General features: G+C 38.2%; 1 protein-coding gene across 1 annotated transcript; it reads left to right on the top strand.

Annotated features, from left to right (window-relative positions):
- Positions 1 to 65483: 65483 nt before the first annotated feature.
- LOC131901619 (sulfotransferase 2A1-like) lies at positions 65484 to 109823 on the top strand. Its single transcript, XM_059252723.1, has 6 exons — positions 65484 to 65616; positions 66692 to 66900; positions 68561 to 68687; positions 88121 to 88215; positions 105095 to 105272; positions 109711 to 109823. Exons 1-6 carry the CDS (start codon positions 65484 to 65486, stop codon positions 109821 to 109823), a joined length of 855 nt encoding a protein of 284 aa, XP_059108706.1.
- Positions 109824 to 144179: the final 34356 nt, after the last annotated feature.

Here is a 144179-nt window from a genome sequence, read left to right as displayed (position 1 = left end):
CATCTGCCTGAGACCCAAGCCTCTTCCTGAGACTTAGAGGCCGGCCCCCAGCTCCCATCTTGCCCAGGACTTCCCTTCTGAAGCACAGGTGAGTGCCCTAGCTTGCCCCCGACCCCATCCCTGGGCACCAGCCACTCCGGGGAAGACCTGCCCAACTTGGGCCCAGGTTCTGGTCCCCGGGCAGGTGCCCTTCTACCCCAACCGGGAAGGATCCCCTTCTCCAAGACCCCTGGCAGACCCTGCAGTCTCCACGCCCTGCCCCCACGCCCATCTGCCTGAGCCCCAAGCCTCTTCCTGAGACTTAGAGGCCGGCCCCCAGCTCCCATCTTCCCCCGGACTTCCCTTCTGAAGCACAGGTGAGTGCCCTAGCTTGACCCCGACCCCATCCCTGGGCACCAGCCACTCCGGGGAAGACCTGCCCAACTTGGGCCCAGGTTCTGGTCCCCGGGCAGGTGCCCTTCTACCCCAACCGGGAAGGATCCCCTTCTCCAAGACCCCTGGCAGACCCTGCAGTCTCCACGCCCTGCCCCCACGCCCATCTGCCTGAGCCCCAAGCCTCTTCCTGAGACTTAGAGGCCAGCCCCCAGCTCCCATCTTCCCCCGGACTTCCCTTCTGAAGCACAGGTGAGTGCCCTAGCTTGCCCCCGACCCCATCCCTGGGCACCAGCCACTCCGGGGAAGACCTGCCCAACTTGGGCCCAGGTTCTGGTCCCCGGGCAGGTGCCCTTCTACCCCAACCGGGAAGGATCCCCTTCTCCAAGACCCTTGGCAGACCCTGCAGTCTCCATGCCCTGCCCCCACGCCCATCTGCCTGAGCCCCAAGCCTCTTCCTGAGACTTAGAGGCCGGCCCCCAGCTCCCATCTTGCCCAGGACTTCCCTTCTGAAGCACAGGTGAGTGCCCTAGCTTGCCCCCGACCCCATCCCTGGGCACCAGCCACTCTGGGGAAGACCTGTCCAACTTGGGCCCAGGTTCTGCTCCCCGGGCAGGTGCCCTTCTAGCCCCACTGGGAAAGATCCCCTTCTCCAAGACCCCTGGCAGACCCTGCAGTCTCCACGCCCTGCCCCCACGCCCATCCGCCTGAGCCCCAAGCCTCTTCTTGAGACTTAGAGGCTGGCCCCCAGCTCCCATCTTGCCGTGGATTTCCCATCTGGAGGAGAGAGAGAGAGAGAGAGAGAGAGAGAGAGAGAGAGAGAGAGAGGAGAGCACCCATCCTCCCCCGGACTTCCCTTCTGAACAAGAGCTTCCATCCTGCCCCGGACTTCCAATTTGGACAAGAGAGCTCCCATCTGGACAAGAGAGAGAGACTTCCTGAATCTGTCAGCTCTGAACCAAGTGTGCGGATAAGGCCAGGAACGAACCACAAGGAGATGGGCAGACGTCAAGGCAGAAACACATACAACAAAATGAATAGTAATACACCATCACCAGGCCCTAGCCCTCCTCCAACACCTAGACCTGAACATCAGAAATTGGAAGAAGCAGAAGAAAATAGCCTTATGAATGTCATCATGAAGAAGCTAGAGGCTCGTGTAGAGGAAAAGACAAAAAATGTGAAGAACGCTGTAAACAATTAGAGGAAAGGGCAAACAAATTAGAGGAAATCAATAAAGTCCTGGAAGAGAACAATAAAATACTGAAAGAAAATCAAGAAAAATCAATGAAACAAATGAAGGAAACAGTCCAAGACCTGAAAAGGGAAATAGAAAAAATGAAGAAGACACAAACAGAGGGAATGCTGGAAATAGAAAATCTGAGAAAACGATTGGGAACTTCAGATGCAAGTATAATCAACAGAATGCAAGAGATGGAAGAGAGGATCTCTAGCGTTGAAGATACAATAGAAGAAATAGATTCATCAGTCAAAGAAAACACTAAAGTCAACAAAGTCATGAACCAAAATGTCCAAGAAATTTGGGACACCATGAAAAGACCAAACCTACGAATAATAGGGGTAGAAGAAGGAGAAGAATACCAACTCAAGGGCACAGAAAATATATTCAACAAGATCATAGAAGAAAACTTTCCCAACTTAAAGAAGGAAATGCCTATGAAGATACAGGAAGCCTATAGAACACCAAACAGACTAGACCCCCAAAAAAAGTCCCCTCGCCACATAATAATTAAACAATTAAACGTACAGAATAAAGAAAGAATATTAAGAGCAGCAAAGGAAAAAGGCCAAGTGACATATAAAGGCAAACCTATCAGAATAACACCCGATTTCTCAATGGAGACTTTGAAAGCCAGAAGGTCCTGGACAGATGTAATGCAGACATTAAGAGACCATGGATGTCAGCCTAGACTAATATACCCAGCAAAACTTTCAATCATCATAGATGGAGTGAACAAGACATTCCATAACAAAGCCAGATTTAAACAATATTTATCCACAAACCCAGCCCTACAGAAAGCACTAGAAGGAAAATTCCAACCTAAGGAAGTCAGATACACCCTCGAAAACACAGGCAATAGATAAAGCCACAGCAGTAGACCCCAACGAAAAAAAGTACACACACATCACCACCAAAAAATAACAGGAATGAACAATCACTGGACATTAATATCCCTCAATATCAATGGACTTAATTCACCTATAAAAAGACATAGGCTTACAGAATGGATACGAAAGCAGGACCCATCTTTCTGCTGCATACAAGAAACACATCTCAAATTCAAAGATAGACACTACCTAAAAATAAAAGGCTGGGAAAAGACTTTCCAATCAAACGGTCTTAAGAAACAAGCGGGTGTAGCCATCCTGATATCCAGCAAAATAGACTTCAAACTAAAATCAATCAAAAGAGATCAAGAAGGGCATTACATACTCATCACAGGAAAGATCCACCAAGATGAAGTCTCAATTCTGAACATTTATGCCCCAAACACAAGGGCACCCACATATGTAAAAGAAACATTATTAAAGCTTAAATCACATATAAAACCCCACACATTAATAGTGGGAGACCTCAACACCCCACTTTCACCACTGGACAGATCCCCCAAATCGAAACTTAACAGAGAAATAAAGGACTTAATTGATGTCATAACTCAAATGTACTTAATCGACATCTACAGAACATTCCATCCTAACAAAAAAGAATATACCTTCTTCTCAGCACCCCATGGAACCTTCTCTAAAATCGACCACATACTTGGTCACAAAGCAAATCTAAACAGATACAAAACAATTAGAATAACCTCCTGTGTTCTATCAGACCACCATGGTCTAAAGTTGGATTTCAACAACAACAAAAACTACAGAAAACCTACAATCTCATGGAAACTGAACAATACCCACCTGAATCACCAATGGGTTAAGGAAGAAATAAAGAAAGAAATTAAAGACTTCCTAGAGATCAACGAAAATGAAGACACCACATATCCAAACCTATGGGACACTATGAAAGCAGTACTAAGAGGGAAATTCATAGCACTAAACGCCCACATAAATAAGCTGGAGAAATCTCACACTAGTGACTTAACAGCACACCTGAAAGTTCTAGAACAGGAAGAAGCAAAGTCTCCCAGGAAAAATAGATGCCAGGAAATTATCAAAGTGAGAGCTGAAATCAATAAAATAGAAACAAAGAGAACAATACAAAAAATTAATGAAACAAAGAGTTGGTTCTTTGAGAAAATCAACAAGATAGACAAGCCCTTATCCAAACTAACCAAAAGACAGAGAGAGAGCATCCAAATCAACAAAATCAGAAATGAAAAGGGGGACATAACAACAGACATTGAGGAAATCCAGAGAATCATCAGGTCATACTTCAAAAACCTCTATTCCACAAAACTGGAAAACCTAAAAGAAATGGATAATTTTCTGGATAGGTACCACATACCTAAATTAAATCAAGACCAGATAAACTATTTAAATAGTCCAATAACCCCTAACGAAATAGAAACAGTCATTAAAAGTCTCCCAACCAAAAAAAGCCCAGGACCAGATGGTTTCAGTGCAGAATTCTACCAGATCTTCAAAGAAGAGTTAATACCAATACTCTCTAAATTGTTCCATACAATAGAAACAGAAGGAACATTACCAAACTCCTTCTATGAGGCTACAATTACCCTGATTCCCAAACCAAACAAGGATACAACAAAGAAAGAGAACTACAGACCGATCTCCCTCATGAATCTAGAATCTAGAGGCATATTTTGCTAAAGCAAGAATATATGGTAAATGACAGCCCATTTTCAGTTGGCAGATCTTCAGGTTAAAAGTCACTAGACAGTAATTAAAATCTTCAAACCACCCCAGATGGATTACCACTTTCTGAGCAGTGTATTATTGACTTTTAATGGTCAGAGTACCAATTGTCCATAGGCCCAAGAGAATAATCAGGCCAAAGCTGTTGCAGTTATACCATTTCTGTCATAATGCAATGTTTATAATTTATAATTTATAGAATTTATTTCTATGTCTAATCCTGTCATTCTTTTGTTCCTTTGTCATATGACACCAGAGTGGTTCTGCACAAGTTAATTTTTCTAAGAGAATTCCTCATACCTCATTCTTTTACTACATTTCCACACCATTCTTTGCCCATCAATATAAGCCCCTATATAGGGTAAATTAAACGTCAGCCAATTTAACTTTGTTGCTGTATCTTTCCCTTAATTGGAGTGACGTATGTGGCCCTCAATATATGCCACATAATTGCCTGATTGTAGAGTGGCAATAGACTTGTAAACTGATTTGCTTCCAGCTCCTCTAGCGCACCAAATCTACACCCTCATTCTTGTTGACTTTTTAAAGTTTATTTTGTTCTGATTATCCTGTTCCTGAGTAAGTAGAGGGATAGACGTGTACATCAAAACCTCCAGGATTCAAGGAAGACTTTCAAGTAGTGACACATAAGGGTATTTCCCAGAAACTAGGAGGAGTAGTAAGCCCAGGACTTTCCTGAGGAAGTTTAAAATCAGTACTACAGGAAGAAGGCATAATTGATTGATTAAAAAATGCCACAATACAATATCCCAAAATTGCACAAATATTAAACCCCACCAAGCATGAAACATGCAGAGATTAAAACCACATATGAAAGGTGGTACAATGGAGATCATAACATGTGGCTTTTTCTGCTTGGTTTTTATCAAACACTGGTTACCCTCAGACGTGACTGCACCAGGAACAGAGCATTAGCCTGTTGGTAAACTGTTTCACATAGTATGACCAAAGACGCAAGGCTGCAAACAAGCATTGAAAGATCAGGAGGGGGATCCCAGCAGATTTAACCCTGAGTCACCTTGTAGAAACATTTTTATAGATTGTTACACAAAAAGGTATTTTTATCAAGTCAGCTCCCACATACCAGATCCTTTGATATGATCTAGGAGTTGTCTGAAGAACACATTACCCAAACAATTCTCGGCCATTAAATGACTTCCTGGTTTGACAAGAATGTCTTGCGACTGAATTCATGCAAACACTCTGAAGTTCCTACAGGAAATACCACTCCATAAAACTCAAATAACAAGCAAAAGATTACTTGCAAAAGATTATTTCAACACCTGGTCCACCATAGTTTAATGCCAGGTACAATGACTCTATTAAATTTCCCATACAAGCCTGTCTCTCTGTTGTGAAGTGACTAGCTACTTCAAGGTACCATGCCTTGATTTCCTCAAAATGATGAGCTCTATCATGGAACTATGAGATAAACCCTTCCTCATTTAGTTTCCTTTTCTCAGGGTATGTATTCACAGCACAAGAAATTAAAATTAAGGCAAGTTTCTTGGTCTGAGTTAACTCCCACCCTCAGCCCACAGAATCCTAGAGGAATATAAGACTGAAGATGCCAGGCCATAGCTAGAATGAGCACTTTAAAAAGTCCATCAACTCAGACATCCACAGAAAGAGGGAAAATGCATGTGATAATAAAGAGGGACACAGACATCAGAAATATGCTTATAGACTGGAGAGAACCTGAGATGTGGAATTGCTATGTGCTTCTGTTTCTCCACTCGTCCAGAAGGATAGCTGGCTAGAGATCAGAAGAAAGGCGGGCTTTCGGATGTTAACTTGCTGTCTTTTCAGACTGGTGGCTCCCTCAATAGCGCACAAGGGAAAGATTCTTTCCAGTGCTTATTCATGGCCATTCATGGTCAGAGGCCACATAGATTACAAGTACTGTCCACGCAAATGGGATGGTATAAGATTCTGTTCTCAGATGTTAAGGAAGAGCTCTGACTGTCACCATGGCTGGTGATTCTTGGGTGGGGGCTTTGTGTTCTGGGATGGGAAGGTCCTGAGCAGCTGCCTAGTGATTTCACTCAGAGACTTTCCCTGTACTGGGATCTTTCATGAACCTTTCATGTAGGAAAATGAATTGCTGTACTTTATTGTTATGCTCCAAGATTACAGATTGTTTGGTCTCTGATTTCAGAATGTATTTTTTTGACTTGTGAATGGGGTGCATGCATACACGCATGTAAAAGAACACATGCATGAGTGTCTGTTTATATGCACATATATGTATATACTGTTATACCTCATTGATTGAACTTTATACACTACTCAAGATCTTGACTAAAAGAACAGAGAAGAGAAATATACAAAAAAGATAGGAGTAGAAAAGTTGTCAGATGGTCATCCTTCACATATGATATAGTGCCATATGTCACAGATCCTAAAGGCTTCTCCAGAAAACACTTAGACCTGATAACTACTTTCCACAAGACAGTACAGCACAAATCAATAACCTTTCTAAATAACAACAATGGACATGTTGAAAAAGTAAGAAAAGAATACTGTTCACAAGAGCTTAAAATATATTGGAACTAATCCTGAAAAGATGAAGTGAAAGTCATTTACAGCAAAGAAACCAAAGAAAGCACCTCAGATAGACAACACAAACTGGCATGACACCCCCTCCAGCAATAATCTCTTTACATATTGGCAAATTTAATATTTTTAAAATGACTAAATTAGCACAGGAAAACAGAGTGCAATTGTGTCACAATTTTAATGCATTCCTTTTTTAAAAATATGTTTTAATTTTATTTTACTTCTATTTGTGAGTGTTTTACTGGCATGAATGTCTGTGTACCTCATGCATCCCTGGTGCCTGTTGAAGCCAGGAGAGATCATTGGATTCCCTGACACATCAGTTAGAGATGGTTGAGAGTGACATATGGGTGGCAACACTGGAACCTGTGTCCTCTGGAAGAACAACAAGTGCTCTTATCCAAGAGCTGTATAATGTCTTTTCCATTCTGTGGTCTGCTTATAAATGAGAAAAAGATTTTCCACAAAAAATCTATGGATCTCTACTTCTCACAGGACTAATCTCTTGTTTCTTCTCCCATCACAAATAAGATTTGTTTCTTAGTTAGGGTTTCTAGAGCTGTGAAGAGAGGACATGGCTTCAGCAACTCCTGTAAATTAATACATTTCATGAGTGGCTAGCTTACACTTCAGAAGTTTAGTTCAATATTATTATGGTGGGAAGCAAGGTACTATGCAAGCAAACGTGATAATGAAGCCATGAGTCCTCAGGTCTTTATACAATGGAAACAGGACCAGATGTGGTCTGAGTCACTGAAAGTGGCTTGAACATTTTTGAGACACAAATGTATACCACCACAGTGTCACATTTTCTCCAACAAGGCCAGTCTCATTCCAACAAACTCACATTTCCTAACATTGCCACTGCCTTGGGGGACCATTTTCTTTCAAACGACCACAATTTGGTATCAGATGATAATAATTCATTAGAAAAGAATTCAAAATGCAGTCCATTGTTGCAGAATATATTTTCCTAGTGTTAATTTTTGTTATTTGCCATATATATGTGACTAGTATTTCCTAAAATTGATACTGAAAGTGTTTTGAGAAGCCAAATTGCAACCTCCTAACTTAGAAACTTCATAAAGTAAATAAAATAATTTAAATTGTGTTATGAAATATTGGGGAGACAATGCTCCAACCAGAAAATCACATGCTATCAATTTAAATCTCTAGTATCAGGAATTGGTTGCATCTTTTGAGTTGCAAAGGGATCCCATAGAGCCTCCCAAATATTATAGGCTACTTTCAGTGCTATTGGTTACCTTTTACAATCTGATGGTAAGGCCCTACTCCTGAAAGCAGGACATAGCTCATATAATTGACCATGGAGAAAGTGATCTGGTGTTCAACAGGAAGCTTCATTTCTACTGATTACCATTAATAGTACTGGAAGGTACTGTGCACACTACAGGAGGAGAAAAGCAATCATCATTCTCACACATCTACAAATCCTATGACATATACCAGTGACTTACCTTAAATATATATTAATATAATAATGGCAAAAGTGTTATAGGTATAATCAACAACATTTTATTTGATTTAAATCCAACTTCATCAGATGGAACCCATATCTGGCACTGATAATGAGGGTAAAACTTTATCCTTGACAGGTGATGAACTTATGGGAAAATCTGTAACTATTATTCTGCTAAATAAACACAGCAATAAAACTAGTCCTGATGACATTTTCCTCTACCCATAGATCAATGCATCACTCAGTTGTCATCAGAGAAGCTCCTTTTTTGCAATCGATTGTAATTAACACAGAGATCACAACTGGACAAAATGCTGACAGTGAGAAACTTCATTCCAAAACACAGTATCTTCATAAAACCCATCCACTCATGGCACTGCGATGGATGAAGAACAGGAAATGGATAGACTGCAAGATCCAGAACTGTTGGATGACTTCAAGCAAACAGAAAATTACAGACCCAAGAAGGTTGGGGCATATAGGATCTTATAGAGACTGTTAGCATGCACAAGTTGCACAGGTTGGATGAGACAAAATTTCAGCACAGAGAAAGAGAAGTGGACAGAAGTTCATCCTTTTCCAAAAGGTATATGCAATTGATAACTTCCAGGACAGAGAAAATTAGTTTCCTCCACTGGAGTGTCATTGGGTGTATCAACCACATTCCATGGCAGCCCTCTCACCCAGGTGTAGATGGCCAAAACAAAATTAAATTCCATGTTTATTTGGTGTGTCTAGGGGAGCTATTATTTCATTTTTGTTTGATTTTTTGTTTGTTTGTAGTTTTATTTGTGTTTTATTGCTTTTATTGAGTTTTTATAAAGTTGACTGTGTAAGATCAGAAAAGTGTTGGGTTGTACTGTAAATTATGATCAAAATATGTTCCATGAAAAAAATTTCAATAAAATATATGAAAGGAATTTTAAAAAATACAAAAGTGTAAGGAAAACAGGATGATTATTAAAAATTGGGCTATATTATAACCTGGGCAATTTCTGTGACCAAACGTTCTCAAAAGAAGAAATTAAAATAGCTAAGAAATATCATTAAAATTGGTCAACATTTTTAATCTTAAAAACATGAAAAGTGAAACTAATTTGAGATTCCATCTTACTCTAGCACTAATGGCTATTATCAAGAAAACAGTCAGCAACAAATGCTGGTAAGAATAAAGGCTGGTGAAAGTTTGGGGAAAGTTTTGTTCACACTCTTAGTGTGAACGCAAACTCTGAAAATCAGTGTAGCTACACAGGAAATCAGTGTGGAAATTTTATCACGTGGCCTGGATATACCACTCCTTGGCATTTGCTCAAAGGACTTGATAAACTACTCCACAAATATTTCCTTGGCTATGTATATTACTTCTCTATTCACAATAGCTAAGAGATGAAAACAACCTCAGTGTCCTTCAACCAACGAATGAGTACTGAAGATGAGGTCCATATGAATAGTGGACTTCTATTCAGCTGTGAAGAAAAATGAAATCATGAAATTTCCAGGTAAATGCATGGAATTAGAAAGGATTGTATTGAATGTGGTAACACAGACACAGAAGTAAAATCTTAAATTTTTTATCTTATTTGTGCTTTCTGGCATTGAATCTGGAGATGTGAGTTTATAACCTCAAGTAACTGCAGAATTAAGAAAGCAAAATGGGACCAATTGTTAAAGTGACTCTCAATACTGGAATAACATGCATGGGGAAAATAGAATAAACAGAATACGCTTTAACGGAAAAGAGGTCACAGAGGGCAATATGGAGTGAGAGGGGAAAGAGGAATAAATACTGCTAAGGATGTCTGAAAAGACACAGGGAATCTTATTATGTCATATCTATCTACAATCACATATAATATACAAGTATTAACATGTATTTTAAAGACACTATGCCATTTATAATAATAGTATTCCCTAAGTACCATGCCTACATAAGAAAACTCCAGTACCATTCGTTGGCGACCTCATCTCAAGTTGTTGGTGAGGGTAGTCCAAGTGGCCTCCAAAAAATATCTGTTAATGTTGCCCTTGATTGGCTCACAGAATTTGAAGACACAACTCTGTTGATGAAACCTCAATACACCTCAGAGAAAGAATTTGGGAGAATTAAACTGAAAATGACCTAGAACCTCTACCCTGATAAGTGGCTTTCTTAAAGTGAAAGAATGCCAAGGAAGATGAGCAATCACTTGAACTATACAGATATGATTTCTGTGAGCCACAACAATAACTGGACTAGCAAAATATCCACAATGGTGAAATAGTGGAACTTTCATGCTGGGGATTTCAAGTGCTGTACAAATAGACTTAAGGCACACTCAGCAAGAGGTAAGCCATGTCTTGAACTGTAAACATAGACAACCACTTGGGCCTGGAGAGGGCATAGATCCAAGAGGTGAACCTGCTACTACCAGTGTCTGAAACCAGTATACTTTCTACCTGATTCTAAATACCTATCTCTATACACACAGGCAGATATAGTTCTCACCCCTCGTCAAGGAAGCTTCTTTTTACAATATATGAAGCCTATCACAAAGTCCTACAACTTGCCAAAATGCACAGAATAATTGTCTATAAGGTGACAAACCCCATTTGATGTATCTGCAATAATCCCTTCAATCTAAGGTTTGGGAAAAACACAGAAAAGGGAACAGAAAGCCCCCAGAGGCCCAGGATCCTGTTGATAGGATATATTCCCTAGATATGACAGTGAAATACACTTATGAACTCTCAACAGTATATTTACCCAAATGACCCATCATAATGGTACCAGTCAGTACCCAAATAAGGACAGAGGACATTCTACATGGTCTTATAACTAGAGGAAGGAATACAGCAAGTCATTGGCTGCTGAAAGATGGACAAACAGGTGTGTCAGGAGGGGAAATTCCTTATTGATTATCCAGTCTCAAGTGTTCAACTCAGGATACATTCATATACAAACAGAACTTAGTGGGCTCAGTAAGTTATATGTACATGTGATTATATACACATAGCAGTGAAAATCAAAGGAAGGATCATAAACAGGAGAAGGGGAGGTAGGCATTGGAGAGGGGAAAGGGAGAATGGAAATCACATAGTACAATGAGGGCATTATGAGTTTCTCTTAAAAAAAAAGAATTCCACAGGACAACACATTTTATGAGCTCTGTAATTGATTTTGCACGTGAAAAAGTTCTGAAAGCTAAATTGTATTATAAAACAGTTTAAAGTAAGCATCATCTGTATTTCCAAGTACTTTTTATTGAGTTTCTGGTTTGTGGTCATGACCTCAGGCTCACAAATCTCCAGAATGATCTCTGAATAAATTCACAATTTCTCAGTACAGCAACCTTTGTACCAGTGTCACAATATTTCTTCCTACCAGTAGCTCATTTCAGAACAAAGGTTGGGATGTTAATGATTTTGTTGCCTGCACTGTATTTTTTTCCTCTAATTATTTGCCATAAGCTGAACAGGTGGCCAAGACTGGAATCCTCAAAACACCCACAAATACTACTTTGCAATGTCAGACTATGTTTGGTTTGAAGGAATACCTTTCTATAGTCAATTTTATGAAAAAGAAATAATTGAAGAATGCCATGATAAATTTGTGATCAGAAATGAAGACACAGTCATACTGAGTTACCCCAAATCAGGTAAGGACAATCCATGAGAATTATCCTGAACTGTCTGGGGAAGTTTAGGCTTTTGATCTTCATCGATTTGGGTGGTAAGTAATAATGTAATCAATAATTTGTGGGCATGGAGAACTGTTTGAGGGAGTATTTCCACTCAGAGAAACACCTCTAAACTAACCTGTGTAATCAGAGGCACTGTTAGTGTTTTAGCTGCTCCTATGAGCAATAAAAATAGATTTTTAAAGCAGACTCTGGAAATTGTCCTTGTGTGGAAGAGAGAATGATGAGAATAAACAGAAGAAATAGCATCAAGAGAAAAAAAATGAACATAAAAATATGTGGAGGAGAGGACAATGTCAGGTAGAATAATTACTGTGGACACTGTCCAGGTAGAAAAAGTGTCTCAAAACTCAAAAAAAGAGGTATCATGGGCATGTAGGGGATGAGAAATCATGGGTGACAGAAGTAGGAAAGATTTGGTAAGTATGAGGTTGCTAACTTCAAAAGGAAATACCATGAAAAATCCAAAGGCAGTGCACAGGATAGGAAAAGGATTCAGACAATAGCCCAGAAAAAGAAGCTAGAGAAATATCCATTGACAAATGAGCATATAATCACAAACACAAATGTGTTTAGTGAATAGACACTAAGTGATTTATTTGCCTTAAAGGGAAATGGCACTCATACCTGCACTGCAGCATGGATGCATCTCAGTGACATTGTATTAAATGAAAGAAGCCAGTATCAAGGACAGATTCTATGACTTCATCCCTGGCAAATATTTAGGACAGTCAAATTAATTCAGAATGTACAATGCTGATGGCCTAGGACTGGGGGAATGTTCAATAAGCAGATTGAGTTTACAGAGTGTAGAGTCTCAGTTTTGCCAGGTAGCATTGGGAGCATGCTGGATGAATATACTTTGTACTCACACCTGTGGATATTGTGAACAACACATGTTTGTGTGCATGGAAACAGCTCAAGTGTAAATTGAACAATTGTATATTATACTCTAGGCTTTTCAAAAGTACTCTTGAAATGAGTGACCATCACTTTTTTTTCTTGTTCAGGAACTAACTGGATGATTGAGACTGTCTGCTTGATTCAGACCAAGGGGAATCCCAAATGGATGCAGTCTGTGCCCTTCCGGGAATGCTCACCCTGGATAGAGACTCCACAAGGATATTCACTATTAATCAATAAGGAAGGATCACGTCTCATCACCTCCTACCTTCCCATCCATCTTTTCCCCAAGTCATTCTTCAGTTCCAAGGTCAAGGTTAGTATCCAATAGTTGTTGAGAAATATTTGACCAAATGCTCATTGAACTTATTCTATCTTGATGGGCCCTGGAGCTCTGCCTGAAATGCACTCTGATTGTATATGTTGGTGAAAGGAATCTGGGATTCTCATTCACTATTTGATGCTGCTGTGTCCCTTCCTCAGACTACATCAGAGTACCAGGATATCAAACACCACACAGTGATGTTGGGCAGATATCTGAGAGAAAGTCTGATATCACACTAGAGCATTCAGGAACTACACATACAGGTCAAGCAGAGTTCAAACTCTAGTGGGTAGTTCATATTACTGTTTTGTTGTTATCAAAGTCAGGTAGCTAATCTTAGGTTGTGGGCTCCAACAGGCCTGCTCATGCATGAAAGAAAGATCCTGATTCTTCTGCCAGGGGATCCCTTAAGCAGAGTGAGGTACACGATTATCTCACTCATGCTGAACGCCCAGTCCAGTCCCGTGGAGGCTTCACAGGTATTGGTCTATATTTCATGAGGTCCAATTTGTTTGGTTTGATTGTCTCTGTAGGTTTCCCCATCATTATCTTGATGGCCCTTGCTCATAGAATCCCTCTTCTCTCTCCTCCACTGGACTCTGGAACGCGGCCTGATGCTTGGCTGTAGATCTCTGCATCTGCTTCCATCAGTTACTGGAGAAAGACTCTATGATGATAGGGTATTCACCAATCTGATTACTAGGGTAAGCCAGTTCAGGCACCCTCTCCACTATTGCTAGTATTCTAAGCTGGGCTCATCCTTGTGGTTTCCTGAGAACTTCCCAAGCACTCTGTTTCTCCCTATTTCCATGATGTCTTCATTTATCATGGTATCTCTTTCCTTGCTCTCCCACTCTGTCCCTATTCTAGCTTGAACTTCCTGTTCCCCTATATTCTCCTTCCCCACCACTTGACCACCATGACCCCCCTCCACCCCTAGTTTGCTCATGTAGATCTCCTGTATTTCTTCTTTGCTGGGCAACCCATGCATCCTTCCTAGGGTGCTCCCTGCTAGCTGGCCTCCCTGAAGCTGTGGGTTGCAGCCTGGTTGTCCTTTGCTTTACATCTAGTATCCATTTATGAGTGAGCACATACCATGTTTGTCCTTCTGAGTCTCAGTTACATCACTCAGGATGATACTTTCTAGTTCCATCCATTTGCCTGCAAATTTCATGATGTCATTGTTTTTCTCTGCTGAGTAGTATTCTATGTTACAGCTCTGGCATCATTTGTTTTATTAACAGTGGCCATTCTGACACAGACAAGATGGACTGTCTAAGTAGTTTTTAGTTTTTATTTGTATTTCCCTAATGACTAATAATGATAACACTGTTAAATTACATAACCCAGGTTTTATTCCAGTTTTTTCTCAATATTGAATAGTCTTTATTATTAATAATTCTTTATAGATTCAAGGTACAAATTGTCTAGGTGCATATAGCTGGCAAAATTTTTCTTACATCATTTTAGCTGAATCTTCCCATGATTAATCATTTCCTTTGGTGGATACAAGCCTTTTATTTCATGGGGTCCTGCTTGTTGATTATTTGCTTTATTTTCTGAGTGAGATGAGTACGATTTAATAAGACCTTACCTGTGATTTCCTATCAAAGTGCACTTTATGTATTTTCCTCTAGCCGTTTCAGAGTTCTGGATCTTCTGTTGAAGGTCTTGATGGATGTGACTCTCTCTCACTCTCTCTCTGTCTCTGTCTCTCTGTCTCTGTCTCTCTCTCTCTCTGTCTCTCTCTCTCTGTCTCTCTCGTGTGTGTGTGTGTGTGTGTGTGTGAGAGAGAGAGAGAGAGAGAGAGAGAGAGAGAGAGAGAGAGAGAGAGAGAGAGAGAGAGATGAGGGATTAATATCTAAATTTGATTATTCTACACATAGCTATCCAGTTTCTAAAGTAACACTTACTTAGGATCCTGTTTTTTCCTCCAATGCATATTTTTGGAAATTTTTTCCAAAATATGGTACCTGCAATTGTGTGAATTTATGTTTTGATTTTCTATTCAATTAATCTAAATGTTTGTTTTTGTATCTGTGCTATGCTATCTCTGTAGTATAACTTGAAATAAGTCACTGTTTTTTTTTCTCCAAGATCGCTTTGATTATGTGTGGGGGGGTATGCTTTCATATGAATTTATTATTGAATTTGTTCCTTGGAAATTTCAAACACATATACATTCCATTCTGATTATTGAAACTCCTCATGCTTTCTGATCTCCCTCTAATCTTTAGTAACCCCTAGTCTATAAAGTTCTCTTTTATAACTTTCTTGTCTCTTTGTTGGTGAACCATTTAATTTAACCATGATCAGTATCATCTGTAGGACTGTTGGTTTTGAACCACCAATGGAAACCTACTTGACACCTCACTGGTGATAGAATTAAGAACAGTGACTTCCTATCACCCAGGATCCTTTAGTATCCATAATTTCATTAGGGAGATGTAGTGTTCCACAAGTGTCCTCCTCAACCTATGATACATTGTTGATGGGCCAGTATTATGCAGGCCCATTGCAAACATCCTTCTTGCTTTGAGATCATGACTACCATGGCTCTATAATGCCCACACATCAACATTTTCAAGCTCTTCTCTTTCTCTTTTCCAGCTCCTCCATTCTTTCCAGTCTTTCTTCTGTAATGATCCCTGAGCCTTAGAGGTAGCTCTATAATGTTCCATTTAGAAGTGCACATCCAATCATTCTGTATGAATTTTCAGATTCTTTTTATTTCTGTGGATAGTAAAACTGAAGTCTTGGTTGGTATTATGTTGAATACGTACATTGTTTTTGATGGCCATTTTCATAATATGAATTCTTCTAGTCTTTAACCATGGGAACATTTTCCATCTCCTGATATCTGCATCAATTTTTGCCTTCAATGTGTTGAAGATTTCATTGAAGCATACTTTGCATCTTTGGCATATTCATTACTTTTCTATTACTGTGATAAAACACCATGAACGAGGCAACTTCTTGAAGGAATGCTTTGTTTGGGGTTTATGGTTCCAGAGTGATAAGAGTCCATCATCACCATTGCAGCAAGAATGGCACCAGGAAGGCAGGCATGGCACTGGTGTAGCACCTAAGATCTCACACCTTAATGTACAAACAGGAAGCAGGAGAGCACCCAAAATTGTGCTAGTCTTTTGAAACCTTAAATCATACCCCGTGACATATTTCCTCCAGCAAGTTCACACTTACTGATCCTCCCAAAACATACACCAACTGTGAACCAAGTATTCAAATACCTGAACATTATAGGGGACATCTTTTACAAGCCAGCACAATTGTTCAGATTTATTCTGTAGTATTTTCTTTAGACAATTGTGAACAGATATATGTCTCTGGTTTGTTTCTCAATTTGTTCTTCACTGGTACATAGAAAAGATATTTATGTTTGTATGATAATTTTTTCTACTTTGATAAAAGTCTTTATCAGATCTAAGTGTTTTCTGTTAAACTCTTTAAGTTTTCTTATTAATAGAACTGTATCATTGAAAACAAAGTTACTTTGACTTCCTTCTTTCTTATTTGTATCCCCTTTATTAGTTCCTTTTGTCTTTTTGTTCTAGCTTACACTTTGGTACTATACCAAAATAGATTGGAGGAAGTGCACATCCTTGTCTACTTTTTTACTGGAAATGCATTGGATTTTACCTTATTTACTGGAAGGTAAGCTGTAGAAAGCTACAGTTCTCTTACATATGGTCAATGCTATGTTGAAATTTGTTCCTTCTATTCCAAACTTTTTCTGTGTCTATACAGATTACGATGTCTTTTCTGTTCTTAAGTTCATTGATGCATTCATTCATTTATATATATATATATATATATATATATATATATATATATATATATATATATTGATATTTGTGTATCGAACCAGTCTTTCACTGAGTCTCTAATAAGGTCAACTTATGGTGAATGGTGGTTATGGGATAGTGTGTGTGTGTGTGTGTGTGTGTGTGTGTGTGTGTGTGTGTGTGTATTTTGTGGGAATATGTGCACCAAAGTATGCAGAGAAAAACTTACAAGAATGTGTGCTGTCTTTCCACCATGTGGATTTAGGTCATCAATTTTGGCAACAAACACCTTTACCTTTTCAGCAATTTCACTATCTTTTTGATGAATCCTGAATTTGTTTTTAAAGTATTTTGTGGAGAAGTTTTACATCTATCTTAATCATAGTCTGTACTTTTTTTGTTTGCTTTTTGTATCAAAATATTACTTCAAAAAATGCATTGCTAATGAGCCTTCTTTTCCTTCTTTTATGTAACAGTTCAAGAAGCTTTGGTGTTCTCTGAAGGTATGGAAAAATTCATCTGTCCTGAACATTTTTTTCTGTTTGGAGTTTTTTTAAGTACTTTAGAAACACATTCCTTGCTATTGATTCTTTGGGAATTTCCCATCATGCACACCTGTCCCACTCATTTCATTGTCATTTCATATCTACCCAACACTCCTGTATCCTGCCCCCCAAAAGAAAATAAATAATGAAAATAAAAGTTAAGAACAAAAACAAAAACATATGTCTTGCCAAGACCTGGGTCAATGCCCTGCTCTTCTATCAATCAGCCAACTTTTCTAATACCAGTCACAGCTGTCATATCAGCAGTTCCACCATACTTGTACCACTTCACTCCTCTGTATTTCCCATCTGTCCATCACATATTTGTTCATTGCTGCTGCACCGGGGGCTCTGGTGTGTCTAGAATATACCCTTTTGCCCAAACAGCTTTACTTTCAAATGTTCATTGCAATAATTGGTTGGTCTGATTCAGGACATCTGGTTTCTACTACACCATCAATACTGGTCCCTCATCCAGACTTCTCTTAGATATCTTACTATTGCTCAGAATCATGGAGATCCTGTGTCTATGGTTCCACAGGACCAGTCTTTTCCACATTCTCCAGCAGCTCAAAGATGGGGTAGATATTGGGGTGAACCAACTCAAGTCCCTGGATCTAAACGTCAGTGGTAGCTGAGTCATTCAGCCCTGGTCTTTGCTGTGTTTTACACTGGCTGAAGAGGTGTGAGCCAAGGGACATGTCCAGGCCTGATTACTTTCAAGGTTTATAATGAAGAAGAGTTTTGCTTGCATATATGTTTTTTGGATATTTGTCTTGTGCCCATAGAGGATAGAAGAGGGCATTGTGACCTATCATTTGGGTACTGGAAATTGAATCCTGTTCCTTTAGAAGAACAGTGAATGATTTTAACTGCTGAACTTTGTCCCCACACCTACCTGTTTAATTTTTAAAAGTGTCATCTTAGTTTTATTTTGGTAGTTTTTAACTATGTAGAAATTCATTCATATATTTTAGATTTTTCAGTTTAGTAGGATGATTTTTAATGTAAGCTCCAATAATTTTCTGAATTTCACTGGTGCTTGTCACAATGATTGACTCCCTTTTCGTGTGTTACTGTATTAGCTTTGGCAGCTGCTCTTAGTTTTTGTTAGTTTATCTAAAGATTTTTCAATACTATTTATGTGTTGAAGGAACAAAAACCATTTCATTGACTCTCTAACTTTGTTTTATTCTTACTGCTTTTTTCATTTCATTAATTTCTTTAATGTCTGTGATTTCTTTCCAGCTACTGATTTTGATGTTTGACTTATTCTTTTTCCAAAGCCCATCAGATAATTTATTAGAAATCTCTATGATGCCATAATGTAGGTAATTTGAGCTTTAAATATCCCTCTTAGTGCTGTTTTCATTGCATCCCACAGGTTAAGGAATGTTGTGTTGTAACTTTAAATTTATTCTATGAGTCTTTCTATTCTTGATTACTTTAAGGACTCATTCATCATTATTTTGTGATTTGTTTAATCTCCATGAGTTTATATTCTAGAGTTTCTCTTGTTGTTTACCTATAGTCATTTTTGGATGGAATTTAAAGAATTATTTCAATTCCCATATTTGTTAAGATGTTATTTGTGTTCTAGTATATAATCTATTTTAGAGGAAGGTTCATGGGCTTCTGAAAACAATGTGCATTCTTCAGTGTTTGGATACAATATTCTATAGATGTCTTTTAAGGCCCTTTTACATGAGATGTCATTTAACTCTGTTTATTTTCTGTTGGGATGAAGAATTAAATACTGAAAATGAGACTACCATGACGTCTGTCTATGGCTTTACATTTAATAGTATTTTCTGTCTCAAACAGGGTCAATTTGTGTATGTAATTGTACAGTTCTCTTTATGAAATTTTCCCTTAATCAGTAGGAAATAGTGTTTATCATTTCTCACTAGATTTGATTTTAAGTATATTTTGTCTGATTAAGTCAGCAACACTTGCTTGTTTTCTAGCCCCATTTGCCATGAACACCTTTTTTGGCATTTTATTGTAAGGTTTTATCTGTCTTTTATGATGAAGTACAACAAATTTAAACTTCCTACTTTTCACTCCAAACTCCTAGCCAGTGTCTTTTGATTAAGGAACAGACACCATTAATATTCTATTGATTCCTATAATAAATGTTTCTATTGATTCCTGTAATTTTGATGATTTTGTCTTCAGGAGCTCAGGATTTGAATGGGGAGCCATGGAGTTGGTGAACTAATCAATCAACTTGAGTTTTCTATCTGAGGGTGTAAAATACAATTTTCTGGAGCCAGAGAATGGGGCTAAATTTAACTCTCTGGGGCTGGCAAGAAGAAACATACATACATGTTTGTGTCTCTCCATCTTCTCTCTCTGTTCTTCCTTATTTTTCTTTTACAACTTATACAGCCCAGTAAAATCTCTCAGACAATATACAACTTAAACTGTAGTTAAATTCTATTTTTTCAAGTGAATGATTATGATGAATACAGGCAAAACCATGATTTCCAATTTCCCTTACTCAATTAAATATCCTATGTATTATAGATAAAAAAATTATTCCAAGAACCTACATAAATTCCTATCAAAGCAATATGTTATAGATTAACAAAATGTAAGCAAGCAAGGTATTTTTCTGAGCCAGTTCTTTGGCTGGCAGGCTGGATTTTGAGTTTACAAAGAAATGATCAAGCACTTTATTACTTATCTCATAAGGTAATCTCATGAGGAATCTTAAAAAAATTACAAAACACACTTCTAGATATGAAAAATAATCATTCATCTCTATTTTAAAACCTCAGAATGCATATACATTCATCAACTGTTTTTTTATACAAGGAAGCTGAGGGTAGAAATGGGCATTAATTAATAACCATCTTTATACCATGCAAGATACCAGAGGAAAATATCAGTGGAAAACATGTAATGGCATAGCAAAAGCAAGAGACATTCCAGGGTCAAACCCTCAAGGTATTGCCTATTAAGACTCATCCATCAAAGCTTTCATTCCTGGTGGACCAATCTCCTGAACTTCAATTGCCACCTGCATCTCCTCTGACATGTCCACAGGAAAAATATCACATTGAATACGGTAAATACTGGTTCTTCTTAGTAAAACTGTCTGTCATTTACAGAAAAGTGAAGAATATCAGCAGACCTCACTTTTATTATTTGTAATCAACACTTCCCTACTCCATTCACACAGTGATATACGGATCATGGTTTGAGCACATCCGTGCCTGGCTGTCCATGAAAGAAAGAGACAACTTCTTGCTTCTGAGCTATGAAGACATGAAAAAGGTAACTGTCACTCTTGCAGAAAGAACAAACCCTCTCACAAACTCAGCCCATGCTTCACTCTACATTCTTCAGTATCACCATGTCAATGTTAAGCTCATGATGAGTCACCGAAAGTGAGATTATGCCCTATGTCCTTTATGGACCTGCATCCGTCTTTTTTCTACAGCCTCCTTGTATATCAACCATATCTTATTTACCCTACTCCAATCTGAGTAGGGTAGGGTAGCTCACACTTGTACTTCAGGTATTTTAATTTTATCTATGAAACACAGTCAATACAACTGATAACCCAGTGGTCAGTGGGGAGTGGGTTAACAGTGTCATTCCACTGTTGTACCCAAACGTATGTTATCTCCCTATGACCACAAGAAGAGTGACAATAGCATGAAACCCATCTGTGATCCTGGGATATCACAAGTGCTGGAGTCACAAGAACAGCACTGAGTCATACTTAAATATGACCAGGTAAGTATAGGGTTGAGCCATTCAGGAAGGATTGTGTCCTGTGCCATACAGTATGGAGGGTTCTGTATGGTGGGCTAGAATATAAAGGAGATTTCTAAAGTCTCAGTATAGAATATTTAAAATGTTAAAACATTAAAGAATTACAAATTTCTAAATAGTCTGACAAGTCATTCCCTTATCTGATCATTGCAGGTTTCATTTTATTGAAATGTTCTACACTATAGGTTATAAATATTTTTAAGTATATGTGTGTGTCTCAAATATCTCTTATTTTAATTAAAAAAAAATCTTTCCAAGGTGTCACATGATGTAGAGAGTTGTGTACAGCTGAGCCTTAAAGATGGTGCTGGCTTCTGCCTTCCACCCTCCTGACAGTGAGTGCTCTCTGAGATAAACAACTCCTTATATGGCTAAGGCTAGGATCTGGCTTGCTTCTGTGCACCTGGACCTATCCACAGTACCCATGTGGCAGACTGGGGTAGGCTACCCAGAGGCTATTTAGGTTGTGGGTTGGCTCTCCCCAGGGTCAAAAGATTGCCTCAAGGTTCCTGAAGAAACTGCTTGGAGAAGAGCCTGGTGTTGCATCTTCCTTGCCGGTCGAGGCGGATGTGACAACATGACACTAAACCTAGCACTTGGATATACAGACAGTTTCAGGGGTTTTAGGTCATCCTTGGTTGTATGGTGGGTTTGAGGTCAACCTTGGCTATAAGAGACATTGTTTTAAAATATCATTAAGAAAAATAATTTTAATTTCATTGGTGTATTTTGTTTTCATTTAATTAAAAAAATACTCCCTCTAATGATGGACACATAATAATGACACCAAGCATATAAGCAAAATAATATTCTCATTTGATCAGCAGCTCACAAGTTTAAGTAGTTTGGAAGTTATATAGTTGAAAGTTAACCATCATTTACATATCATAGATAAAGATATCAATCATACATTTTACTGAGCAGAAATATTGCACTGGACACACAGTCTTTCAGAGAAAACACTTGTCCAACCTTCGAACTGTTCAAAAAATTTAGTAAAGAAGAAAAATAGCAAGTATTTTTTTACATTACAGAAGTAGACTCTGGTGATGACAAAGGTTACTAATACTTGTAACTTCTTTGTTTTTGTTTTGATTTTTCTTATTATGTTTTTATTATTTAAAATCATTTTTAAATTTAAATAAATTTTATCATATTCTTTCCCTCCAACAATTCCTCACAAATCTTCCTCCCATCCTTACCCACCCAACTTTAAATACTTTCTCAAAAAATGAACAAAAACCCAATTAAACAACCCCCCTCAATGAAAACAATACAAAAAAGTAAAACACCAAACTGTAACAAAATGAAAGCGCACACACAAACACCACAGACATACACAGAACTGTGAAGTCTATTATATGTTAGTCAACTACTCCTGAACATGAAGACTGCCCTGGTGTGGTTGATATACACAGTGTTACTGCATGTCCCAGCATGTATAAGTGCCAGCTCAGTTGCTAACTTTTTTTTTAATTTTTATTTTGCAATACAATTCAGTTCTACATATCAGCCACAGATTCCCTTGTTCTTCCCCCTCCCACCCCCCTCACCTTCCCCCCAGTCCGACCCCCATTCCAATCTCCTCCTTTAACCTCATGAATAGATTTTTCAAAAAATTTACCAAAATAAAATACAATATGATGAAACAATGTAATTACCTCAAAGTTGGACAAGACAAATCAACAGAAGGAAACAGCACAAGAAAAGGCACAAGAATCAGAGACTCACATGTTCCCACATTCAGGAAGTCCATAAAAATCACTAAACTGAAGTCCTAACATATAAGCAAAGAACTGGTGCAGATGTGTAACCAAGGCATTCTGCTCCAGTCTGTGGGTACATATGTGCTTTTCTCATGCTGATGTGGAAAGCCTTGTTTTCTTGGTGCCCTCCCTTCTCTCTGGCTCTTATTCTTTCTTTCTTTCTTTCTTTCTTTCTTTCTTTCTTTCTTTCTTTCTTTCTTTCTTTCTTCTTCTTCCTCTTCCTTTTTCTCTTTTTCTCCTCCTCCTCCTCATCCTTCTCCTCCTCCTCCTTCTTCGACTTAAGACCAAAAATGAATCCGTGAGTCACAGAATCAACTAGCTTTGGTTGACACAAGAGCAGCTCTCTGAGACATAGAAGCTGCCTGCTCCAGTTAGATCAAGAGCTAAGATTAGACCTAGAAGGACCCCCGAGACACAGACACAACAAGCACAGAGTGGACCAACAGCAACTCCTTCAGACACAGGTATATCTTATACCTATTAGATGAGGAAATGGGCAGATGTCAAGGCAGAAGCACAGACAACAACATAAAGAGCAATAGAGCATCACCAGAACCAGGCCCTTCTCCAACAGCAAGACATGAACATCATAAGGTAGAAGAAGCAGAAGAAAGCAACCTTAAGAATAGCATCATGAAGATGCTAGAAGCCTTTAAAGAAAAAATGAAAAATGAAATCAAGGAAAAAAATGAACAAAAAGTGGAGGAAATCAAAAAAGAAATTGAGAAAAAGTAAAACAAAAAATGGGAAGAAATCTATAAAGAAATAGAGGAAAAGACAAATAAAAAATTGGAAGAAAGCAACAAATCCCTTAAAGAAAACCATGAAAATGCAATGAAACAGATGAGGGAAACAGTTGAAGACATGAAAAGGGAAATAGAAACAATGAAGAAGACACAAACAGAGGGAACGCTGAAAATAGAAAATCTGAGTAAACGAACAGGAAACACAGATGCAAGCATAACCAACAGAATTCAAGAGATGGAAGAGAGGATCTCTGGTGTAGAGGATACAATAGAGGAAATGGATTCATCAGTCAAAGAAAATACCAATGCCAAAAATCTCATAACACAAAATGTCCAAGGAATCTGGAACACCATGAAAAGACCAAACCTACAACTAATAGGGATAGAAGAATGAGAAGAATACCAACTCAAAGGCACAGAAAATATATTCAACAAGATCATAGAAGAAAACTTTCCCAACTTAAAGAAGGAAATGCTTATGAAGATACAAGAAGCCTACAGAACACCAAACAGACTAGACACACCAAAAAGATCCCCTTGCTACATAATAATTAAACAACTAACCTACAGAATAAAGAAAGAATATTAAGAGCAGCAAAGGAAAAAGGAAAAGTGACTTATAAAGGCAAACCCATCAGAATAACACCCAATATCTCAATGGAGACTTTGAAAGCCAGAAGGACCTGGACAGATGTAATGGAGACACTAAGAGACCATGGATGCCAGCCTAGACTAATATACCCACCAAAACTTTCAGTCATCATAGACGGAGTGAAGAAGACATTCCAAGACAAAGCCAGATTTAAACAATACTTATCCACAAACCCAGCCCTACAGAAAGCACTAGAAGGAAAATTCCAACCTAAGGAAGTCAGATACACCCACAGAAACACAGGCAAACAGATAACCCTACAACAGTAAACCCCAAAGAAGAGAAGTACACACACACTGCCACCAAAAGATAACATGAATGAACAATCATTGGTCATTAATGTTCCTTAATATCAATGGACTTAATTCACCTATAAAAAGACACAGGCTAAGAGAATGTATATGAAAGCAGGACCCATCTTTCTGTTGCATACAAGAAACACACCTCACATTCAAAGACAAACACTACCTAAGAATAAAAGGCTGGGAAAAGTCTTTCCAATCAAATGGTCTTAAGAAACAAGCGGGTATAGACATCCTAATACCAAGTAAAATAGACTTCAAACTAAAATCAATCAAAAGAGATCAAGAAGGACATTACATACTCATCACTGGAAAAATCCACCAAGATGAAGTTTAAATTCTGAACATTTATCCCCAAACACAAGGGCACCCACATATGTAAAAGAAACATTACTAAAGCTTAAATCACTTATAAAACCCCACACATTAATAGTGGGAGACTTCAACACCCCACTTTCACCACTGGACCGATCTGCCAAATCGAAACTTAACAGAGAAATAAAGGACTTAACCTATGTTATGACTAAAATGGACTTAATCCATATCTACAGAACATTCCATCCTCACAAAAAAGAATATACCTTCTTCTCAGCACCCCATGGAACCTTCTCTAAAATCGACCGCATACTTGGCCACAAAGCAAATCTCAACAGATACAAAACGATTGGTATAACCTCCTGTGTTCTATCAGACCACCATGGTTTAAAGTTAAACTTCAACAACAACAAAAATTACAGAAAGCCTAAGTGTTCTCTGATCTCTAAAGGAAGAGATTTTGTGGGAAAATACCATTTAGGGATGATTGTTCAAAAGTATCTCATTCTGTGTGTTGACTGTCTGGGAGTCTCTATATTTTTTCCTAACTGCTTCAGGAAAAAGCTTCTCTGATGATGGTGGAACAAGGTACTAATATGAGTAACAGAATATAATTAAGATTCATTTTGTCATTAAAGTTTTAGACCAGTATTACTTGATTTTACTCTAGATCCCCAGGCTGTCTAGTCTCTGGTCACCAAAGCAGTGTCAGGTATGAGATCCATCTCATTTAGTGGGCCTTAAATAAAATAAATTATTTCTTTGTTCCTCCTGTGAGCTGTGTGCCACCATTGCCCTAGCATATCTCACAGGTAGGACATCACTGTAGATCAAAGGATTTGGGGCTGAATTCATGTTTACATTTCTCTTTTGATAGTGTGCAGAGTACCTTCCTTTAACAAAGATGCTGGAAAGTAGGGGTTTGAAAGCTCTCTGTAGTTTTCAGCCCAGCATCTCCATGTTCAATGAGTCATGAAGGTGTTGTCTGCACAAATAGAGCCTTGGTGTGAGTGTGTGGAGAGCAGTCTATAGCCTTAGCAACAGCCTGTGTTCCCATGGGATCTCCTTGCTCAGCCTCTCAACTAGGTTCAACCCAATCCCAGTACTGAAAGCTTCCTTTGGTAACAAGAGACGGTCATTTATTAGATGTCTAACATTATTTGATAATATTGTATACATTGCCATCATATGTGTATATATTTTAAGAAGTTTGTATTGTAGTAAGTTTCCATACATTCCCTTAAATATCCCTTAATTTTAGCTATCTCTCCTCATATTACCTCCTTTAAGTTCCCCTCCTTTCCCCCTCCCGACTTGAACCTCCCATTCAAGTCCTTGCCTGTTCAACCATAATTTGTCCTCTAAGCTTATTATTATTATTATTACTATTATTATTATTACTATTATTATTATTGCTGAGGGGACTCATTCCTGATCCAGTCTATTTGATGTTCCATATGTTTCTTTTCCTTTTACTTCTTTAGATTAGGGAATTTTTTATGATTTTTTTCCAAAATTTCCAAAATTTCCCTCCATCCTATCTTCCCAGTGCCTCCACCACTTTCCCCTACCCAGTCTTCTCACCCTCCACTCATTCTCTTCAGATATATGTGGGCCTCTAAATACTGTCAGCCAGCCATGATATAACAAGTTGCAGTGTGACTAGGCTCTTCCACTTCAATTAAGGCTAGATGAGGCAATCTGGTAGGAAGAATGAGTCCCAAAAGCAGGCAACAGAATCAGAGACATCCCCACTCTCATTATTAGGAGTCTTGCATGAACACTAAGTTATACAACTGTAACATATATGCAGAGCACCTAAGTCAGTCTCATTTAGACTCTCTGTTGTCGGTTTGGTGTCACTGAGTGCCTATGATCACTGAGTGCCTATGAGCCCAGATTAGTTAATTCTGTGAGTTTTTTTTTTTTTGCTTTGTTTTGTTTGTTTGTTTGTTCATTTGTTTGTTTGTTTTAGTTTTTTTGTTTTTTGTTTTGTTTTTTGTTTTGTTTTTTGTTTTTTTTTTGCTTTTGTTTTTGCTACCATTGATATCACTTGGCCCTGTAATCCCTCCTTTGTCCTGTTCTGCAGGATACTGTGAGCTCCACCTACATGTCTTACTGTGGGTCTCTGCATCTTTTTTCATCAGTTGCTTGGTGGTGAAGTCTCTTTGATGACAGCAATCTATGAGAATAGCAGAATAACATTAGGAATCATTTCATTGACATTTTTGCCATTCATATTTGGTTCTATCCTAAATCTCTGGGGTATCCCACCTCTGGGTCCTGGCACTCAGAGTGGAGAACCTCTCAGGGTATGGGTCTGCAGCTGTGCCAGTTTTCAGTTGGTCACTTCCACAATTTCTGCACTGTCTTTACCCATGCACTTTTTGTAGGCAGGACAGATTATAGGCTGAAAGGTTTGTGATTGGGTTGGTGTCCCAGTCCCTCCACTAGGAGTCTTGCCTGGTAACAGGAGATGGCCAGTTTAGGCACCATATCCACTATTGCTAGGAGTCTTAGCTAGGTTCATTATCACAGATTCCTGGATGTTTCTATTGCTCCAGGTTTCTACCTCATCCCAAAGATGGCCCCAGATTCCAGTTATCTCTTCCAATGCATTCTCAACCCATTCTCCTCCCACCTGGTCCCTCCTATTCTAATCCTCATCCCCCTTCTATGTCACTCTCCCATTCAATGGCAATGTCCATTACACTTCCCCTTCACTGTGAGATTCATCCATACCACCTTGAGTCCTCCTTGTTATTTAGCTTAGATCTCTGGGTCTGTAGGTTGAGCATGGTTCTTCACTTTACAGATAATATTCACTTATGATGGAGTACATATTATGTTTGTATTTCTGAGTCTGGGTTACCTCATTCAAGATTATCTTTTTTTGTTCCATCCATTTCTCTCCAAATTTTATGGTATCATTTTTTTAGCAGCTGAGTAATATTCCATCATGTACATGTACCATATTTTCTTTATTCCTTTCTTGATTGAGAGACAATTATGTTAGTTAGAATTTCTTGCTATTACAAATAAATCTTCCATTATCATAGTAGAACAAATGTCCTTGTGGTATGATGGAATTTCCTTTGAACATATGCCCAGAAGTGGTATAACTGGGTCTTGAGGTAGATCTATTCTCAATTTTCAGAGAAACTGCCATATTGATTCTAAAGTGTCTTTGTAAGTTTGCACTCCCCCCAACTGTAGAGGAGAGTTCCCCTTACCCCACATGCTCTCAATCAGAAGTGGTCACTTGTGTTTTTGATCTTATCCATTCTGACAGGTGTACAATGAAATCTCAGTATTGTTTTGATTTGCATTTCCTGGATGGCTAATGATTTGAACATTTCTTTACATGCTTCTCAACCATTTGATACTCCTCCATTGAGAATTATGTTTAGATCTGTCCCCCAATTTTAATTATATTATTTATTTTATTGATATCTAGTTTCTTGTGTTCTTTATATATTTTGGATATTAGATATCAGTCAGCTGTGGAGTTGTTTTAAATGTTTTCCCTTTCTGTGAGCTGTCTTTTTGTACTAGTGACAATATCCTTTGCATTACAGAAATGTAACTGGAGTTTTCTTCAGTCCCACTATGTCCTGCAGGTGCTCAAACCCAAGCAAACATACAGAGGCTTATATTATTTTTAAACTATATGGCTTAATGGCTCAGGTTTCTCACTAGCTAGTGCTTATATCTTAAATTAACCCATTTCTATAAATCAATACTTTGCCACATGGCTTACTGGTATTTTACATCTTGCTTATTCTGGTGGTGGCTAGCAGTGTCTCCTGACTCACCATTCCTCTTCCCAGAACTCTCCTTGTTTGCTCATCCCACCTATACTTCCTACCTGGCTACTGGCCAATTAGCCTTTTATTTATCAACCAATCAGAGCAACATATTCACAGCATACAGAATGACATCCCCACCATTTCCCCTTTTTTATCTAATCAAAAAGGAAGGTTGTAACTTTAACATAGTAAAATTACATATAATAAAACAGTAATCAAGCAGGAATTACAGTTATGATATCTAGTCTATTTATGTTTGGCAACATTAAAGACAATATTCTATCTAGTCTTCAACTACATCAAAGATCCCAGAAGGTTATAATATTACCTAAGTAAATAGGAAGAGCATTATAAGCAACTTCCAAAACACTGGAAATGAAGAGACAGCTGCCTGCCTGAACAGTCAGTCACCCAAAGTTCTTCTGCAATGTTGAGACATCCATTGTTCAGCCTACAGGCCTAGAGTCTCTCAGTTGCTTCTTCCTGTGTCCTGTAGAATGTCTGGCAGTCTCCTCTGTGAAGCAGGAACCTGAAGGACAATCTTGCCTTGCAAAGTTCAGTGATCACCTTCCTAAGGGTCCTGCAGTCCAGTAAATACAACATTTTTTCAAGGAGTACAGGCAAGAACAATTTCTTGCCCAAATGGCTATTTTTGCCAAGAAGAAGATAAACTGAGTGAAAACATGAAGATTAAGAGCTTGGAACAGGGACGCCTTAAATCCCAGTACCCAGTACCCAGATCTCCATGGGATGTGACCAGAATGGATCCAAACATACTGCCTGAGGCCAACCCAGGGCACAGCTGCTGATCCTGTGAAACCCAACAACTTGGAGGTGTTGGTGAGATTACCCTACTAAACAACCTGCTCAGCTGAGATCCATTTGGGAGAGAATCTCATTCAGAAGCCTGCAGTCTTCAGTCTGAGGAAACAAGATCAGCTGAGGAGTTGATGAATGAGCAAAATGTGACCTGAGAACACAAAAGAAGGTGCCACCCAGCCACCAAACCAGATCACCAGAATCATAAGCCTACCCTACACCGACTGGGAATAGGTAAGCCCCCATCTTCAGACTGGCAGATCAGGTTTCTAGCCTCTAGGTCCTACCTATTGGAGTCCCAGGGGCCAAACAGCTACCTTTCCCTGCTCTCCCACCAAATAAAACCCCTACAAACCTAACAACCACTGGAACCATAAGCACACCATGCACCAATTGGGAACAACTGCTCCCTGAGACAGAACCCACTAACACTGATTGGACTAAGCTGCTCCTGGAGAAACAGAGCCCAACAGCATCAATTTAATCAAGAGCTCCTAATAGCCCAAGACTATCGATTAGGACAAGAGAGGCACCTTCAGACATAGACACCACCTACACTGAGCAGAGGAAGAGATGAGTAGATGCCAGTGCAAAAACACAGGCAACAACATAAAGACTTACATGACAACATCAGAACCTAGCGATTCTACACCTGCAAGACCTGAACATACCAAAGCAGAAGAAATAAATCCTAAAATGACTTTAAGAAGAAGATAGAGGCCCTTAAAGAGGAAATAAAAAATTCCCTTAAAGAAATGGAAGGAAAAACAAACAAAAAATTGGAAGATATCAAAGAAAGCCAAGAAAAAGTAATTAAACAGATGAAGGAAACAGTTCAAGATTTGAAAAACGAAATTGAGACAATAAATAAAACACACACTGAGGGAATACTGAAAATAGAAATTCTGACTAAACGAACAGGAACTACAGAAGCAAGCATAACCAACCAAATGCAAGAGATGGAACAGAGAGTCTCTGATGTTGAAGACACAATCGAGAAAATAGATTCGTCTATCAAAGGAAACACTAAAGACAAAAAAGTCATAACACAAAATGTCCAAGAAATTTGGGATACCATGAAAAGACCAAACCTAAGAATAATAGGGATAGAAGGAGGAGAAGAATACCAACTCAAAGGCACAGAAAATATATTCAACAAGATCATAGAAGAAAAACTTCCCCAACCTAATGAAGTAAATGCCTATAAAGATACAAGAACCTTACAGAACACCAAATAGACTGGATCCAAAAAAGTCCCCTTGCCACATAATAATCAAAACACTAAACATACAGAACAAAGAAAAAATATTAAGAGCCGCAAAGGAAAAAGACCAAGTAACATAAGGGCAGACCCATCAGAATAACACCAGACTTCTCAATAGAGACCACGAAAGCTAGAAGGTCCTGGACAAATGTTATGCAGAAACTAAGGGACCACAGATGCCATCCCAGACTATTATACCCAGCAAAACTCTCATCACCATAGACAGAGTAAACAAAATATCCCATGATAAAACCAGATTTAAACAATAGCTATCCACAAATCGAGCCCTACAGAAAGCACTAAAAGGAAAATTCTAGCTTAAAGAAGCTAAACACACCCATGAAATCTCAGGCAATAGATAATCCCACACCAAGAAATACCAAAGAAGGAAAATGCAACATGAACACATAAATAAATAAATAAATAAATTAGTTAATTAATTAATTAATTAATAAACTAACAGGAATTAACAATCACTGTTTATTAATATACATCAATATCAATTGTTTCAATTCACCTATAAAAAGACACAGGCTAACAGAATGGATAAGAAAACAGGATCCATCCTTCTACTGCCTACAAGAAACACACCTTAACTTCAAAGACAGACACTACCACAGAGTAAAGGGCTGGGAAAAGGCTTGCCAATCAAATGGCCTAAAAAGCAAGCTGGTGTAGCTATTCTAATATCTAATAAAATAGACTTCAAACTAAAATCAATCAAAAGAGATCAGGATGGATGTTACATATTTATCACAGGAAAAATTCATCAAGATGAAGTCTCGATTCTGAACACTTATGCCCCAAATACAAAGGCACCCATATTCATAAAAGAAACATTACTAAAGCTTAAATCACACATCAAACCCCACACATTAGTAGTGGGAGATTTCAACACAGCACTCTCACCAAAAGAGAGATCTACCAGACTGAAACTTAACAAAGAAATAAAGGAACTAACAGATGTTATGACTCAAATGGACTTAATAGATAGCTACAGAACATTTCATCCTAACAAAAAAGAATATACCTTCTTCTCAGCACCACATGGAACCTTCTCAAAAAATTAACCACATACTTGGTCACAAAGCAAATCTCAACAGAAACAAAAACATTGGAGTAACCTCCTGTATCTTATCAGACCACCATGCCTTAAAGTTAGATTTCAACAACAACAAAAATTATAGAAAGAGCCGGGCGGTGGTAGCGCACGTCTTCAATCCCAGCACTCGGGAGGAAGAGCCAGGTGGATCTCTGTGAGTTCGAGGCCAGCCTGGTCTCCAAAGCGAGTTCCAGGAAAGGCACAAAGCTACACAGAGAAACCCTGTCTTGAAAAACCAAAAAAAAAAAAAAATTATAGAAAGCCTACAATCTCATGAAAACTGAAAAATGCCCACCTGAAACACCAATTGGTCAAGGAAGAAACAAGGAAAGAACTTAAATATTTCCTAGAATTCAATGAAAATGAAAGTACAACATACCCAAACTTATGGGACACTATGAAAGCAGTACTAAGAGGAAAATTCATAGCACTAAATGTACACATAAAGAAGATGGAGAAATCTCATACCAAAGACTTAACAGCACAAATGAAAGCTCTAGAAAAAAAGAAACAAACTCACCCAGAAGAAATAGACACCAGGAAATAATCAAATTGAGGGTCGAAATCAATGAAATAGAAACCAAGAGAACAATACAAAGAATCAATGAAACAAAGAGTTAGTTCTTTTTAAAAAATCAATAAGATAGACAAACCCCTAGCCAAATTAACCAAAAGGCAAAGAGAGAGCACCCAAATTAATACAATCAGAAATGAAAAGGGAGACATAACAACAGACAACAAGGAAATCCAGAGAATCATCAGGACATACTTCAAAAATCTGTACTCCACAAAATTGTAAAATATAGAAAAAATGGACAATTTTCTGGATAGACACCACATACCAAAATTAAATCAAGACAGACAAACTATTGAAACAGACCAATAACCCCTAAAGAAATAGAAACAGTCATTAAAAGTCTCCCAACCAAAAAAGCCCAGGACCAGATGGTTTAAGTGCAGAGTTCTACCAAATTTTCAAAGAAGAAGTAATTCCAATACTCTTCAAATTGTTCCACACAATAGAAACAGAACGAACATTAGCAAACCAGTTTTATGAGGCTACAATTACCCTGATACCTAAACCACACAAAGATGCAACAAAGAAAGAGAATTACAGACCAATCTCCCTTATGAACATTGATGCAAAAATACTCAACAAAATATTGGCAAACCAAATCCAAGAACACATCAAAGCAATTATTCACCATGACCAAGTCGGTTTCATCCCAGGGATGCAAGGATGGTTCAACATACGAAAATCTGCCAATGTAATACACCATATAAACAAACTGAAAGAAAAAAAACACATCATCATCTCATTAGATGCTGAAAAAGCCTTTGACAAAATCCAACACTCCTTCATGATAAAGGTATTAGGGAGATCAGGAATACAAGGAACATTCCTAAACATAATAAAGGCAATTTACAGCAAGCCAACAGCCAACATCAAATTAAACAGAGAGAAACTCAAAGCAATTCCATTAAAATAAGGAACAAGACAAGGCTGTCTACTCTCTCCATATTTATTCAATACTTGAAGTCCTAGCTAGAGCAATAAGACAATAAAAGGAAATCAAGGGGATACAAGTTGAAAAGGAAGAAGTCAAACTTTCACTATTTGCAGATGATATGATAGTATACATAAGTGACCCCCAAAATTCTGCCAGGGAACTCCTACAGATGATAAACTCCTTCAGTAAAGGGGCAGGATACAAGATCAACTCAAAAAAATCAGTAGACCTCCAATATACAAATAAAAAATGGGCTGAGAAAGAAATCAGAGAAACATCACCGTTTACAATAGACACAAATAATATAAAATACCTTGGGATAACATTAACTAAACAAGTGAAAGACCTTTTTGATAAGAACTTTAAGTCTCAAAAGAAAGAAATTGAAGAAGATATCAGAAAATGGAAGGATCTCCCATGCTCATGGATAGGTAGCATTAACATAGTAAAAATGGCAATCTTACTCAAAGCAATCTTCAGATTCAATGCAATCCCCATCAAAATCCCAACATAATTCTTCACAGACTTGGAAAGAAAAATACTCAACTTCATATGGAAAAACAAAAGACCTAGGATAGCCAAAAGAATCCTGTATAGTAAGCAACCTCTGGAGGCATTGCCATCCCTGACCTTAAGCTCTACTATAGAACTATAGGAATAAAAACAGCTTGGTACTGGCATAAAAAATAACATACAGACCAATGGAATCAAATTGAAGACCCCGACATTAATCAACGCACATATGAATACCTGATTTTTGTCAAAGAAGCCAAAACTATACAATGGAAAAAAGCAAGTTTCTTCAACATATGGTGCTGGCAAACTGGATATCATTATGTAAAAGATTACAAACAGATCCATATCTGTTACCATTCACAAAACTCAAATCCAGTTGGATCAAAGATCTCAACATAAATCCAGTTACACCATACTTAATAGAACAGAAAATAGGAAGTAGTCTTGATTGCATTGGCACAGGAGATCACTTCCTAAATATAACACCAGCAGTACAAACACAGAGCACAAAAATTAATAAATGGGACCTCTTGAAACTGAGAAGCTTTTGTAGGGCAAAAGACATGGTCAATAAGACAAAAAGACAGCCTACAAAATGGGAAAAGACCTTCACCAACCCCACACCTGACAGAGGACTGATCTCCAAAGTATATAAAGAACTCAAGAAACTAGACATCAAAATACTGAACACTCTGATTAAAAATGGGCTAAAGAGCTAAACAGAGAATTCTCAAAAGAAGAATCACAAATGGCGGAAAGACATTTAAAGAAAAGCTCAACATCCTTAATTATCACAGAAATGCAAATCAAAACGACTCTGAGATACCACCTTACACCTGTCAGATAGGCTATGATCAAGCCTCGAGCTCACAAAGATCTGCCTGGCTCTGCCTCCCAAGTGTTGGGATTAAAGTCATGTGCCAATCCCATAGCCTGGTGATCAAAAACACTAATAACAGTCAATGTTGGAGAGGATGTGGAGCAAAGGGAACACTCCTCCACTGTTGGTGGGAGTGCAAACTTGTACAACCACTGTGGAAATCAATATGGCGGTTTCTCAGAAAATTGGGAATAGATCTACTTCAAGACACAGCCATACCACTCTTGGGCATATACCCAAGAAATACTCAATCATACCACAAAGATACATGCTCAGCTATGTTCATAGCAGCACTATTTGTAATAGCCAGAACCTGGAAACAACCTAGATTCCCGTCAATTGAAGAATAGATTAAGAAAATGTGGTACATATGCACAATGGAGTACTACTCAGCAGAGAAAAACAATGACAGCATGAAATTTGCAGGCAAATAGATCGAACTAGAAAAAAATCATTCTGAGTGAGGTAACACAAAGCAAGAAGGACAAACATAGTATGTACTCTCTCATAAGTGGATTCTATATATAAAGCAAAGAACAATCAAACTGCAACCCACAGAACCAGGAAGACTATATAGCAGGGAGGACCCTAGGATGACTGTGGCTTATAATAAGTTTTGGTTTTACTCAATTATTGGGCAAGCCTCAATGAAACATTTCAAAATTAGGATAAGAATTTATACTGTATAAAGCTGACAATAGAAAAATAAATAAAAAAGTGAAAAAATAAATAAAAAATATCATAAGGAATCATACTAGAAAGAAACCAACATACAATACATAAACATATATAGTTTATTTGAAAATTTCTTTTTTAAGTGTGTAAAACCACTTGATGAATTTTGCAAAAATTCATCAAAGATCATACAGAATTTAAAATAACTCATTAAATATCCATAGATCACTTAGCTTAATGCAGACTTAATTCAGGGGATTACAAAGTCATGGGGATTTATCATCTTCATATGAAGATTGCCTGGTATGAAATGTAGAATTTCCAGGTTCAGATTTAATAAATCTAATATATTTACAAAACAGAATTAATTCACACATGCTAGGGGTAGGATTGGAAATCAAATATCAACAGAATAACCACAGCCAATATGCATTTTGTGAGTGAAAAAAGGCTGTATCTAAAGTTGAGTTGTGGAACATAAAGGTAATTCTAAAGAATTAGAAATTTTTTTTTTGGATTTTTGAGACAGGGTTTCTCTGTGTAGCTTTGTCTAAAGTTGAGTTGTGGAACATAAAGGTAATTCTAAAGAATTAGTAATTTTTTTTGTTTTTTTGAGACAGGATTTCTCTGTGAAGCTTTGCGCCTTTTCTTGGATCTCGCTCTGTAGACCAGGCTGGCCTCGAACTCACCAAGATCCACCTGCCTCTGCCTCCCGAGTGCTGGGATTAAAGGCGTGCACCACCACCGCCCGGCAAGAATTAGTAATTTTAAAGCCATCAAAATGTATGACAAGCACCTTGTCTTCCACTCACCATCAAAGATATAAAAATATGTTAAGATGTGTATGAGAATAATGCAGTTGGTTTCCTAGTTTCTTTTTTCTCTTCTTTCTTTTTTATTATTAAAAAATTTTCTATTCATTTTACATACCAACCAAAGATCCCCGTTTCTCACCACCTCCGTCCAGCATTCCCCCACCTCCCACCTCCTCCAAGGCAAGGCTTCCCATGGGGAGTCAGCAGAGCCTGGTACAATCAGTTGAGGCAGGTCCAAGCCCCCCCCCCCCTGCACCAAGGCTGTGTAAGGTGTCCAACCATAGGTACTGGGCTCCAAATAGCCCATTCATGTACCAGGGATGGATCCTGATTCAACTGCCATGGGGCCCCTTAAACAGTCTTAATCACTTCAAGCAAAACAACTGTCTCACCAATGCAGAAGGCATAGTCCAGTCCCATGGGGGCTCCAAAGCTATTGGTCCACAGTTCATGAGTTCCCACTACTTTGGTTTGGTTGTCTCTATATATTTCTCCATCATGATCTTGATGTCCCTTGCTCATAGAATTCCTCTTCTCTCTCATCATCTGGACTCTTGGAGGTAGGCCTGATGCTTGGCTGTTGATCTTTGCATCTGCTTCCATCCATTGCTGGATGAAAGAAAGCTATATGATGACAGTTAGGGTATTCAACAATCTGTTTACTGTTGTAGGCTAGTTAGGGCATCCTCTCCACTATGGCTAGTAGTTTAAGGTGAGGTCTTACTTGTGGATTCCTTGGAACTTCCCTAAAACCCTATTTCTCCCTATTCCCGTGATGTCTCTGTCTATCATGGTATCTCTTTCCTTGCTCTCACATTCTGCCCCTGTTCCAGCTTGAAACTCCAATTCCCTCATGTTCTAATCCCCCGTCCCCTATCCACAATTTTCCCCCTTCAGCCCCAGTTTACTCATGGAGATCTCATTTATTTCTCCTTTGCAGGGCAATCCATGCATCCCTCAAGGGTCCTCCTTGTTAGGTAGCTACTCTGGAGCTGTGAGTTGTACTCTGGTTATCATTGGCTGTAATCTAGTATCCATTTACGAGTGAGTACATACCATGTTTGTCCTTCTGAGTATGGGTTACCTTACTCAGGATGATATTTTCTATTTGCATCCATTTGCCTGCCAATTTCATGATGTCATTTTTTTTACTACTGAGTAGTACTCCATTGTGTATATGTGCCACATGTTCTTTATCCATCTATTCTTTGGTTGAAGAGCATCCAGGCTGTTTCCAGGTTCTGGCCATTACGAATAATGCTGCTATGAACATAATTGAGCATATGTCCTTGTGGTGTGATTGTGTATTTCTCAGGTGTATGCAAAAAAGTGGTATAGCTGGGTCTTGAGGAAGGTTGATTCTGAATTTTCTGAGAAACTGGCATACTGATTTCCAAAGTGGCTGTACAAATTTGTACCACCAACAACAATGAAGGTGTGTTCTCCTTGCTCTACATCCTCTCCAACATAAGCTGTCTTCAGTGTTTTTTTATCTTAGCCATTCTGATGGGTGTAAGATGTTGTCTCAGAATTATTTTGATTTCCATTTCCCTGATGACTAAGGATGTTGAACAATTCTTTAAATGTCTTTAGGCCATTTGTGATTCTTCTGTTGAAAATTCTCGGTTTAACTCTGGATCCCATTTTTTTACTGGATTGCTTGGTATTTTGAAGTCTATTTTCTTGAATTCTTTGTATGTTCTGGAGATCAGCCCCTCTCAGACATGGGGTTGTTGAATATCTTTTTTCCATTCTGTAGGCTGTCATGTATGTCTTATTGACAATGTCTTTTGCCCTACAAAAGCTTCTCAGGTTTAGGAAGTCCCATTTATTAATTGTTGCTCTCAGTTTCTGTGCTACTAGTGTTATATTTAGGAAGGGTCTTCTGTGCTAATGCATTCAAGACTACTTCCTACTTTCTCTTCTACCAAGTTCAGTATAACTGAATGTATGTTGAGGTCTTTGATCTGCTTGGACTTGAGTTTTGTGCATGGCGACATATATAGATCTAGTTGGAATGTTCTACATGTTAACATCCAGTTATGCCAGCACCAATTGTTGAAGATGCTTTCAATTTTCCATTGTACAATTTTGGCTTTCATGTCATAAGTGTGCAGATTAATGTCAGGGTCTTCAATTAGATTACATTGGTCTACATGTTGTTTTTTATTACCTGTACCCAGCTGTTTTTATTACTATAGCTCTATAGTAGAACTTGAGGTCAGCAACCGTGATGCCTCCAGTGGTTGCTTTATTATACAGGTTTCTTTTAGCTAGCCTGTGGTTTTTTTTCTTTTTCCATAAGAAGTTGAGTGTTATTCTTTCAAGGTCTGTGAAGAATTGGTTTGGATTTTGATGAGGATAGCATTGAATCTGTATATTACTTTTGGTAAGATTGGCATTCACTATGTCAATCCTACCTATCCATGAGCATGGAAGATATTTTGATTTTCTGATATTTTCTTCTTCAGAGACTTAAAGTTCTTGTCATACAGATCTTTCAGTTGCTTTGTTAGGATTACTCCAAGGTATTTGACAGTATTTGTGGCTATTGTAAATGGTGATGTTTCTCTGATTTCTTTCTAAGCCCATTTATCATTTGTTCATAAGAAGGCTACTGATTTTTTTTTTTTTTAGTTAATCTTGTATCCCGCCACATTACTGAAGGTGTTTATTATCTGTAGGAGTTCCCTGGTAGAATTTTTGTTGTCATTTATTTATACTATCATAGCATAGGCAAATAATGAAATTTGAATTCTTTCTTCCCAATATGTTTTCCCTTGATCTCCTTTTATTGTCTTTTTGCTCTAGCTAGAACTTCAAGTACTATGTTGAATAAATATGGGAAGAATGGACAGCTTTGTCCTGTTCCTTATTTTAGTAGAATTGCTTTGAGTTTCTCTCCATTTAATTTGATGTTTTCTATGACCCACTGTAAATTACCTTTATTATATTTAGGTATGTTTTTTGTATTCCTGATCTCTCCAAGATGTTTATCACCAAGGGGTGCTAGACATTGTCAAAGGATTTTTCAGTATCTAATGAGATGGTCATGTTAATTTTTCTTTCAGTTTGTTTATATGGTGTATTACATTGACAGATTTTTGTATGTTGAACCATCCTTTCATCCCAGAGATGAAGTTCACTGGGTCATGGTTGATAATTTTTTGATACGTTCTTGGAATATGTTAGCCAATATTTTGAGTATTTTTGCATCAATGTTCATGAGGGAGACTGGTTTGTAATTCTCTTTCTTTGTTTCATCTTTGTGTGGTTTAGGTATCAAGGTAAATGTAGCCACATAATAGTTTGTTAATGTTCAATTCTGTGCTGAAACCATCTGGACCTGGGCATTTTTTTTGTTTGGAGACTTTTAATGACTCTTTCTATTTCCTTAGGGGTCATTAGTCTATTTAAATAGTTTATCTGGTCTTGATTTAACTTTGGTATGTGGTACCTGTCCAGAAAACTGTCCATTTCTTTCAGATTTTCCAATTTTGTGGAGTATAGGTTTTTGAAGTATGACCTAATTATTCTCAGAATTTCCTCATTGTCTGTTATGTCTCACTTTTCATTTCTGATTTTGTTAATTTGGGTGCTCTCTCTCTGTCTTTTGGTTAATTTGGATAAGGGCTTGTCTATCTGTTGTCGTTTTTTTTTCAAAAAACACAAATCTTTGTTTCATTGATTCTTTCTTTTGTTCTCTTTGATTCTTTGTTATTGATTTCCACCTTCAATTTGATTATTGGCATCTATTCCTCTTGGATGAGTTTGCTTCTTCTTGTTCAGGTGTGCTTTTCAGTCACTATGTGGGATTTCTCCATCTTGTTTATGTTGACACTTAGAGGTATGAATCTTCCTCTTAGAACTGTTTTCACAGTGTCCCATAAGTTTGGGTATGTTGTACTTTCATTTTCATTGAATTTTAGGAAATCTTTAATTTATTTCTTTATTTCTTCCTTGACTCATTGGTGATTCAGTTGGGCATTATTCCATTTCCATGAGATGAGGATATTTATTAAGTCCATTTGAGTTATAATATTTGTTAGTTCCCTTATTTCTCTGTTAAATTTCTGTCTGGCAGATCTGTCATTTGGTGAGAGTGGGGTGATGAAATCTCCCACTACTAGTTTGATGTGTGATTTATGCTTTAGTAATGTTTCTTTTAAAAATGTGGGTGCCCTTTTATTTGGAGAATAAGTGTTCAGAATTGATACATCATATTGGATTTTTTCTGTGATGAATATGAAATATTCTTCCTGATCTCTTTCAAATGTTTTGACTTTGAAGTCTATTTTATTAGATATTAGTATAGCTACACCAGCTTGCTTCATCAGTCCATTTAATGGAAATACTTTTCCCAGCCTTTTCCTCTGAGGTAGTGTCTTTCTTTGAAGTTTAGGTATGTTTCCTGTATGCAGCGGAAGGATATGTATTTTCATACCCATTAAGTTACCTGTGACTTTTTATAGATCAGTTGAGTCCACTGATATTAAGGGGTATTAATGACCAGTGATTGTAAATTCCAGTCATTTTTTGATGGTAGTGTTGTGTGTTTCCCTTCTTTCATATTTGTTGGTGTGTGATTATCTTTTGCCTGCATTTTCATGGGTGTATCTAACTGCCTTAAATTGTATTTTTTTCCTTCTAAGTCTTTCTGTTGGGCTGGGTTTGTGGATAGGTATTATTTAAATGCAGTTTTATCAAGAGATAATTTGTTTACACTGTCTATGGCTATTGAGAGTTTTGCTGGGTATAATAGTCTGGTTTGGCATACATGGTTTCTTAGTGTCTGCACAATATCTGTCCAGAACCTTCTAGCTTTCAGAGTTTCCATTGAGAAGTCACCTGTTTTTCTGATGGGTCTGCCTCTATATGATTCCTGGCCATTTTCCTTTGCAGCTCTAATATTTTTTCTTTATTCTGTATGTTTAGTGGTTTGATTATTCTTTGGTAAGGGGACTTTGTTTTGGATCCAGTCTATTTGGTATTCTGTAAGCTTCTTGTATCTTCATAGGCATTTCCTTCTTTAGGTCGGGGAAGTTTTCTTCTATGATTTTATTGAATATATTTTCGTGCCTTTGAGCTGGTATTCTTCTCCTTCTTCTATTCTTATTATTCTTAGGTTTGGCCTTTTCATGGTGTCCCAGATTCCCGGCAAGATTTGTGTTATGACTTTGTAAGCTTTAATGTTTCTTTGACTGATGAATCTATTTCCTCTATCATATCTTCAATGCCAGAGAATCTCTCTTCCATCTCTTGTATTTTATTGTTTATCCTTGCATCTTTAGTTTCTGTTTGTTTACTCAGATTTTCCTTTTCAATCATTCTCTCAATTTGTGCCTTCTTTATTGTCTATATTATTTTGGTTTTCAAATCTTGTGCTTTTTCCTTGACCTGTTTAGTTGCTTTTGTTTTGTTTTGTACTGTTTTCTTGGCTTTCTTTAAGGGATTTATAATTTATTCCAATTTTTTGTTTGTCTTTTCCTCAGTTCCTTAAAGGAATTTTTTTCATTTCCCGTTTAAAGAACTCTATTATATCCTTAAAGTCATTTTTAAGTTTGTTTTCTTCTACTTTTTCTGCATTGGGATGTTCAGGACTTGCTGATGTAGAACAACTAAGTTCTCATGGTAACATGTTGGTCTTTATGTTGTTGACTGTATTTGTGTACTGGTGTCTACCTGTCTTCTCATCCACTCAGTGCAAGCAGTGTCTGTGTTTGAGGGAGCCTCTCTTGGTCTGATCAATACTCTTGGTCCAATGGGAGCTCTTGGTCTAATCAGAGCTCTTTGTCCTATCAGTGCTGATGGACTCTGTCTCATGGAACAGCTGAAGTCTCAGGGGGTGACTGGGTTTTAGTAGGTGGGGTGGGTTTTGTAGGTTTCAGAGTCTGTTGGGGGATAGTGGTAATCTGGCCTGGCTGGAAGAGACATGCCTGCTGGCTTTAAACTGGGACTGCAATGTGTGGTGCTGTATAGTACAGGGTTGTGCCTCAGGGACTAGAGCTTAGAGGTTGTGGTGATCTGCTATGAGAACAAAGACTCATTCATCTCTTCCTTTTTTAATTTTTATTTTTATTTTGCAATACAATTCAGTTCTACATGTCAGCCACGGATTCCCTTGTTCTTCCCCCTCACCTTCCCCCCAGCCAACCCTCCATTCCCATCCCCTCCAGGGCAAAGCCTCCCCCGAGGACCGAGATCAACCTGGTAGACTCAGTCCAGGTAGGTCCATTCCCCTCCTCCCAGGCCGAGCAAAGTGATCCTGCATAGGCCCGAGGTTTCAAACAGCCAAATCATGCAATGAGCACAGGACCCAGTCCCACTGCTTGGATGTCTCCCAAACAGATCAAGCCAATCAACTGTCTCACCCATTCAGAGGGCCTGATCCAGGTGGTGACCCCTCAGCCATTGGTTCATAGTTCACGTGTTTCCATTCATTTGGCTATTTGTCCCTGTGCTTTATCCAACCTTGGTTTCAACAATTCTCGCTCATATAAACCCTCCTCATTCTCACTAATTGGACTCCCAGAGATCCACCCGGGGCCTAGCTGTGGATCTCTGCATCCAGATCCCTCAGTAGTTGGATGGGGTTTCTAGCACAGCAATTAGGGTGTTTGGCCATCCCATCACCAGAGTAGGTCAGTTCGGGCTGTCTCTCGACCATTGCCAGCAGTCTGTTGTGGGGGTATCTTTGTGGATTTCTGTGGGCCTCTCTAGCACTTTGCTTCTTCCTATTCTCATGTGGTCTTCATTTACCATGGTCTCCTATTCATTGTTCTCCCTCTCTGTTCTTGATCCAGCTGGGATCTCCCGCTTTCCCAAGCTCTCTTTCCCTCAACACTCCCCCTTCATTACCCCCACTCATGTCCAGGCTGTTCATGTAGATCTCTTCCATTTCTCCATCAATGGGCAATCCCTATATCTTTCTTGGGGTCCTGTTTTCCAGGTAGCCTCCCTGGTAATGTGAGTAGCAGTCCAGTCATCCTTGTTCCACATCTAGTATCCTCCTATGAGTGAGTACATACCATGTTTGTCTTTCTGAGTCTGGGTTACCTCACTCAGGATGATTTTTTCTAGATCCATCCATTTGCCTGCAAACCTCATGATGTCATTGTTTTTCTCTGCTGAGTAGTATTTCATTGTGTATATGTACCACATTTTGTTTATCCATTCTTCAGTTGAAGGGCATCTAGGTTGTTTCCATGTTCTGGCTATTACAAACAATGCTGATATAATCATAGCTGAACAAGTACGCTTGTGGTGTGGTTGAGCATTCCTTGGGTATATGCCCAAGAGTGGTATAGCTGGATCTTGGGAGAGATGGATTCCCAATTTTCTAAGAAAGCGCCATATTGCTTTCCAAAGTGGTTGTACAAGCTTGCATTCCCACCAGCAGTGGAAGAGAGTTCCCCTAGCTCCACATCCTCTCCAGCATAAGGTGTCTTCAGTGTTTTTGATCTTAGCCATTCTGACAGGCGTAAGGTGGTATCTCAGAGTTGTTTTGATTTGCATTTCCCTGATGATTAGGAATGTTGAGCAATTCCTTGGAGTCTGGCAAACAGACTCCAAGAACACATCAAAACAATTATCCAACATGATCAAGTAGGATTCATTCCAGGGATGCAGGGATGGTTCAACATACGAAAGTCTGTCAATGTGATACACCATATAAACAAACTCAAAGAAAAAAACCACATGATCATCTCACTAGATGCTAAAAAGGCATTTGACAAAATCCAACACCCCTTAATGATAAAGGTCTTGGAGCGATCAGGAATACAGGGAACATACCTAAACACAATAAAGGCAATTTACAGCAAGCCAACAGCCAACATCAAATTAAATGGAGAGAAACTCAAAGCAATTCCACTAAAATCAGGAATGAGGCAAGGCTGTCCGCTCTCCCCATACTTATTCAATATATTACTTGAAGTTCTAGCCAGAGCAATAAGACAACATAAGGAGATTAAGGGGATACAAATTGGAAAGGAAGAAGTCAAGCTTTCCCTATTTGCAGATGACATGATAGTATACTTGAACAACCCCAAAGATTCCACCAAGGAACTGATACAGCTTATAAACACCTTCAGGAACATAGCAGGATACAAGATCAACTCAAAAAATCAGTAGCCCTCCTATATACAATGGACAAAAAAGCGGAGAAGGAAATCAGAGATACATCACCCTTTACTATAGCCACAAATGACATAAAATATCTTGGGGTAACACTAACCAAGCAAGTGAAGGACCCTTATGACAAGAACTTTAATTTCCTGAAAAAAGAAATTGAAGAAGATGTCAGAAAATGGAGACATCTCCCATGCTCATGGATAGGTAGGACTAACATAGTAAAAATGGCAATCTTACCAAAAGCAATCTACAGATTCAATGCAATCCCCATCAAAATACCAACACAATTCTTCACAGACCTGGAAAGAATAATACGCAACTTCATATGGAAAAACAAAAACCCAGGATAGCCAAAAGAATCCTGTACAATAACACAACCTCTGGAGGCATCATGATCCCTGACTTCAAGCTGTACTATAGAGCTACAGTAATAAAAACAGCTTGGTACTGGCATAAAAACCGACATGTGGACCAATGGAATCGAATTGAAGACCCTGACATTAATCCGCACACCTATGAACATATAATTTTTGACAAAGAAGCCAAAAGTGCACAATGGAAAAAGAAAGCATCTTCAACAAATGGTGCTGGCAAAACTGGATATCAACATGTAGAAGGCTGCAAATAGATCCATATCTATCACCGTGCACAAAACTTAAGTCCAAGTGGATCAAGGACCTCAACATAAATCCAGCTACTCTGAACCTGCTAGAAGAGAAAGTAGGAAGTAGTCTTGAACGCATTGGCATAGGAGACCACTTCCTAAATAGAACACCAGTAGCACAGACACTGAGAGAAACAATCAATCAATGGGACCTCTTGAAACTGAGAAGCTTTTGTAGAGCAAAGGATACGGTCAACAAGGCAAAGCAACAGCCTACAGAATGGGAAAAGATCTTCACCAACCCCACATGTGACAGAGGACTGATATTCAGAATATATAAGGAACTCAAGAAGTTAGATATCAAAATGCCCAACAGTCCAATTAAGAAATGGGCTATAGAACTAAACAGAGAATTCTCAACAGAGGAAACTCAAATGGCTGAAAGACATTTAAGGAATTACTCAACATCCCTAATCATCAGAGAAATGCAAATCAAAACAACTCTGAGATACCACCTTATGCCTGTCAGAAGACACCTTTCATATGTTGAACCACCCTTGCATCCCTGGAATGAAGCCTACTTGATCATGGTGGATAATTGTTTGATGTGTTCTTGGATTCTGTTTGCCAGTATTTTATTGAGTATTTTTGCATCAATGTTCATGAGGGAGATCGGTCTGTAGTTTTCTTTTTTGTTGTATCCTTGCTTGGTTTAGGAATCAGTGCAATTGTAGCCTCATAGAAGGAGTTTGGTAATGTTCCTTCTGTTTCTATTGTGTGGAGCAATTTGGAGAGTATTGGTATTAACTCTTCTTTGAAGATCTGGTAGAATTCTGCACTGAAGCCATCTGGTCCTGGACTTTCTTTGGTTGGGAGACGTTTAATGAGCATTTCTATTTCCTTAAGGGTTATTGGACTATTTAAATAGTTTATCTGGTCTTGATTTAACTTAGGTATGTGGTACCTATCCAGAAAGTTATCCATTTCTTTTAGGTTTTCCAGTTTTGTGGAGTAGAGGTTTTTGTAGTATGACTTGATGATTCTCTGGATTTCCTCAATGTCTGTTGTTATGTCCCCCTTTTCATTTCTGATTTTGTTGATTTGGATGCTCTCTCTCTCTCTGTCTTTTGGTTAGTTTGGATAATGGCTTGTCTATCTTGTTGATTTTCTCAAAGAACCAACTCTTTGTTTTATTAATTTTTTGTATTGTTCTCTTTGTTTCTATTTTATTGATTTCAGCTCTCACTTTGATAATTTCCTGGCTTCTATTTTTCCTGGGAGACTTTGCTTCTTCTTGTTCTAGAGCTTTCAGGTATGCTGTTAAGTCACTAGTGTGAGATTTCTCCAGCTTATTTATGTGGGTATTTAGTGCTATGAATTTCCCTCTTAGCACTGCTTTCATATTGTCCCATAGGTTTGGATATGTGGTGTCTTCATTTTCATTGATCTCTAGGAAGTCTTTAATTTCTTTCTTTATTTCATCCTTAACCCATTGGTGATTCAGTTGAGTATTATTCAGTTTCCATGAGATTGTAGGTTTTCTGTAGTTTTTGATGTTGAAATCTAACTTTAGACCATGGTGGTCTGATAGAACACAGGAGGTTATTCCAATTGTTTTGTATCTGTTGAGATTTGTTTTGTGGCCAAGTATGTGATTGATTTTAGAGAAGGTTCCATGGGGTGCTGAGAAGAAGTTATATTCTTTTTTGTTAGGATGGAATGTTCTGTAGATATCGATTAAGTCCATTTGAGTCATGACATCAATTAAGTCCTTTATTTCTCTGTTAAGTTTTGGTTTGAGAGATCTGTCCAGTGGTGAAAGTGGGGTGTTGGGGTCTCCTACTATTAATGTGTGGGGTTTTATATGTGATTTGAGCTTTAGTAGTGTTTCTTTTACATATGTGGGTGCCCTTGTGTTTGGGGCATAAATGTTCAGAATTGAAACTTCATCTTGGTGGGTCTTTCCTGTGATGAGTATGTAATGCCCTTCTTGATCTCTTTTGATTGATTTTAGTTTGAAGTCTATTTTGCTGGATATCAGGATGGCTACACCCACTTGTTTCTTAAGACTGTTTGATTGGAAAGTCTTTTCCCAGCCTTTTATTTTTAGGTAGTGTCTATCTTTGAATTTGAGATGTGTTTCTTGTATGAAGCAGAAAGATGGGTCCTGCTTTTGTATCCATTCTGTAAGCCTATGTCTTTTAATAGGTGAATTAAGTCCATTGATATTGAGGGATATTAATGACCAGTGATTGTTCATTCCTGTTATTTTTTGGTGGTGATGTGTGTGTACTTCTCTTTGTTGGGGTTTACTGCTGTGGCTTTATCTATTGCCTGTGTTTTTGAGTGTGTATCTTACTTCCTTAGGTTGGAATTTTCCTTCTAGTGCTTTCTGCAGGGCTGGGTTTGTGGATAAGTATTGTTTAAATCTGGCTTTGTCTTGGAATGTCTTGTTCACTCCATCCATGATGATTGAAAGTTTTGCTGGGTATATTAGTCTAGGCTGGCATCCATGGTCTCTTAAAGACTCATCTCTTATTCCAATTGGTGCTGGTAGACTCTCTCTATTAAAATTTCTTATCTAAGTTGAAAATGTTCCTCAAAACTATTTTCTGATTAAAACATAAACACCAGGCATGAAAGCCCTCTTTTGATTTGTGGATAGGGTTCTCTGAGAAATTTTCAAAACTTATAAAGTATTCCTGTTGACCTCATGTGCAAACCTCCCCACCCAGGTGGAAAGTAAGTCCTGATTGCTGAAGACATCATACCCTCCAGACACATTGCACAGAGGACACAAGCTGATATGAAAGCATCCTCTTTAGTACTAGCTTTCATTGTACCAGAAGGAGCCATGCAAGCTTCAAATGAAGGAAAGTAACTAATAGTCCCACCTACCTTAAAATCTACATACCACAACAATGGCATGACCTGACTTTAAGAGAGCAGATGCATACATACACTGATGTTAATTAATAGCTCTCTAATTTGAATTATGCCCAACACCAGTGGTAATTCATGCTTGGTAATAGAATCCTAGACAATTACCCAGGCCTATGATGTCATGGATCATGGAGAAGAACCTACAACCACCAGTTTACTAAACCTGCATAACCCCCAACTACACTATAACTGTTTGTCCTTATGCATACAGGTAAATGTAACACTCACCCTCATCAATGAAACTTCTCTTTACAACAGACTTAGACTGTTACACAAAATGAAACAGTCATTGTACACCATAACCAAACAAAATGCAGAGTTGTGGATCCCAGTCCCAACTGATAAACCCACAAAATAACTCTTGCATCTAAGGTCAGGTATTATTGTCCAAGAGTGAGGGGAAAGAAAAACTAGAGGACTAGCAAGTTTGCCATCAGATTGTATCTCCTAGAAATGTCAGAGTTGCTTCACCTATGATGTCAAATCTTACTAACATGGCTGTCTAAGGATAACCTGAACAACAACAACACAAGTGGGCATGATAGCATGTGGAGGAAAAATCTCAAGAGGCCTCAACCCTAGACAAAGAAGTATAGGAAACTAAGGAATTCTGAGAATGAAAGTAACAGTTTTCCCAAGGTTAAAAGAACAACAGTTGGTTATCTAATAGAACATTGTAAGTTTTGAAAAAATGTAAATACAAGTAATATTATACAGAGTAAGTAGGTAATACTTACATACTTAGGAATAATATATTCATATAAACAAGGAAAGCAAAGGAGGTCATGAATTTGAAAGAGAGTGAGGTAGAGCACATGAGAGGGTTTGGATGGAGGAAAGAAAAAAGAAAGTGATGTAATGTTCTTTCAAATGCTAAAATAATTTTAATTAAAAATTATCCAAAACTAATAAATAAATATCTGTGTTATTATTTAGTGTATGTAAAGGTCTAGAGACTAAAACACTTGCCTTGAATCTACAAATCCGGCCTGAGGGGTTGTAGCTCAACAGTAGAACACAGATGTAGAATTGCTCAAGTGAGGCACTGGGGGTGTGGTTTAGTGGCAGCACACCTGCCTGGAATCCACAGGTAAGGGTTGGGTGGCATGTCTCAGCTATTTTCCACTAGCATAGCATTAATGAGACATTGATTTGATGTCTAGCAGCTAGAAAGAAAAAAAAAACAAAAACAAAAGTTAAGATGTGCTATAAGTTTAGTTTAGGCAGCCAAACTCACACCAAAGTATTAGTTCCTATGTCAATCTTTATAAACCATCACCAAATTCCTGTTTTCTGATATAGATCAAATAGCAAACTCTCTGCAGCTTTTCCCCATTTTCCTCTCACTTAAAAGTGGGGTTTCCCTTACTTACCCACATCTGAGGCCATGTGGAAAATCTAGGTGGTAATTAGAAATCACAATACCAAGCACCCATGTTTGGGGTGCACACTGGGGCTGGGATGTGTGTGTGTGTGTGTGTGTGTGTGTGTGTGTGTGTCTGTGTGTGTGTGTGTGTTTCTGCCTCCTAGTGGCTATTAGCATCACAACAGCTATGAATGCCTAAGCTTCCCTTCTTTTCTGGCAGATGAGTAGGTTTGCTCCTCCATCTAATACTCCTGGACCACAAAGTGACAAGGAAAACCAGTCATCAGGGACTGCAAAGAACCCAAGTTCTTTTTCTAGTTCCCTTGTCAGGTAGTTAACAATTGCCTGTAACTCTCCATCCATACAATCCAACACCCTCATCACCTTGGAGGACCCCTGCACTTCTGTGGACTTATCCAATGCCACACACACATAACAAATAACCACACAAATAAATCCAGCTGAGGTTTAATGAAGAGTTTAGTGATAAATAATTATTAAAAATGAATAATAATGTGGACATACATGTGTGTGGCTAGTGCCCTCAGAAACTAGAAGAGAGCATCACGCCCCTGAATCATGTGTAACTAGAGATACACATAGTTTTGAGCCACCATATTTTTTCTAGGAATCCAACCTGTGTCTTCTGTAAGAGTAGTATTTTTTTAAGATTTATTTAATTCATGTGTATAAATGTTTTGCCTGCATGTCTGTTTGAGTGCCATTTCTGTGCCAGGAGGCCAAAAATGACAGAAGAGAACATTCAATCCCTGGAAGTGAATGATTGTTAGACACTATGCACATGCTAAGAGCTGAACCTGGAAGAGCAGGCAGTTCTCTCAACCACTGAACATTCTCTCCAGCCTCTCTTTTTTTAAAATCTGATGTTAGTGTACTTTAGGGGATTTTGAAGTCTCACCAACACAGCTGCCTAAATATGAGTTGAACACCGAGCAAATATGTACAAGGGAAGCTCAGGAGACCTCAACCCTACACCAAGAAATACAGGCAAATAAGGAATACTGATAACAAGAGGAATAGACTTCCCCAGGAAAGAGCTCACCAAATAGTTAAACTATATCCTTGAAAATATACAAGTGATGGCTGCCCCAGTTGCAGGCCAGCAGAGAAGACTCCAGTAGTTGGACATCCCCAGCAACAACCCTCCATTCAACCCTTCAATCTATAAGATCTACTACATCCCCAAACATAACCATCTCCCTGTGACCTCAGTGGCTTCCTGAGACACAGAATCTGTCAGCCCTGATTGAACAAAGAGGTGAGTGATTCTTCTCCCACCCAGAAAGTCCTATCTCTAGAACATAGGCCCTGTGGCATATCTCATGCCCCTCCCCATCACTGCTCCAGTTGCAGGCCAGCACGGAAGACTCCTGCAGGCAGGCCTCACCATCAACACCCCCATCAGACCCTACAAACTATAAGACCTACTCCCTCCCCCAAACCCACACATGCATCCACTACCTCAGCATCTCCCTGAGACACAGAATCTGCAATCTCCAATTGGAACAAGAGCTCCAGTTGGACTAAGTGTGGCACCCTGAGACACAGATACAGCAAGCAGAGATTAGACCAAGATACCCCTTATACCTATTGGAGGAAAATAAAAGGAAGATACCAGTGCAAAAATACAATAACATAAAGAGCAATATGGTACCAGAAGAACCTCATGGTTCTACAACAAGACCTGAATGTCACAATAAAATCTCCAAGAAATCTGAAACACCATGAATAGGTCAAACCTGAGAATAATAGGGATAGAAGAAGGAGAGGAATACTAACTCAATGGTGTAGAAATGACGTTCAACAAAATCGTAGAAGAAAATTTTCCCAACTCAAAGATGTAGATGTTATGAAGATACAAGAAGCTTACACAACACCAAATAGACTAGAGCTCACAAAAGTCCTCTCTTTATATAATAATAAAACCACTAAACACACAGAAAAAAATGAAAGAATATTAAGAGCAGCAAAGTTAAAATGCCAAGTGACTTAAAAAGACAGACCCATCAGAAAAACAGTTGACTTCTCACTGGAGACTCTGAAAGCCAGAAGGACCTGGACAGACATTGTTAGAAACTAAGAGACCACAGAGACTACTCTACCCAGCAAAACTTTCAATCACCATAGACAGAGTACACAAGATATTCCAAGGCAAAGCCAGATTTAAACAATACCTATCAAAAATCCAGCCCCACAGAAAGACATAAAAGGAAAACTCCAACCTAAGGCAGTGAAAGCATAGCCAATATATAACCCCAAAAGTGCAAATCACAAGGAAAAGAAATACACACATACTACCACCAAAAAATAACAGGAATTAACAAAACTGGCCATTAATATTCCTTAATATCAGTGGACTCATTCACCTATAAAAAGACACAGGCTAATAAAATGGATATGAAAACAAGATACATCCTTCTGCTGTACATAGGAAATACAGCTCAACTTCAAAGACAGACACTGCCTTAGAGTAAAAGATTGGGAAAATACCTAATCAAATGGACTCAAGAAGCAAGCTGGTGTAGCTATCCTAGTATCTAACAAAATAGACATCAAACTAAAATCAATCAAAAGAGATGGAGAAGGACATTGCATATTCAGCACAGGAAAAATCCACAAGATGAAGTCTCAGTTTTGAACATTTATGCCCCAAATACAATGGCACCCACATTTGTAAAAGAAACATTACTAAAGCTTAATTCATACATAAAACACCACTCACTAATAGTGGGAGACTTCAACACCCCAATCTCACCAGTGGACAGGTCGGACAGACTGACACTTTACACAGAAATAAGGGAACTCACATACATTATGACTCAAATAGGCTTAACAGACATCTGTAGGACATTCCATCCAAACATAAAAGATTATAATTTCATCTGGGTGGTGGTGGCACCCACCTTTAGTCTTAGCCCTCCAGAGGCATAGAGTACACAGAAGCCCAAGAATCTGTCTAGGTAAGGCTGTAAACTCTCCTCTATAATTTTGATTAATCCTTCTCAGGTCTCTGACATTGATGGCTAAGCTATCTGTAGCTTTGTCAGATAGACAAAGCATCATATATTATAAATTTTTCTGTTTCTATTTCTCTATGTGTTCCCTTAATACTCAAAAAAAAATGAAAGCCTGACAGGACAATTGGTCTTGGACATTAATCTTATACACTCAGTATGATTTGCAAACTCGACTAAAAGTATATTGTTACACTGAGATTTCAGAGGTTTAGAGTTTTAACATATAAAAGGAATTCAGATAAACTGATAGAGCAATGAGTACTCACTATTCAGTTATAAGCTCAAGATTTTTAATTTTATTATAAACTTAAAGATAAATACAAATCCAAATATACAGTTTTCTTTAAAGGTCCAACATTTTAACATTTGTTTTTAGTCTGTATATGTCTCAGGCAATTTAACAGACTCCATCCAGGGAATACCTATGGACTGTAAATTGCTGAGCTCTGGATTTGCTGAAACCTGATTTAAACTAGTCCAGACAATGTGATTTCTCCCTGTCCCTTCACCAGAAACCACTAATCAGATGTTCCTGGTAAATGTCCCATTGCCCAGCCCTTGACTAGCATTTCAGCCTTCCTGGGCCTTGACAACTGACACCCCAGTTTCAGCTGGAAGCTGCTACAGATGAGAATACATCATGCCTGTCCCCTTACCAGACTGAAAATGCTAAGTTAAAGGCAAATTCCCTTTAGGGAAACCCCTTGACTTACATGTCAATAATTCTGTGCTAGTTCAACAAAAAGAAATCTTGATCATTGAAGAAGGAAACTCATTACTCTGCTCCATCTGGATGATGGGCCTGCAACACAGGGTTGACACCATACATTCATGGTGTAAAAGGATAATATATGATGGTCCTTCAGGTTCAATATCATCCCCTAGAACCTTTGGACACATAGGACCCATGATTGGTCCTCTACAGTTACTTGTAGAATGGGAAATGAAGAGGCCTAACTTAACATTAATGTAGCTATGACAGGCTGCAGACTAACAATACTGGGACTAGGCCTCAACATTTCAAAAACCAGGAAAAGTCACAAAATATACCCTGTAGGAGACCAATCAGAATTGAGACAAACAAGTACTAAATGTTATAAAACATAAGGCTTGCTTACATCACTTGTATATAAATTTCCAATTTCCTTGCAGCAATACCAGTATCAATCACTGTTTGACAAAACTCTTGTTGCTTCAATAAGGAGTTTAACCCCCTCCTGAATCTGGAATTCTCCTAAACCCCATTCATTATTCCTTAAAAACCCTGCCTCGACTGAGCTCAATGCTCTCTCTGATTCCACTATTATACACAAATAGATGGGAAGCCCAAGCTCAAGCATACAATACAGGCTCTTTGCTGTTGCATCTGATCTAGGACTCCTGATAGTCTATGGCAGAACACTCTATCACAGAAGTATTCCAGCTTTCTTTAAAATAGGTTTGTGTGTGTACCATTTTTGAAAAAAATCATGCATTAAGTAATTCTGGCATAGACAAATGTTAAAAAAAGTTTGCAAAAATATATTCTAATTTTATTTATCATGTAAGAAAACAATACTTAATCAATATTATAAATTTTTTTTTGCAATAAAATTCTGTTCTACATATCAGCCATGGATTCCCTTGTTCTACCCCCTCCCACCCCCCTCACCTTCCCCCCAGCCCACCCCTCATTCCCACCTCCTCCAGGGCAAAGCCTCCCCTGAGGACTGAGATCAACCTGGTAGACTCAGTCCAGGCAGGTCCAGTCCCCTCCTCCCAATTTTTTTTAATCTCAGTGTATTGCCCACACTGGCCTGAAACTACTACAGATGAACCTGCATCAGTCTCCTAAATCCTGAGATTGAAGACATGAACCTCCACACCTCTTCCTTTCTGGAAATATTTCTTTCCATGGACTGCTCCATGTAAGAGGTATTGTATGGAGTCAGGATGTAAGTCCAAGTCTACAGGTCCTACCATGTGTCCAGAGCCTCAAGAATGCATTGCCAGAGGGGCTCAGTAGTTGGATATAACTCATGAGCACCATTTGGTCCTCTGGCTGCAGCTGTGCTGGGAACTGGAGCTTCCACTGTGGCCACATCTTCAGTCATTGCTGGGTCAGTGTGGGTATCAGCTACTGTAGGTTGACCAGGGTTGGAAGCTGGAGCCAGGGCTTACCATCAAGCAACTCCTCTTGGAGACTACATCGAGTGTCTTGCATGTCCTGATTATCATAGACAGAAGCTTCCAGGCTGGGGTTGAGTTTGGGGATGGAGTCCACAATAGATATTCCCAAAGACATGGACTCTACATTGGCAGAGACAAGGACAGATAAGTGAGCATGAGAATAGGTTGACCCAGAAACAGCTTTAGAGATTCCACTTGGCTCTGACAGTCCTTTTTGAGCATTCTGGGGATTCTTCTCTTTGTGCTTAGCACACTGGTTCTTGATCCAGAACTTAAAAGACAAGAAAAAAAAATCAGGGGATGACCTGTATGTCCAGTTGAACATGCTGTATGGAAATCTTGTTTCTAACAACTACTGTCATAAACACAGAGGTATGGGGCTCTAAAAGAAGGTAAGATGGTTTATGATATGACAAAAAAGAACTAGGGAATGTGCAGCAAGAATGTCTGGGGTTTTATAAGGGTCCCTTATGTCTGCATCCCTGAGACCCTGCCAGGGTGATAATAAGTCTCCAAAGTGGTACCTCTTATTAAAGCAGTATAAAACAGGTGCAGCCATGGATGCACATAGGTTCACCTCCCACAACTGTCCCAAGGTGCTAGAAGCAGTATGGAATAATGAATTGTGAGTGTGAGATTCTCCTAAGTGTGCAGCTGCCATGGCTATTCTGGCTTCAAGAGGGAGGGACAAGAGAGAGACAGATCTTGATCTCACAGTGGGACACACCAATTAATACTGCCAGCTTCAGGCATTGCTCAACACTTGGGTAAATGCACTGATCAAAATGTTTTTGGAGGAGGAGCTTTTGTTCTTTGGAGTACACAGTGAGTTCCTTCTGTTGCTTCCTTGAAGCTTCAGGGTGAACTTACTGGTCATCATATTTAACTGTAGGCACCATAAGGCCTAGAGAATATTCCCAAGCAGAACTCACTGAGGAGCATGAAGGCATCTGGTGACTAAAGTATACTGACTCGGTTCCCAGTGTTGGGCTACATGGATACATTGGGATATGCGGTTTCATTGAAGGTTTTGGGGACACATGGGGACCTAGGATCCTTTCAGGATCTGAGTACCATTGAAAAATTAATTGCATTAGCATTCCTAGAGTAATTAGGGGACTTTCAGACATTTAGAGACTCAGTTTGTTATAGAAGATGGGTGTTTTGGGAGCTCAGGTCTCTGGCACAAGGAATCTGCACTGGCAGAGGTGTCAACAGGGACAAAACCTTCCTGGCAGGTGGGCCTATCGTGAGAGCAACAGCCAGGCTTCTGAGGAACTTCTTTAGCCTTCTTCTCTTTCTCCCAAGCTTGTCTGTTCTTGAATCTGCACTAAGGGGCTAAGGGATATTCCCATCCAACCTGAGATACAGGATCATTACATGGCTACAAAATGTTACTGTAAAAAAGTAGCCCAAATAATGCTGGGTAACTAGAATTAGAGGATTCAGGGAAGTGTGTGGGTGGCTTCTGGGAGACAGGCTATCAGAATAGAAGAAAAGGAGACATGAGGGGGACATTCCTTGATAGTGTGCTCCTTTAAGGCAAACCTTTGAGCCAGTGCCATACATTGCTCTTGGCTCACATTTATGCACTTTTTAAAGATGTTCCTGAAGAACAAGCTTCTGGTCCTGGGTGAACACAGTGAGTTGCTTCTGTTGCTTCCTTGTTTCACTAGGTAAATCTTGTGATCTAGGTGGAACTTGAGATGCCAGGAAACTCTCTTGAAATGGTGGAACTGAGGCACTTGTGGAATCTTGGTTATCTGTGTTCACTGAAGAACTATAGGATTTGTTACTTGGAAGTACAACGTGGGGTCCACTCACTCCAGGGAGCTGGGGGATCCTTGATGGCCTTGGCAGCCAGTGATTACAGGAGAACTTGATTGCATTGTGAGATCTTCTAATACTGGAGAACCTGGGATTAATAACAGAGATCCAAGAAGCCTTACAGTCAATAACTCCTACACTATTTCTTTGCCATCTACTGCTGCAGGCTTTTTGTGAACTTCAAACTCCTAACACCCATATTAGGTCCACAGTGCTACCAGACAGCTTGAATAGCTCCCCCTCTCCCCCATCAAGGTACCCTTCAACCTACCTTGAGGCCTCACCTCACCAGGAAATCAGTAGGTTGCTGCAACTTGCTCTGATTCCTCTCAATGTTTGAACATTAGTCCAATAAACAGGGCTTGAATACCTTCTCCAAGGTGAAAATTAAAAAACCTCCACCTATCCTTTGGTTCCTCCCAACCTGCATGCTATCTAATCCATTACTCAAGACCACCAGTTTATGCCCCTCAATATCATCCCCACTCCAGAAAGTCCTAATCTTACTGATTCAATCATAATTTTTTCTTTCTATATGTGCTTTATTAGAGGAGGCAGTGAGTAGTGACCACAACCAGGCAGGCAGGGATGGTGTAGGCAGTAACTGAGCTGATAAGTCTAATAGTCAACTGTTTTGTATTCAATGTAGTATGAAGTCTGAAAGAAGCAGATGGCGGCCTTGTGGTCACAGTTGCAGATGAAGGTCTCACAGGGGTTCTTTTCCTCACTGCAGGTGACCTCATTTCCAGAATATGTGTATGAGTAGGACCTGGTGTAGGGGTTGTCTATGAGGGACTTGCAGTTTTCTATCTTCATAACCTGACCATAGCAATTGTGAAGAGTCTGTCAGCACCTGGAGAAAGGAAGGAACAGCTCAGGAAGGACTATGGACCTTGAGGAGGTCAGTTCTCACTTGCAGTCTTTCTCAAGCATGTAAGTATGACTTAGACATGATGTTCCAGAAGAAATGGTCCTGAGGCTCAGAATGGCTAAGATCAAAAACACTGAAGACAGCTTATGCTGGAGAGGATGTGGAGCAAGGGGAACTCTCCTCCTCTGTTGGTGGGAATGCAAGCTTGTACAGCCACTTTGGAAATCAATATGTGCTTTCTTAGAAAATTGGGAATCAATCTCCCCCAAGACCCAGCTATACTACCCTTGGGTATATACCCAAGGAATGCTCAATCATATCACAAGGGCACATGCTCAGCTATGTTCACAGCAGCATTGTTTGTAATAGCCAGAACCTGGAAACAACCTAGATGCCCTTCAACTGAAGAATGGATAAATAAAATGTGGTACATATATAAAAATGGAGTACTACTCAGCAGAAAAAAACAATGACATCTTGAGGTTTGCAGGCAAATGGATGGATCTAGAAAAAAATCATAATATTTTTTATGTCAAGGTCTTTCTAATACACCAGCTGACCTAACATTCACAATGTTGACCAGCCTGGCCTCAAACTTATATATATATATATATATATATATATATATATATATATATATATATATATATATATATATATATATAACCTTTGCTCATGCTCCCAACTGCTGGCATTAAAGAAGTGAGTAACCAGGACACTGAGAGGCTTGATCATTGTTTTCCAAATGATTATGGAGTGAGTGACAGCATTATGTGCAAAATGGAAGCTAAGGGAATATTTCTCCTGCCATCTTGCTTCTGATGTCCAGAATGAATCCATAGTCCAATGCTGGCCTGTTTGGTAGCCTTTAACATAACTGCCAAATAGTGGTAAAGTTATCAAAGTTAGGACAATTTATTACTTCTTCATGACATGTTGGGACACCAGGCCTTTTTGTATTGGAGATAAAGAAAGAAAGATCTGAAGTTGAAGGCCAGCCTAGACAAACTACATAGTTGTTCCAAATCTGGGCTACAGGAGATCCTGTCTCAGTAGGAAAATGCCATAAAGCAACAACAGACCAAATCTCTCTATGAGTCTCTAGGTTTTCAAATGAGAAGAAAAATTACACACCCTTAATGTTATCAAGAGCTACATAAGAGCAAAACCTGGAGCCATAGATCTGTAATCCCAGCTACCTGTGAAGTGGCACCAGGAGAACTAACAGTTCAAGGACAGCCTGGGCTACAGAGTGACTTTGAGTTCAACCAGGGATATGTGGCTTGAACTTTTCATTTGAAAAAGTATGATGAACATTAGAAATTTATCTGAATGAGACAGATGACTTTTTCCATTTTTACTATGTATAGGACCCTGATTCAATCACAAGTCTTTAGAAGTTCAAGAAAGAAAGGAGAAGAGAATACAAGGTATGATTAAATTTTGTGAGGAAGGCCTGACAAGAGGCAGATGAGATGGAATGTCTGAGGTGGCTTGAGATGAACCTTCCAACCTCATCTTTGCTCCTATGCCAGCACCCTAAGACTCAGTGACACACTCAGTCCAAGAAGATTGCTTTTGAAGTCTTTATATGACTTTAAAAATTACCTTTCCTGTAGTATGACGGTTGTGGAGTCACATGGAGAGGTCAGTGGACAAGTTACAGGAATCTCTTTTCAGCAAATACCTTTTCTTAGTGAGCCATCTTAGTGGTCTCAGAAAAATAATTACTGGCTTTTTAGGAGAAAAGTGTATTAACTATATTTTAATTACCTTGGCATAGATTCTACCTTTAATCCTAGGACTCAGGAGGCAGAGGCAGGTGGATCCCTGTTAGTTGCCTGCCTGATGTACGTAACACTTTCTAGGATATCTGGAGCTCCACAAAAAGAACTTCTCAAACAACAAATGTATAGATGTGAAGATATGTGAAATCCTATTCCTTCCCATACTCCAGCTCTTATCCACATCAAATTCACCAAACATCAGGGTTATTATCTCTAATGAAAATAAGTAACACAACCACAGACACCTAGTGGAGTCCATTTAAACCGTTATCTCCAGCCCTGACCATGTGGCCTGAAGTAGACTATGTTTGTTATACCCAGTCTCTAACAATGTATAAGGAACCTAAGAAAGCTTATGGTTCACCAAACTGAACTACTATTTCTTCTTGTAGTTTTTCTTCTTTTTCTTTTTCTTTCTTTTTTTTGGAAACAGAATTTCTCTGTGTAATGCTGGGTATATTGGAACTTGATTGTTGGCAGCAGATGCCGAACAGGCCTTGTGCATAGCCTGTTTGCTTGCCCTAAGTTGCCCTAAGGTGCCCTTTTCTTCTTCCTCTTTTCCTGTGGTCAGTAAGTCACATGTTTACGATATAGCTATTGCTGGAACATTATTTCAAGAATCAGCTCTCTGCTGATTCGCTTGCAGTTTTCCTGTTTGGCTGAGCTGCTGGGATGTGGATGGGAACCTGAGGACTGTACCCTGACCACATGGAGAGCAGGAAGTAGCAGGGTATATAAGGCTGATGGATAGTCAATAAAGGGCTCTCTTTGAATGATGAATCAAGGTGTGTCCTGAGTGCTGCTTAACCTTGATGTCCCTCGCCAGTTCTCGGTCTCTGGCCGTGCGGGTTGTGGCACTTGATCAGTAGCCCAGGTTGCCTTCAAACTCACAGAAATCTTCCTGACTCTTTATTTCAAGAGTTAGGATTGAAGGTGTGTACCACCATGCTGAGCTCCAATTGGACTTGGTGATATCCCTACTTTGTTCTGTCATGGGTTCCCTATAGAAAGTGAGTAGACAGGGGTCTGTCATGTCTCTACATCAAAAGTTTTCTCATACAACATGTTCTGACAGATGTGTAATATTTAGAATACACAAACATTTTTTAATGTAGTATAAGAACAAGCTGGCCTAGCAAATCATGGAAGCACACATCTTTAATCTCAGTACTAGGGAAGAAAAGGCAGGTGGATCTCTGTAAGATCCAGGACAGCCCAGTCTTTCTAAATGGTTCTAGGACAGCTAAGGCTACAAAGACAGACATGCTCTCAAAATACTTAATAAAAAAGACAGCAAGTTATCAAATTTAAAGTTGGGGTATAAAACTAAATTGAGATTTCTCAAAAGATGAAACACAAATACCTCTGAAAAACTTCTAAATAATGTAAAATAGGCTACCTGTGGTGGTAGATACCTTTTTTTAATTAGGAAAAATTTTATTCTCTTTACATAACAATAACAGATCCCCCCCTCCCCCGCTCTTCCCTGCTCTCATCCCTCTAGCCTTGTCAAAAATCGTCAAAAATTATTGCCCACTGTCCCTGAGGTAAGTGGAATATACATTCCAGTGGCTATTTTACAACAAGTATTTTGTGGAGATAATGTAAGATGTTTATCCTCAGCCAAATGTAAACCATCACTACCCAAAGTAGCATGCATTAAATATCCAATACTGAGTGTTTTTCCCCTGATTGCTTTCCTGATGAGTTACTCCATTGCTGACAGGATATAAGTGGCTCATATTGTTTGGTCCATGGCCGGTAACTAGGCTCTTTATCAGGTTTCCCTGTGGTAAGAGATTAATATGCACCTCTCTCACTGGGTTACATTCATTAATCCAATGCAGTTAATCCAAGTTTCATCTAAAGGAGGAAGAGGAGTTTCATCTCCAGCATCTTGAGCCTCCACAGCTTCATCTTACTCCAAAACAATGTTTTTATTTTCCTCTGAGACAATATTCTTCTCTGACAGTTCCTAGCCAGAATATTCTCCTTCTTATTTCCCTTTTCTACATCTGATGAAGCCTTTTCTGACTCTTCATTCTGCAGCAGCTCCAAAGCATTGGAAATATTTACATAAAGGCCAAATCTGAAAGAGCATAGCTTCTCTTCTTTGATGAGCTTTCCTGAAAGCTCTCAATACTCTGACACTGTCATTTTAATTCAACGTGAGGAGTTTCCTGAAATCAATACAAAGCCACTTAATCAGTTCTATAAGCTTGTTAAGCTGTTTTTCTTTCACTTTCCATTTCCTTTTGACAAACTTTTAGCAACTGCACATATTGCTGCTTCTGAACTGGGAAATTACTTATGTCCCTTACCAATCCTGGAGTCTCATTTGCATGTGAATGGACTTAATCTGCAGTCCTGGAGCATCTGTACCCCTCATTTTTTGAGCAACACAGGTTGGTTAACAAGTGTCAATAACTGTTTCATGTGAGATGACCAGAAAAAAAGAGAGACACTCAAGGATACAATGAAGCCTTGAAAGAGCAAGGAGGGAATCACAGTGGACTGAACCCTTATTTGCCTTGATAAATCATTTCATTAATTATTACACACAAGGTATTTTTAACAAGTCAAATTCCACATGCCATATTCTTTGATCTGATCTAGGGGTAATCAGAAAGAACATATTATCCAAGCAATTCTTTTTTTTTCTTTTTTCTTTTTTTTGGTTTTTCGAGACAGGGTTTCAATGTGTAGCTTTGAGCCTCTCCCAGAACTCACTTGGTAGCCCAGGCTGGCCTCGAACTCACAGAGATCCACCTGGCTCTGCCTCCCCAGTGCTGGGATTAAAGGCGTGTGCCACCACCGCCCGGCTTATCCAAGCAATTCTTATCCATTGCAAGACTTTCTGCAAATTTCATGATGTCATTGTTTTTCTCTGCTGAGTAGTATTCCATTGTGTATATGTACCACATTTATGCAGGCAAATGGATGGATCTAGAAAAAATCATCCTGAGTGTGGTAACCCAGAATCTGAAAGACAAAAATGGTATGTACTCACTCATAGAAGGATACTAGATGTAAAACAAAGGATGACTAGATTGCTAATCACAACTCCAGAGAGGCTACCTAGAAAACAGGACCCTAAGAAAGACACAAGGATCCCTCAATGACACAGAAATGGATGAGATCTACACGAGCAAACTGCATGTGAGAGGGGGTAATGAAGGACAAGGGTCGAGGGAAAGAGAGCTGAGGGGAGTGGGAGACACCAGCTGGATCAAGAACAGAGAGGGAGAACAAGGAAAAAGAGACCATGATAAATGAAAACCCCATGAGAATAGGAAGAAGCAAAGTCCTAGAGAGGTCCCCAGAAATCCACAAAGATACCTCCACATTAGACTACTGATGATGGTCGAGAGAAAACCTGAACTGACCTACTCTGGTGATCTGGATGGCCAAACACCCTAATTGTCGTGCTAGAAATCTCATCCAATGACTGATGGAAACAGATGCAGAGATCCACGGCCAGGCCCCAGGTGGAGCTCCAGGAGTCCAATTGGCGAGAAAGAGGAGGAGAGGAGGGATTGTATGAATGGGAATTGTTGAGACCATGCTTGGAAAAAGCACAGGGACAAATAGCCAAACTAGTGGAAACACATGAACTATGAACAAATAGCTGAGGAGCCCCCAACTTGATCAGGCCTTCTGGATAAGTGAGACAGTTGATTAGCTTGATCTGTTTGGGAGGCCTCCAGTCAGTGGGACCAGGACCTATCCTTAGTGCATGAGCTGGCTGTTTGGAACTTGGGGCCTATGCAGGGACACTTTGCTCAGCCTGGGAGGAGGGGACTGGACCTTCCTTGACTGAATCTACTAGGTTGAGCTGAATCCCCAGAGGAATCCATGCCCTGGAGGAGATGGGAATAAGGGGTGGGTTGGGGGAGGGAGGAGAAGGGAGGACAGGGCAATCCGTGGCTGATATGTAAAATAAAATTAAATTATAAAATAAAAAATACAATTAAAAAAAACCTTTCTAGTTTATCATGAATATTTTGTTACTGAATTCATGCAAAGAATCTAAGATCCTACAGAAAAAGCAACTTCATAAATCTCAGATAACAATCACTGCTTATTGCTAAATATTATTTCACAGTCTAGTTGTGCCATCACTCTTGATTTTATGTCAGGTACAATGGCTCTACTATATTTCCCACAGTATGCTGTGTGTCTGTTGTAATGTGACTACCTACCTCAAAGACCTATGCCTTGACTTCCTCACAATGATGGGCTGTGTCCTGGAGCTATGAGCCAAAGAAACCTTCCTCCTTTAGGTTTCTTTTCTCAGGGTGAATCGTCACAACACTGGAAGTGAAACTAAGGCAGGTTTGCTGTGGAATGTTGTTCTGCATGTTGTGAATATGTGTTGTTCTGATTGGTTGATAAACAAAGTGCTGATTGGCCAGTAGCCAGGCAGGATATATAGGTGGGATAAGCCGTCAAGGAAAATTCTGGGAAGAGGAAGGCTGAGTCAGGAATTGCCTGCCAGATGCAGAGGAAGCAAGATGTGAATGTCAGACTAAGAAAAGGTACCAAGCCACATGGCTAAACATAAATAAGAATTATGTGTTAATTTAAATGTAAGAGTGAGCCTGTAAAAAGCTAGAGCTAATGACCATGCAGTCTGTAAATAATGTAAGTCTCTGTGTTTACATGGGTCCCAAGTGGCTGCAGGACTGGTGGGTGAGAGAGATTTGTTTTGACCATGGGCCAAGTGGGACACAGGGAAACTCTGCTAACAATGATGCCCAACATTGGGCAAGAGTTTCCACCTAAAACCTGATAAAGCTTTTTTTAAAAAAGTTTCTGAAATGGAACTAAAAACACCTTCCTAGTTGTGTCTCTCAGGCAAGCCATGAGATATGGTATGGGCAGTTAGCAGGAGCATGTGGGCTTGAGTGCAGCATGGTTGATTTCTGTTGCAGTACACAGTAGAGTCTCTAAGCCACATAATACATTGCGTGAAAGAAACAGCTTTTGCTAAGGCAAAGGAATAAAAGTTTTTTGGACTATACACTGCGGGATGGAAGGATAGAGCCACTGCTTCCCAGAGTCGGTGGTGAACTTGGTTCCCAGGGCTGACTGTAAACGTAGTTCTGCTATGTTGAGAAGCTTAGGTGGGCAGAGCCAGCATCCAAAGTTTCCATTTCAGTCCTAGTCATTTTACAATTCTACAATTTAAAGCAACAGATTTACAATAAATCAGATGCAGATTAAATAAACCTCTAAATTTTTTACACTATGTGTAAAAACGTGTATAGGCTTCAAAGAGAGAGGAAAGGGAATATAGACAGTTATATAAAGAAATAGTTTTTAAAAATGAAGTCTTTAAAGAGACAGTAAAAGTAATATAAAAAATAAACCACATAAAATTGGATATTACACAGAGACTCTGGATTGTGTTGTCTTTCAGATTTTTAACAGCAGAAAGACATTTGATTGTAAAAGCTGCTGAGTCAAATCAATATGTGTATTTTAAACTTCCATAGAAGTGGCTTTCATAAATTGAAAAGCTGCCAAGGGAGAAGAACAATCACTCCGCTTATCCAGGTGTGCTATCTGTGAACTACAAAAATAACTTGACTGGCAAGATATCCTAAGAGGGAAATCCCATAAGGCTTTCCAATTACAAGTGCCCAGCATGGAATACATTCACATACAAACAGAACTAATTGGACTCAGTAGGTTATATGTACATGTGATAATATACATGTACATATGCATAAACTGAAAACTAAAGAAGAGATTATAAATATGGGAAGAGAGTGAGGCATTGGATGGGAAGAGTGAGGGTGGGGGTCACAAAGCACAGCTAAGGAATTGAGTTTCTCATAAACAACCACTACTTTAAAAAAAAAAAGAATTGCATGTGGTAACATTTTGTATGATCTCTGTAACTTTTATGCACATTTAAAACCATTCTGAAAGCTGAATTATATTAGAAAACACTTTAAATTCGCCCCATTTCTATGTCCTAGTACTTGTTATTGAGTTTCTTGTTTGGGGTCGTGAACTCAGGCTCACAAATACTGCAGAATGATCTCTGAATGAGTTCACAATTGCTTAACACAACAACCTTTAACTAGTTGTTACATTATTTCTTCCCCTCAGTAGCTAGTTTTATAATGAACTGTGGGGTGTTAATGATTTCTTTGCCTGCACATAAATATTATGTCTCAGCATTTGCTAGAAGCTGAAAAGGTGGTTAAAGGTGTAATCTAACAGCACCCACAAAGAGCTCTTTGCCATGTCATACTACCTTTGGTTTGAAGGGATACCTTTCCCTGCTGTAGGGTTTGAAAAAGAGATAATTAAAGAAACTTGTGACAACTTTGTGATGAGAGATGAAGACACAGTCATACTGACTTACCCTAAATCAGGTAAGGACTGTTAGTGAGGATGATCCTGAAGTGTATGAGTGAGAATAGAGCTTTGATCCTCATGAATTTGGGCAATAAGTAGAGTGCTCTATATATCTGATGTTTAAAATGTTTTGTGGGCATGGATTGCTGTGTGTGAGTGCATTTTCACTCAGAGAAAGACCCGGTCTGTGTGGGCAGAGGGTCATTTAAGCCATGTGAACAATGCCAGTGGATTCTAAGGCAGACTCTGGCATTGTTCTGTCTCTGAGTGGAGGAGAGTGGAAGGGAGAAATGACAAAAATATACAGAAAAAATAGCACCAAGGTATAAAGGAATGGATGTAAGAATATGTGGAGGAGAGGACAATGTCAGGGAGAAGAAGAATTACCATGAACCTTGTCCAGGGAGTGAAAACAGTCTCAAAACTCAAGGAACCAAAAAAGAAGCATCATGGGCTTTGGGGAGGGTTGTATGCTGGGTGGCAGAAGCACTAAACATAGGTAAGTTTTGGGTTGCTGACACTGACAGTGAAAGAACATGGAAAAGCCAAGGGTGGTGGGTGGAATGCATGAAGAAGATTCATACAATGGCCCAGAGAAGAAAGCTAAAGAAATATCCAAGGACAAGTGAACATGTAAACATAAATACAAATGTGTGTGGTAAATGGACAGAAGGGGATTTATTCACCTAAAGAGAAGCAGTACTCACACACATACTGCAGCATGGATGCATCTCAATTGCTTTGCATTAAAAGAAAGGATCGAGACTCAAGGACAGAGTCCACAATTACATCCCTGTGAAGTATCTGGGAAAGTCGAACTCAAAGCACCAGAATGTAGAATAATGATGGCCCAGGACTTCAGGGAATGTTCAAGTGGAGTTAATTGAGTATAGTCTCAGTTTCTCCATGTGAAGCATTGGCAATGTGCTGGATGAATATACTTTGTACTTAGAGCATGTGGACATTGTGAACACTACAGGTCTGTGCGCTTGGAAACAGCTGCACTGTAAATTGTACAGGTGTACAATTTTCTTCTTGAGGCTTTTTCATAAGCACTATTGAAATGAGTGACCATTACTTTTCCTTCTGCAGGAACTAACTGGCTGATTGAGATTGTCTGCTTGATTCAGACCAAGGGGGATCCCAATTGGATCCAATCTGTGCCTGTCTGGGACCGCTCACCCTGGATGGAGACTCAAAATGGATATAAAAAATTAATCAATAAGGAAGGACCACGCCTCATCAGCTCCCACCTTCCCTTCCATCTTTTCCCCAAGTCTTTCTTCAGTTCAAAGGCCAAGGTCAGTGTCCAGTGGTTGAGAAATCTTTGACCAAATGCTCTTTGAACTTCATCTACCTTGATGGGCCCTGGGGCTCTGGCAGAAATGGACTCCAATTGTGTAGGTTGTGGGTACAAACATGAGATTCTCATGCACTAAGTGGTGCAGATGTGTCTCCACCTCAGACTACATCAGAGTACCAGAATGTCAAGTACTACTCAGTGATCCTGGGCAGATAAATGAGAGAAAGTGAAATATCAACTAGAGCATTCAGGAACTACAGATACAGGTCAAGCAGAGGGCACACTCTAGTGTACAGTGGACATTACTGTTTTGCTGTCATCAAAGTCAATTAGCTAATCTTGATTCTACATATATCCCATGAGCAGTGTGTGAATCACCCCAGACACTGTTGCTCATAGGGGTAGCAGCCTGACCAGGCATCAGTGCTCTAATCATGGAGATTGTTCAGCAGTCATGGCTCATCTGTACCCACTGTGTTGCTGTATCTAGCTGTCCATTGAGATCAGTAGCCACAGGAATCCCCCACATCACTGATAGAGGATCTCTAGAAGGGATCAGAAATATCCAGGTTCTGAACTATCATAGTTTCTTGTTAGTAAGAAAGTTATTTTGAAGTCCCTGCACCACGGAGCCTGAAAATATTTTATGCTTAAACTACAAAGACAAACTTAGAAAAATTTCCTCTCTTGAAAATATCATGAGGAACTTGTAACCATTCAGTTATATGCATGTACATTATCAAGATTTAACATATACTTAGCTGGGAAAGTTGAGGCCTAAAGAGTTGAATTCTAGAATAATGTCACAAAGTCAATTGACACAAAATATAAATTTCCTTTTATTAAAAATATTATTTATTTTTTATGAGTTTCTTTTATTGTTTGTGATTATAATATAATTACATACATCATTCCTCCTTCCTCCCTGCAAGTTTTCCTCCTTTCTCTCTTTCAAATTTGTAGTCTCTTTTTTCATTAATTGTTTTTACATCTGTATATGTATCTACATATTTCTCAATATTTAAATACTACCTGCTCAGTCTGTAAAATGTTATTTGTATGTATATTTTCAGGGCTGAGCATTTCGAATTGCATAACCAATTGTTATGCTTTTTTCCAGGGAAAGTCTATTTCTCCAATTCTTTGCACTTCTGAGTTGCCTGTAGGTCTTTGTGTTCACTATTGTGCAATGACACACTGGCTTTGAGCTCTGCACCATGATTGTTTCGAAAGTTATGTTTGGTAGTTAAAGTTATGGAAAACAATTAGGTTCTCATATTGCAGATAGATTTAGCACAGCATTCATCTCTGAGTATATAAGAGGTTCTTTCAAGGTGGATGGATTCTTTTTCACACTGTAAGACACTGATCTTTACAACTACAAAATCAGTCTTGGATTTTTGTTATTGTTGTTTTGTTTTTTACAGAATTAGTGACCTGAGTAAGTTTGCTGTTACATGTTTGTAAACTAAATAAAATTATAAAAGAGAATTCTGACTATAGATAGTTTGCACTTATGTGGATATTTTGTCCAAACCAAAATAATTAATGTTTTTAGAAACCTCATGGAGATTTGATTGACATTTTATATAAATTGTGCCAGTTAAAAGGTTTGGAATTACTATGTTGACCTTCATGTACATGTTTTTCTATTTAAGATGATCTATATGATCAGAAATCCCAGAGATGTTCTTGTGTCTGGTTATTTTTTCTGGAGTAAGACAAAATTTGTTAGGAGTCCAGAGTCAATGACAACTTATTTTGAATGGTTCCTCAAAGGAAATGGTGAGTGTCATATTAAATATGGGACTTGGGGGAGGCTCAGAGATATTTTTGATGACAAGGTGAGATATAGCTCCAGTTGGTCTTGAATTCTTTATAGCTAGGGACAATGTTGAAGCTCTGCTCCTCCTGCATCTAGTTCTAGAGTTCTAGTACTAAAAGCATCTACTACCATGTTCCCTCAATTTAATGCTGGGGCTCACACCCACAAGATTATGTATTTTATCTAACTCGGTTATGTCCCTAGTCTTTAGTATATTCTGTAGACTTCACTTGGCTCCATCTTATCTCTCTATATTCAATCAATTGTTGCTTCCACCTCTCATCACCATTTTGAACCTAATTGTGAAGTCTTCCTGTTTTCACACACCACTGAATAACAGGGCACAGCTACAGCTTGACACATAACACATTATCCTGGCAGCATTTGGATTAACTGGTCTTTCTAGTACTAAGGTAGGTATTATAATTGGTGGTATAGAGTAAGAAATGCTTCAAATAGACCTTGACATTTGAACACTTGTTTCCCACTTGATGGCACTGTTTCAGAAGATTTATGAAGCACAACCTTGCAGGAGGTCCATCACTGAGTGTGGACTTTGAGAAGTTTTAAAGTCTTTTTTAATTAAATTTATTCATTTGTTCTTTATCCTGACCAGTTTCCCCTCCCTCCTTTCCTCCAATTTGCTCTCTTCACCATCTTTTCCACCTCACCCCTCAATCCACTCCTCCTCTGTTTCTGTTCATAAAGGTGCAGGCCTCAGCATGAGTGTCAACAAAGCATGGTGTATCAAGTTCAGGTAGGGCTAAACTCTGCTACTTGTATTAAGGCTGGACAAGGCAACCCACTATGAGGAATAGGTTCCTAAAAGTCAGTCAAAGAAATAGGGATGGGCCCTGCTTCCATCACTAGGAGTCTCACAAGCAGATCAAGCTACATAACTGTCATACATACGTAGAGGCCCTAGGTCAGTTCCAGGCAGGATCTTTAGATATCAGTCCAAAGTCTGTGAGTTCCTATGAGTACATGTCATTTGTTTCTGTGGGTACCCTTGTGGTGACCGTGACCCACCTGGCTCATCCAATCCTTCCTCTGCCTCTTCAAAGGATTCCCTGAGCTAGGCCCAGTGCTTGGCTGTGGGGCTCTCTATGTGCTTCTTTTAGTCACTGGATGAAGGCTCTCAAATGACAATGTGGTAGTTACCAACCTGATTACAGGAGATGGCCAATTCAGGCTACCTATCCACTGTTGCTAATAGTCTTAGCTTGAGTCATCCTTGTAGATTCATGGGAGTTTCTTTTTCCAGGTATCTACCGCACCCCAAATGCCCACCATCAAGATGTTTCTTTCATTTCTCTTCCATTCCAACCATGTCCCCAAACTAATTTATCATGTTCCCATCCCAAGTCAACAAAGAGATCTCTTCTATTTTCCCTTCCCAGGGACATTGTGCATCGCCATCCTCTTTAGGCCATCCTTGTTACCTAGTCTCTATGGGGCAGTGGATTGTAGCATGGTTTTCTGAGAAATGTCCATATTGATTTCCAAAGTGGCTGTACAAGTTTGCACTACCACTAGCAGTGGAGGAGCATTCCCCTAAATCCACATCAAAGGTTCAGTTCTTAAGTCACTTCCAGTTCCTTGTCTCTGCTTCCAGCTTGTAGTTGAGATGACCTCTCAGCTTTCTGCTGCTATAGCCCTGCTTGAAGCTTATTGCCATTGCCTCTTTTCTCCCATCATTTATTCTTATCCCTCTTGAGTAATAAGCCAAACTTAATCTCTTTCTGCTTTCTTTAGTTTCCATTGTTCATGATATTTTGTCAAAGCAACAGAAAAATAAAAAATGTCCTTGTCTTCCTACCACATAACTCATTTGTGGATTCTCTTAGTCTTTTTTTATTGGCTTCCCATACACTGTCCTGACTGTCCACCATTTTGTTAAGACGCATCTTACCAAATATTGTAAATCCTATTTTCTTTATTATCTCAAAAGTATTTTCATAGGCATGAATTCTTAACACTTTGTATATAGTTTAACTTTTATTGAGTTACAATAATTATATATAGTAACCAGTTTCATGATAATATTTTAATACATGTGTGCAGGTATTTTTGATCAAAATAATGGCCCACTAACCTCTCTTCTCCTGTCCCCACTTTTGCTGATCCTTTCCCTCTTCCCAAGTAACTCTGCTTTCTACATCCATGTCCCTTTTCTACATGTGGGTGTTTGTGACCCAGTGAGGTCCATTGGGGTTTCTTACTGAAACACAGGGAAGGAGTCATTTATAGGAACATGGGTACCTCACAAGTAGCACCTATACTGAAAAAAAGAAAACACCTTTACCTCTACCAGCAACCACTAACTGCCTATAGACCGTGAAAGGAGGGCGTCTCATGGGCCCTGCCCCCTAATTACACTTGGCTGCTCATAAAGCCATGGAAAAGGGGTGGTTACTTGTGAGCACCTTTTCTCTCCTTGATAGAGTATTTTAGGGCCCAGTCTTGTGCAGTAATCCTGGATACTAAGAGTTAAAATGTACTATTGCCATGTCATGTCTGGAAGACAATATTCCACATCATTCTACCACATAATTAAGCTTTTATATCATTTCCATACCTTCTTCCTCCATGTTTCTTAATGTTACATGGGGGCTCTAGATTATCTCATTTGGTGAGCACTGAAAGAGATACCTGTTCTCAGCATTTTGGTCGATTTTGAGTCTCCAAATCTACCACTGCACTGCAAGAAGAATCTTTTTTTTAACCAAGCTGACAGTAGTGATATATAAGGAGAAACATAGCTATTTAGAAGAGAATTTGATGTGCACATCAAGTCCATTCAGCAGGAAAACAGTAAGCTTCAACACTAGGATATATTCCCTCCCCATCATGGATATTCAACCACATTGACTATACCACATTTGAACTCTTCTCAATCAGAAATTGATTGGTTACCCTGATACCACAATTATCATTATTGCACTAGTGGGCATATCTTGTAAGGCTGGTTGAAGTATAGATCACAGTGTCCACAGCTGAATATGACTGTTGATGAGAGTCTCCTATTATCAGACTGCATGACACTTTCTGGTACTATGAGAACTATTGAGCAGGAAGCCCATTCCTAGTGTGCTTTTTTATGTACTATGATAAGAATATGAGGGTGTGTTTAGAAATAAGGTCTTACCAACTAGTTTTAGGGGGTACTGACAAAAGCGCCAATTGCCTATATTATTTGGTTCCTCAGGCCTTTCTAGGCAACAAACTACTCCTAGGGAGGTATCCCAACACTAGCAGTGGAATTTTCATTTAGTAACCTATGACTTCTGGGAGCAGTTTTGTACCTTGACTTATCCTTGTTAATGTTTTTAATGAGCTTACAAACTGATGAGTTTCCATAAGGCATTGTCATATATTCTTGGTTTTGGTTAATTTTTATTTATTTATTTAATTATTTAATTATTTGTTTGTTTATTTTTTGAGATAGGGTTTCTCTGTGTAGCTTTGTGCCTTTCCTGGAACTCACTCTATAGCCAAGGCTGGCCTCGAACTCACACAGATCCTACTGTCTCTACCTTCCAAGTGCTGGGATTAAAGGCATGCACCACCACTTCCCAGCAGTTTTGGTTAATTTTATCCCTTATCCACTCACCCCATCTTTACTTTAACCCACTCAGTCTCATATTCCCTCCCTTCACATTCATATCAGAGATATTCTGGAATTTCTCTTTCTTTAAGGTCTCTTTTTTCATGTTTCCCTTCTAATGGCCCCTTTCCAGTTTCCTGTACTTAACATGCACTTCAAGTTAAATACAATAAGAATTTGTCAAGGATCCTCATATGAGAGACAACATGAAATGGTTGTCTATCTGTGCTGGGGTTACCTCATTAAGTATATTTTTCAGTTCCATCTATTTTACTGAGAATTTCATCTTTGTAGCTGAATGAAATTTAATTGTGTATACATATTACAATTTCATTTTCTACTTTTCAGTTGATGGCATGTAAGGTGAACTTGCTTCCTAGCTATTGTGAGTAGAGCTGTAATGAACACAGATGTTCAAACACCTGTACAGTTGTACATACCTAAGTATATAGTAGACTATACCTAAACAGTTTGAGTATGTAACTCAGAATCTATAGCTGGGTCATATGGAAGTTCTCTTTTCAGCTTTTTTTTAAGTAAACTCCACAGTGATTTCAGTAAGGATTGTGTCAGTTTGCACTCCCACCAACATTTTCTTTCCCCATATTTTCCTCTTAAAATTTTAAAAACTAAGCTTTATTATAAAGAACTTATAAATAAGTAAAAATAACATAAATCCAAATTAATGAGACTCTAAGCTTATAAACTTAATAAATATAAATTGTATATAATACAGTTAGATTTGATACTCAAAGAGAAGCTGTTGAGAGTCACGTTGAATGTTCCACTTTAAATATCACTTATACTACACTCAATTTTCCATCATCAATACCAAATTCCATGACAAATTTTTAACTAGGAAAACAGTAGTCTTATATTCTCTTTGAACACTCTCATCCTCCTTTCTCACCCCCTTGTATTTGGATTTTTTTTCTCTTTGCCCCACACTTCAAACATTTGTTGTCATTTGATGTCTTTTTTCCTTTGTTTGTTTTTTTTTTTTTTTTGAGATAGTGTTTCTCTGTGCAACTGTTCTAGCATCATTTGTTTTCTTGACAATAGCCATTCTGACTTGGGGTAAGATGAACTCTCTAATTAGTTTTATTTGTATTTTCCTGACAGCTAATGATGTTGAATATTTAAAACATTAAAAATGCACACAAGGCATTGTTTTCCTCATAGATACTAGGTACATATTGTCTGAGAGCATGTAGTTGACAAAGATTTTCTTCCATTTTGTATGTTGTATATTCACATGATTAATGGTTTCCTTTGTTTGGTAAAAGCCTTTTAATTTCATGAAGTCCCATTTGTTTATCTGACTTATTTTTCTGAGTGAGATGAGTATTATTTAGAAAGTCCTTAGCTATGATTCCATTTCAAAGAGGACTTCCTATTTTTTTCTCTACCACTTTCAGAGTTTTGGATCTTCTATTGAGGTTCTTGATCCATTTGGAAATGGGGTGAATGCACGTGTGTGTGTGTGTGCGCGTGTGTGCGTGCGTGTGTGTGTGTGTGTGTGTGTGTGTGTGTGTGTGTGCTAGGAGAGATTAAGATATAAATAAATTCTTCTACACATAGTAATCCAATTTTCAAAGCACCATTTACTAAAGATTTTGTCTTTAGTCCAATGAATATGTTTGACGTTTTGTCAAAAAATCAGTTGCCTACAGTTATCAGAACTTACATCTTGGTTTTCTGTTCGCTTAATCTACATGTCTGTTTTGTATCAGTGCAGTGCTGTTTTTATTACTATATTGCTGTAGTATAGCTTGAAACAGGGTATCTTTTGGAAAATTGGTTGGATTATCTGTGCTTTCATAGGAATTTGTAATTGAACTTGTTCTTTGGGAATTTTATACCTTGTATAAATTACATGCTGATTATTGAAACCCTTCACCCTTTCTAATCACCCTGTCTGTACTAATTCGTTCCCTAAATTTCTCTTTGAAAACTTTATGTCTCTTTATTTATGATCCATTTAGTTTAATCATGATGAGGATCATCTGTGGGGCTGTGGGTTTTGTACTACCATTTGAAACCTAGTAGGTACAACAGTGGGACACAACTGAAGACAATGACTTCTTATCACCCAGAATTCTTCAGTATCCAGGACTTCAGCAGGGAGCAGTAAGTAGTGTCTCATGAGTGCCTTCCCCACCCATCATACATCATTGATGGGCCTGTCTTGTGCAAGCCCATTGCAAGCAGCCTCACTTGCTTTGAGATCATGCTGCAATTGCTCTGTCATGCCCACAGGTCAGCATTTTCCAGCTCTTCTATTTCTCTTTCCACATTCTATGTTCTTCTCACTCCCACTTCTGCAAAGGTCTCTAAGCCTTAAAGGGAAATGCATACCTTTCCATTTAGGAGTGAGCATCCTCCTAAAATTCTGTACAAATTTTAAATTTGTTCTTATTTTTGTGTATAGTGACACTAAATTCATGGTTGGGATTATGTTAAATCTGGACATTGCAATTGGTAGGAGGGCCATTTACATATCACCAATCTTCTAGTCTGTGACCCTGGGAACATTTTCCATGGCCTACTGTCTACATCAGTTTCTGTCTTCATTGTGATGAAGTTCCCCTTAAAGAGGACTTTGAATATTTGGTACATTAATTACTTTTCTATTGATGTGATAAAACATCATTAACTAGACCACTTATTGAAGAAAAGGTTTGTTTGGAACTTATTGTTCTACAGAGGTGAGAGTTCATCATCACTATGGCAGGAAGCATGGCACCAGAAGGAAAAGCATGGCAGTCCAGTAACACCTGAGATCCCACATTTCAATCCACAAAAAGGAAGCATAAAACATTTGTAATGGTGCTACTCTGTTGAAAACTTAAATCCTACCTAGTGACATATTTCCTACTGCAAATTCACAACTCCTAATCCTCCCAAAACATCAAGCAACAGGGAAACAAATACTCAAACACCTGAAAATTATAGGGGACATACTTTTCAAGGCATCACCCTTGATTATATATATCCTAATGTATTTTCTTGAGGCAATAGTGAACAGACTTATTCCTATGGTTTAGTTCTCAGTTTATTTGTCTTTGGTACATAGTAAAGCTGTTGATGTTTGTATGATAATTTTATACCCAGTCACTTGTATAAAAGCCTTTATGTGATCTAAGTGTTTCCTGGTAAACTCTCTCAGCTCTCTTATTGATAGAATTGTGTGATCTGAATATAAAGGTACTTTGACTTCTTTTCTTATTTGTATCCCTTTTGTTTGTTCTTTTTGTCTTTTTCTTCTAACATAGCCTTTGGTACTACATTGAAAAAGAGTGGAAGAAGTATATATCCTTGTGCTCTTCCAGCTTTTACTGGAAATGCATTGGATTCCCCCCTACTTAGTGGAATATTAACTATATTTCCTAACATAAGGCAAATATTATATTGAAATATATTTCTTCTATTCAAAATTCTTCAGGACTTTAGTCCTGAAGATTATGAACTTTATAAAAAAAACCTTTTCTGTGTCTACACAGATTCCAATGTGTTTCCTGTTATTGAGTCCATTTATGCTATTTAATTTATATTTATTGATATTTGTACTTGATTATGATGAATGGTTACTTAAATATACATACATACATATACACACACATGCACATATATATGCACACACACACAATTGTGTGGTACAATTGAAATCAAGTGTGCAGGTGGAGAGTAGAGGCCAACTTACAGGAATGTGTTTTTTTCTTTTCATCATGTGGATTTAGGTCATCAGGTTTGGCAGCAAATAACCTTACCTGTTGAGCCATTTAACTGCTCTTTGATATATTCTCAGTTTTGGTTAGAAAGTATCTTGCTGAGAAGTTTTACATCTATGTTCATGATGGATTTTTTGTTGAATATTTGTCTGCTTTTTGTATCAAGATGATACTTTATAAAAGTACTTTGATGTTGTTCCATCTTTTCCTGCATTTATGGAACAGTTCAACAAGCTTTTGTCAAGTTTTCTGAGGGTCTGAGAAAATTCATCTGGACCTGATGTTTTTTTTTTTTTTTTTTTTAATTTAGAGATTGTTTTAAGTACTTCTGCAAACTCATCGCTTGTTTCAGGCCCAAGTAGTTGTATAACATAATTTTTCATTGATTCTTTGGGAGTTTACCATCATTTACCCCAATCCCACTCATTTCCCTGGTCTTCCAAACCTGCCCTCCACCATTGTAACTTCCCCCTAAGAGAAAATAAAAAAAAATAAGAATTTTTTTTTAAAAGTTGAGTATTGTTCTTTACTGAATACGATATCAAAAAAGGGAAAGATCTCCCATATTCATGGATCTGTAGGATAAACATAGTAAAAATGATCATCTTACCATAAGCAAGCTACAAATTCAACATAATTCCCATAGAAATTCTAACACAAATGTTTATAAAACTTGAAAGAACAATACTCAGTTTCATATGGAAAAACAAAAAGTCCAGGATAGCTAAAACAATCCTGTACAATAAAAAGAATGCCCAGAGAAATAACCATCCCTGAGTTCAAGCTCGCTCTACTACAGAGCTATAGTTCTGAAAAGTATTGGCTTAAAAATAGAAAGGTGGAACAGAGTAATTGAACCAAAGACCAAGTCATAAATCTACATACTGATGGACACTCACTCTTCAACAAAGAAGACAAAATTATACAAAGGAAAACAGAAAGCATCTTCAAAAATTGGTGCTGGTCTAACTGGATGTCGGCACATAGAAGAATGCAAACTGATCCATAGCTATCATCCCACACAAAACTTAAGACCAGGTGGATCATAGACCTTGAAATAAATTAAGATATACTGTATTTGATAAAAGGAAAAATGGGGAACAGCCTTTAATGCATTAGCACAGGAGAAAACTCTTCCTAAACAGAACACTGATAGCACAGACATTAAGATTAACAACTAATAAACTGCATCTTTGCTTTATAAAAAATCTTCTGTAAAGCAAAGGACAGCATCAATATGGACAAATTTGCAGCCCCATCGATTGGAAAAAAGTTCAACAACTCCACATTTGACTTAGAGTTAATATTCAAATTATATAAAGAACTCAAAAAACTAGACACCAACAAACTAAATAATCCAAATTAAAAATGGATTTAAATAGAGAAATCTCCACAGAGAAAACAAAAATGCCTAAGAAATACTTAACAAAATGGGGGTTGGAGATTTAGCTCAGTGGTAGAGCACTTGCCTAGCAAGCACAAGGCCCTGGGTTTGGTCCTCAGCTCTGAAAAAAAAAAGACAAAATAACAAAATGTTCATCATCCTCAGTCATTAGGGAAATGCAAATTAAAATGACTCTCAGATTCTACCTTAATCAGTCAGAATGGCTAAGAAAAAAAAAACACAAGTAACAGCTCATGCTGGAGAGGAGGCAGTGTGAGAGGAACACTTCTCCACTGCTGGTGGGAGGGCAAACTTGTACAGCCACTTTGGAAACCAATGTGGAGGTTTCTCAGAAAACTGGGAATCAACCTACCCCAAGACCAAACTATACCACTCTTGGGCAAATAACAAGAATGTTCAATCAGACAATATGGATATTTGCTCAACTATGTTCATAGCAACTTTATTTGTAGTAGACAGAACCTGGAAACCTAGACGTCTCTCAACCAAGGAATGGATAAAGAAAATGTGGAACAATACTCAGCTGCTTAAAACAAGGACACTAGGTAATTTGAAAACAAATGGATGGAACTAGAAAAAAAATCAGCCTGAGTGAGGCAACCCAAACAGAGAAAGACAATCATGGTATGTACTCACTCATATGTGGATATTAGCTGTAAAATAAAGAATAATAGTGTTATGATCCACAGACCCAGAGAGACTAGGGAACAAGGAGGATTCATGGGGGGAGTGACACCCAGACATCCCTGTGAAAGGGAAATAGAAGAGATTTTGTGAGTGAACTGAGGGCAGTTGGGCATGGGAACGTGAGCAATCAGGTTGAGAGAGGGGATGAAGGGGGAGAGTTCTGAAAGAGACTCCTGGAAAGGGGTATATTTCAGGGTCAGATAAAAACTTGGCAAAAGGCATTGCCAAGAATCTCCAAAGAAGACTCCACCTTAGACTCCTAGCAATAGCAGATATGTAGTCTGAACTGTCCATCTCTTGTGATCAGATTGGTGCTAGCTCAATTGTCATCAGAGAGACTTCATCCAGCAACTGATAGAAATAAATGCAGATCCACAAGCAAATATTAGGTAGAGTTCAGAGAATCCTGCAGAAGAGGGGGAGAAAGAATTGTGGGAGCCACAAGGGTCAAGGACACAACATGAATACTCACAGAGTCAACCTGGGATCATAGGGACTCACAGAGTCTGAAATGCCAACCAGGGTGCCTACGTGGTACTGGTCTAGGCCCTCTGTACATGTGTTATAACTTTGTAGATTGGTGCTCTTGTAGGACTCCAAACAGTGGGAACACTGGCTATATCCAATTCTCTTACTGGCTTTTCAGACCCTACTCCACATACTGGGTCACCTTGCCCAGTTTTAATACATGGGGAAGTATTTAGTCTTACTGCAACTTGATATGCGATGGTTTGTTGATACTCATGGGAGACCTGCCCTTTCCTAAACAGAAATGGATGAAGAGTGGTTTGGAGGGTGGGAATAGAGGGGAGTTCGACTAGGGGAGATAATGGGAGAAGAGGTTAGAGCAGAAAATCGTGGCTGGAAAGTAAAATAAATACACAAATACATTTATTTTAAAAAGAAAAAGAAAAACAAACCGAAAATCAAACCATCTTGCCGATCCCTCTGGGCAATGACATGCTCCTCTGTCGGTGGCAGTCTTCTCTCATAACAGTCAAAACTGTTGTGTCCCCTATTCCAACATACTTGTACCACTTTGTTACTCCATCTTTTCCACCTCTCCATCACCTACTTGTTCATCATAATGGCATCAGGAACTGAGATTTGTCATGTAGAGACATGTTTTACTTGCCCAGACAGCTTTACTTGCAAATGTTTATTGCAATGAGCTGTTGGTCTCTGGCTTCTGCTACACCATCAATACTGACTCCCCTAGTCTCTCAGATATCCTACTGTTGCTCAGAGTCATGGAGATCCTGTGGCTATGCTTCTGCAGGACTGGCCCTTTCCACTTTCTCCACCTGATCATAGATAGGGTAAATATGGGGGTGAACCAACTCAAAGCCCTAAATCTGAGCCTGGGTGGTTGCTGAGTTATTCAGCACTGGTCTTTTCTATGCTGTCCTCCACCCCAGAGGTGGGGGCAGGGCCAGTCCTGACTATTTTTAACGTTCATATTATCTTATGTGTAGAAGTATTTTTCTTGTATGTCTGTGTTTGTTACATATGTGTCTGGTGACCATAGAGGCTGGGAGAAGGCATTGTGAGTTATCATGTGGGTAGTAGAAACTGAGTCCTTATTCTATAAAAGAACAGTGAATGCTTTTAACTGCTCAGCCTTCTCCCCATTCCTACTTGTTTACTTGTTCAAAATATCATCTTAGCTTAATTTTGGTAGTTTTTAATCTATGCAGAAATTCATCCATATGTTTTAGATTTTCCAGGTTGGTGGAATGTTCTTAAGGTAAACTCTAATAATTTTCTGAATTTCACTGGAGCTTGTCATAATGACTCCATTTTCAAGTCTTACTGTATGAACTTTGGCATTCATTCTTCCTTTGGTTAGTTTATCTAAAGTTTGTCAATATTGTTTATATTGTGAAAGAACCAAATCTACTTCATGACTCTGTGGTTTGTTTTGTTGTTGAGCTGTTTTCCTTTCACTAATTTCATTAACGTCAGTGCTTTCTTTCCAGCTAATGATTTTGGTGTTTGATTTGTTACTTTTCTACAGCCCTAAGGTGAATAATTAACTAAATAATTGGACATCTCTTTAATTTCTTAGTTTAGGAACATTGACCTTTAAACATCTCTCTTAGGACTGTCTACATTGTGTCTCACAGATTAAAGTACATTGGTTTTAATTTTCATTTTATTACAGGAGACTTTCTACTCTAGATTTCTTCAAGAAATCATTCATAATTGTGTTGTGAGTTGTTTGATGTCCATGAGTTTGTTTACCTTCTGGAATTTCTCCTGTTTGTATGTAGTTATCTCATTGTTGTCAGGTAGAATATAAGGAAATATTTCAGTTTCCTCATATTTGCTCAGATATTCTTTTTGTCCTGATATACGATCTATTTTAGAGAAAGTTCCATGGACTGCTGAGAACAAGAAGTACTCTGCAGTGTTTGGATAAAATATTCTATAGATATCTTTTAAGGCAATTTTATCTGTGATTTATTTCTGTCTACTCTCTAATGGGATGAAGGGTTAATTGTTGCGAGTGAAACTACTATGACACCTAGTGATATTCTGTGACTGTACATCTAATAGTATTTTCTGTATAGAACTGGATGCACGTGTGTGTGGAATTGTACAGTTCTCTCCATGAACTGTTTCCTTAATTAGTAGGAAGTAATATCATTTTTTCACTAGATTTACTTTCAAGTCTATTTTGTCAGATTAGATCAGCAACACTTGTTTGTTTTCTAGCTCCATTTGCCCTGAACACCTTTCTTCATCACCTCTTTGTAAGGTTATATCTCTCTTTTATGACAGAGTACAACAAATATATACTTCCTACTTTTTTATTCCAATCTCCTAGCCTGTGTTTTTTAATTGGGAATTGACATTAATATTCAGTTACTAGTGAAAGGTCCCTATTGATTACTGTCATTTTGATGATTTTGTCAAGGGACTCAAGCTGTTTCCTTGTTTAACTGTTGTTCTAGTTTGCTTTATAATTACTATGACAAAGTGCTCTTGTCAGAAACAATATAGGGAAAGAAAGTGTTTATCTGGCTTCCACTTTCAGGTCACAGTCTATCTATGGAAAGTGTCAGGGCAGTATCTCCAGAAAGAACTGAAGCAGAAACTATTTTACTAGTTTGTTTGCTAACTCATTCAGTGTTTCAGGCTAGGTTAGATTCTTTATACATCCCAGGACCAGCTGTGTATGCTGTGGGCCCTAACACATCAATCATCAATGAAGACAACAACTCAAACCCCTGGCCACAGGACAATCTGATAGGGACAATAGCTTAACTGAGACTTTCTCAGATAATTCTAGGTTGTGTCAATTTGACTGGTATTACTGGAGTTATCTCTAGTCCCGCCCAGGCCCTCAGCCACTTAGACCCACATAAATATGCAGATGCTTATATTATTTAAACTGTTTGGTGTAATGGCTTAGGCTTCTTGCTATCCAGTTCTTATATCTTGAATTAACCCATTTCTGTTAATCTATAAGTTGCCATGTGGCTTGTGGCTTACCGATACTTTACATCTTGCTTCTCATGGTGGAAGTGGCTGGAGACTCCTTTTTTAGCCTTCCTGTTCCCAGAATTCTCTTCTCTGCTTATCCTGCCTATACTGTACTTCTTGCCTGGCTACTGGCCAATCATTATTTTATTTATCAGTCAATCAGAGCAACACATGTACAACATCCCAGCACTTCCCCTTTTCTTTTTTTCAAAAGGGAATGATTTAACTTTAACATAGTAAAATTACATATAACGGAACAATTATCAAGCAAGAATTACAGTTACAATATCTAGTCTATTTATAATATACAGTCTATTTGTATTTGGCAAAATTAAAGAAGATATTCTATGATATATTTGTGAATCTAAGGTTTCATATCTAACTTATCTTTTATCCTGACTAAGGATTTTATATCTAGTCTTCAACTATACCAAAGACCTCAGAAGGATATAATATTAACTGAGAAACAGGAGAAGGACACAAGCAACTTTCAGGAGTCTTGTGAGAGTATACAGAGACAGCTGGAAGCCTGGACAGTCATGTAAATTTAGAGCATCTGTCTTCAGCCCACAGGCCTAGAGACTCTCTGTCACTTCTCTCTGTGTCCTGTAGAATGTCTGGCAGTTTCCTCTGTGAAGTAGGTACCTTAAGGACCATTTTGCCAAGCAAAGTTCAGTGGTCACATTCCTAATGGTCCTGCATGTCCAGTTGATACATTTTTTCAAGTAGTCCAGGGAAGAACAGTTTCTTGCCCAAATGGCTATTTTTGCCAAGAAGAAGATAAACTCCATATGGAGTGTCTTCAATGCCCATCCTCCTCTCTGAAGTAAATCCAGTGTTGCCAGGAGCAGACATATCTGACTGTCCAGAAAGGTTAAATTTGTAAAACATTTTAAATGTCATATTCTGTAGGTCTTTGAAGTGTTTGAAGATTACCTATCTATCTGAAATATATCTATGTATACCTAGAAAACTTAACTAACATGGCTATACTTTTGAATATCACAGAAAACTAATTATTAATCTGTATTTCTTGATTATCCACTACAATTTAAATGAGTTACATAAACATAATACCTCCCACAAGAGTAGAAATACATAAACAGTGTAGCAAAAATAAGTTTAAACATGTATCAATAAACCAAAATCCATAGCAATGTAAAACATTTCTAAACAAGTTGTTGTTCTTTAAAAGTAGGTTCATTAATCTACCCTTTCATCTTATCATTATCTATATTATCCTCTTTTTCTTTAGAAAGAGATTGCATTTATAATCAACCTGCTTTATATAAAATATTGTTTTTTGTCTGTCCCACACCAGAGGGTTCTAATATGGGACAGAATAATCTCTCAGCATTTTTTTTTAGAAATATGCTTGGGTTTAGAGAAGGAGTGAGCCAATTCCATCTCCAAAGCCAGCCTGGTATATTTGGGAATTTGTGCATAGCTTCTCATACTACTTCCTGCTGAGTGAGAGTGCTATATTTCTTATCAGAACATAAAGAAAATTTTAAGATTATGGAGTAGTCCATGAGGCTGTATTGTGTGAGCCAGTTGCCTTGACACCATTCCGAATGTTGGATCATCTGGGCCATGGTGTCATCAGAGACGTTTCAGGGGGTCTTGGCTTGTTAAACCTGATGTATCTTAATCTGGAACAAATCCATAACCCCTTGATTTCTGTGGAAACAAAAGCAGAGCTTCCTTTCCAAAGCAACATATCCTTAGATGAAAATTTTGAAGTCAAGATACCTTTAATATATATAAATGCTTAATTTAGCAGTCTTTACAATCAAATGTCTTTCTGCAGTTAAAAATCCCAAAGAAGACACAATCTAGATTCTCTGTGTGATATCCATCTTAATGTGGCTTATTTTTTATATTACTTTTATTTTCTCTTAAAGACTTTATTTTCAAAACTATTTCTTTTTATAGCTGTATATATTCCTTTTTGTCTCTCTTCCAAGTCTACATATACTTTCATACCTACTGTAAACTGTCCAATCTGAATCTCTCTTATTATGAATATCTTGCTTTAAACTAAATCATTACTAAGACTGAAAGGGCAGCTGTGGCTGCTGGCTCCACTTTCCTCAGATTTCCAATTTGGTGGAACTATGTTTACCTCCAGCTTCTGAGGAACTATGTTAACTGCCTGACTCTGGGAGGCAGTGGGTCTATGCCTCTATCAAAGCAGCATATAACCCAGAAACCCCTCTCTCTCTCTCTCTCTCTCTCTCTCTCTCTCTCTCTCTCTCTCTCTCTCTCTCTCTGTGTGTGTGTGTGTGTGTGTGTGTGTTTGTGTGTGTGTGTACTAGCAAAGACCAAATCCCCCATGGAGCATAGTACACAGCTTGGAGACACCTCTGTGTAATGTGGCATAGGTCAAGCTTGCTCGCCACAAACCCGCCATAGAGTAGCGCAAGCAAGCAGGCTGTGGCTAATTTGTGAGAGACAATCAGGAAGCTGTTTTTAGCTTTGTTTAGAATTGCTTATTAAATATTCTCAGGTTTCAGGTGGAAACTCAAGCTGTTGTGTGCCATTTGTTGCTGGAATTGTCTCTAGTCCTGCCTGGACCTGCAGCCTATTAGACACAAATAAACACACAGACACTATATTATTTAAACTTTTTGGCCAATGGCTCAGGCTTCTTGTTATCCAGTTGTTATATCTTAAATTAACCCATTTTTATTAATCTATAAGTTGCCATGTGGCTCATGGCTTACTGGTACTTTACTGGTACTGTCCCATATTAGAGACTGGTAAAGCAATCTTGTGTGTATTGCAGTCTTATGGACATATCTGTTTTTCACTTCAGTCTGAAGGGCTCCCATAAATATATTTTGTAAAGCTGTGTGGATGGGCATAAATACATTTTGCATAATTTTTGCATGTAAAATTTTATTTCTCCTTGAGTTATGACAAGCAGCTTGGATGAGTACGGTAGTTGTCATTGGTTGTCTTTTATAACTTGAAGTATAGCTTTCCAGTCCCTCCTGCATTTTAAAGTCTGAGTTAAAAAATCTGTTATTCTGACAGACTTTCCCTTACATTTGACTTGGTGTTTCTCTCTTGTGAATTTCAATGTACTTCCTTTATCTAATTATAATATTATGAGGGGAGGTTCTTTTCTGGTCTTGTCTATGTGGTGTTTGAAATTTTGCCTGCATCTCAATTGGCATCTGTTCTAACAAAAAGCATTTTAGAGAGAAAAGAATTTGTGTTGCTTACAACTCAGGTTAGTTTATGATTGATGAGAAGGTCAGCAGGAAGTTACAGTCCTCTGTCCACAGTCAAGAGCAGAGAGACAATAAAGATGTTTACCCATGCTTCCTTGCTCACAGCTAGCCTTCTCTTTCCTTATGCTTTTCTGCACCCCTCCAGTAGGGAACGATGCTTCCCACAATGTGTTTCATCTTTCTACATTATCAATGTACTATCTGCACAACCTTTGAAAGACATGCCCACAGGCCAATGTAATCTAGACTATTCCTCAGGAACGTTCTCTTCCAAGGTGGTTGTAGGTTGTGTAAAGTTAACACTAAAAGCTACTAAACACCACCACTCTATTCCTAACTATAGGAAATGATATTAAATATATTTTCTATACCTATAAACTTTAGATTTCCTCTTTTCATAGAGTGAGGGGTATCTTGGAATTCCTACTCCTATTTTCTTATTATATTCTTTATTCTATATATTCTATATTCTTATTATTAACTTTGTTCTTATTGGCTTTTCCCAAGTCCTGCAACTTGCCTTCACACTGTGATTTTTTTCCTTTAAAAATATCTCATTTATTGTAATCTGGTGTGTGAGTGTGTGTGTGTGTGTGTGTGTGTGTGTGTGTGTGTGTGTGTGTGTGATTGTCTATGTGGGTACACACATCTCACAGAACATTGGTAAGAACCTGAGAACAACTTTGTGGAGTCAGTTGTCTACTTCTGATTTATCTGATTTATGTGGGTTACAGAGATAGTTTGGTCTTCAGGTTTATATGATAAGCACTTTTTTACCCATTATTATTTCAAAATGACACCATTCTCTTTTGTATCTCTATTTACTTCATTTACTATTTAGTAATTGTGTAGATCACTTGTGCTAATTTCTACTCTTCCTTGTGCAATAAAGTTGTTTTCATAACTTACTTTTGAAAATTATGTCATTAGGCACTGGAGAGATGCTTTGGTGCTCAAAAGAACTTGGTGCTTTTTAGGGGAGGGGAGTTTGTTCCCCAGTACACACATCAAATGGCTCACAATCTTCCATAACTCCAACTTCAGGGAAACTGACACTCCTCCATCTCTGCACACACAAACACACAGACTCACACTCATATGAAAACACACAAACATATACAAAAAGAAAAAATAAAATAAATCTTTGAAAAATTATTTCATTAACTACAAGTTTCTAGGGCCTTGTATATTCTCTGAATGTTCATTTATAACATTCTCTCTCTCTCTCTCTCTCTCTCTCTCTCTCTCCCTTTTCTACTCCCTGTCCTCTTTCTCCACCTCTTTCTCTCTACTTGATGACTTATTTCCTTCGATTCAATTAATTGTGATTATTAATGTTGTCATACAACCTTGATTCATTCGTTTGGTTTCACTCAACTGGTTGTTGTATTGATGAGAATCATTCTTCCCAATGTCATACAAAATGACATTCTTCCCAACTCTGTCTTTGAATCTTTCTGTTTTTCTAGGACCAAGAGACAGGTACTTACTTATCTGCTAATTGAAAATTACTCCCCACTAACACTCAGATCTTGTGGTTGTTTGTTGTTGGATAGGTCCATTAGGTCTCATCACTTGATACACATCAGTTAAAAGGTAACAAAATAATAAATATCCAGGCTGATTACTATTGTGCAAACCTGCAATCACAATATTCATGGGACAGATTCAAATGAATCAATAGTTCAAGAGCACGCTTGTCTACATATCAAGATGGAGGCAGCCTTGTTGAGATATTGTAACTCCAAATAAACACATATCTTTTAAAATGACTTTCTAGGCAGAACCACTGTTAATTATCAGCTACATATATGTCATTAGCTTATGCTTAGTGCCATCCCTAAAATGCTTTTGCCTTTTTGTTTGTTTTCAGACAGGATCTGTTGTATCCCAGGTTGACCACAAATTTTCTATGTAATAGAAAAAGACATTGAACCTCTGGTCTTCTCTTGTCTTGACCTCCAGAGTTTTAGTCTTGCAGATGTATGCCACATTTGGCTTGGCTTTTAGGTTTTCTTTGGATGTGCATAGGTATGTGTGTTTATGCTGGTGTGGTTACAAATGTATAAATGTGGCTATTCTTGTGCCAAAGCTTGAGTGTGGAAGACAAACAACAACATCAGGTGTTGAGCCGTAATTTCTACCTTGTTTGAGACAGAGTCTCTTTCTTCTTGTTCATCACTGTGTGTGCCAGATTAGCTGGTCCCGGCTGTCATAGAAGGAGCACTAGGGTAACAAATTTACTGCATCACCATTGTTGAATGGTTCCTGAGGATTCAAACTCAGGTCCTCACACATGCAAAGCAAATGTTTTTCATTGAGACATCACCTGAGCCCAGCTTTCAATCTCTTTAAGTGGCTTAATTCTGTCATGTATTGTACAATTTATTTTCCCTCTACTACTTCTCTGCAGATCATTTTCACCCAGCTTTCAATAAAAAATTCTGTCATGTATTGTGCATTTCACTTCCCTCTACTACTTCTCTGTAGATCATTTGACCCCAGCTTTCAATCAAATCTTAGATTCCTTGAATTCATGCATCCTACTGCTCTGACCCTTGCTTAACTCTTAACTTCACTTCTGACTTGATTTAGTTAGGTCTTCAGATAATCATGAAAAATGCAAGTGTGCAATGGCATCTGAGAAATGTAGAGAGAGCTCTAGACCAAGAACAGTTAGGACACTGTGACTGTTGAGAATACATCACAGTAGCCCTGGTAATGTAATTGAAGCTTTGGAGTGAAGGTGGCATGCTATTCCTGGAAGGTCTCTAGTAGTCTGTGTTTAGGAGGCTAGGGTATTGAGGAGTCACTATTGAGAAGTGGTGGAACCTTAGAGGTAGATGCCAGGATGAGGGGATCTTCCTCCAAAAGTGGTAAGATAGACCTTTAGACATGATGGTAATATAAAGTCTAAGCATGGCCATGCAAAGACCCCTCTGGCTTACTGTATTGGTATAATTGCTTTTCCCAAAATATGTCTCCATTATTGTAGCCCACCAGGAAGATGTCTCTATGAGGCATCAGGGGTAAAGATGTGAGATGATAAGTTTACTAATGAACTTGATTTAATCAGGTCACTATCTGTGTTATGTGTTAAATGTCACGTTGTATACTGGAAACACAGTTTGATTTTTCTTAGTAAAGCTGTGTGCCATTTGCAGAAAAGAGAAGAATATCAGGCAGACCTCATTTCATTCTTCATAATCAACACTTTTCTCTTCCCTTCACATAGTGTTATGTGGATCATGGTTTGAGCACACCCGTGCCTGGCTGTCCATGAGAGAAAGTGACAACTTCCTGCTACTGAGCTACAAAGACATGAAACAGGTAGATTAAATTCTTACCTCAATCACAAGGTTTCTCACAAACTAACCCCATGCAGCACCTCACATTCTTCAGTATACCCATGTCAGTGGTAGGTCAATGAAGAGTCAATAAAAGTGAGATTATGCCCTATGTCTTTTATTGAGCTGCATCTGGAATTTTCTCTCCAGCCTCCTTGTCCATCACCCACAACTTCTTTGTCCTACTCCACCATGGGATAGGGTGGGGTTGCTCACATTTGTACTATAGGGTTTTTGATTTTGTCTATGGAACACATTTGATACACCTGATAACTCAGTGGTCAGTGGGGAATTTGTAAAGCAGCTTCATTCCACTGTTGTGCCCAAATGTATGTCATCTCCCCTTGATGGCAACAAGAGGAACGAAGACAGGAAATCTGTGAATCATGGGAGAGCACAAGTGCTGAAGTCACATGAACAGCACTGAGTGCCTGGGTATCTAGGTTATCCTTGTTTGTATGGTAGGATTGAGGTCAACCTTGACTAAAAGAGACATTGATTTACAAGATCATTAATTGAAATAATTTTAAGTTCATTTGTGTATTTTATTTTCATATAGTTAAAAATTTCTCCCTCTACTGATGGACACATAATAATGACACCAAACATATAAGCACAAATATATTCAAATTTGATTAGCAACTCAAAAGTTTAGGTAGTTTGGAAATTATCAGTGAAAGATAACCATCATTTATATATCACAGATAAAAATATCAATTGTAATTTTTACTGAACAAGAAAAAACATATGCAGTCTGTCAGAGAAAACACTTCTCATCCTTAGATTAGTTCAAAAATTTAGTTAAGAAGGAAAAGAAGAATTAAATTAAATTAAAAGGAAAAGAATCTTATAGCCACTGTGTACCTTTTAGAAGTAGACTCTGGTGATGATGAAGGTTACTGACAGCTGTAAATTTTTTGTTTTCATTTTTATTTCTCTTATAAAAATTTTTATTGTTTAAAAGAATTTTTAAATTTAAATGTATTTTGAATGTATTCTTTCTCTCCCACAATTTCTTCCAAATTTTCTCCTCCTCCTTATCCACACAAGCTTAAATTGTTTCTGAAAAACCAAACAAAATCCAAATAAAACAAAATTCCTCCTGAAAGAAAACAAAATAAAACAATAACCAAAAAACCCACTGAACTGCAACCAAATAAAAGCATACACACACACACACACACACACACACACACACACACACACACACAACTGTGGAGTCTAGTACATGTTGGTCAACTACTCCTTCACATGAAGACTTTGTCTGCAGTGGTTGATATATCCAGTGTCACTTCATTGGAGACAATGGATTTTCCCTCTACCAGCAGGTATAAATGACAGTTCAGTTGTTAACCTTTACTCTAGTGGGTAGGTTTTCATTCATTTATTTTTAATAAATATAACAAAATAAAGTACAATATGATGAAATAATATTATCTCCTCTAAGTTGGACAAGACAAACCAATAGAAGGAAAACAGCACAAGAGAAGGCACAAGCAGAGACCCACATTATCATACATCCAGGAAGACCACAAAATTACTAATCTGTGGCCCTAACATATAAGCAGAGGATTGATGCAGACTGGTGTGGCACTATGCATGCTGCTCCAGTCTGTGGGTTCATATGAGCTTTTCTTATGTTGATGTGGATGGTCATGTTTTCTTAGTGTCCTCCCTCTTCTCTGGCTCTAACACTCTTCCTTCTCCTGAGAGTTGTCTGAGATTTAAAGTGAGAGATTTGGTAGAGACATACCATTTAGGGCTGATTGTTCAAAAGTATCTCAAACTCTGTGTATTCTCTGTCTGTGGATCTCTATTTTTCTCCTCAACTGCTTTGGGAGAAAACTTCTCCGATGGTGGCTGTACAAAGCACTATTCAGAGCGTAGCAGATCACCATCTGGAGTCATTTTGTCACGAATTTTTCAGACCAGTATTATTTGATTTTACCCTAGGTTCCCAGTCTGTCTAGTCTCTGGTCCACAAAGCAGTGTCAGCTGTGTGTCCCATTTCATAGAGTAGGCCTTAAGTAAAATCAGTTATTTTCATATCAATCCCATCAATGGTTACTCTCATGAGCTTTGTGGCATCATTGCCCTAGCTTATCTTGTAGGTAGGACTATGTAATAGGAAGTTTCCTGTCCCAACCACCTTGTCCCAAATAACTAACTCAGAGGCTGAATGTGAACTATAAATGCTCGGCTGATAGCTCAGGTTTGTAAGTAGCTAAGTCTTACCTTTAAATCAACCCATTTTTATTAATGTATGTATTGTCAGGTGTCTCATGGCTTTACCTGTCCTCTACCATGTCTTGTTTCCTGATCAGCTGGCTGGCATATCTCCTGAATCTGCTCTCCTTCCAATCATTCTCAATTTGGTTTTACTGCCTAACTTCCTGCCCAGCTACTGGTCTGTCAGCTCTTTATTAATCAATATGAGTAATACATATTCATAGTCTAGAAAGGATTGTTACAGATAATTTTCCCCTATTTGTCTAATTAAAAAGGAAGGTTTTCCCCTTAATAGAGTAAAACTATATACAGCTAAAACAGTTATTAAGTAAGAATTAGAGTAATCGTATCTGATCCATTTACATTTGGCAAAATTAGAGAAAATACTTAATTATCTATCTTATCTTGGTCTGTCTAAAATTTTGTATCTAATTTACTATCTATTATAACTAAGGAAAACTATAATTATAACTAGTCTTCAACTCCATCAAAGAACCCAGAAGAGTAAAAAGTTACCTAATGGCAGGGCATCAGGTTGCCTGGATAGTCATCCAATGCTGGCCTTCAGGCCAAGTATATCTGACAGACTTTTCTGTTAAGCAGGGAATATTGAAGGACTGTCCTACACTATCTTGGCCAAGTTCAGCAGTCCCATTTCTAGCACCCTGCTGGTCAAGTTCAGACAGTAACTGTTAGCAATTGAGGCAATGTCAGTTTCTTTACCTCTGTGGATAGCTTTTGCCATAAAGAAAACAAACTCCATATAGAATTTCTTTGATGCCCATCATCCTCTTTGAAGTAATTGTTGATTACTGTCTCACTGTCAGAAAAGTCTATGTTCTTAAAACATTTTAAATATTCTGTAGGTCTTTGAAGTGTTTGAAGACTGCCTATCTATATGAAATATACCTATGTATACCTATAAGACCTAACACAACTATACATTTGCTATTATAGATGACTATTAATCTATATTTCTTAACTATATATTACATTTTAAAATTAGCAGCATAAACATAATACCTGAAACAAGAGTTGAAATATACATACATTATAACAAAATTAACTTTAAATTTGTATCAATAAACCAAAATCCATATCAATATCAAACAAATAAGATTAATGTTTGTTTTTTTTGGATTAAAGTAGATTCAATAGTCTACCCTTTTATCCTATCATTTCTATACCCCCCTTTATCTTTTTCAGAACAAGATTCCTGAATCTAACCTCTTTCATTTGTCTTTTTTTCTGACCATTATGTATAACAACTTGTAGCCAACCCTCCAAATAATGACAATCATAGTGTGTTATTGGGAACATGGGTGTAATTCTCCAGACTATTTGCAGTTGATTTTGACTTCTGGTAATCTTTTGGGGATCCTGAGAAAACTCAGGATTATGGTCAAGTTCTGACTGAAGTATTCTGTGAAGCTGGATCATCTCAGCCAGCAGCCTTGAAGTTGTTCTGATGCAGAACTCAGAGGGAACTGCAACAGAGGGTCTCTCAAACATTACATCAGCTGGGTAACCCTTTCCACTGGAGATTTTTCAGGGGGTCTTTGTCATTCAAACCTGATTTTTCTTAACCCTGAATGACTCCAGAGCCTCTCATTTCCTGTGGAAATAAAATCAGAATTTCTTTCCCAAAGTAACATATCTTTTGACTTAAATTTTGAGGTCAAGATAGTTTTAAAATATATAGGTTGGTTTAATGTAGCAACTTTCATAATCAAATGTTTCTTTGCAGTTCTCATTTGTTGATGAGGAGTCAAAAATTTAAAGAGAATACAATAGCATACAGTATACAGACTCTTAGTGTGTTTTCCGTATTTATATGGCTTGTTGTTTAAGGAATTTTCTTTTTTTAAAAAACTATATTTTTTTTAATCAATGACCATATATATTCTTTTTTTCTCTCTCCCAAGCCTATACATATTTTTAAACACACTGTGACCTGTTTAGAGGCTCTCTTTAAAATTCTGTCCTTATTAAACATGGATAACAAAAAAAGTGCTATGTAAATTAGATCACAGAATGCTCACACTAGCTCCTCCCCTTCAGTTCCCTGAGAGTCTAGTCTCATGGCAGAGGCGTGTTTACCATCAGCATTGGGAGCCATGTTTACTTCCTGATCTCTAGGAAGTTTCTAGTTCCATGCTGCCACATAGTAGCATGCTGCCAGCTGCTCATAAGCCCCATGTAAGTATTTGGTAGTAGGGCCTCTTAAAAGAGCCACCGCCTATTATTGTTCCTAGCACTAAGCCTGAAAGCCATCTCTTAAAGGAGCCATGCCTGTGCTCACTGCCAGCAAACCAAGACCACTGGCAAATAAGTCGCTATCAGCAATGCTTGACTACATTCTTGTGTGTCTAGGTTCCTTTTTTCAATTATTACTAAGAAAGTTTTATTAAGAAATTTTATATTCATTTTACATACCAACCACAGATACCCCTCTCCTCCTTCCTCTTGCACCCCTGCATTCACCCCCAACCCAACCCACATTCTCCCCTCCTCCAAGGCAAGGTCTTTCCACAGGGAATCAGCTGAGCCTGGTACAGTAAGTTTAGACAGGTCCAAGCCCCTCCTCCTTGCAACAAGGCTGTGCAAGTTGTCCCACCATAGACACTGGGCTCCAAAATGCATGCTCAAGCACCAGGGACAGATCCTGAACCGACTTCCTGGAGGCCCCCTAAACAGTTCAAACTAAACAACAGTCTCACATATCCAGAGGGCCTAGTTCAGTAACATGGGGGCTCCACAGCTGTTAGTCCACAGTTCATGTATTTCCACTAATTTGGCTGGCCATCTCTGTATGTTTCCCCATCATGATCTTGATGTACCTTGCTCATAGAATCCCTCCTCTCTCTCATCAAATGGACTCCTGGAGCTTGGCCTGGCTCCTGGCTGTGGATCTCTGCATCTGCTTCCATCAGTCACGGGATGAAAGCTCTATGATGACAGTTAGGATAATCACCCATCTGATCACTGAAGTAGGCCAGTTCAGGCACCCTCTCAACTATTGCTAATAGTCTAAAGAGGGGTCATCCTTGTGGATTCCTAGGGACTTCCTTACCACTCTGTTTCTCCCTATTCCCATGATGTTTTCATTTATCATGTTATTTCTTTCATTGTTCTCCCAGTCTGTTCCTGTTCCAGCTCAAACCTGCCATTCCACTATGTTCTCATCCTCCCTTCCTTGCCCTCCATTAGCCCCTCACCCCTAGTTTGCTCATGTAGATATCATCCATTTCTTCTTCTCTGAGTGATCCATGCATCCCTCCTAGAATCCTCCCTGCTGGCTAGCCTCCCTGGAGTTGCCTGTTGCAGTCTAGATATCCTTTGCTTGAAATCTGGTATCCACATATGAGTGAGTACATACCATGTTTGTCCTTCTGAGTCTAGGTTACCTCACTCAGGAGGATATTTTCTAGTTCCATACATTTGCCTGCAAATTTCATGATGTCATTGTTTTTTTACTGCTGAGTAGTACTCCAATGTGTGTATGTGCCACATTTTCTTCATCCATTCTTTGTTTGAGGGACACCAGGTTGTTTCTAGGTCTGGCTATTATGAACAATGCTGCTGTGAACATAGTTGTGTCCTTGTAGTATGACTGAGCATTCCTTGAGTATATGCGAAAGAAGGCTATAGCTGGGTCTTAAAGAAGATTGATTCCCAATTTTCTTTGAAACCACCATACTGATTTCCAGAGTGGCTGTACAAGTTTGCACTCCCACCAACAGTGGAGGAGTGTTTGCTTTCCTCCACATCCTCTCCAACATAAGCTGTCATCAGCGTTTTTGATCATGGTATCTCATAGTCATTTTTATTTGCATTTTCCTGATGACTAAAGATGTTGAGCAATTCCTTAAATGTCTTTAGGCCACTTGAGATAAATCTGTTGATAATTCTCTGTTTAGCTCTGTAGCCCATTTTCTAATTGAATTGTTAGGTATTTTGATGTCTAGTTTCTTGAGTTCTTTACATATTTTGGAGATCAGCCCTCTGTCAGATATGGGGTTGGTGAAGAGCTTTTCTCAATCAATAGGCTGTCATTTTGTCTTATTGACTGTGTCCTTTGCCCTACAAAAGCTTCTAAGTTTCAGGAGGTCCAATATATTAATTGTTGTTCTCAGTGTCAGTGCTGCTGGTGTTATATTTAGGAAGTGCTCTCCTGTGCTAATACATGCAAGACTTCTTCCTACTTTCCCTTTTATCAAGTTCAGTGTAACTGGATTTATGTTAAGGTCTTTGATCCACTTGGACTTGAGTTTTGGTGCGTGGTGACAGATATGGATCTATTTGCAATCTTCTCCATGTTGACATTCAGTTATGCCAGCACCATTTGTTGAAGATGTCTTTTTTTCCCCATTGTATGGTTTGGGCTTATTTGTCAACATTCAGGTGTTCATAGTTGTGCCGATTAATGTCAGGGTCTTCAATTAGATTCCATTTGTCCACATGTTGGTTTTTATGCTGGTACCAAGCTGTTTTTATTGTTATAGCTCTATAGTAGAGCTTGAGGTCAGGGACTATGTTGCCTCCAGTAGTTGTTTTATTGTACAGGATTCTTTTAGCTATTCTGAGTTTTTTGTTTTTCCATATGAAGTTGAGTATTGTTCTTTCCAAATCTATGAAGAATTGTGTAGGGATTTTGATGGGGATTGCATTGAATCTGTAGATTGCTTTTGGTAAGATTGCCATTTTTACTATGTTAATCCTGCCTATCCATGAGCATGAGAGGTGTTCCCATTTTCTGACATCTTCTTCACTTTCTTTCTTCAGAGACTTAAAGTTCTTGTCATACATGTCCTTCACTTGCTTAGTTAGAGTTACCCTAAGATATTTTATATTATTTGTGGTTATTGCAAAGGGTGATGCTTCTCTGATTTCTTTATCAGCCCATTTATTATTTGTATATAATAGGAACATTACTGATTTTTTTTTTGAGTTAACCTTGTATCCTGCCACATTACAGAAGGAGTTTATGGGCTGTAGGAGTTCTCTGGCAGAATTTTTGGGGTAAATTATGTACACATATCATCTTCAAATATTGAAAGTTTGACTTCTCTATTTCCAATTTCTATCCCTTTTATCTTGTTTTGTTGTCTTAGTGCTCTAGCTAAAACTTCAAGTGCTATGTTGAATAAATATGGGGAGAGTGGACAGCCTTGTCTTGTTCCTGATTTCAGTGGAATCGGTTAGATTTTCTCTCCATTTAATTTGATGTTGGCTGTTGGCTTGCTGTAAATTGCCTTTATGTTGTTTAGGACCTTTATCATGAAGAGTGATGGATTTTGTTGAAGGCTTGTTCAGCATCTAATGAGAGGATCATGAGGTTTTCTTTTTTAAGTTTATTTATATGGTGTATTACATTGACAGATTTGCATATATTGAAATATCCTTGCATCTCTGAGATGAAGCCTACTTGGTTATGGTGGATAATTTTTTCATGTGTTCTTGGATTAGGTTTGCCAATATTTTATTGAGTATTTTTGCATCAATGTGTACAAGGGAGATTGGCCTGTAATTCTCTTTCTTTGTTGCATCTTTGTGTGGTTTGGGTATCAGAGCAACTGTAGCCTCATAAAAAAGAGTTTGTTAATGTTGCTCTGTTTCTGTTGTGTGGAACAATTTGAAGAATATTGGTATTAGCTCTTCTTTGAAAATCTTGTAGAATTCTGTTCTGAAGCCACATGGACCAGGTTTTTTTTTTCCCCTTTGATTGAGAGACTTTTACTGATTGTTTCTATTTCCTTACAGATTATTGGTCTATTTAAATTGTTTATCTGGTCCTGATTTTATTTTGGTATGTGGTACCTATCCAGAAAATTGTCCATTTCTTTCAGGTGGAGTACAGGTTTTGAAGTATGACCTGACAATTGTCTGGATTTCCTCAATGTCTGTTGTTAATGTCTCCCTTTTCATTTCTGATGTTGTTAATTTGCATTCTCTCTCTCTCTCTCTCTCTCTCTCTCTCTCTCTCTCTCTCTCTCTCTCTCTCTCTCTCTCTTATTTAATTTGGATAAGGGCTTGTCTATCTTGTTGATTTTCTTAAAGAAACAACTTGTTGTTTCATTGTTTCTTTGTATTGTTCTCTTTGTTGATTTCAGCCCTCAATTTGATTACTTCCTGGTATTTTTTCTCCTGTGTGAGTTTGTTTCTTTTTGTTCTAGAACTTTCAGGTGTACCATTTAGTCACTAGTGTGAGATTCCTCCATCTTCTTTATGTGGGCATTCAGTGCTATTAATTTTCCTCTTAGCACTGCTTTCATAGTGTCCCATAAGTTTGGGTATTTTTTACTTTTATTTTCATTGAATTCTAGGAAATCTTTGATTTCTTTGTTTATGTCTTCCTTGACACATTGTTTATTCAGTGAGAATTATTCAATTTCGATGAGATTGTAGGGTTCTGTAATTTTTCTTTTGTTGAATTCTAACTTTAAGCCATCATGGTTGACTTATAAAATACAGGAGATTATTCTAATTTTTTATGTATCTGTTGAGATTTGCTTTGTGACCAACTATCTGGTCAATTTTAGAGAAGGTTCCATGGGGTGCTGAGAAGAAGGTGTATTCTTTTTTGTTAGGGCAGAGTATTCTGTAGATATCTATTAAGTCCATTTGAGTCATAATTTGTTAGGTCCCTTCTTTCTCTGTTAAGTTCCAGTCTGGTATATCTATCCAGTGGTGAGAGTGGGGTGTTGAAATCTCTAACTACTAGTGTGTGGGGTTTGAAGTGCAATTTCAGCTTTAGTAATGTTTGGGGCATAAATTTTCAGAATTAAGACTTAATCTTGATGGATTTTCTCTGTGATAAATATGTAGTGTCTTTCCCGATCCCTTTTGAATGATTTTAATTTGAATTATATTTTGTTAGATATTAGAATAGCTACACCACCTTGCTTCTTAAGTCCATTTGATTGGCAAGTCTCTTCCCAGCCTTTTACTCTGAGGTAGTATCTGGCTTTGAAGTCAAGGTGTGTTTCTTTTATGCAGCAGAAGGAAATACCCTGTTTCCGTATCCATTCTGTTAGCCTGTGACTTTTTTATAGGCAAATTGAGACCACTAATATTCATAGATATTAATGACCAGTGATTGTTAATTCCTGTTATTTTTTGGTACTGTTGTGTTTCTCTTCTTTGGTATTTGTTGATATGGGATTATATGAGGTGGTTTTGTTTTCCCCAAAATATTGTGTACCTTAATAAACTTATCTGGGGTCAGAGAACAGAAAAGCTACAAGATACTTATGCTAGAAAATGTTAGCATATGCCTTTAATCCTAGCATTCCAGGGACAGAAATCCCTCTGGATCTCTGTGAGTTCAAGGCCGCATTGGAAACAACCAGGCATGGTGACTCATGCCTTTAATCCCAGAAAGCAGTCTTTAATCCCAAGGAGTGGTGGTAGAAAGCAGAAAGGTTTATAAGGCGTGAGGACCAGAAACGAGAAGCATTTAGCTGGTTAGGCATTTGGCTGGTTAAGTATTTGGCTGGTTAAGCATTTGGCTGGTTAAGCGTTCAGGATTTCGAGCAACAGTTCAGCTGAAAGCCACTGGGATGAGGACACAGAAGCTTCCAGTCTGAGGAAACAAGACCAGCTGAGGATCCGGCAAGGTGAGATAGCTGTGGCTCGTTCTGTCTCTCTGATCTACCAGCATTAACCCCAATAACTGGCCTCGGGTTTGATTTTATTAGTAAGACTCTCTAAGATTCATGCTACAACCAGTGATTGTTAATTCCTGTTATTTTTTGGTACTGTTGTGTTTCTCTTCTTTGGCATTTGTTGATATGGGATTATCCTTTGCCTGTATTTTCATGGATGTATCTAACTTCCTTAGTTTTGAATTTTTTTTCTTGTGCTTTCTAAAGGGCCAGATTTGCAGATAGGTATTGTTTAAATATGTATTTATCATGGAATATTTTCTTTACTCTATGACGATTGAGAGTTTTGCTGAGTTCAATAGTCTGTGTTGGCATCCATGGTCTCTTAGTGTCTGCATAATGTCTGACCAGGACCTTCTGGCTTTTAGAGTCTCCATTAAGAAGTCAGGTGTTATTCTGAAGTGTGTGCCTTTATATGTTATTTGGCTTTTTTTCCTTTGCAGCTCTTAATATTTTTTCTTTTGTCTGTATGTTTAGTGGCTTGATTATTAAGTGGCAAGGGGACATTTTTTTTTTTTTTTTGGATCCAGTCTATTTGGCATTTTGTAAGCTTCTTGTATCTTTACAGGCATTTCCTTCTTTAGGTTGGGAATGTTTCTTCTATGATTTGTTGAATATTTTCAGTGCCTTTGAGTTGGTATCCTTTTTCTATCCCTATTATTCTTAGGTTTGGTCTTTTCATATTGTCCCAATTTTCTGGGAAATTTTGTGTTATATGTTTGTCGGCTTTAGTATTTTCCTTGACTGATGAATCTATTTCTTCTATCATATCTTCAGTGCCAGAGTTTCTCTCTTCCTTCTTTTGCATTATGTTGGTTATGCTTGCATCTGTGTTTCCTATTCATTTACTCAGTTTTTCTATTTCCTGCATTCCCTCAATTTGTCTTTTTTTGTTGCCTCTATTTCATTTTTCAAATTTTGAACTGTGTCCTAACCCTGTTTAATTGCTTTTTATTACCTCTTTTTAAGGGATTAATTGATTTCTTCCAATTTTCTGTCTTTTTCTCAATTTCTTTAGGGGAATTTGTCATTTCATCTTTAATGGCCTCTATCATCTTCTTAAAGTCATTTTCAAGATCAATTTCTTCTGCTTCTTCTGTGTTAGGATGTTCAGGTCTTGCTAATGTGGAACCACTATGTTCTGATGGTGCCATGTTGGTATTTATGTTGTTGACTGTATTTTTGCATTTGCATCTACACGTCTCTTCCTCAACTCGGTGTAAGCAGTATCTATGTCTGAGGGAGACTCTCTTGGTCCAACTGATACTTTTGATCTAACTGGAGCTCTTGGTTCAATTGGTGCTGTTGGACTCTGTGTCTCAGGGAGCAGCTCTTAATCCAGTTGGCACTAGTGGGCTCTGTCTTGGGGAGTAGCTATTCCCAGTTGGTACAGGGTGCACTTATAGTGGTTACTGGTGCCACAGGGTGTGGTTGGCTTGAAGAGGGGGGAGGGCAGATATGGCTCCCTTGTTCCTGGGGCTCTAGTGACTTGGGGAGAGGGGCACAGAATGTGCCCCTAGGGCCTAGAGGCTAGAGACCTGGTCTGCACTGTCCAGAGATGGGGCTCGACTTGTTCCCTATTGGTGCGGGGTGGGGGGGGGCTTATAGCTACTGTTGTCACTGGTGTTGCAGGGGATTATTGGATTGGCAAGTAGGGCTCTAGGGCTGTACTGTCTGAGCTGTAAGGGGAGAGGCATGGAACATATCCCCTGGTTCTATGGGTCAGAGAACTGGTCTGCACAGTCAGGAGATGGGGCCTTACCATTTCCTAAGTGGTGCAGGGTGGGCTTATGGCTCCAGCGGTCTCTAGTGCCACATGGAATGGTTATCTTGGGGAGGGGGTGGGGCTCTAGGAGCCTTTTATAAGCTTTGTCAGATTTTATGGGGAAATTTCAGCCACACATTGGAATACCATATGTAAAGGGACATTTCCTATCGCAACTTCTGAGTCCCAAATAACCGAATCTGAGGCTGAGTATGAATTGTAAATGTTCAGCTGATAGCTTAGGCATGTTATCAGTTCAATTTTACATTTAAATTAACCCATTTCTATTAATCTATTAATGCCTGGTGGCTTGTCATTTTACCTGTCCTCTAGCATGTCTTGCTTCCTGGGTGGTTGGCTGGCAGCTCTCCTGGCACCACCTTCTTTTTCCCATCCTTCTCAATTTGGCTTTCCCATTTACCTTGCTGCCCAGCTACCTGCCTGTCAGTTTTTTATTAAACAATGTGAATAATACAGATTCATAATGTAGAAAAAGATTGCACTACAGCAGAAACCCTGGTAGATCAAAGGGTTTGTGGCTGGCTTCATGTTTACATTTCTTTTTTGATGGTATGCAAAGTACATTCCTGTTGCAAAGATGCTAGAAAGTAGGGATGAAAACTCTTTGTAGTCACCAGCCAAGCATCTCCATGTTCAATGAGTTATGAAGGTGTTGTCTTCAGCAACAGTACCTTGCTATCAGTGTGAAGAGCAATCTATAGCCTGTGTTGTTAGGAGTTCCCATGAGATCTCTTTGCCCAACAACTCAATTAGGTGTAAACAAATCTCAGAAATAGAAAAGTCTATGGTGACAAGAGATGACCATTTAGGACACCATCTTCCCCATTATTATATTATTTAGATGGTATATATACATATATATGTGTGTGTGTGTGTGTGTGTGTGTGTGTGTGTGTGTGTACATATATACATACATATATGTTTGTGTGTATTCATTCATATACATATATACATATATATATATATATATATATATATATATATATATATATATAAAGAAGTTACTACTATTGGGTAGAATATGTTCCCTCAAATGTCCCTTAGTTTTTGATGTATCTCCTAATAGTCCCTCCTCCAAGTCTCTCTCCTTTCACCCTCCCCACATGATCTTACCATTCAAGCACATAGGTATCTATACATAATTTGCCCTCTATATCTAGATTTTTTTATAATTATTATGTGCTGTAGGGACTCACTTAATTTATTCAGCCTATTTGGTGTTCTGTATGCTTCTTTCACTTTGATAGGCATGTTCTTCTTTAGGTTAGAGAAATTTTCTTGTATGGTTTTTTTGAAAATATTTTCTGTGCCTTTAACCTGGGTTTTCATCTTCTTCCTCTCTTCTTATTATTAGATTTGTTCTGTTCATACTGTCCCAGATAGCCTGCATGTTTTGTGATGGGTATTTTTTATATTTAACATTTTCTTTGACAAATGTATCCATTTCTTCTATTTTATCTTTAGTGTCTGAGATTCTCTCATCCATATCTTATATTCTATTCATGAAGCACACATCTGAGCTTCCTGTTTGAGTTCCTTGGTTTTTCTTTTGCAGATTTCTTTCAATTTGGTTTTCTTTATTGATTTTATTTCTACCTTAAGGTATTGAATGGTTTATTTATTTTCTTCCACTGTTTGTGTTTTCATAGATTTCTTTATGAGATTTACTCTTTTCCCTCTTTAAGGACCTCTATCATCTCCATGCATGCTATTTTATGGTCATTTTCTTGTTCTGCAGCTATGTTGAATTACTCAGTGCCTGTTGTAGTATGGTTGCTGGGCTCTACCGAAAACACACTGTCTTGGATGTTATTAACTGTGCTTTTAGGTTGGCATCTAAGCATCTGGGATTGGGAAAACTATAATTCTAGGTGGTGATATCTGGTCTTGTCTTTGTTGGGTTGGTTCCTCCTTCCTAATTTTTTGTTGCTCTGCCTGGTACTTAGGAGAGTGTGGTGGCTGTGTGTTGCCTTGTAGGAAATTCTTCTGGGATCCTGATAGATGTGGACACTGGGAGTTCCAGGTTAAATGTTTCCAGATATAGAAAGCTGACACTTAGGAATGGGGATCACCTAGGAGGAGGTCATTAGAAGCTTCATAAGTGGGAAGAGAGCAGAGTTTTCCACAGGAGATGCTTAGTTAGTAACCTGAGAATGTGGCCACTGAGTGAGGTCAGGCCACAGCAGAAGTTCAATATAAAGCTTTTGAGAGATTAAGGGATGGACTTGGAAGAATGGAGGAAGAAATGAAGATCTGCAGTCAGCCTATTTACTTCCCTGGTTAGGGTGGCCTGTAGGTGCTTACAGGATTTGCTAGGACAAAACAATGTGAAGGGAGAAGGAATTTTGGAACTTAAGACTTGTGTTATCAATATGAGACAGGGACATTTGTAGGAGGGAGACTGTAGCACCTGTTCTACACAGAACTGTGAATGAGACTAGGAGACTGGACTTGAAGGAGCAAATAGAGATGTGAAGATTTGCATTTAGTGTAACTGCTTCCATGCCCAGCTTGTTCTGTGGGTTCCCAGGAAATGCATGATGGAGTTGAAGTGTGGAACAAATCAATGCATTGGTGTTGGAATGTTACGAGGTGTCTTGGAGATCCACTAGGGATGTGGGTGGCTAAATCGGTGTTCTGCTACAGAGCTGGTAGAAAGGCTGGACAATTGGTCTTAAAGGAATGAGGGGGAGGTGAAGATCTGTAGTTAGCTTACCTCTTCCCTGGCCAGAGTGGTCTTTGGTTCCCCAAAGAGGGCCTGTTGGAGTTGGATATTGGGATAGTACAATGAATTGGAGGAATGAGGTTAGAAGGTCTGTGGAATCCATTCTAGGTGAGTGGGGGGAGTTGCCACAGATTTTCTGTGGCATAACTGGGCATGAGACTGGGGAATTGGATCTGGAAGAACACAGTGAAAGGTAAAAATCTGCAGTCAGCCTACCTGCTTCCCTGGCAGTAGTCAAAAAATAATTCTTAATGAAAAATATTAAGGAGCAAGAAAAACAGGAAAATTGGAATATTCAAAAGGAATTTGATCTCTTAATATTGTCATCCAGGAACAGAAAGTTTCCACATAAGTAGCAATACTAAAGACTATTTTGTCTTTTGGAAAATCTTTTACTTTCTCATCATAAAATTCAATATTCCTCAGGAAACTTCCTTGCTCAGGTATCTCTGTTGCATTGTAGTGCAGTTTCCCATAAGTTTTCTGTCAAACCATTCAACATATTTGTTTTCTGTTCTTGACATAGCTGCTTACCTTCCCATGTATTATTAACTGATTCTAATATTAAATATATAATAAAAGTTTTGAGACAATGATACATTAAGATACCCAGGAAAAGAACTGGAATTCAAAGCACAATCGAAGATTGTGCCTTCTTGTGACTATTTTCTAATATTAACCCACTTGTGACAGTGCACAGTTGTAATTCCAGGATATGCATATCTGCTGTGGGATGTTCCATATGGCAAATGTGTTGCTAATTAGTCAATAAATAAAACACTGATTGGCCATTGGCTAGGCAGGAAGTGTAGGCAGGACAAGGAGGAGAATAAAGCTGGAAAGTGGAAGGCTGAGTCAGAGAGACACTGCCAGCCGCCATGATGACAAACAGCATGTGAAGATGCCGGTAAGCCATGAGCCATGTGGCAAGGTATAGATTAATGGAAATGGATTAATTTAAGCTGTAAGAACAGTTAACAAGAAGCCTGCCACGGCCATACAGTTTGTAACCAATATAAGTCTCTGTTTACTTGGTTGGGTCTGAGGCTGTGGGACTGGCAGGTGATAGAGATTTGTCCTGACTGTGGGCCAGTCAGGAAAACTCAAGCTACACATATCTGAAGTAAGATATCTGTGAATGTAATGCCCATCTGAATTAGAACATGAGGTAAAACTCAAAACTATTGTCTCCCAGAAGTATGTGGTGATATTTTATTTGTGCTGAAATATGATGATATTTTATTTTTATGCTAATAAATAAAGTTTGCCTGGAGATCAGAGGTCATAGCCAGCCACAAACAGAAGTCAGGCAGTGGTAGCACACGCCCTTAATCCAATCACATGGCAGGCAGAGTCTCTGTGTGTTCAAGGACTCAGCAAAAGTCAGTGACACACACCTTTAATTCCAGTGCCAACCATAGAGACCTGGAGGTCTGTGTAGACAGGCAGTGATGAGAAAGTGAGGTGGCTGGGCTAAGAGCCAATGAGAAGGCAGAAGAGCAAGGCAATAAAAGTGCAGATTAGACAGGAAGAAGCTGGTTCTCTTGGGAAGCTACGGCATCATGATGAGCTAAAGTTAGTTGGTGGCTATCACTAGCTTTATGATAGCTTTCTAAAGCTTTCATCCCTGTATTTGGCTCTGTGTTTCTTATTTAATTAGACTGCTTAGAATGTCATCTAGAGAAGTACCCCCAAGTAATAATTATTATCAGTCTTATGAAAGTGTAAAACTATATTATTCTCATTTACCCATAGGATACAATATTACATGGTGTAAACATTAACCTCTCTCAAATTCTTTGTGCACATTGACTTTTTTCTCAAGGATAATTGTCTAGAATTATTTCTATAAGTATCTTTGAACACCACAGGGCAGATTGAGTATGGTGGGGCACACCTTCAATGCCAGCACTTAGGTGCCAAAGGCATGTTTGTAGATCTCTGATCTCTTTAAGTTTGAAGTCAGTCTGTTCTCCAGATCAACATCCATCCCATGAGACAGGGCCCTATATTGAGACACTTCTCAAGAATAAAGACCCCAGTGCATTTAGTAGGTGGGTTGTCACACACCTGTGAATACATCACTACAGAGATAAAAGCAGGAGGATCCGATGTTCAAGGACTTCATCCACTTTGAAGTAAGTTTGAGAACAGCATTAGTTATGAGACACTGTCTCTAATATCCTCCCCTCCCTAGAAGAAATTTCAGTCTCTGTCTTTTAGGGCTGCAAGATCAGCCACGTTGCAAGCCCACACAATATACAAATGCTGTGGGTTTCCTACTCTGTCTACATTGCCTGTATCTTTCCTAAAACCTTTTTAGTGTTTTCTCATTTAACATTGCCATTTCTTCCTTCATGTCCCTTTTCACCCTCCATCCATAGTTCCCATCTCTGCATCTGTTCTCTCAGAGCTTTCTGTTGATTACCTTCATTTTTGTTTCTTCTTCTTTTAGGACACAAAGAGCACTATAAAGAAGATTTGTGACTTCCTAGGAAAAAGATTAGAGCCAGATGAGCTGGATATGGTACTCAAGTACAGCTCCTTCCAAGCCATGAAGGAAAATAAAATGTCCAATTTCAGTCTCCTGACAAAAAATGTGGCTGCTAATGATTTGGTTCTCTTGAGAAAAGGTGAAGAAAATTTTGAGCTTTAAATGATGTCAGAACATGTGAAGGGCTTGGTGTTTTAAAAAGACTCTAAGAAAAAGTTGGGAATGTTTCAGAAGTCATTGCTCATCATATCATAGTTTCTCACAGACCTTAAGATGAGTCATTCCATGGTGATGATGTAGGCTTCAGTAGCTCTGAAAAAATTGATTTATTCTGGCTGAGCATCTTGGGTTTGCAAATGGTTGTGTCCAATACCCTAAATGGAAAACAAAAGGGTAGACATGTTGCAATGAGGTCTGGTAAGGATTCTTATATCATAAAAATCTAAAGAAAACATGTAGTGCATAGGGCCAAACATATACCTGGGATGATAACCACAGAAAAACTTCCATTCATGGCTGGAAAAGATGTCGAACATGTCAAGATTGCTGTCCCACACTAGGCTGAGAATAGACCCCATAAAGACTGAGCAAATTATTTACTAATATTACAATCTGATGATGTTTATTAACTTAAAATGAGATTTCTTCAGGGTCAGGGCTACTCAGTTTGTTCTGAATGCCTCTCCAGGAATGGGAATATACATCTTCTCTATGTCTGTGCTACCTCTCTATGCTTGGTGCAGATTGAGGGTATGGTTTAATAGCTGTAAAGTTAAGGAACAACTTTGCCAGAAAGAATCACACCTCGAGTGTCACCTTTAACTAGTTAGCAAATAATTAGTGAGGTGGGACTTGGCATTGAAGAAGGAATGAATCAGATGTCAGGTCTTTGGGGACAAGTAAAGAACATGGGTATACATGCACCAAGTGGAGAGTTATGTTTTATGGGTTTAATTTTCTTCTTCTAATAATTTACAGGCTTCAGCCTTAACCTCCAATCCTCCTCTACCTAGATTATAAGGATCATGTCATAGAACATAAAGACATCAGAAGTATACATATAGAGAAGTAAGTTAAAGTGGTTACCAGATTGCATTTAATCCAATACTCCTAGTGTCCTCACAAGAGGAAGTTTGGGCTCAGATTTGAGCACACATACATGTCACCTCAAAAATATGGTCATCTATATACTATGGACTGAGACCTTTGGAGAATCCACTACTTTTGACAGATAACCTCAGACTGCTGTGCTCCAGACTCTATGGAGACAGAGTTGTCTGCACTAGAACTGAAGGTACCACATAAGAAGAGAAGTTACCCATTCTTGGATTTCTTGCAATGAATCCGAATTTGGCCAAAGCAAAACAGTATGTATACATAAAAGGCTTTAATGAAAGCCAAAAGGAATGAAGTGGCTTGTTTAATAGGGAAAGGCTATGGGAACTAACATGTAAAAGTTACATGTAAAAGTTACAGGCCGGGTGGTGGTGGTGGTGGCGGCGGCGGCGGCGGCGGCGGCGGCGGCGGTGTATGCCTTTAATTCCAGCACTTGGGAGGCAGAGCCAGGCACATCTCTGTGAGTTTGAGGCCAGCCTGGTCTCCAAAGTGAGTTCCAGGAAAGGCACAAAGCTACACAGAGACACGCTGTCTCAAAAAATAAAAAACAACAACAAAAAAGTTTTGTCAGAAACACACTTGAGCTGATGCAATAGAATTAAGGACACAATTCTGTGAAGATATCTGTCATTTCCTTTTTTCCATGTAGACTCTTCTAGGATGAGACCACAATGGAATTGTAGTTAAGTCTCTTCCAAAAAATTGTATTTTTTGTGTATTATATATGTTATTTCTGTCAAAAAAAATGATGTGACTCTGTAAGTCCTTTGTAATTTATTGTAGTGACTATATATGACATCCATTTCTTCTACATTAGAAGATAATTTTTACTGTGGGGATTTTTCTTGTACTCACACTCATTATAAGCCATGAGTCGGGCTGGAGGGATAGCTCATCCATTAAAGGCTAGGCTCACAACGAAAAATATAAGCCATGAGTCCCACTGGAAACCAGGTCATTGAAGGGGGAGACCAACTTTATTATTTACGTCACCCTGATTCATGACTTCATAATAGAGTTTGCTGAGATGGATATCTGGGAAATACTTTTAAAAGAATAAGATGCTTGAGCATAATGTTGGTCTTTTCAATTCCTACATCAGGTTGGTTCCTTTTTAAAAAAAAAAATTGAAGGTATGAGTGATCAAAGATTAATTCTAAAATTAATTGAATTACTTACCAGTAGATACTTAATTCCCTAAATCATAATGCATGAAAAGCTTTGCTAACTGCTATACTGACCTTAAGTGGGAGGAATTCTCTAGACCTATTTTCACTGTCCTTTAGTTGATCTTCTCAGGATCCAAGAAAAATCCCTTTTCTTGCCTCTGAAGAGCTACTCTTTACCTGGGAGACTCAGTTATTTGACTTGGTGGGATGAATTTGGTTTTAAGCTTCAAGTAATAATTATGTACAAACAACTTTGATCATTATGATTCCATATTTAGATACTGCAGACTAGAGAGATAGTCATTCGACATTGTCACAATGAAGACATGTGGAAGAAAACATCTTCTGACAAACTTAATAGGTTTTGGAACTCAATACTTCATATTGGATGTTTCCTAAATAGAATGCTTGAGCCATTAATCATTTTCACTCATGTCCTTAGAAGGCATTAATCTGAGACACAGAGGGAAGAAGACCTAGAATGAAGCCTACTATCTGCAGGCCAATAAAAAATCGGGAAAGACTGGACAACAAACGTTTGTGAGACTGGCAGCATCCATAACTATGAGGAAGTTCCTTTCCAACAAGACTTAAGCCACCAAAAATTAGGGTTATCCTGTCCCCCAACACACCAGAGTTTGAAGAGATTTTTAAGATGAACACATGAAGAGAAATATATGCTTATAATGTGCTCAGGATTTTGACATAATTTGGCTTACAACTTCATGTCTGTACCTGCAAAGACATGCTTCTCTCATCTGGGCTGATTCAATCAATGTGGGTAGACATTGAATTGACTGAGATTCTGGTAGCTCAGCATCCAGTCTGGCTTATGAAGAGCCAGGGGTGCTATGGGAAACAATAAAGAAATTTATTCCAATAATGAAGTAAATAATAAACGTGAGAGTAGCAATGGATACCGATAGATTCCCATCTTAACAGATGACACTCTTATACTCATATCAATTAATGGCATATTATTTGAATATGGTGTACCAATAATTACCATTTAATTTTGAACAGCATATATTTTCTTTAATAATACCACTGGGAATGTGAAGTTAACTTAAATGATACATAATAAATACAACGTAATTAGGAATAGCATGACTTCTGCTATCAGTCTTTTTGGCTTCAAGTCTATATCCATCACTATCAATCTGTGTATCATCTCAAGGACTAATTTTTCCTCTTCTGCAAAATGAAAACAAGGCCAGTACCTTCCTTCCTCATTCATAAAAGCTTTCAACAATTCCATACTGAGTATGTTCTATGTGTCTGTTATTATTTGATGAATGAAGCCTTTGCTGATGAAAAAAACATTTTACAGTTTAAATATATTAGATACATATTTGAAGCATCTTTACAAAAAGAAAATTCATCAAAATTTGAGAGTTATGAAATAAAGACAGCAAGGATGCGGCCTGCAGAATACTACATGAAGGGAAGATAGAAAGAGGTGTTCACAGTTGCATACATTAGGAAACCAAAGAACAAGAAGTGAGTACATGGAAGTCATCAGCATTCTACAAAAAAGGAACACACAATTCAATAATAGAGATGGACAATTTGTCATCTTTAATGTCAAAACTAAAGACATACTAGAAAGGAGTGGTGACAACCAAAGTCTGGTGAAAAGATCATGTATGTCTTCATGCATCACCAGACACCATGGTGATTGAAAACAGAAATCTTGGAATGTTCTCAGCTGGCAGTATCTGGGTCTCTTGCATCTGATGAAAGCATCAAGATAATTGGCATATAGCTCATAGCTTAAGGGATCCTATGCCTTAAAGCTCTGCAGGAACCTGCATTCATGTATATCTACACACATACAATTAAACTTAATTTTAAAGATCTTTTAAAAATTGCTTGCATGTTTTATAGAACTTTTAAAAGTGTACACTAAAATTAAGAAAGAACAACTGAAATCTGTTTGGATAATTGAAATAAGAAACTCTGTTGAGTAGTTGGACAGTGTGATGGATGCAGGTGTAGTGGGAAGCAAGAATAATCTCAACATCTAAAAGGTAGAGCTAGTGTGGAAGCTATTAGAGTATATAGCTGATATGATGAGAAAGAATAAGGGGTTACATTATCACCACAGACTTAGAAGATTGATGTGTATTATTTCAAGAGAATAAGATATATTCTCCACGAAGTCACTGGTACTTCTACTTTACTAACTTTGTGGTTCTTGTCAAGCAGATGGTAAAAGCATGTGAAGGAAAGACTGAGAGCAGTGCTGAGATCATCATTAACCCAACTATGTATCTGCTTCACATTTTCTAGGCATGGCTGGAGACTGGAAGAATCACTTTACAGTAGCCCAAGCTGAAGCCTTTGATGAAGTATTCCAGGAGAAAATGGCCGGTTTCCCTTCAGGGTTGTTTCCATGGGAATAAATTGTTAAATTTATTTATATATAAAGAGTGGTATTTATTTTCCTGTTCTTGTATATGTTAATTACTGAGTGTTGTCACAGAATAAATTCTGTTATTGAATTTTAGAGTTTTTTTTTTTAGATATTAAGTGGTAGAAGTATTAGGAGTGGTAATAGTAGTGGAGGTAGCTGTTTTGTGTGTGTGTGTGTGTGTGTGTGTGTGTCCCCATATTTTTGTCTATAGTACCTTCAGAGGTCACAAGAGCTCATTGGTTCCCATGGAGTTATAGTTATATATTGCTATAAGCTACCTGCTTTGTGTCTTGGAACTGAACTCAGGTCCTCAATAAGGGCAGTGCAGTTTTCTTGACCTCAGCATCATCTCTCCAGCTGTGAATCTTGGAGTCTTGAGTCATCAAATATTTGCTTCTTTTATTAGTGGTTTGTTATACATTATCAGCAAACTCCAATATGCTTCATGGAATCCCAGCTTAAAACAATTTTTGAAACATTTTAAACATAAAAAAATTACATGAATTTTAAAATTTTTATTCTGTGACTTTTGTGCAAAAGAAATTAAAAAAATATATTTCTGGAGAATTTGAAACTTCATTCAAATAGCCTAAGGTATATTAAGACGTTTATAAACTTACATTTTTGCTTAGTATTTTATATCAGTATTTCACTTTTCCTTTTTTTGTAATTTTAGTAAGTGTATAAAATACTGGGTTACACTATGAAATTTATAACAAACATGCACACCATTGTAATTTAGTCAGTATTACTGTGGATGATTGATTGATAAATAAAATGCTGACTGGCCAGTAGCCAGGCAGGAAGTATAGGTGGGGAGAGAGAATTCTGGAAAGTGGAATGCTGAGGCAGGGAGACACTGCCAGCGGCCAAGAGGAGAAGCAGAATGTAAGATACCGGTAAGCCACAAGCCACGTGGCAAGGTATAGATTTATAGAAATGGGTTAATTTAAGATATAAGAACAGATAGTAAGAAGCCTGCCATGGATATGCAGTTTATAAGTAATATAAGTCTCTGTGTGTTTACTCGAGGGGACGTGAATGGGAGAAATATGTGTCAACTGCCCTTATTTTTCCCACATATGAGGCCATGTGGAAAACCCAGGTGGTAATTAGAAATCACAAGACCAAGCACTCATGTTCAGGGTGCACACTGGGGCTGGGATGTGGGTGTGTTTCTGCCTCCTAGTGGCTATTAGCATCACAACAGCTATGAATGCCTAAGCTTCCCTTCTGCTCTGGCAGATGAATAGGTTTACTCTTCCTTCTGCCCCTCCTGGACCACAAAGCCACAAGGAAAACCAGTCACCAGGGTCTGCAAAGAACCCAAGTTCTTTTTCTAGTTCCCTTGTCAGGTGGTTAACAACTGCCTATAACTCTCCATGCATACAATCCAACATCCTCATCACCTTGGAGGACCCTGCACTTCTGTGGACTTATCCAATATCACACACACATAACTAATAAACAAACAAATAAATCCATCTGAGGTTAAATGAAGTGTTTAATGATAAATCATTATTAAAAATGAATAATAATATGGACATATGTGTGTGTGGCCAGTGCCCTCAGAAATTAGAAGAGAGCATTATAGCCCTGGATTATGTGTAACTGGAGATACACATGGTTTTTAACCACCATATTGGTTCTAGGAATCCAACCTGTGTGTTCTGTAAGAGTAGTATTTGTTTAGGATTTATTTAATTCATGTGTATAAATGTTTTGCCTTCATGTCTATCTGAGTGCCATTTGTGTGCCTGGAAGCCAAAAATGACAGAAGAGAACATTCAATCCCAGAATTGAAAGATTGTGAGACACCGTGCACATGCTAAGAGCTGAACTCAGGTCCCCAGGAAGAGCAGCCAGTTTTCTCAACAACTGAACATTCACTCTAGCCTCTCCTTTTTTTTAAAAAAATCTGATGTTAGTGTACTTTTGGGGATTTCTAAGTCTGACCAACACAGCTGCCTAAATATGAGCTGAACACAGAGCAAACATGTACAAGGGAAAGCTCAGGAGACCTCAACCCTACACAAAGAACTGCAGGCAAATAAGGAATACTGATAACAAGAGGAATAGACTTCCCCAGGGTTACCAAATGGTTAAACAATGTCCTTGAAAATATACAAGTGATGACTGCCCCAGTTGCAGGCCACCAGGGAAGACTCCATTGGGTAGGCATCCCCAGTAATATCCCTCATTCGGCCTTGCAACCTACAACATCCACTTGCTCCCCCAAAACTACACATCCCTCAGTGATCTCTGTGGCTTCCTGAGACACAGAATCTATCAGTTCTGATTGAACAAAGAGGTGAGTGACTCTTCTCCCATGCAGAGACTTTCCCTGGGGCACAACTCAGGCTCCTATACATTGCTGCCCCATTTGCAGGCCAGCAGGGAAGACTCCTGCAGGCAGGCCTCACTATCAACACTGCCATCAGGCCCTACAATCTACAAGACCTACTCCCTCCCCCAAACCCATGCATCCCCCCAAATACCTCAGTGGCTCCCTGAGACACAGAATCTGCAATCTCCTACTAGAACAAGAGCTCCATATGTACTAAGAATGGCACCCTGAAACACAGACACAACAAGCACAGATTGTACTAAGTACAGCTCCCAAAGGCATAGACACCTCTTGCACATATTAGAGGAAGGGTAGACACCAGTGCAAAAATACAACAACATGAAGAGCAATATGGCACCAGAAGAACCTAGTGGTTCTACAACAGCAAGACCTGAACATCACAGTAAAGAAGAAGCAGAAGAAAGAAACCTTAAAAATAACTTTATGAAGATGATATAGGCCTTTAAAAGAAAATAAGAAATTCCCTTAATGAAACTGAGGAAAAGACAAAGAAAAAATGGAAGAAATCAATAAATCCCTTAAAGTAAGCCAAGAAAAAGCAATTAAACAGGTAAAGGTAACAGTTCAAGACCTGAAAATTGAAATAGTAGCAATGAAGAATACACAAACAGAGGGACTGTTGGCAATGGAATATCTGAGTAAATGAACAGGAACTACAGATGCAAGTGTAGCCAACAGAATACAACAGATAGGAGAGAGAATCTCTGGCATGGAGGATACAATAGAGGAAATAGATTCACCAAAGAAAACACTAAAGCCAAAAAAGTCATAACACAAAACCATATAGACTCAACTGATCTATAAAAAGACACAGGATAACAGGATGGATATGAAAAGAGGATCCATCTTTCCGCTGCATACAGGAAGCACACCAAACGTTCAAAAACAGGTACTACTTCAGAGTAAAAGGATGGGAAAAGACTTTCGAATCAAATGAATTTACAAAGCGAGCTAGTTTAGCTTTCCAGATATCTAATAAAATAGACTTCAAACAAAAATCATTCAAACAAGATCAGGAAGGACATTTCATATTTATCACAGAAAAAAAAAAACCCAGCAAGATGAAATCTCAGGTCTGAACATTTATGCTCCAAATAAAAGGACACCCACATTTGTAAAAGAAACATTACTAAAGCATAAATCACACATCAAACAGAAACTTAACAGATAAAAAAGGGAACTAATAGATACTATGACTCAAATTGACCTAATAGTTATCTACATCTCATGGAAACTGAATAATGGCCAACTGAATCACAAACAGGTCAAGGACGAAATAAAGAAATAAATTGAAGATTTTATAGAATTCAATGAAAATGAGAGTGCAACATACCAAACTTATGAGACACTTTGAAAGCAGTGTTAAGGGGAAGATTCATATCACTAAATGTCAACATAAAGAAGATGGAGAAATCTCACACTAGTGACTGAATAGCACACCTTAAAGCTACAAAACAAAAAGAAGCAAAATTCACCCAGGAGGAATAGGTGGCAGGAAATGATCAGATTGAGGGCTGAAATCAACGAAATAGAAACAAAGAGAACAATACAAAGCATCAATGAAACAAAGAGTTGTGTTTTTTTTTAAAAAAATCAACAAGACAGAAAAGCCCTTATCCAAACTAACCAAAAGGCAAATAGAGCACCAAAAATTAGCAAAATCGAAAATGAAAAGGGAAAAATAACAACAATGAGGAAATTCAGAGAATCATCAGATCATACCTCAAAAACCTATACTACACAAAATTGGAAAATATAAAAGAAATGGACAATTTTCTAGACAGGTACCACATACCAAAGTTAAATCAAGACTAGATAAACAATTTAAATACACCAATAATCTCTAAGGAAATAGAAACAGTCATTAAAAGTCTCCCAATCAAAAAAAAAGCTCATGTCCAGATGGTTTCAGAGCAGAATTCTACCAGATTTTCAAAGAAGACTTAATAGCCACATTTTTCAAAATGTTCCACACAAGAACAGAAGAACATTAACAAACTCTTTTTAAGAGGCTACAGTTGCCCTGATACCCAAACCACACAAAGATGCAACAAGGAAAGAGAATTACAGACCAATCTCCCTCATGAACATTGACACAAAATTACTCAATAAAATATTGACAAACCAAGATCAAGAACAAGAAAAAAAATCAAACATCACAAAGTGAACTTCATTCCAAGGATACAAGGATGATTCAACAAAAAAAAAATCTGTTAATATAATACACCAGATATTTATAACCTGAAGGAAAAACCCACATGATCATCATATTAGATGCTGAAAAAATACTTTTACAAAATCCAGCACCCATTCATGATAAACATCCTGAAGAGTTCAGGAATGCAAGGAATACACCTAAACATAATAAAGGAAATGTAAAGCAAGCCTACAGCCAAGATCAAATTAGATGGAGAGAAACTCAAAGTGATTCTACTAAAATCAGGAACAAGACAAGGTTATCTACTTTCCCCATATTTATTCAAAATAGTACTTGAAGTTCTAGCTAGACCTATAAGACAATAAATAGATATCAAGGGAATACAAATTGGAAAAGAAGAAGTGAAATTTCACTATTAGCAGATGCTAAGACAGCATACATAAGTGACACCAAAAACTCTACCAGAGGACTCCTACAGCTGATAAATATGTTCAGTAATGTGGAAAGATACAAGATTAACTCAAAAAAATCAGTAGCCTTCCTATACACAAATGATAAATGGCCTGAGAAAGAAATCAGAGAAACATCCCCCTTTGCAGTAGACACAAATAATATAAAATACCTTGGGGTAACTCTAACTAAGCAAGTGAAAGACCTGTATGACAAGAACTTTAATTCTCTGAAAAAAGAAATCAAAGAAAATATCAGAAAAATGGACTTATCTTCCATGCTCATGGACAGGTAGGATTAACATAGTGAATGGCAATGTTACCAAAAAGCAATCTACAGATTCAATGCAATCCCCATGAAAATCCTAACACAATTCTTCACAGATCTGGAAAGAACAACACTCATCTTCATAAAAAAAAAAAAAAAAAAAAAAAAAAAACCAGAATAGCTACAAGAATCCTGTATAATAAAGCAACCACTGGAGACATCATGGTCACTGACCTCAAGCTCTAATATAGAGCTATAATAATACAAACAATTGGGTATCGGCATAAATACCAACATGTGGATCAATGGGTCGAATTGAAGACCCTGACGTTAATCCACACACTTATGAACACCTGATTTTTGATAAAAAATCCAAAACTGTACAACGGAAAAGAGAAAGCATCTTCAACAATTGATACTAGCATAACTGGATGTCAGCATGTAGATCCATATCTTTCTCCATGCACAAAACTCAGGTCCAAGTGGATCAAAGACCTCTACATAAATCCAATGACACTGACCTTGGTAGAAGAGAAAGTAAGAAGTAGTCTTGAACTCATTGGCATAGGAGACCACTTCCTAAATAGAACACCAGTAGCACAGATACTGAGAGCAACTATTAATAATAAATGAGACCTCCTAAAACTGAGAAACTTTTGTAGGGTAAAGGACATAGTCAATAAGACAAAATGACATCCTACAGAATGGAAAAAGATCTTCATCATCCCCAAATCTGAGAGTGGCCTGATCTCCAAAATATATAAAGAATTCAAGAAACTAAACATCAAAATACCAAACAATCCATTCAAAAAGTAGGCTCCAGAGTTAACTAGAAAATTCTCAACAGAAGAATCTCAAATGGCCTTAAGACATTTAAGGAATTGTTCAACATCCTTAGTCATCAGGAATATGCAAAACAAAATGACTCTGATATAACATCTTACATATGTCAGAATGGCTAGAATCAAAACCACTGAAAACAGCTTATGTTGGAGAGGATGTGGAACAAGGAGAACACTCCTCCACTGTTTATGGGAGTGCAAACTTGTACAGCCACTTTGGAAACCAGTATGGCAGTTTATCAGAAAATTGGGAATCATCCTTCCTCAAGACACAGCCATACCATTCTTGGACATATACCCGAGGAATGCACACTCATACCACAAGGACACATGCTCAGCTATGTTCATAGCAGCTTTATTCATAATAGCCATAACATGGAAACAACCTATATGTCACTCAAACAATTAATGAATGAATAAAGACCATGTGGTACAAATACACAATGGAGTATAACTCAGCAGTAAAAAAAAAAAAATGACATCATGAAATTTGCAGGTAAATGGATGGAACTAGAAAATATCATCCTGAGTAAGGTAACCTTTACTCAGATGGACAAACATGGTATGTACTCACTCATAAGTGGATACTAGCTGTAAAGCAAAGGATGAACTGAATACAACCCACAGCTCCAGAGATGATAGCTAAGAAGAAGGACCCTAAGAGGGATTCATGGATTTCTCTGTGAAGGAGAAATAGATGAGTTCTCCATGAGCAATCTGGGGGTGAAGGGGGTAATAGAGAGTGGGGCATGGGGATTAGAACACAGGGGAATGGGAGGTTCAAGCTAGAACACAGGCAGAATGGGAGAGCAAGGAAAGAGATACCATGATAGACGGAGACATCATGGGAATAGAGAGAAATAGGGTGCTAGGGAAGTTCCCAGGAATCCAAAGGGATGACCCCACCTTTGACCACCAGCAATAGTAGAGAGGATGTCTTAACTGGCCTACTCCAGTAATCTGAGCGGTGAATACCCTAACTGTCATCATAGAGCCTCCATCCAGTAACTTATAGAAGCAGATGCAAAGATCCAAAGCCAAGCATCAGGCCAAGCTCCAGGAGTCCAGTCGATGAGAGAGAAGAATTCTATGAGCAAGGGACATCAGGATCATGATGGGAAAACTTACAGAGACAACCAAACCAAACTTGTGGGAGATCATGAACTGTGGACTAATAGTTTTGGAGTGACCATGAGACTGGACTAGACCCTATGAATAGGTGAGACAGTTGTTTTGCTTGAAATGTTTACAGGGACTGCTGGCAGTAGGATCAGGATCTATCCCTGGTGCATGAGTGGGCTTTTTGGAGCCAAGTGCCTATGGTTGGACAACTTACACAGCCTTGTTGCAGGGGGAGGGGCTTGGACCTGCCTCACCTGAGTGTACCAGCCTCTGCTGACTCCCCATAGGAGGCCTTGCCTTGGAGAAGGTGGGAATGGGGCGTGGGTTGGAGGAATGCTGGGCAGGGGAGGAGAAGAGAGAGATCTGTGGGTGGTATATAAAATGAATATAAAATTTCTTAATAATAAAAAAGTAAGAAAGAAAATGAAACTAGGAAAACAACTGTATTATTCTCAAACACATCTTAACATATTTTTATGTCTTTGATGGTGAGTGGAAGACAAGGTGATTGTCATAGATTTTGATGGCTTAAAATTACTAATTCTTTAGAATTACTTTTATATTCCATAACTCAACTGTAGATAAAGCCCTTTTTAATCCACAAAATACATATTGTCTGTAGTTAGTATATTGATATTTGATTTCCAAACCTACCCCTAGAAAGTGTGAAGTCATTCTGTTTTATAAATATATTAGATTTATTAAATCTGAAGCTGGAAATTCTACATTTCATACAAGGTTTTTTTCATATGAAGATGAAAAATTCCCATGTCTTTGTAATCCCCTGAATTAAGTCTGCACTTAGCTAAGTGATCTATGAATATTAAATGAGTTATTTTAAATTCTTATGATGTTTGATGACATTTTGCAAAAATAAAATGTAGATTTGTTTTCCACATTAAAAAAAGGTCATAAAAACTATATATGTTAATTGTTATATGCTAATTTCTTTATAGTATGATTCCTTATGATATTTATACATACTCTTAATTTATCAATGTTTTTTCTTCTTCTATATGTATCTACAACCCCACTGTAGTTAGTACACACACCTGTTTTCCCTACTTCCCTTCATATTACTTGTAACATGGTATTTATATTAATTTTAATTTAAAAGAAATATGTTTGTTCATCAAATACTTCTACATTTAAGAATAATACCAATATGAGAAAAATGTTCTGAGTATTTTCAACTTCTGCTTCTAGGATATTATGTCACTATTTCCAGGGATTTTCAGAAATATCAAATTTTGGATCATTTTAAACATACTTCTAACAGACTTCATCCTCTATTGTTTCAATAGATAAAATTGTTTAAGGAGTTATAAAATGTACTGAGACTGGATATGTGACTAAGAGGTTAAGATTACTTGCTGCTCTTCCAGTAGATTGGAGTTCAGTATCCAGAACCCAGGGCGGGCAGCTCACAACTTTCTATAAGAATAGCTTGAGGGTATATGAGGGCTGCTTCTGTTCTCCTGTGCAAGTGTACTTGTAGCTCGGGCAGCTCACAACTTTCTATAAGAATAGCTTGAGGGTATATGAGGGCTGCTTCTGTTCTCCTGTGCAAGTGTACTTGTAGCTAGAGTTTTCCTGCCTGGCCCACAGTCAGGACAAATCTTTCTCACCTGCCAGTCCCACAGCCGCTCAGACCCGACCAAGTAAACACAGAGACTTATGTTGGTTACAAACTGTATGGCCATAGCAGGCTTCTTGCTAACTGTTCTTACAGCTTAAATTAATCCATTTCCATTAATCTATACCTTGCCACATGGCTCGTGGCTTACCGGCATCTTCACATGCTGTTTGTCACCGTGGCAGCTGGCAGTGTCTCTGACTCAGCCTCCCACTTCCCAGCTTTATTCTCCTCCTTGTCCCACCTGTACCTCCTGCCTGGCCACTGGCTAATCAGTGATTTATTTATTGACCAATCAGCAACATATTTGACATACAGACCATCCCTCAGCATGTACTCATGTGCACAAACCTTCCTCTAAAAGCCCCTCAATCATATAGTTATAATTTAAAAATAGCCAAGCATGGTCGAACAGTACCTAGAATGTTGAGGCAGGAGGATCTCTAAGTTCAAGGACAGCCTGCTCTTCATTGAGATTTGACAACTAGCCAGGGTTATACAGTTTGTCCCTGTCTCAAAAAACATTTAACAAAAAAAAAATCCCTAGATGATGTAATAAAGAGAATATGTCAAATTATAATATGTAAAATTAAAAGGAACTACTAGACTAAGGATAATGGAAAGATCAGACCTAACCGTAGGGTTCGGGAGAAAGAGGATATTTATGTAATGGGTGTTTAGTAAGAAATGGGTTAAGGGTTAGAGGTTATAGGGAAACCAAGGAAAAAACATTTGTTGAGCAATTAATTTCCAAAAGTGCTCCTAGTACATCTTACTGGGTTCATCATGATGTAGCAAATATGAAAATGCAGCAGCTGTGGATACCTGCAGGAGGTCAAGTAACAGAAGTCTGTCATCCGTGGGGCACATGGTCTCTAGGACAAGTCCCACACTGAAGAGCTCTAACTGCTTGGGGGAGAGAATTATTCCCTTTTGGGGTTGTGACATCTATTAGGACGTCCATGCTACACTGTGTGGCCCCCCATGCTATTTCACAAGCAACATCACTCAGCTGGAAAAGGCAGTTGTGGCCAATTGTGAGGATCAGAGTTTGACCCCCTGAACCTATGTGGAAGGAGAGAACTGATCCTGCAAACTGTCTTCTGACTTCTACTCTTGCACATGCCTTATACTCACACTCATATATGCAAATAAGAGTAATTCAGTGTAAATAAAACATTTAAAGTCTGAAGGATCCCTCTCACCTCTTTACATTAGCTATCATTATGTATTTGTCAAAAACATTTCATATTTAATATTGTGTGTGTGTGTGTGTGTGTGTGTGTGTTTGTGTGTGTGTGTGTATTTCCCAAGGAACAAAGAAGAGATTGATGGATCTCTTAGAGTTGTGGTTAGGCAGTTATAATGAGTGATAGGAGTGGAACTTAGGTCCTCTGCAAGAGCAGGACCCCTCTTTTACCAATGAGCCATTTCTCTAGCTCCCTTATGAAATTCTTAACATATCCTGTAAAAAAAAAAAAAAAAGGATTTCTTCCATAGACTCTAGAGTTATAATATAACCTTTTATTCTAGGTTGGTTACATTTCCCCTCTTGATTTTAGACTTCAATCTTGAGTGATATGGGGTGCTACATTGGAGTGTAAGTTAAGTATGCCCTCACATGAAACAAGACTAGCACAAGGATAGTGTAGAAGACATTCCCCCTAAAATATATGTTTCTTAAAATATTTTATTTTAGGTGGGTGATGGTGGCACAAGCCTTTAATTACAGAACTTGAGAGATAGAAGCAAGTGCATCTTTGAGACTGAGGAAAATCTGGTCTACAGAGCAAGTTCCAAAAAGCTAGGGCTACTCAGAGAAACCCTGTCTTGAAAAACAAACAAAAATTTCATTTTTAATTATGTATAAATATGTGTATACATGTGGGTTTGCCCATGAAAAATTAACACATAAAATTTACTAATGAATGCTGGGTTGTGGTGGTGCACGCCTTTAATCCTAGCACTTAGGAGGCAGAGCCAGGTGGATCTTTGTGAGTTTGAGGCCAGCCTGGTCTCCAGAGTGAGCTCCAGGAAAGGTGCAAAGCTACACAGAGAAACCCTGTCTCGAAAAACCAAAAAAAAAATTACTAATGGAATGTATATTATATTTGACCCTAATGATGTTCATGTGTTGATATAGGGGTTTTTAATGTTTACTAAATTTGTGTACAAAATATGAAGTGTATTGATTGAACATATTTGGTTCAAATGACACCAAGAATGAGTTAACTATGAAGCCTTGCATTTAGAGCCTTGCCATTTTTATAGTTAGCATGGCTTTCTTATAATCAACTGCAATTTTTGTTTTTATTTTGATTTTTTATTTTCCTTAATGGATTAAGTTTAACATTTTAATATTAAACTTGCACATTAGTTTCTATCATAACATTTCTCCCTCAAGGATTTTGGAAATAGCTGTTTGGAACATGATATGACTTCCACTGTTGGCTGATTTGGAGCTGATTAAAGATATTATTTGTGTATGCTCAAGCTATCTCCAGCATGGGAGACAGTTTAATTCCTGTTCTGTGCAGATTGAGACGATGAATTCTCAGCTCCTTCTCCAGCACCATGTCTGCCTACACACCTCCATGCTTCCCACCCTGATCATAATGGACTAAACATCTGAAACTGTAAATGCTTTCTTTTATAAGTGTTGATATGGCCATGGTGTCTCTTCACAGCAATAGAAACCATAACTAAGACACAGGGTCTAAGGAAGTAATTTCAAGTGTGTAGATACAAGTTGTAAAGGTCTGAGGAGGTGAATGCTTAAGTTGTAAGGGTCTCAGAAAGTGATTTAAGAAATGTGAAGGGATTTGAAACATGTTTCATATTTTTCTATGCTATTGTTTTACTAAGATTGTAAATGTTAAGAGTTTTAACAGTAATCAGTGGAGTTCTGATAAACTGTTAATCTTTCCCCGGTAAAGTACTAATTACTATCATCATAGTCACAAGCTCAGAATTTAACATTCTTTTGGTTGTTTTCTAGGCATAGACTTAAAAGTGCTTCTCCTTGTGATAAAAACATCTCATTCTAATCTTTATATATCCATCTCTATGGACAGAGGAAATAATGTTCATGGTTTTAACCCAAAACCACAGCTTGTGGTATGACTCTAATGCATGAGTCTACCCTAGCTGTTTTACAGACACCTGTTAACTGCTTTCACTACAGTGAGAATTTCAGGACTGATTATAAGCAGTGGCAATGCTAAATCATCAAAAAAAAAACCCTTTTATCTATTTTTGTAAACTTAAAAAATTCATGTAAGCTTCAATGAGTCATGACTTGGATCCGCCTGTCACAGGCCAAAGAGACTCCAGGTGTGGACTCCTCTCAACCAACAGCTTAAGCTTCCCCACTAACCTACTGTCTATACTTAAGTGTCCTCTCTCTCTCTCTCTCTTTCTCTCTCTCTCTCTGCTACCCCTAGTCTTCAGACTATTTCCATATCCCAACATCCAGGAGCACAGGTCTGGAAGTTTCAGTGGTACACCAAAGAAAAAGATTTTTTTCCATGAAGCTCTTAAATTTTATCTTATTTCTCTAGTCTATACCTATCCAATCAGAGTTCTAATCACTTAAAGACTCGAAACTGCTACAAATCAAAACCAGCTAATCCTAGATTTACTGAAAACCAATGTAAGCTAGATGCTTCTGATGGAATTTCCAACTGTGCTGAGTCTCTGGCTTTAACCACATTTTTCAGACTGCTCCAAAGCTGCCTGTACTTTGCTAGCCCCAGGTCGTCACACAGAACCTAGGAAGCCTGCATTCATCTGTAGATGAATTTCTAAATGGTCTTAATAAATAATATCATGGAACCAAATATAAAGGTGAAAGCCTTAGAGAAAGATCAGAGGAATAGGACAAACCATGGGCTAATCTCACCTCACTAATTCCGCAGCTTCCAAAAAGAACTTCTTCCTTTATACTCACCTTTTATGCCGTTTTGGTGTCTTCTCTCATTGGCTTTCTTAGCACAGCTACATCACTTCCTCTTCCTACACAGCTTTCTGTCTGTCTGTACAGACCTCCTTACCTCTATGTTTGTTACTGGGATTAAAGGAGTGTGTCACCATACTTGGCTCTGTTCCCTAGTGTGACCTTGAACCTACAGAGATCCTGCCTACAAAGTGATAGGATTAAGGCTCTGTGCTACCCATGTTGGACTTCTTTGTTTACTTATAATGACTGGCCTTTTTCCTCTGATCTCTAGGCAAACTTTATTTTTTAAAGCGCAAATGAAATACGACCACATTCATCTCCTTCCTCCCAACCTTTGGTCAGTTCTCTAACCTGCCTAGGTCCTGACAATGTTCTAATTTGACCTAAGAAGAAGTTACAGAATAGATTGCATTATCATCAACAAAAGGGCTGATATGTCAGGCCCAAAAGGAAACTTGGTACAAATAGCTAACTGTGGTGCCTATTAGCATAACAAAGTTCATGCTGGCCTCCAAGAACTCTGAGCAAGTATTTGTTATAGAGTCCACTTGGGTATCTGGAATCCTGACTCCACTCAGCTGCTCTCATTCCAGGCTCTAGCCTAAACTTCTCCAGATCATGAACTTCCCTTCCCCAGCTTCTGCTTTCTACATAACCATGACATTTTGAAATGCTCTTTCTTGACTCTCTTGGTCTTCTTGCCACTCTCTTTCTAGGCTCCTCTCTGTTCATCCTCCTTTCTTGCTCCCCATCTCAAGGCCTGACCTATTCTGCTGGCCATATTTAGTCTACTACTTTCTCTCCCTGCTCTGGACTCTTCCAGGTGCCCCTGGCTATATTCTCTATCATGTCTATCAGAAAAAAACTTCCATTTAACCATAAAAGTAAAGAGAGTAATGCATTCTTTTCCAGTCTGCACATCCAGATTTAAATATAAGTGCATCTCTATGACACACAAGCAGAGGAGGACCATGTGGGAGCAGAAAGTACTAACAGGGACATAAGGACAGGACTGGGCAATAGAGGAGAAATACTGAGCAAATTACAATGATGTGCATGTTTGTATCAAAGGTTCCTAATGTAATGCATTATTTTATACATCTACTAAAAATTAAAAAAAAAGAAAAAAGAAAATACAGGTACAAAATACTGAGCATAAATGTAAGTTTATAAAGATCTTACTATACCTTAGGTCTTACTATACCTTAGGCTATTTGAGTTTGAGTATTTCAAACTCTCTATAGATATACTTTTTAAAATTTCTTTTCCACAAAAGTCACAGAATAAAAATTACTTAAAGTTTCTTGTAGTGTTTTTTTTTTCTGCTTAAAATGTTACAAAGATTGTTTTAAACTGGGATTCAATAAAGCATATTGGAGTTAGCTAATAATGTATAACAAACCACTAATAAAAGAAGCAAATATTTGTTGACTCAAGACTCCAAGATTCACAGCTAGAGAGATGATGCTGAGGTCAAGAGCACTGTACCACCCTTGTAGAGGACCTGAATTCAATTCCAAGACACAAAGCAGGGGCCTAACAGCACAGTAACTGCAACTCCTTAGGAACCAATCCTCTCTTCTGACATCTAAAGTCACTGAACACAGAAATATGAAAACACATACACACACATACATACACACACACACACACACACACACACACACACTACAACTACCTCCACTACTATTACTACTAATAATACTTCTATCACTTAATATCTAAAAAAAACCAAAGTCTACAATTCAATAACAGGATTTATTCTGTGACCACACCCAGTCACTCACAAGTTCAAGAACAGGAAAATAAAACCCACTCTCTATATATATTTTGAATTTATTCCCATGGAAACAGCCCTGGAGGGAAATTGGTCATTTTCTCCTGGAATATTTCATCAAAGGCTTCAGCTTGGGCTACTGTAAAGTGATTCTTCCAGTCCCCAGCCATGCCTAGAAAATGTGAAACAGACACATAGATGGGTTAATGATGATCTCAACACTGCTCTCAGTCCTTCCTTCACATGCTCTTTCCATTGGCTTGACAAGGACCACACAGTTAATAAAGTAGAAGTACCAGTAACTTTCTGGAGAACAAGTATTATTTCCTTGAAGTATTTTACATCAATCTTCAACCTCTGTGGCAATAATCACCCCTCTTCCTGATCTCATGACAACTACAGACTCTAAGGGCTTCCATACTAGCTCTACCTTTCAGATGTTGAAATTATTCCTGCTTCCCACTACACCTGCTTCCATCACATTGTCCAATCCAACAAAGTTTCTTATCTCAATTATCCAAACAGGTTTCAATTCTTCTTTCTAAATTTTAGTGTTTACATATAAAAGTTCTACAAAACATGCAATCCAGGAAAGGCGCAAAGCTACACAGAGAAACCCTGTCTCGAAAAACCAAAAAAAAAAATATGTTTAATTATGTGTGTGTGTGTGTGTGTGTGTGTGTGTGTGTGTGTGTGTGTGTGTGTAGGTACACATGAGTGCAGGTTCCTGCAGAGCTTTGAGGCATCAGATCCTCTTGTGCTGCAGATGCACAATGTTGTGAACTACATGCCAATCATCTTGATGCTTTCATCAGATGAAGGAGACCCAGATATTGCCTGCTGAGAACATCTCAAAATTTCTGGTTTTAGTCAGCATGGTGTCTGGTGATGCATCAAGACCTACATGATCTTTTTACTATATCTTTTTACCAGTCTTTGGTTCTCATCACTCCATTTTGTATGCCTTTAGTTTTGACATTAGAGATGACAAATTGTCCAACTGCTGTCATTGAATTGTGTATTCCTTCTTTCTAGAGTTCTAATGTATTCCATATACTCCCTTCTTGTTCTTTGGTTTCCTAATTTATGCTGCTGTGACTACCTCTCTCCATATTCCCTTCATGTAGAACCCTGCAGCCCCTATCCTTGCTGTGTTTTATTTAATAACTGTGACTTGCTGGAAAGGAACTTCCTCATAGTTCTGGTTCTGGAGGATGAAGTTTTCACAAAAGGTTGTTTTCCAGACCTTCCCTGGCTTTTATTGGCTTGAAGATAGTGGGAGTCTCTCTAGGTTTTCTTTCCTCTATGTCTCAGATTAATGCCGTCCAAGGACACAAGTAAAAATGATTAATGGCTCAAGTATTCTATTTAGAAAACATCCACTGTGAAGTATTGAAATCTCAAACCTTTGAAGTTTGTCAGAAGATGTTTCCTTCATCATGTCTTCATTGTGACAATGTCTTTATAAAAGTTCTGTCAATTAAACAGCAGATGAATGGGAATGAGCATCTCTCTAGTCTATATTTCCTGCAGTGTCTAAATATGGAATCATAATGAGCAAAAATTGTTTGTAGAAAATTATTGCTTGAAGCTTCAAACCAGATTCATCCCACCTAGACAGATGATTGAGTCTCCCAGGTAAAGAATAGCTCTTCATAGTAGCTCTTCAGAGGCAAGAAAAGGTATTTATGGGGGTTTTGAGAAGAACAAGTAAAGGACAGTGAAAATTCATCAAGAGAATTCCTTCCATTTAAGGCCAGTCTAACAGTTAGCAAAGCTTTTCATGCATTATGATTTAGGAAATTAAGTATCTACTTGTAAGTAATTAAATTAATTTTAGAATTAAACTTTAATCATTCATATCTTCAAGATTAAAAAAAGGAACGAATCTGATGTAGTAATTGAGGAAAGCAACATTATCCTCATGCATCTTATTCTTCAAAAGTGTTTCCCAGTTATTCATCTCAGTATCCTCTATAATGAAGTCATGAATCATGGTGGGGTGAGTAATGAAGTTGGTCTCCTCATTCAATGACCTGGTTTCCAGTGGGACTCAGGGCTTATAATGAGTTTGAGTACAAGGAAAATAATTCCTTAGAGTAAAAGCTTTCTTCAAATGTAAAATAAATGAATGCCATATATAATCACTATAATAATTTAATTGCAAATGAGTTATAGAGTCAGATAAAATTTTCTGACAGAACTAAGATATATGATACAAAAAATACTATGTTTTGGAAGAGACTTAACTAAAATCCCGTTGTGATCTCATCCTAGAAGCATTTACATGGAAAAGAAGAATTGAAAATTGTCTTCATGGAATTCTATTGCATCAGCTCAAGTGTGTTTCTGACAAAACTTTTATTTGTTATTTTCTATAGCCTTTCCCTATTTAACAAGACATTTTATTCTTCTTGTCATTTCATTAAAGCCTTTTATGTATACATACTGTTTTCCCTCTGCCAAATTCTTATTCATTACAGGAAATCCAAGAACTGGCAAATTCTCTTCTTATGTGGGACCTTCACTTTTAGTGCAGACAACTCTTCTCTCCACAAAGCCTGGATGGAGCACAGGTGTTGAAGGTTATCTGTCAACAGCAGTGGATTCTCCAGAGGTTTCAGTACATAGTGTACAGATAAACATATTTTTGAAGTGACATATATGCATGCTCAATTCTGAGTCCAAACTTCTTCTTGTGAGGACACCAGGAGTAATGTATTAAATGTAATCTGGTAAACACTTTAACTTACATATCTATATGTATAGCCCTGCTGTCTTTATATTCTAGGACCTGATCCTTACAATCTAGAGTGGAGAAAGTTTGAAGGTTAAGGCTGAAGCCTGTAAATTATTGGGAGAAGAAAATGAAACCCATAACTATCCACTTCCTGCATCTATACCCATGTTCTTTACTTGTTCCCAAAGATATGACATTGGATTAATTTCTTCTTCAATGCCACATCCCATCTTACCAATTATTCTCTAATTACTTAAAGGTGACACTCCAGATGTGATTCATTCTGGCAAAGTTGCTCCTCAATTTTACAGCTGTGAAACTATACCTACAATCTGCTCCCAGCGTAGAGAGGTAGCACAGACATAGAGAAGATGGATATTCCCATTCTTGGAGAGGCAACATTCAGAACAAACTGAGTATGCCTGAGCCTGAAGCAATCCCAATTTAGGTTGGCAAATATCATCAGAGTTTAACACTCATGAATAATTTACTTAATCTTTATGGGGTCTATTCTCAGCATAGTATGAGAAAACAATCTTGACAGGTTCAAAATTTTTCCAGCAATGAATGGAAGTGTTTTCTGTGGTTATCATCCCACGTATATCTTTAGTCCTATGCACTAATTTTTTTTGGAGATTCTATGATACAGGGAATCTTACAAAGCCTCATTGCAACACATCTACCCTTTTGTTTTCCATTGAGGGTACTTAACACAACCATCTGCAATCCCAAGATGATCTGCCAAAGCAAATCATTTGTTTCAGAGCTACTGAAGCCTACATCATCACCATGGAATGACTCTTCTGTAAGGTCTGTGAGAAACTATAATGTGATGAGCAATGGCTTCTGAAACATTCCCAACTCTTTCTTAGATTCTCATTAAAACACCAAGCCCTCCACATATTCTGACATCACTTAAAGCTCAAAAATTTCTTCACCTTTTTCAAGAGAACCAAATCATGAGTAGCCATATCTTCAGGCATGAGACTAAAATTGGACATTTTATTTTCTTTCATGGCTTGAAAAGAGCTGTACTTGAGGACCGTATCCAGCTAATCTGGCTCTAATTTTTCTCCAAGGAAGTTACAAATCTCTATGATGCTCTTTGTGTCCTAAAAGAAGAAGAAACAAAATAAAGATAATTATCAGAAAGCTCTGAGAGAACAGATGCAGATATTGGAACTATGGATGAAGGATGAAAAGGGACATGAAGAAAGAAATGGCAACATGAAATGAGAAAGCATTGAAAATGTTTTAGGAAAGAAACAGACCACATAAAGAGGGTAGGAATCCCACACAGCATTTGTATGTTGAGTGGGCGTGGAATGTTGCTGATCTGTCACCCTAAAAGACAGAGGCTAGAATTTCTTCTAGGGAGGAAAGGGTATTAGAGACAGGGTCTCATATAACTGATGCTGTTCTCAAACTTACTTCATCATGGATGAAGTCCTTAAACATCTATCTGATCCTCCTGCTTCCATCTCTGTAGTGCTGTGTTCACAGGTGTGTGACAACCCACCTATTAAATGCTCTGGGATTTTTTTTTTCTGAGAGAGGGTCTCACTATGGAGCCCTGTCTGGTGGGATGGAAGTTGCTCTGGAGACCAGACTGACCTCAAGCTCAAAGAGATCAGAGACCTACCTACATGCCTTTGCCACCTAAGTGCTGGCAATAAAGGTGGACACCACCATACCCAACCTGCCCTGTGATGTCCAAAGAGACTTTTAGGAATAATTCTAGACAGTGATCCATGGGAATGAAGGGAATGTGCTCAAAGAATTTGAGTGAGGTTACTGTTTACACAATGTAATACTCTGTCCTATGGGTAAATGAGAATAATATAGCTTTACACTATCATGAGACTGAGCTCAATAATTATTACTTTGGGGGTACTTCTGGGAGATATTGGTTTGTTTTGAGTTTTACCTCATGCTGTAACTCAGATGAGCATCACATTCACAGTCTTCCTGTTTCAGATACCTGTATTCTGGAATTACAAATGTACACTGCCACAACTGGGTTAATACTATGAAATAGTCACAAGAAGGCACAGTCTTGGACTTTGCTTTGAATTCCAGCCTTATCCTGGGGGACTAAAAGTATTATTGTCTCAAAATTTTTATTACATATTTCATAACAGATTCAATTAATATTTCAGGGGAAGATAAACAACCATGGAAATAACTTAAAAGAATGTGTTGAATGGTTGGACAGAAAACATATGGGAAATTGCACTAAAATGCAACAGAGACAGATTAGTAGGGAAGCTTCATGGGAGAATATTGAATTTTATGATGAGAAAGTGAAAGATTTTACAAAAGACAAAACAGGCCTTTGTATTGCTACTTATGTGGAAACTTTCTGTTCCTGAATAATAACATTAAGAGATGAAATTCCTTTTGAATAATCCAATTTTCCTTTTTTTGTTGCTCCTTAATATTTTTCATTAAAAATTATTTTTGACTACTGCCAAGGAAGTAAATAGGCTGACTGCAGATTTACCTTTCCCTGTGCTCCTCCAGACCCAATTCCCCAGTCTCATCCCCAGTTATGCCACAGAAAATCTGAAGCAAATCCCTGCTCCCATCTAGAGTGGATTCCACAGATCTTCTGACCTCTCCACCAACTCATTGCACTATCCTAACATCCAAATCCAACAGGCTTTCATTTGGAAACCAAAGACCACTCTGGGCAAGGAAGAGGTAAGCTAACTATAGATCTTCACTCCCCCCTCATTCCTTTGAGTCTAGTCCCAAAGAGTTACCCCAAACTCTTCAAGAGAACACCTGTTTTAGAAACCCAAATCTCTAGTGAATCTCCAAGACCCCTTCTAACATCTCTACACCAATGCATTTGTTTGTTCCACACCTCAAATCCATCATGCATTCCCTGGGAACTCACAGGCCAAGCTGGGCATGGAAGCAGTTAAGTTAAGTGCAGATCTTCACCTCTTCATTTGATCCTTCAAGTCCACTCTCCTAGTCTCTGTGTAGAACACCTGTTACAGTCTCCTTCCCACAAACACCCTTGTTTCATATGGATAACAAAAGTCTTCAGCTCCAAATTCCTTCTCCCTACTCATTGTTTTGTTCTAGCCAATCCTGAAATCCATAAGACACTCCCTACACACCTACAGGCCACTCTAATTAGGAAAGCAAATAGGCTAACTGCAGATCTTCATTTCTTCCTCCATTCTTCCAAATCCACATCTCAATCTCATTCACAGCTTTACATTGAAATTCTGCTGTGGCCTGACCTCACACATTCTCAGGTGACTATCTAAGCAGCTCCTGTGGAAAACTCTGCTGTCTTCCCTTTTATGGAACTTCCAATGACCTCCTCCATGACAATTGCCATTTCTAAGTGTCAGCTTTCTATATCTAGAAACATTTACCTAGGACTCCCACTGTCCACACCTATCAGGATCCAAGAATTATTTGCTACCACGCAACACAAAGCCGCCAAACTCTCCTAAGTGCCAAACAAAACAACAAAAAATTAGGAAGGAAACAACAATCCAACAAAGACAAGACCAGATATCACCACCTAGAATTACAGTTTTTCCAATTCCAGATGCTTAGATGCCAACCTAAAAGCACAGTCAATAACATCCAAGACAGTATGTTTTCACCAGAGTCCAGCAACCATACTACAACAGGCACTGAGTATTTCAACATAGCTTCAGAACAAGAAAATGATCATAAAATAGCCTGTATGGATATGATAGAGGTCCTTAAAGAGGAAAATAATAAATCCTCCAAAAATCTATGAAAACACAAACAATGGAAGGAAATGGATGAAACCATTCAAGACCCAAAAGTGGAAATAGAATCAATCAAGAAAACTCAAATTTAAGGATATCTGCAAAAGAAAAACTTAGGAACTCAAACAGGAACCTCAGATGTGAGCTTCCTGAATAGAATACAAGAAGTAAATGAAAGAATCCCACAAGAAATGGATACACTTGTCAAAGAAGAGGTTAAATCTAAAAAAATCCTGTCACAAAACATTGAAGATATCTGGGATACTATGAAAAGAACAAGTTTAATATTAAAAATAAAGGAAAAAGAAACAGTTCAAAAGTGCAGAAAATGTTTTCAACAAAATCGTAGAAAAAATTTATATTACCTAAAGAAGGAAATTCCTATCAAAGTAAAAGAAGCATACAGAACACCACATAGACTGAATCAGGAAAGAAAGTCCCCCTATCATGTAATAACTATTAAAAAATCTAAACTTAAAAAGGGCAAATTGTGGATGAATTGGTAAGTGCTGGAATGGTAGAATTAAGTGGAGAGGGTGAAAGGAGAGATATTTGGAGGAAGGAATATGGGGGAGTCACAGCTAAAAGTAAGGGGCATTTGAGGAAACATATGCAACCTAATACAGTATACATACATATGAGGACCCTCTAAATAATGTGACCTAATAATGGGGAGATGGTGTTCCAAATGGTCATCTCTTGTCACCAAAGGAATTTTTATTACTGAGATTAGTTTATATCTAATTGAGTTGTTTGCCAAAGAGACCTCCTGGAAACCCCTAACAACACAGGCTATAGGTTGCTCATCACAAACTGACAGCAAGTTACTATTGCTGAAGACAACACCTTTATAACTCACTGAACACACAGATGCTTGGCTAGCAACTGCATAGAGCTTTCATAACTACTTTCCAGCACTTTTGTTACAAGAATATGATTTGCACACTATCAAAAGAGAAGTGTAGACTTAGAGCCAGCCACCAATCCTTTGATCTAGAATGGTATCTGCTATGGAGAAATCCTTGTTTACATTATGAATATGTATTACTAATATTGGTTAATAAAAAGCTGATAGGCAGGTAGGTGGGCAGGAATTTAGATGGGAAAGCAAAATTGAGAATGATAGGATGAAGGAGAGTGGAGTCAGGAGGGATGTCAGCCAGCTAATCAGTAAGACATGCTAGAGCACAGGTAAAGCCGTGAGACACCTGGCATTACATAGATTAATAGATATGGCTTCATTTAAATGTAAGATTGAGCTAGTAACAAGCCTAAGCTATCAGCCAAGGATTTATAATTCATATTCAGCCTCTGAGTCCATTATTTAGGACTAGGAAGTTGGGAAAGGAAATGTCCCTTTTCATGTGGCATTCCAATGTGTGGCCAAAATTTCCACATACAACCTGACAAAGCTTAGAAAAGGATACTAGACACACAAGAAAGTAGTCAAGCATGGCTTCTTGGTAGTGAATTTTTCTCCAGTGAGCTCTCTTTGCTAGTAAGCAGAGTCATCGTTCCTCTAAGAGACCTCTTGGTGGCTTGGTGCTAGTGGCAAAATTGGATGATGGCTCTTTTAAGAGGCATTGCTATCAAACACGCATATGGTGATTTGAGCAGCTGGCAACATACTACTGTGTGGCAGCATGGACCTAGAAACTTCTTGGAGATCGGGAAGTAAACGTGGCTTCCAATGCTGGTGATAAATGTGCCCCTGCCATGAGATTAGACTCTCAGGGAACTGAGAGAGAGGAGCTAGCACCAGTATGCTGTGATCTAAGTTACACAGCAGTTCTTTTGTTCATGCAGACAGAAAACATTATAGATGTGCAATAAGGACAGATTAAGACAAAAAGAGCCTCTAAATGGGTCACAGTGTGTTTAAAATATGAATAGGTTTGGGAGAGAGAAAAAAGAACATATATATATATATATATATATATATATATATATATATATATATGCATATTTTTCCTACATTAAAATACAGTAAGTTCCTTACACAATAAGCCATGTAAATATGGAAAACACAGAGACAGTATGGATACTGTATGTTATTGTGTTGTCTTTAAATCTTTTGACTACTCATCAACAAATGAGAACTGCAAAGAAACATTTGATTATGAAAGCTGCTAGATTAAATCAACCTTTATATTTTAAAATCATCTTGATATCAAAATTTAATTAAAAATATGTTACTTTGGGAAAGAGGCTCTGCTTTTATTTCCACAGAAAGGGAGAGACTCTGGATGCATTCTAAGTCAAGAAAAATCAGGTTTGAATAAAAAGACCCCCTAAAAGAATTTCAGATTGGAACAGATGACAAAAATGATGAGGTTTGAGAATGACTCTGTTACAGTTCCCTCTGAGTTCTGCATCAGAACAACTTCAAGGCTGCTGGCTGAGATGATCCAACCTCACAGAGTACTTCAGTCAGGACTTGACTATAATCTTAATTTTTTTCTGGGTTGCTACAAGATTACTAGATCCCATAATCAATAGGAAGTAATCTAGAGAACTACACACGCATTCCCAAAAAATAAATTATGAATATTTGTCATGATTTGTTGAGGTTGGTTACAAGTTGTTAAACATAATGGTCAGAAAAGAAAGCTAAACGAAGAGATTAGATCCAGGAATTTTTTTCTGAAAAGAAAAAGGGGGGTATAGAAATGATTGGATAAAATGATAGATTACTGAGTCCACTTCAATCCAAAAAACAAGTATTAATCTTAGGTATATTATATTGGTATGGATTTTGGTATCTTGATACAAATTTAAAGTTAATTTTTTTATACTGTATGTAATTCTACTCTTATTTCAGGTATTATGTTTATGCATCTCATTTAAAAATGTAATATATAGTTAAATATAGATTAATAGTCATCTATAATAACAAACTTACAGTCATGTTATTTAGGTCTTCAAGGTATACAGAGATATATTTCAGATATATACATAATCTTCAAACACTTCAAAGACCTACAGAATATGGCATTTGAAATGTTTTAAGAACTTAGATATTTCTTGATTTAGTGAGACATCTCTGTTCCTGGCATTATCAATTATTTCAAAAAGGATGATGGGTATGGAAGAAAAACAAATGGAGTTTGTTTTCTTTATGGCAAAAGTAAGCAATAGGGGCAAAGAAACTGTCATTGCCTTAATTGCTGACAGTTATTGTTTAAATTGAACCAGTAGGATGCAAGAATATTGACTGCTGAACTTTACCAAGACAGTGTAGGACAGTCCTTCAAAATTCTCTATTTTACAGGAAAGTCAGTCAGATATGCTTGGCCTGTAGGTTAGAGTTGGATGCCCCAATGTTACAGAGAAACTTGGGGTAAATGTGCAGGCAAACTGATGTCCCTGTTATTTGGTAACTTTTTAGCTTTCTGGGGTTTTTGATGGAGTTAAAGACTAAAAAGTTATAATCATAGTTTTTCTTAGTTATAATAGAAAGTAAATTCAACACAAAACTTTAGACAAACCAAGATTAAGATAAATAAATATTTTCTCTAATTTTGACAAATGTAAATGGATTAGATATTGTTATTATAATTCTTACTTAATAACTCTTTTAGTTGTATATAGTCTTACTATATTAAGGTTAAGATCTTCCTTTTTGTTAGACAAAAAGGGGAACATTCTGTGTAACAATCTTTTTCTATATTATGAATATGGATTACTCACATTAGTTAATAAAATGCTGACAGGCTGGTAGCTGGGCAAGATGTTAGACAGTAAAATCAAACTAAGAATGATGAGAAGAAGGAGAGCAGATTCAGGAGAGATGTCAGCCAGCTGATCAAGAAGTAAGACAATCTAGAGGACAAGTAAAGCCATGTGGTACCTGGCAATACATAGATTAATAAAAATGGGTTAAATTATAGATAAGAGTTAGGTAATAACAAGCCTAAGCTAACAGTCAAGCATTTATAACTCACATTTAGACTCTGAGTTGGTTATTTGGGACCAGGTTGTTGGGACCGGAAATTTCCATTTACATAGTCCTACCTGCAAGATATGTTAGGGCAATGTTGCCACAGAGCGCATGGGAGTAACCAACCAATAACTGATTTTACTTAAGATCCACTCTATGAGTTGGAATCCATAGCTGGCACTGCTTTGTGGACCAGAGACTAGATAGTCTGGGGACCTAGGGTAAAACCAAATAATACTGGTCTGAAAAATCGGTCACAAAATGGCTCCCAACGGTGTTTTGCTATGCTCAGATAGAGTCTCTTTCAGCCATCATCAGAGAAATTTTCTCCCACGACATTTGGGAAAAATAGAGATTCACAGATAGAGAACACACAGAGTTTGAGATACTTTTGAACAGTCAGCCCTAAATGGAATATCTCTATCAAATCTCTCACTTTAGATCTCAGCAATTTTCTGGTAGAATTTTTGGGGTCACTTATGTATACTATCATATTATCTGAAATTAATGATATTATGACTTCATATTCAGTTTGTATCCCCTTGACCTTCTCTAGCTCTTTCTTGCTCTAGTTAAAACTTTTAGGACAATATTGACTAGATATGGAAAGAGTGGATAGGCTTCTCATTTTCCTGGTTTTAGTGCAACTGCTTTGAAATTCTGTTTGAATTGATGTTGGCTTTAGTCTTGCTGTAAATTGCCTTTATTATTTTGAAGTATGATCTTTGTATCACTGATGTTTTCAAGCCTTTAATCATGAAGAAGTCTTGTATTTTTTCAAAGGCATTTTCAGCAACATATGAGATGACCATATGCTTTTTTTCTTTCAGTTTGTTTATATGTTGGTTTACATGGACAGATTTTTGTATGTTGACCTCTCCATGCATCTCTTGCATAAAACCCATCTGATCATGGTAGATGGTCTCTTTAATATGTTCTTGGATACCTTTTGTGAGTATTTTTGCCTCAATGTTCATGAGGGAATTTAATCTGTAACTGTCTTTATTTGTTATATCTTTGTGTGGTTTGGGTATCAGGATGACTGTGGCCTCATAAAACGAATTCAGCAATGTTCCTTCTCTTTTTATTTTATTTAATAATTTGTGGATTTGTTGGTATTAGCTCTTCTTAGAATGTAGATTTCTTTGAAGTTAGAATTCTGTGATAATACTTACTTGCCATGTTTTTCTTCTTTGGAAGACTTTTTATTATAAAAATATCCTTTTATTGTGTTACTGCTTTGAACAGACACCATGGCCAAGGTAATTTTTACCATGCTATACTATTTTTCTTTCCGGTTGTGGTAGCACATGCCGGTAGGATTTGCTAAAGGAGGCAGAGGCAGGAGGATCACAAGTTCTGTTAAGAATTTTTTCAATCATTTTACATACCAATCAAAGATCCCACTCTTCCCTCCTCCTACCCTCCCAGCCTGCCCCTCCCAACCTACCCCCTACAAGAGGCAAGAGCCTCCTATGGGGAGGCACATCCAGTAGAGGCAAGTCCAAGCCCTTCTCCCCTGGTCTCAAGGTTACACGAGGTGTCCCATCATAGGTAGTAGGCTCCAAAAAGCCTGCTCATGCACCATGGAAGGATTCTAATCCTAAAGTCAGGGGGCCCCCAAGCAGATCCTGTTTCATGAAGGCTCCACAGCCATTGATCCAACTTTTATGAGTTCCCACTAGTTTGGTTTGGTCATCTCTGCAGGTTTTCCCATCACAATTCTGATGCACTTTCTCATATAATCCTTCTTCTCTCTTTTTGACTGGACTTCTGGAGCTCTGTCTGGTGGTTGGTTGTGGATCTCTGCAGCTGCTTCCATCAGTCATTGGAGAAAAAGCTCTGTGATGACAGTTAGGGTATTCACCATTCTGATCACTGGGGTAAGCCAGTTCAGTTCAGGCACCCTCTCCACTATTTCTAATAGTCCAAGTAGGAGTCATCCTTGGGGATTCCTGAAAACTTCCCTAGCACCAAGCTTCTCTGTCCACATGATATCTCCCTCTGTCATGGTATCTATTTACTTGCTTTCCAAATCCATTCCTGTTCCAGCTCAACCATCTCATTCCCTTATGTCCTCATCCCCTATTCCCTATTCTCCATTCTCCACCCCTCATCCCCAGTTTACTCATGGAAATTTCATCTATGTCCCCTTCCAAGGGCTATCCATGTGTCTCTCTTTGGGTCTTCCTTGTTAGCTGGCTTCTCTGGAGTTGTGGGTTGTTGTCTGATTATGCTTTGTTTTACATCTAGTATCCACTTATGAGTGGGTACATACCATGTTTGTCTTTCTGAGTCTGGGTTACCTCACTCAGGATGATATTTTCTAGTTCCATCCATTTGCTTGCAAACCTCATATGTCATTGTTTTTCTCTGCTGAGTAGTACCCTATTGTGTATATGTATCACATTTTATTTATCTGTTCTTCAATTGAGGGGCATCTAGGTTTTTCCGGTTTCTGGCGTCTATGAAAAATGCTGCTACGAACATAGTTGAGCATGTGTCCCTGTGATATGATTGAGAATTCCTAGGATATATGCCAAAGAGTGGTATCATTGAGTCTTGAGGTAGATTGATTCCCAAATTTTCTGAGAAACCACCACACTGATTTCCAAAATGCTGTACATGTTTGCATTCCCACCAACAGTGGAGGAGTGTTCCCCTTGCTCCATACCCTCTCCAATGTAAATTCTCTGCAGTGCTTCTGATCCTAGCCATTCTGACAGGTGTAAGATGGTATCTCAGAGTCATTTTGATTTAAATTTCCCTGATTACTTAGGATGTTGAGCAATTCCTTAAATGTCTTTCAGCCACTTGAAATTCTTCCTTTGAGAATTCTCTGTTTAGCTTTATACTCCCCTTTTTAAAATTGGATTGTAAGTTATTTTGATGTCTAGTTTCCTGAGTTCTTTATACATTTTGGAGATCAGTTCTCTGTCAGATATGGGGTTGGTGAAAATCTTTTCCCATTCTGTAGGCTGTCATTTAGTCTTATTTATACTGTTTTTGCCTTACAGAAGCTTCTCAGTTTGAAAAGATCCCATTTATTAGTTGTTGCTCTCAGTGTTTGTGCTAGTGGTGTTATATTTAGGAAATGGTATTCTGTGCCAATGTATTCAAGACTATTTCCTACTTTCTTTTCTATCAGGTTCAGTGTAACTGCTTTTATATTGAGATATTTGATTAACTTGGACTTGAGTTTTGTGCATGGCGACAGATATGGATCTATTTACAATATTCTACATGTTGACAACCACTTATGCCAGCACCATTTGTTGAAGATGTTTTCTTTTTTCAATTGTACAGTTTTGGCTTTTTTTTGCCAAAATTCATGTGTTAATAGGTGTGTGGGTTAATGTCAGGGTCTCCAATTTTATTCCATTGGTCCACATATCAGTTTTTATGCTAATACAAAGCTGTTTGTATTTCTCAAGCTCTATAGTAGAGCTTGATGTCAGGGGTGGTGATTCCTCCAGATGTTGTTTTATTGTACAGGTTTATTTTGGCTATCCTGAGTTTTTTGTTTTTCCATATAAAGTTGAGTATTGTTCTTTCCAGGTCTGTGCAAAATTGTGTTGGGATTTGATGAGGATTTCATTGAATGTGTAGATTATTTTTGGTAAGACTGCCAAGACTTACGTAAGACTATGTTAATCCTACCTATCTATGAGTGTGAGAGATCTTTATATTTTCTGATATCTTCTTCAATTTCTTTCTTCAGAGACTTAAAGTTCTTGTCATACAGATCTTTAACTTGCTTAGTCAGTGTTAACCTGAAGTATTTTATATTATTTGTGGCTATTGTAAAGAGTGATGTTACTCTGATTTCTTTCTCATCCTATTTATCATTTGTATATAGAAGGGTTACTTTTTTTAAGGTTAATCTTGTATCCTACCACAATACTGAAGGTGTTCATCATCTGTAGGAGTTCCCTCTTAGAGGTTTTAGGGTCACTTATATACACTATCATATCATCTTCAAATACTGAATGTTTGAATCCTTCCTTTCAAATTTGTATCCACTTGATCTCCTTTTGTTGTCTTATTGCTCTAGGTAGAACTCCAAGTACTATATTGAGTAAATATGGGGACAGTGAACAACCTTGTCTTGTTCCTGATTTTAGTGGAATCACGTTGAGTTTCTCTCCATTTAATTTAATGGTGGTGGTTTGCTGTAAATTACCCTTATTATGTTTAGGTGTATTCCTTATATTACTGATTTCTCCAAGAACTTTATCATGAAGTGGTATTGGATTTTGGCAAAGGCCTTTTCAGCATCTAATGAAATGATCATATGTGTTTTTTTTCTTTAAGTTTGTTTATATGGTGTATTACATTAACAGACTTTCATATGTTGAACCATCCTTCCATTTCTGGGATGAAGCCTACTTGATTATGGTGGATAAATTTTTTTGTTATGTTGTTGGAGTCAGTTTGTGAATATTTTATTGAGTATTTTTGCATCAATGTTCATGAGGGAAATTGTCCTGTAATTCTCTTTTTGCTGCATCTTTGTTTGGCTTGGGAATCAGAGTAACTGTAGCCTAATAAAAGGAGTTTGGTAACATTCTTTCTGTTTCTATTGCGTGCAAAAATTTGAAGAGTATTTGTATTAACTCTTCTTTGAAAATCTTGTAGAATTCTGCATTTAAACCATCTGGTCCTGGTTTTTTTTTTTGGTTGGGAGACTTTTAATGACTGTTTCTATAACCTTAGGGATTATTGGTCTATTTAAATAGTTTATCTTGTCTTGATTTAACTTTGCTATATGGTACCTATCCAGAAAATTGTCCATTTCTTTTAGATTTTCCAATTTTGTGGAGTACAGGGGTTGAATTATGATCTGATGATTCTCTGGATATCCTTGATGTCTGTTGTTATGTCTCCCTTTTCATTTCTGATTTTGTTAATTTGGATGCTCTCTCTCTGTCTTTCGGTTAATTTGGATACGGGCTTGTCTAACTTGTTGATTTTCGCTAAGAACCAACTGTTTGTTTCATTTATTCTTTGTACTATTCTCTTTGTTTCTATTTATTGATTTCAGCTTTTTATTTGATTATTTCCTGGCATCTATTCCTCCTGGATGACTCTGCTTCTTTTTGTTCTAGAGCTTTTAGGTATGCTATTAAGTCACTAGTGTGAGATTTCTCCAACTTCTTTATGTGAGCATTTAGTGTTATGAATTTTCCTTTTAGCACTGTTTTCTTAGTGTCCTGTAAGTTTGGGTATGTATTACATTCACTTTCATTGATCTCTAGGAAGTCTTCAATTTCTTTCTTTATTTCTTCCTTGACCCATTGGTGATTCAATTGAGCATTATTTACTTTCCATGAGAGTGTAGGCTTTCTGTAATTTTTGTTGTTATTTAAATGTTACTTTTAGCCATGGTGGTCTGACAGAATACAGGAGGTTATTCCAATTTTTTTGTATCTGTTGAAATTTGCTTTGTGACTGAGTATGCGATCAATTGTAGAAAATTCCATGGCATGTTGATAAGAAGGTATATTCATTTTTGTTAGAGTGGAATGTTCTGTAGATATCAATTAAGTCCATTTGAATCATAACATCATTTGGGTCCCTTATTTCTCTGTTAAATATCAACCTCGAAGATCTGTCCAGTGATGAGAGTAGGGTGTTGAAATCTCCCACTATTAATGTGTGGGGTTTGATATGTGATTTGAGCTTTAGTAATGTTTCTTTTGAATATATGGGTTCCCTTGAATTTGGAGCAAAAATGTTCAGAATTGAAACTTCATCTTGGTGGATTTTTCCTATGATGAGTATGTAATTTCCTTCTCAATCTCTTTTGAGTGGTTTTAGTTTGAAGTCTATTTTCTTAGATATTAAGATACCTACACTAGCTTGCTTCTTAAATCCATTTGATTAGAAAATCCTTTCCTAGTCTTTTACTCTGAGGTAGTGTCTGTCTTTGAAGATGACATGTGTTTCTTGTATGCTGAAGAAGGATGGGTCCTGATTTCATTTACATTCTGTTACCCTGTGTCTTTTTATAGGTGAATTAAGTCCATTGATATTAAGTGATATTAATGCCCATTGGATGTTAATTCATGTTACCTTTTGGTGGTAGAGTGTGTGTATTTCTCTTCTTTGGGATTTATTGCTGTGGGGTTATCTATTGCCTGTGTTTTCATGGGTGTATCTGACTTCCTTAGGTTGAAATTTTCCTTCTAGTGCTTTTTCTAGGGCCAGATGTGTGGATAGTTATTGTTTAAATCTGGTTTTGTCTTGCAATGTCTTGTTCATTCTGTCCATGGTGATTGAAAGTTTAGCTGGGTATATTAGTCTAGGCTGGCATCCATGGTCTCTTAGTGTCTGCATTACATCTGTGCAGGTCCTTCTGGCTTTCAAAGTCTCCATTGAGAAATTGGGTGTTATTCTGATGGGTCTGTCACTAAATGTTACTTGGTCTTTTTCCTTTGCAGCTCTAATATATTTTCTTTATTCTGTATGTTTAGTGGTTTAATTATTATGTGGAAAGGGGACTTTTTGGGGGGTCTAGTCTATTTGGTGTTCTATAAGCTTCTTGTATCTTTATAGGTATTTCCTTCTCTAATTTGGGAAAGTTTTATTCCACGATTTTGTTGTGTATATTTTCTTTGTCTTTGAGTAGGTATTCTTCTCCTTCTTCCATCCCTATTATTCTTAGGTTTGGCCTTTTCATTGTGTCCCATATTTCCTGGACATTTTGTGTTATGTCTCTTTTGGCTTTGGTGCTTTCTTTGACTGATGAATCTATTTTCTCTACTGTATCGTCTGTACCAGAGAGTCTTTCTTCCATCTCTTGTATTCTGTTGGTTGTGCTTGTATCTGTATTTCATGTTGATTTACTCAGATTTTCTATTTCCGGCATTCCCTCTGTTTGTGTCTTCTTCATTGTTTCTATTTCAATTTCCAGGTCTTGAACTGTTTCCTTCACATGTTTATTTGGTTTTTCCTGGTTTTCTTGCCTTTATTTAAGAGATTTATTGATTTCTTCCATTTTTTGTTTGTCTTTTCCTCAATTTCTTCCCATTTTTTTGCTTGTCTTTTCCTCAGTTTCTTTATGGGAATTTTTTATTTCTGCTTTAAAGGCCTTCTGCTTCTTCTACATTGTGATGTTCAGGGATTTGCTGTTGTAGGAGGCCTAGGTTCTTCCAGTGATGTCACATTGTTTTTTATGTTGTTGTATTTTTGCACTGATGTCTACACTTCTCTTCCTCTTATAAGTGCAAAAGTTGTCTGTGTCTGAGTGAGCTGCTCTTGGTCCACTCTGCTTGCTGTGTCTATTTCTCAGGGGCCCCTCTGGGACCAATCTTACTTAGTTCTTGGTCTAGTTGGAGCTGGCAGATCTCTATATCAGGTAGCTGCTCTTGGTCCAATTCAAGCTAGCTGATTCTGTGACTCAGGGAGAAACTATTGGTCTTATAAAGGCTCTTGGTGTTGGTTTCACTCTTACTCTGCAAGGAAAATTCATGGAATGCAACAAAACTCAGTAACAAAAGTTTTATTAAGACAAAGAGAAAGGGATAGATGTGTTCAGGCTTGCTAAAAGAAAACATGAGAAGGGAGGAGGAGGGGACACATGATCTGCCATTTAAGGACTACCCCCTGTGTGTACACATGGGCCCACATGGCTACTCCACACATGCACATAGATCACATGGTCACACCACGCATGCATGGATTATGTAGGACACTGCACAGAATAAACCTTGCTATGACATCCCTCAGAAGGCTGAGCAAGGGGGAGCTGAAGAGAAGAACCCTGCTGAGTCTACTCTCAGGGGGATGAGCAAGGCAGGGCTGAAGAGAACCTTGCTAAGACATCCTTCAGGGAGCTGAGCAAGGGGGAGATGAACAGAGGAATCTTGCTGAGACTACTCTCAGGGTACTGAGCAAATGGGAGCTGAAAAAGTTAAGAACTTTTCACTGGAGCTGAAGGAAATTGCTACATTTCAGCAGAGGTTTCACTTTTCGCAGAGTGAAGCAAAAAAAGCAACATCTTAGGATGGGGAAGTGGAGCTCTGCTAGGAACACCCATTAAGTGGAGGCTGAGAAAAGCTCAGCTGTAGTGCCTCTGAAGAAGAGGAGCTGGATTGCTAAATCCTGTGGGGAGAACTTCCCCCACCACACTATGTCTAGCCTGACTCTTGATACCCTTCCCTGCTGAGCTAGAAGCTCCAGGCCTGACTCATCCAAGCAGTCAGAATACCTTCCTTTCCAGGGCTGACCTGTTTCATTGCAGCTCCAGCCAACAGAGCAGTCCTAGCAGCTCAAGGTATCTGAGAAACCTTTCCCTCCACTGCTGAGCTGTCTTAAGAAGCTCAAGATATCTGGAATATCTGCAGGGTTGAGCTGTCCTAGCACTTTAGGTATCCAGGATACTTCACCCTCCAGGGCCGAGCTTTCTCATTGCAGCTCCAACTGTCAGAGCTGTCCTAGAAGCTCAAGGTGTCACCTGACTCCCCAAATAGTCAGGATGCCTTCCCCCCAGAGTTGCAAAAGTCACATTTTGGTGCCAAAGCCCAGGAACGAACTCACAGAGTTGCACAACTTACTTACAATGAATCCCTTCTATCTAAGGATTGGGAAAAATGCAGAATAGGGGACAGAATGCCCACCAGAACCTGAAGATATGTTGATAGCATATATCCTATAGACATGATAGAAAAAAATACACCTATGAACTCTCAACAGTATATTTACCCAAATGAACCCTCATAATGGCACCAGTTGTTACCCTAATAAGGACAGGGGAAGTTTTGACATCATCTTATCCTTAGATGAAGGAATACAGCAGGTCAATGACTGCTGAAAGAGGGAAGCAGAGTCAGCTGCCTCAGGAGGGGAAATCCCACATTGGTGTTCAATCCCCAGTGCTCATCTGAGGATATATTCACATACAAAAAGAACTAAATGGACTTTGTAGGTTATATAAACGTGTGATCATGTAAACATAGCAGTGAAAATTAAAGAAGGAATCATGAATATAGGAAAAGGGGGGAAGGCAATGGAGGAGAAAAGCGAGGGTGAGGATCACATGGTGCAGTGAAGGCACTATGAGTTTATCAAAAACAATCCCTACTTTTAAAAATAATTGTACAGGACATTTTTTTCAGGACAACCTTTTTTTATGGTCTCTAAATTTTTTGCCCATTTGATATCATTCTGAAAGCTGAGTCTGTAGCAGGAATCTTAAAAGTTCTTATTAAGAAAATCAAACCTGAGCCAGGTATTGGGGTGAACCAGAAGATCAGAGAACTAGAACAAGCCACAGCTACCTCACCTTGCCAGATCCTCAGCTGGTCTTGTTTCCTCAGACT

The sequence above is a fragment of the Peromyscus eremicus genome, unplaced genomic scaffold, assembly GCF_949786415.1.
Source record: "Peromyscus eremicus unplaced genomic scaffold, PerEre_H2_v1 PerEre#2#unplaced_143, whole genome shotgun sequence".
NCBI classification, from domain to species: domain Eukaryota; kingdom Metazoa; phylum Chordata; class Mammalia; order Rodentia; family Cricetidae; genus Peromyscus; species Peromyscus eremicus.
The sequence above is the reverse complement of the archived record's forward strand: the minus strand, read 5'-3'. Positions and strand labels throughout refer to the sequence as shown.

Bases quoted from the DNA above. Each gene is read 5' to 3' on its own strand.
- LOC131901619 (XM_059252723.1), top strand. From the start codon at position 65,484: ATGTCATACTACCTTTGGTTTGAAGGGATACCTTTCCCTGCTGTAGGG. The intron at 65,617-66,691 runs GTAAGGACTGTT...TTCCTTCTGCAG, and splicing joins ACTGACTTACCCTAAATCAG to GAACTAACTGGCTGATTGAG. The intron at 68,688-88,120 runs GTGAGTGTCATA...CCCTTCACATAG, and splicing joins ATGGTTCCTCAAAGGAAATG to TGTTATGTGGATCATGGTTT.